This window comes from Jatropha curcas, chromosome 6 (genome assembly GCF_041381405.1).
Source record: "Jatropha curcas cultivar XTBG-Jc1 chromosome 6, XTBG_Jcur_1.0, whole genome shotgun sequence".
Classification (NCBI taxonomy): domain Eukaryota; kingdom Viridiplantae; phylum Streptophyta; class Magnoliopsida; order Malpighiales; family Euphorbiaceae; genus Jatropha; species Jatropha curcas.
In genome coordinates this window covers 7996161-8114981 of record NC_143156.1, presented here as the reverse complement: position 1 = coordinate 8114981, position 118821 = coordinate 7996161, and the positions used below count along the sequence as shown (strand labels likewise).

Here is a 118821-nt window from a genome sequence, read left to right as displayed (position 1 = left end):
CAAGTGGGAGATTGTTGGATTTAATTTTCTATTGTGGGCTTAATATGTAAAATTAAATATGTACAGCAGTCCAATTGTAAAGTCAATTTCAAATGTGGTCTTGATTGTGAATAATTGACTATTGAGGTATCAACTAATTATAGATATTAAGTGTAGAGACCATTATATAATTCCTATTTCGTTAAAGGACCGAAATAGGAATTGTACTAACCCTACAGGTATATAAAGGTCGTGGTCCCCAGAGGAGTTGAATACGATTCAGTTTTACGTTCCTTTCGTATTGCTTCCGCTAAATCGATTCTTCAATTCTCTGGAAGGCTGCAAACCTAATTCTATACATCAAGATCGACGAACAACGATGTCAGGTACGCAACCTTTTCTTATTCAATCTATTTTGTTGAATCTAGTGGTTTGCACGATCTAGGTTATTTGTGGAATTATTTGAGATTAATTCTTAACACAAACTTTTAGGCGAGGATTCAGTAATAGTTTATATTTCTAAACATTTCTCTGCTTGAACAATAATCATGAAGAAAAGCCTTTTTCTGTTTCAAAAACATTGTTTACTTCTGTTTTTGTGGGTTAATTTTATTATTTCTGATGTTCTGTAGTTACTGGTCAATTCTGTACTAAAACCAACGCCTGGGGTCACCATGATCTAATTCCTCTTAGAGATCTCAAGAATGCATCGCAGCGATTCATATATAATGATACCGTGGTTGTTGAAGTCCAAATGCTTTTCATCACAGTGGTCAAGGAGTTTTCTTGAAGATATTGTGGTGCTAGCTACACTTTCTGACTTTTGGAGTATGAAAAATAAAAAAGAAGAAGAAAATACAATTTGCCGAATTAGAAGACACAAATATTAGCTAAACTTGAATGTTTTTGAGTATGTTTTCTCCAGGTTGAATGTTCTTAATTGGCACTTTTATAATTTTTCCCTCCTTTCAAAGATGGAAATGGTTTTAAACTTAGGCAATATTGAATTTTTATTTTTTGTTTTCTTTGTGCCATGGCAGTGATATGAATTTGTTAGTTCAATCTTCTCCTCAAAATATATGACAATCTTAAGGTCCAATTTAGTGGTTTCGTAAGCTCTCTTGTGCTCAAGCATAATGTTTGTTAATTGTTATCCCTGATTGATGATTGCAAATAATTTAAGCAAAAAAAGAAAAATCCATGTTATCAATGGGAAGAGCTATCATCTAATTTGAGCTCTTATATCTCAGAAATTATCATTCAAGCAATAAAATTCCATGCAGTTGATGATAATGTTGAGAATCATTCAAAAGCTGCTTTAGGTTATGGTCTAAATCTTCAAACAAAAATTAAATAATTGGCAGCCTCCCATGGTTGATTTTTTGGAAGTTACTTTTTATTCCATGTAGTTGGTGAAATTAGTTACTCGGGGATTGTTTATTTGGGTTGAATGTTAGAATTTGAATCAACAGCTTATTAAATTGAATGATGAAGCTGTGTTATGAATAATAATTTGAATGAGTTTATTTTTTACATATTTGGCCTTCTATATTTTATATGTAATGTATTTTGTACATAATAACGAAATTGACATTATATTATACTATTAGGTAACGCCAAATATATAAATTTAACTTACAAATGATATATTATACTAAGTAGTAATTTACGCATCAACAAAAAAAAAAAGAAAAAAATAGTCGTCTCTCTCGCTCTCTTTTTTTGTGTTTTTTCAGATTTTGTTTTTTAAACCACCGTCGACTTTCTTCTTTGGTTGGCGGTGGTTTTTTTTTTAATCAATTTCTAATCGCTTGGAACAAAACTTTGATTTAGTTTTTTAAATCTCTAATAATTGGTACCTTTTTAGTGGGAGTTATTAATTTCTCTCCTTTGATGGGATTGTTCCTCATTATTGAGGAGTTTTATTGAAGAGTTTTTATGTAGATATTTTATTACTCTATCAGTTCAAGATATAACATGGATTGTTGGCTACTTGTAGTTGGAAATGTCAGATTTTCAAATTTGGGTAAAGTTCTTTTACCCATGGAGCTAGTAGTTTGGCCTCTCCTGCGAGTGTGAGTTGTAACAAGTTTCTCAAAAAATAAAGTTTGGAATAATATTGTGAAAAGTTTCTTTTGTTGTCCTATTTAAAAACGGAGAAGTTTTTACCTGGAAAATTAACATTTTCTACCAAGATCAACGTTATCTCTACACAATAATTTAATTTTCTATATAATTCCTATAGGAATCTATATATCTATATGAAAGCTGGAACAAAGAAAAAATTTATGCGTTCTCTTTGTTCAGCATTCTATTTTTCTTTTTCTAGAAAATATAATTTTTTTTTGTATTGTGATTGGCCTAACCTAATGTTTCAATTTAATATTCAGTATATGATATTGATAATTGATAATTTTCCAGACCTATAATCTAATCTAATCTAATCATCTCATCTAATCCAACTAGAACTCTAAAATCTAACTAAGTTTATTTGAATTGAATACATTATTGTATATAATCTAATCTCTATCTCCTCTAAAATTAATTTTCTACTACAAACGTGAAGAAGAATGGAAGAAAGATGAGTCATCTCCTTCATATAAACCTTGCAACTTTTCATTTTCCTTATTTTCTAATTTAGTGTTTCTATGCAAAAGTAATTAATTTAGTGTTTATTGATTTTTAGCATTAGAAGTTACATGATTACTCTTTGTTTATGTGTTTCAATATTTTTTATTTTTAGAGGTACTTCATGGATCGAAACCACGTCCTTCAAAGACTCGGAATATTAGAAATGCTCCTAGAGTTTCAATTGGAATTACAAGCAGCAAAAGGCTGTTCCAATGCAGACAGACCCAGCCCTTGTACCACCTCCGTATGTTGCTAATCCAACAGATGAGGTTGCAGAGGAAATTGAATATTCATTCAAGGAGAGAAGAGCTGGATTTGTTCTTCCCAGAAATTACAATTAAGTCAATAAAAGTTTAAGATGAACCAGCCTGTAGATAACTAGAATTGTTGTTATTTATACAATATCCATTCCCTACTTGTCTTGTGTGCTACATTTTGCTTATTAAATTCTGTTTCTTTTCTTTTCTTTTTTAAATTTAATTTTTATAACCTTTTACTTAATTTTATGTTTCTTTAGTATTTCTTTCTTCCACGATTTTTCTAATTAATCTCATTTATTTATTATTTTATTTTTTGATGTATGTATTTTTCTTGATTCATGTTTGTTGATTAAAATTTTGATTTATGCAAATGAACTAATTAACCATTTAGGAGTATATATAAGGATTAATTATTATTACTTCCTGAAACTTTATCTAAAACACTTTTGATGATTTTTATTTTTGGTCTTAACATACTAAATAATTATTAAAATAATATATAAAAATACCCGAACACAAATAACTAGAAATTTTTAAAAATTTCTCTTTATTTTTATTTTTATTGCACTTAATTGGATATAATTTTTTTATATTAATTTATAATTAATAGATATACAGAGAATTATAATTTTGAAATGTTTGGAATTTGAAATTTTTAAATTTTAAACTAATTTATAATTAATAAATATATAGATAATTATAAATTTTAAAAAATTTTATTTTTATTGGCTGTTAAGTCTCTTTAATTAATAGATATAGATATAGATAATTGTGACTTTAAAATTAATTCACTTAAGTGCATATAGATTTACTCAAAATACTTTCAATTGTTTTTATTGTTAGTTTTGATATGGAGATGTAAATAAAAAAGTTTTGACATAAATTCATAAACACCCGCGCTCAAAGCGGTGTATCACGATAATTTTATAATGTACTCAATTTATATTCATTATTAATTGATCATTAAGTTTTTCAAATATATATATATATATATATATATATATATATATATAATTGTATACTTTTCATATACAATACACATTTAATTTAAGGGAAAATAATTATTTAGTATCTTATGTTTGCCATAATTATAAAAATGGTCTCCGATATTTTATATAATATTTAAGTCATCCCTCACATTTGTCTCCGTTTAATTAAATGGTCACTCCATTCAGTCTTGTCACTTTTGCCGTTATAGTGAGGCAAAAAGACAAAAATACCCTTCTTAAAACACTCATTCACTATGATATTAAAGAATTCACACATTGGCTAGTTTTACTTGTTATAAGAGTTAAAGTCAACAATGAATAAACAAATGAGCAAACGGATCATATTAATTCTTCATCATCCGTGCCAAATTTTCATAAAATATAAACAATTTAAATTCCTTTACAATTGCAGATTTAAAATAAAAATAAAAGAAAAGAAAATCTCAGGCAAAACCAAAGGGGTTTCCTACACTTCTCATTTTTTAGCAATAAGTAATCTAGATATTTTCTTGAAAGGGGCTTAAAGGATTTGATCCAACAGAAGTTAATATTCTCAAGAAAATAACAAAAGAAAGAAAAATTAAACCTTTTTCGTTCCTTTTTTCTCTCTTTTGCATATAAGAAGCCAATCCAATAAAAAAATTTTTACCCATTTATGTAATGAACTAATCTTCCTTTCTGGTTTCATTACAAGAGAAAGAGAGAGAATTCATCTGGAAGCTATAGACTTAGTAGCCAATTCATGATAAGAACTCAATACAAGGGAGAATCTATCATACCATATTTGCATAAAAATGCCCAGCCCAGACACAATACGTTACAGCACAATCAATATCCATCCCTTCTACAACATTAACAAATTTCAGCTCTTTGTAGATGAGGAAAATATCAAGCGATTAGGGATTGCACTTGATTCTGGTGTAAATAGCGTTATGAGCGAGAAGAGATGCATTATCGAGATCGAAGGCACAAATTAGGGATTGAACTCGATTGTGGAGGTTGAAGCGTGGATGCATTGAAGCAATTATAGAATTTGGGAGATGATGCGCGTTAGGGTCCCGAGGTAGATGATAAGGATTGCGCTGATGCGTATGGAGCGGAAGTTCATGCGGCGGTGCCGCTTACATCCTCAGCATCCCACTGCTGCTTGCTCAGCTGAAGAGAAGGCAAAGGTGCGAGATGAGGGGAGGAGAGGGGATAAGGACATGGAGTTTGAGGTAGAGGTTTGGGAGGTGGTATTAGCTGGAGAGAGTGAGGCAGTGGAGGGCTCTGTGTTAATAGGTGGTGGTAGACTTGGCCACGGTTCCGGAACCGGCAGTTCCAATTCCAGAAAAACTGGAACCGAAATCGGAACTGAACCGAAAAGGTTCGGTTTCGGTTCTGGTTTGGAACCGTCCGGTTTCAGTTTGGAACCGTTCGGTTTCGGTTTCGATCCGATTACAAAATCGACGGTTCCGATTGGTTTTCCGGCTAATCGCATAATTTTAAATTTTAAATTTTGAATGTTGGTTTAAAAAAAAAATTATTTGAACATAAAAAATTAAAAAATATACCTAAAAAATTTTAAATTTTGAAGACCGGTTTAAAAAAAAATTATTTGAACATAAAAAATTAAAAAATACACCTAAAAAATTAAAGAATACTTCAATTAAATTTATTTTTTTAAAGACTTGAATTGTTGAGTGTTGAACATAATTATTTTTTTTAAAAAAAATTTCAACTGAAATTTTTTTTTTTTTTTAAGTTTGAACATAATTTTTTAAAAAAATGGGCTTGAACTTAATTTTTTTTTTTGTTTTAAAAAAAATTAAGTTGCCTACGTATCCTCTTGGGGTTTAAAGGAATCAAAGCTCACGTAGTTCTTACTTACCTTTTATCAATTTCACACCTTTTACCTTAATCGCTATTTGCACCACCGGTTGATGTTCCCGTTGAGGACCCATCGTATAAATCAAATAAATCTTCATTTTCTTTTGGATTTTCTTGGGCTCTTAATTCGGCGTTGGTCCAATCATCCACGCATGCTTGTGCTTCTAGTGAATCGGGTGTCATACGAGATCGTGTTTCATCAAGTATGTTTCCTCCTTAACTAAAAGCTTGTTCAACCGCAACAGTGGAGATCGAAGCTGCTAAAATTTGTTTTGCAAGTAAAGAAAGAATTGAAAAAGTATTTGCGTGACGACTCCACCAATCTAAAATTGGAAAATCTGTATCTGCATAATTATCACCAAACTCAAAAGAAGTTGTTAAATAATTATCAAATTTAAAAATAGAACTGGATTCCCTTATTATTTTTTGTCTTTGTAATAAAACTTCTTGAGCAACACCAACACCACTTACCCTTTGTGTTGGAAATTGTTGAATATTAGATTGAGAAAAAGTAGAAATAGAAGTAGATGAACTAGAAACTTGAACAAATTCATTATATAATTGCATAATATTTTGTTTAACTTCATGCATTACTACATTTATATTAACATTATCTTCTACATCAAGATTTAATACATCATAATATATAGTCAAATAATCACATAAAACATCCATTCTACATCTAGGATCAAATACAATAGCAACAAGATAAAGAGGTGGTATATTTTTAAAATAAGATAACCATTTTTTTTTCATTGAAAAAATACAATCTTTTAATAAATCATCATTTTGAAATTCTTGGAGTGTAGTAATAATATTAATACACATAGGTAAAAATAAATTAGATGTGGGATAATAAACCCCATTAAATTTATAGGTAGCATCATTAAAAATTTTTAAAATATCTAAAATTTTTGCACAAATCTCCCAATTTTGTGGATATAAATTAATATCCTCAATATTATTAGTAACAAAAAAGCATAATAATTCTTTATAAGAAAAATACTCGTTTAGTAATTCATATGTTGAATTCCAACGAGTTGGGACATCCCTTGGAAAACGTTTTGGTCTTTTATTATTTTCTTTACAAAATTTAGCCCAACTTTTCATCAATTGGGGATGTGTCCATAAATATGAAATAGTTTTTTTAATTGGAGAAATAAAAGAATCAAGAATTTTTAAACCATCTTGTACACATAAATTTAAAACATGGCATGCACATCTTATATGAAAAAATTTACTACCAATATTTGATTCACAAATTTTTTTAAGTTTAATAATTGATCTAGTATTTGCAGAAGCATTATCAAATGAAATTGAAAAAAATTTTTTTGTCAACTTATATTCATCTAAAATTGAAACAATTACTCTATAAATATTATTTGCAGTATATTTATCATCAAAAACATGAAAACCAATAATTCTTTTTTGAATTTTCCAATCATCATCAATCAAATGACATGTAATACCCATATAAGAATGCATTTGCCAATGATCACTCCAAACATCACAACAAATTGAAACATGAATTTTCAATTGAGAAAATAAAAGCTCTAACTCTTTTTTTCCTTTATTATATAAAGAAATAATAGTTCGTTTTACAGTATTTCTTGGTACTCTTTTAGCACAAGGATTTAAAGCTTTTTGACAATAATTATTAAAACCTACTTTTTCACCAAAATTAAAAGATAAATGTTCCATAGAAATCATTTTTGCTAATTCTTCTTTTTGTATTTTTTCAGAATATTTAAATAAAGAAAGGTTAGAAGCGTACCCGGAAATTTGTTGTTGAGACCGATCAACTCCTATTTTTGTTGGATGTTTTGTCTCCAAATGCTTCCAAAATGATCCATAGCCGTCCGCTTGTTTAAATTTATAAGATTTTCCTCAATAATTGCAAATTACATCGTACATTTTCTCACCTTTGAATTTTTTTGTGAAATGAATGGAGAATATGTCGGAACTTTGTCTTGCTCTTGTAACAATTTTTGCTCGTTGCTCGTTGCTCTTGCTCTTCATCTTCTTGAAATTGCTCATTAAATTCAGATTCTTGAGTTGGAATATCCAAATTTTCATTTGGAAAACCCTCAAAATTAAATTGGTCGGGAATCATATCATAGATGTCGTTTGTAGGGATAGATGATTCTCCAATTTTTCCCTTGCCCTTATCCGAATTTGATTTTCCTCCACTTGCCATTATATGATAATAAAATATAATTTGGAAAATTGAATAAAAAAAATTAGAGAGAATAATTACTTAATAAGAGAGATTGTAGAGTAGAGAAGAATAAATGAATAATATAGAGTAGAGTGTAGTATATTGTAGAGAGAGTAAGTAGAGAGTGTAGTATATTGTAGAGAGAGTAAGTAGAGAGAGTTGAGATTTTTTTGTAATGAATTTGTAAATAAAATGAGGTATTTATAATAAATCCAAAAATTCATTTTTCCAAAAATACCCTTGAAACTAGTCATTATGTAGCCGTTTATGGCTGTTGGGAGGGATAATTAAGACATTTCACAACACATTTTAAAAAAAAAACTGCAGTTTATGACAGTTACAACGGCTAGAACCTGCGATTCGAACCGGCGGTTCTAACCGGATGGAGAACAGGCGGTTCCAGCCCAGTTCCGACCGGTTCTCTGGAACCGCCGGTTCTGGTTCCTTATTTGCTGGAACCGGAACCGAATCGAATTTTGCCGGTTCCGATTCTGGTTCGTCCCGATTTCGGTTCTCACCGGTTCCGGTTACGGTTCCAGATCGGTTCGAACCGACGGTTTCGGTTCCCGGAACCGTAATATGGCCAAGTCTAGGTGGTGGTACTGGACTAGCAGAGGAGCGGTGATGATAGGTTTTGTGCAAGGGCATAAATTGCCATTTAAAAAAATTTATGTCACCTCTCTCTTCAATTTTGCAACGACAAAAGTGACCAAAACTCGGCGGAGACACCATTTAATTAGACAGAGATAAATGTGAGGGATAATTTAAATATTATATAAAATGTCATAGACTACTTAGATAATTATGATAAATTTGAGGGACTAAATAATTATTTTTCCTTAATTTAATGATAATGTTATAAAATAATTATTTAAAAGTTAAAAATAATTCATAATAACTTAAAAAATACACTACAAAATATAAAATTAAAGTCCATTATCTATAATTAAATTATATCCGCTTCTTCTTGAAACATATGACCAACACACATTTAATATAAAGTCCCTTTGAATTTACACCCTTGAAAATGTTAAGGTTGAAAATTTATATTATTATTTCTATATATATGATAATAAGAAAATCAAATAAAAGTAATAATATTATTAATTTATTGTTAACCTAAGATTAGCAGTAAGTATCCTTAATTAAATCTAATGATTTATTCGAAAGTTATTGAGTATTTAATGGTAAAATGAGATTTAGGTATAGAAATTTCTTATTATCTGCTGTAATATTATCCTCGCTGTTCAGTGCTCATTTGACGCCTTCCTCACGAACTCGATGAAACACCTCCTTAGCGACGTATTCTTATGTGTATATATATGTTCCATTTGGGTCTCTTTCTATATGTGCAGAGAAAAAAGCCAACTGTAATCGACATAGATTTTCGACTTTCTTGGTAATACAATTATGCTTGTCTATATATTTGAGATTTATCATTTCTGGGTTGTTGAAATCGTGGGATTTCTTTTATTGCTTTTTCTCGTTAAACAAACAGAGACTTAGGCTTGTTGTATTGCACTAGTACCGCCTCAATTGAATATAACCTCTCGGTGTTTTTATTATTCCAGGCCATTTGTTGTATTGATTATTGTGGGTTCTATTTGCTAGCATTTTATGTTTGTCTACCCAGAAATCTAGGGGTAAGTAAAAGAAAATTCAATTTGTTGTGCGGTAACCACTCAAGTGGGACCCACAATAAATTTGAAAGAAAGATAAAGGAGTCGTACACAGCACTCCTATGCGTCATCAAAAATGGAAGGCAATGGAGTTGTACACGGCATTTCTACGCGTTAACCTGCCTATAAATAAAGGCAGAGGCAACACACAAATTTACACACAAACACAGCAAAATGTAGATCAGTAAATGAGAGAGCAATTGTAAGAGAGAAAAACAGAGAGATTATCCAAGAGGAAAAATTAAGCTTAATTTTTCGGGTATTCTTAGACAGAGGGTTGTGAGTGTATGTAAACACTTTATTTATTTTTCTCCTATAAAAGATCTGCAGCAGTCCGGAGACATAGGCAAGATTGGCCGAACTCCGTTATCAAATTGTGTGTGTTATTATTTTCTTTTGCTCCCTCATCTGACTTATCGGGGATTTTGCGTAATTTTTCCCCAATAACTGGTATCAGAGCTGATGCCCAACAATTGGTATCAGAGCCGAAGGTTTCGGCAGGTCCAGCCGGTCAGATAGCGGTACCGTATCCGTGGATATACTTTGAAAATAAATATACCACGACAACGAGAAAATTACGACGAGTCTATTAGTGTTGTCCCCTCGGAAAGTCGTTGCAGAATCGACTTAGTGATGAATAGTAAAATAGCAACTCTTGGTGGTGAACAGTACTATTGGGTTGCTAAACCCGTTACTATTCACGTGTACGGTTACTATTCACGTGTATAGTAACTATCATGTATACTGGTACTATTCACGGAGTCAGACTCGAGTGGGAGCAATGGCCGCAGATGAAGGAAAGTCGAAAGTTGAAAAATTCGACGGTGCAGATAGTGGATTATCTGTATCATAAAGGTCTTTTCAAACCTCTCTCCAGAACGAAGCGAGAGGCTATGAAGGAAGAAGATTGGAATCTTCTAGACAGACAAGCACTCGGGGTTATTCGTTTAAACGCTCTCCCGTAATGCCGCCTTCAACATAGCAAAAGAAAAGACTAGACAATAGACATAACACGGTGGCCAGCGACTCAGAGCAGAGTAGGCTAGTGTTTGTATAGGTGGACAATATCTGAGAAAGTCCAGTCGCCAGCGACTCAGAGCAGAGTGGGCCAGTGTTTGCAGAGGTGGACGATATCTCAGAAAGTCCAGTGGCCAGCGACTCAGAGTAGAGTCGGCCAGTGTTTGCAGAGGTGGATGATATCTCAGAAATTCCAATTACCAACGACTCAGAGCAGAGTGGGCCAGTGTTTGCAGAGGTGGACGATATATCAGAAAGTCCAGTGGCCAGCGACTCAGAGCAAAGTGGGTCAGTGTCTGCAGAGGTGGACAAGAGACCTAACACAATTGCCAGCGACTCAGAGCAGAGTGGGCAAGTGTTTGCAGAGGTGGACGACAGACATAACACGATTGCCAGCAACTCAAAGCAGAGTGGGCCAGTGTTTGAAGAGGTGGACGATATCTCAGAAAGTCCAGTTGCCAGTGACTCAGAGCAGAGTGGGCAAGTGTTTGCAAAGGTGGACGATATCTCAGAGATATACATGGAGCAGTCAGAGGGTTTCGTAGTAAAAGACGATTGTGTTTGCAAACTGAAGAAGAGCTTATACGGCTTGAAGCAGGCACTGAGACAGTGGTACAAGAAGTTTGAGTCTGTTATGGGGGAGCATGGCTACAGAAAGACTACTTCAGATCACTGTGTTTCTATAAAGAAATTCTCTAACGATGACTACATTATTTTGCTCTATGTGGTTGATATGTTGATTGTTGGTCAGAATTACTAGCTTGAAGAAACAGCTAAGTAAGTCTTTTGCTATGAAAGACTTGGGACCAGCAAAGCAGATTCTTAGCATGAAGATTATAAGGAATCGAAGAGCCAAGAAATTATGGTTGTCACAGGAGAAGTACATTGAGAAAGTACTTCAAAGGTTTAGAATGGAGAACGCAAAAGCGGTTAGTTCTCCTCTTACTAATCACTTTAAATTAAGTTCTAAATAGTGTCCTTCTATGGATGGAGAGAAGGAAGAAAAGGAAAAGAATCCATATGCTTCAGCAGTTGGAAGCTTGATGTATGCCATGGTTTGTACACAGCCAGATATTGCTCACTCAGTTGGAGTAGTGAGTCAGTTTCTTTCAAATCTTAGAAAGGAACATTAGACTGCAGTGAAATGGATTTTCAGGATATCCAATCACATTTGCAGGGGAGCCATGTCGTGGCAGTCAAGATTACTGAAGTGTGCAAGGAGTTGCTGTGGATGAAGAAATTCTTGATTGAACTCGAAATTCATCAAGAATGGTATCAGATATTTTGTGACAGTCGCACTATTGGTTAGCTGCAGAGATGATGGAGAGTATGGATAATGTCCCCACTTGAGTGTGCAGGGGGAGATTTGTTGTACGGTGCCCACTCAAGTGGGACCCACAATAAATTTGAAAGAAAGATAAAGGAAGTCAAAAATGGAAGGCAATGGAGTTGTACACGGCATTCCTACGCGTTAACCTGCCTATAAATAGAGGCAAAGGCAGCACACAAATATACACACAAACACAACAAAATGTAGATCAGGAAATGAGAGAGCAATTGTAAGAGAGAAAAATAGAGAGATTATCAAAGAGGAAAAATTAAGCCTAATTTTCGGGTATTCTTGCATATAGGGTTGTGAGTGTATGTAAACACTTTATTTATTTTTCTCCTATAAAAAATCTGCAGTAGTCCGGAGAGGCGGACAAGATTGGCCAAACTCCGTTATCAAATTGTGTGTGTTATTATTTTCTTTTGCTCCCTCATCTGACTTATCGGGGATTTTGCATAATTTTTGCCCAACAACTGGTATCAGAGCTGATGCCCAACACAATTTTGATGTTTATGGTATTTGTTATTTTGGCTTTTCAAATGGAAAGCCAAAACGAGTTTTATTAATACGATCTGTAAATTTTATTGTTGTTATACTATTTGTTTGGACATTATTCTTAATTATAGCAAATGAAAAAGAAACTAACAATTTACAATTGTTCTTTTTTATTCTTTGTTTTAGAAGATTGTGGCTTTACTATAATGAAAAAAATAATGGAAATATACGTCCTTTCAGTCATTTGCTTCTCAACTACGTTTCTACTTCTGTATTTCTGCATATAAGAAAAAGAAAAAGAATAATGAAAATGAACAGGAAGAGTAAAGTGAAAAATGGTCTTACGAGAAGTCATGGAAGAAGAGATAGTTGAACTCAATGCCAAAGAAGAAGTAAAATCTGTTATGGAAGAAGCAATTAGTGAACTCACTATCAAAGATGAAGAAACAGGTATGGATTCTTTCTCGCAAAAAGAGTTGCCTGACATAGATGAGAAAGAAGGGGGAAAATCTTAAAATGATAAAGAAATGAAAGTCTAATTTCATATATAGAAGTTAGTTTGTTTATGATTTTGGACTTTTGATGCTTAATCAACAGAAATAGTAAGAGAATTAAGGGACCTTCCACTAGCTAATTACCTGTTGAAGATCGAAAATTTCTCCCAACTTGCTAATGCAAATGTAGAAAACTATCGACCAAGTGTTTTCAAAGTTGGCGGATACATATGGTGGGTTCTAATTTTAATTCTATTCTTTTCAATTTTTAGTTTTTCAAATTTATTTATTTATGATAGATTGGGACATTCATTTATTTATTTATTGCTTTTGGGCAATTGGGTCTCAAACTGCAGTTCAAACTTCTAATCTCACAATTTTGGAGACAAATTGAGTATTTAATTTCTAATTGTTGTTGTTTTTCACCTACATGTTTTGATGCAGGAGACTTTCTCTTTATCCTAAAGGAAACAAGAAAATATCTGAAGAGAAATACATATCTGTATATTTTGAACTATGGAGTCCAAATGCATAACCTTTACATAAGGAGGTTAATATATGCTTCAACTTGTTTGTTTCTTTATAATCAAATCCAGTATAAGTATTTGGCTGTTCGAGGTACTGGATTACTAGTTCAGTTTTTATATATAGTTTTTTGTGATTCAACTGTTTGTGTGAATCAATTTGCTGAATTTTCTTTATGAATTGATCTTTTGGGTAGACGGTAAGGAGAGGATAAGGCATTTTCGTGGAACAAAAAGAGAATGGGGTTTTGACCAATTGTTTCGCTCAATGCTCTTTATAAGAATAAGAATAAGAAAAAATTTCAAATTTTCTTAGAAAAAAGAAAAATAGAATGCTGAACAAAGAGAAATTCTAGGACAACCAGCGAAAGAAGAAGAGATTAAACTCTAGAATAACCAGCAAATTTTCTCACCAATAAATTTTCTCAAGAAACACCTATTAGATCGAGGAAAGAGAAGAGCAATGAGAGATAAAGTGTTTCTAGAAAGAAAAGAATGAGAAACCCAAAGTCACGCTATGATACCGTGAAAGAGACTGTTTGGGAAAAATGAAAGTCTGATTTCATTAAAAGGACCTGTACAGTAAAGCTATAATACACAAATGATATATTTACAATTATATTTGACAACTAATGTAATAAAGTGTTGGATGAGGTGATAAGTGATTTCAATCCTGTAAGGATGAAAATACAAGTTTCATCTCCGAGAAACACACTTTATTGAAAGGGTAAAAAATTTTTACGCTCTACGGTTCAAGGAGATTACACCTCTATTTATTTAAAAAAAAAAATAATTGCAGGGGAACACAACATTTTAATGTAACACAACAACTAAGTAAAAGACAATAAGGTAACATACAAAAGTTAGGATATTTCGTGGACTTGGACACATGTGGAAAGACCTACATTGTTGACCTCAAACTAAGAACCTTCCTCTCAACTCCGTGTGACTGTTCTAATTATTTTTGTATAAATATTATCCCAACAAGTATTTAAAAGCTCGGATTTATGTCAAGCCCACAAGACAGGCTAACATCAACATCGGCATTGACTTGACCGCTTAACTGGACTCCAATGTGGAACATTTGACTCCATATAAATTATAAATATATAGTAATTTTTTATTTTAAAATATCATATTATAGTTCTCGTAATAACTTATTATATTTATTGTTATACACTCAGTTTATTTAAGTTTTTTTTTTTTTTTTATCTTCACATATTAAAGAGAAGAAAAAACAGGTACCTGTTATCCGCTGACAATAAATAAATATTTTAATCGTCAAAATTGAGTTTATTTTAGGAAACTAAAACCAAACTTCAAATTATTTTTCATGAAATTGCAACGTAACTTTTTTTTTTATTTACGAGTTAAACTAAACTAAATTGTATGATCTAATTTAATTTAGATTAGCTTAATAAAATAAATAATTAACTTTTATACGTAAATTTAATTTCTAATTTTTATTTTTTTACAGTCATTTATTTATTTTATACTTTCAACTAATTTAAATGAATATTTATATGAAAAAAATATTTTCAGATTTTTTTAAAAACATAATATTTCTAGTAATTCAATGTGGTATAATCTAATTTAAAATTTATAAATTAATCCTAAATTATCCTGTGAATCGATAAAATGAATAATCTGAATCTATTCTCAATTTCAAATATCTTAATTCAAATTGATTAAAATAATGACCAAAACCTAAATAATCCAATTGGAGCTATATTCATTCAACAAGTTATTTGTGAAATCTAATAATAATCTTCTTCTTTTCATAATACTCATTAGTAGTGAAAAATTAAGAATTTGATCCTGCTCTTAGAACTAAAAAGCATATTCAATATATATATACACACATGCGTGGTTATATGTCCGTTGAAGAAATCTGTGACTTTGACGGTCAAAATAATAATTCACATCCCATAATATGATTCATAGTCCAGACCCATAATACCAATTCTTCATAATTATCAATTATTTAATTAAGCATAAAACAAGCCAATCCATTAAATGAAGAGCCATCAGTTCTCTTCCACGATTGATACCTAAAGCACTATCATTTCTTTCTCTTTTCTTCTTCTTTTTCTTTTTCTTTTTTTTTTTTTTATTTTTTTTGGTGTAGCACTACCATTTCTTTTTAATAAAACAATGCACTATCATCACGTGACAATTTTCATTTATCACTTTTATTGTTTAAGTTAAAATAAAAATAACCAGAGTAGAAGACTTGGTATAAAAAAAGAAAATATGTCCTATCCTACGTAGTTAGATTTTATATTTATAATATTAATGGTAAAGTAGAAAATAATTTCATTCTTGATTACTTATTTAATATGAGAAATTATTAAATAATATAAGTGGATACTTATCTTCTTCTACACATGTTAAACTGGAAAATTTTCTTCTTTGGATAATTCATTATGGATTTATCACATGAGAGAGTCTTCTCTGAATTGTTAATGGGATATCATAATTTATTATAACTAAGTGCGGTTTGATTTAACCGTTCATATAGAGAATAACTGTTATAAATTGAAAGGTAAAGTTGAACTAAAGTGAGAAGGTGAAATATATGGTATGAGCTTACTTGGAGACTACGCTCTGATACCATATCATAAAGTTACAAATTGAAAGGTGATACCATATTACAAATTGAAAGGTAGAGGTACTGAGTTAACCAATGATATGGGCTTACTCGGGTTTCAACCATCTAATAAAATTAATACTAATTAATTAACTCGCTAGCCTGTCACCTTACATGTCATTTGTAGATTTGGTATTTAGTCAATGTGAGATTCTTAACAATAGCGGTCAGTGACCGGTGGCTGATAGCGGTCAGTCAATGAATTTTGGTGTTTAGTAAAATTATAATAGCGGTTACTATTAAAATGTAAAAACATTAACTATTAAGAATGTACATAATTGTTTTTTTATAGATTATGATGTATAATTTATATATATATATATATTTAATTTTTAAAGTATATATATATATATATATATATATATATATATATATATATATAATGTATTATATAAATTAAATATAAATTAAAATTTTAAATAATATCTAATAAAATTTATTATTTTAAATAATTATAATAAATAATCATAAAAATATTAATTTGAAAATTTTATTAATGGTTATTTTTTTGAGGTTAATGAAATCTAAATAAAATAATATTTAAATCAGCTAGCAGTTGATATGGAAAAATTCTAAATGGTAGTTGATGGAATGAGCAGTTGTTTGAAACTTTTATTAGCTACAGATTAGCCGTTGGCTATCAGTTTCATAAATCAGTTGAACCAAACATTATTTAATTGTATAAAATTTATATGGTCAACAATATAATTCTAATAAAAAACCAATTTAGTTGATAGATTTATCATCTGATAAGATTAATCTATAACTTATGTAAATATAAGTTTTTCTTGTAAAGATACATGCTTATGACCATGGACTAAAAAATAATTCACTTTTACATGTAACCTAACTAGTTCTTGTGTTCATTACTAACAATAAATGACAATTTATTAGCAATTAATAAAAAATAAATACTTCATCCGTCCTATTTTATTTACTTGTTATTTCTTTTTTGGATGTCCTAAAATGTTTATAAAGTTTTTAAATTTATGCATGTAAATAATAACCTTTATAATTTTTTATTAAATGAATGACTTTTATTAATATCTTAAAGGTTTCTAAATTTATGCATGTAAATGATAACATTTATGATTCTTCATTAAGTGGAGGACTTTTATTAATATCTTAATGAGTTAAGGGTAAAAAAGAGAAAAATAACTTTTATAGACTAAATCCTTATAATGCGTATTTTACCAAACCATGCAAGTAAAATGGGACGGAGGAATTACTTTTTCGTTCTGCTCAAACTTGTCGATTTTTAACTTTTTATACAAACCAAAAGAAGATTGATTTATCTTGACTCCGCAAAATTTATATTTGAAATTTCCTCAATATCATTTTTACTAGTTTTCTAACACTGTACTATACAATTACAATGGAATTTAATAAATAAGGGTAAAAAGTTAAAAATATAATAATTATAGTAACTTTTTTAAGAATAGTTGGTTGAATTAATTTATATGATTATAATTTTTTTTCCTATTTTTTCATATATACCTTTAAAGACTCTAAGACTATATTAGTAATAATTTCTCGAAACTTTTAAAATAAGATAAATATTTAGTTTATTAACTTTTAAAATTAATTATCTTAAAAGTTTTTCATTATTTAGTAAATTCAATTAATATTAATTTTTTATACGGATTATTATATAAGGGTATTATGTAAAAGTGAAAAAAATCATTTTTAAATATGCAAATGGGACTATTATTTTAAGACATTCAAAATTAAAGTTATAATTTTGAGACTGAATGAGTATAATAGAAAAAAAAATTAAGGGATAAAAAACTAAAATTGTACTCAATATATTAAAATATAATATGAAATTAAATAGTTAATCACACTTTATTTAGATGTGTGGGTTGGAGCCAACTATATGAGTGGTTTCATGCGATGAGCCACTCATTTTTAAAAAATTTCAAAATCCTTAGTGAAGTTTTATGTATTTAAAATTGTAAACCCACTAAAATCTAAATGTGTGAACCACATAATGTTAATTGTGGAGCCCATGTAATTTAGAGTATTTTTGTATAAATATAGGACTTAAATGAAACAAATAAGGACATTGACTAACAAACAAAAAAAGGGATATTTCCTAGACTTGGACAAATATTTAGATACATTTCATCAAACCAACATGTGTATAGATCATGTTAGAATATTTCTTATTTGACCATAATCGAAGAAATTTCTCCCCCTTTTCATTGTTCTATATATATATAATCTCAACACCATTTCAATACCAACAAAAATTCATGAGTTTGATCATTTTACACATTAGAATTCAGAAACTAGAAATTCATCAACATGGGTAAAGACCATGATCTTGTTCTTGAAGCCATAGATTATGATCAAGAAGAAGAAGAAGGAGATGCTTTCTATAATGAGCTCAGAAGGCAAATTTTAGTCTTGACAGAAGATGATGATGATAATGATGAAGATTTTCTTGAAAACAAACATGGAACCTCAAAGAGTGATTCAAGGCAAATCAGCTTGAAGAGATCAATCAATTTTGAAACACAATTATTAGGAAGCTGCTACTCCAGCTGTTGGGAGAGTGATGGAGGAAGTTCAGTCCCACCTTGGCTTGTAAATTTGTGGAGAAATGGTAATGGAGGAACTGGGGTTTTCATTCCTCATATTGTCAAATCTAGAAGAAGACATAAATCAGGTATAAATAGAATGATTTTGTAGTGATTTATGAGTAAATCTTCATTAATTAATCAATTTTAGCACCGATTAATTTTCTTTTCTTGATTGGTTTATTATTATAGGCAAGAAGAACAATGGGAAGAGAAAAATAAACAAGCAAGTTGATGACAAGTATTCTACTTGAGACATAAGTTTACCCAAGTATTCTACATGTATTTAAATAATTTGGATGTATTGTAGAGTCTTGAGGTTGGATTTCAATTTTGTTACATTAGAAGTTTCCGAATTGTATTTTGATCAAATTTTAAATTATATTGTGCATATTTATGGAATTGTTTTTCTTTGTATATGTGATAGAAGGGAAGGAGAATGACTATACTTCCTTGGTTGTAATATATTATTCGTTATTAAATTTTAGTTTGTCATTTTTTAATTAGTAAATTTTTTTATTTTATTTTAATGAGACATCATTCAGTGGAAGCAATAATCAAGAAAAGCAACTTTGATGCTTAAAATAGTTATTTCATTCTAAAAAATTGTTTTCTTTTGATAAACTTATTTGAAACCTACTTATTGTCTTAATTTAAAAAAAAATATATGACCAAATTAAATCATTTCATATGAAACAGAAATATATGGCACACATTATTGATACAAATTTTGAACTGCAAGAGGGAAATTAGCAATATTAATCAATGTTATTGAAATAATAATAATAATTAAAAAAAAAAAAAAAAGTGACTCAATACATAATTCATGACCTCCAAATTACAAACGAAATGACTTTTACTGTTACACCAAAGCTTTTACTAATTTCATTCCAAATTAATCTTTATGTCGTTTTTATTAAGAGAGAGGGATAAACTCAATGAAATTAACCAATCGAAACATTAATGTGCAAGTAGCACTAGAGATTTCCTTTTATCTTTTTACCCTCTAGGCAGTGCTTAACACACTTAATTCTTTCAAATTTTATCTCTTGCACACCACTCCTTGACCATCAATCCCACTTGCACAACTTAAGCTTGGAAACTCAAAACCCTGCATATCTCCATCGAGGCGATTGCCATTGTTGAACTGAGCTACTGCACAATCTGCAGCAAATATGCTTGACGTTTCAAAATCTTTATCGCCTCCTATCACGGGCATCTTAGCTCCTACATTTATACGACTAACATATCCTGGTCTATACGTTTCACCTAGGACACCATTCACTTGATCACTTAAAGAATAGAATTTGAACCCAAGATCAAGATGAGCAAAGCAATCGTCTTTAGTAATACCATAGTTATGAATTCTTGAATCTTCTTCAGTTATTGGCACAACCTTAGCTGTAATTTTGAATTTTCCTTCAACTTCAACTTCAACATTATTAGTGTCACCAATTCTAGTAATGGATAGGCCATTTGCATTTCCAGATTGCCATGTGCTGCCTTCGTTTTGGGGGAGAGTTAGGGGCTGTCCATTGAAGGAAAGCGCGAGGCGGTCGATAGAGTCTTCCCATGTTGCGGTTTTAAGAGCAGCAAGGAAGATTTGGTGTTTGTCGAAGAGGATAGCAATTGATTGAACCCAAGTGAAGTCTCTTGTCATGTTCTCATTTCTCTTGCCAATGAAATGGGCATTGATATGGAGGTTAGGATCGGAAACCAGGCAAAAATCGCGGTCCTTCTTGCCGTGGAAGTAGAAGGTAATGCCATCTCCGCCAATGAAACGTGGGTCTTGGCAAACTGCTCCTGGTCTATCACACTCTGTAAAAATCATCAAATACTAAGTTTTAATATGTAGCAGATATGAATGATGGCCAACATATAGAAGTTTTGTCTGTGCGCCGGAATAACATTTTAGGTAGCGATTAGCGATTTTGACAACGTTAGCTTTTGAAAATTTTTTTTTTTTAACTTAACTGTTAGAAGTTAAAATAGCGTGTAGCTTTTAGCGTTTTGTAAAAAGTTATTAAAACAGTTAATAGTTAAATATTACTAAAACAACTAATTTTATCGAATAACTCTCTAATATTGATGAGATATAATAATGAGTTTCTTGCTAATACTAGTTGAGTGTTACTATTTTATTATATAAATAAATTAGCAACATTCCCGTGCTATGCGCAAAAAAAAAAGTATAGTAAAAAAAGTTGAAAGAAAAAAAAAAAAAAATATATATATATATATATATATATATATATATATATATATATATATATATATATATATATATATATTCTTTAATGAAATTTCTTTCATTATACTATTAAAAATATTATAAAGTTATATCAATAGTAAAAAAAAAAAAGTAGCTGTGATTTTTAATTATTAGAGTAAAAATTAGTCTATAGACATGTGTTCAGGAATATGAATTAAAAATATTGAAATTTATAGAGATAAATAAAAAAAGAAGTAAAATGAAAAAGGATAAAATTCATTAATTTGATTTGTTTTAGAATTAATGTAAAAAATAATTAACTTGCTATAAAATCCATGAATTATTAATAAATTATTTTAAATAATTAAAATTTGTATAAATCATCAACTTATCATATTATTAATTCTCTAACACTAAAATTAATCAATTATATTTAACATAACTTAATTTAATAAAAAAATATTTTTTAATTTTTTAATATAAAATAATAACTGCTCATATCGTTAAAATTCATAAATTATGTGTCATTAAAATTTATATAAATTGTTACTTAAACTGCTATTAATTCTCTAACATTATATTAATCAATTACATTTAAGACGATTTACTTCGATCAGTAAACAATTATAAATTAATTTATTTTCAAATAAATGTAAAGATAAACGATTAAAGCATTACAAATGTCATCAATTTGGAATCCTACGTGGCAACAATAGGGAAAACTCTATCGATATATATATATATATTTTGATTAGAGGTTCAAACCGTTAACTTCAATTCCTTTTAAATACTTTTTTATATGACTGACATTCAGTTATTTGTAAAATAAAAATTTTTTTTTTTGAAGAAAATCCAAAATTATGGTTAGAGAATTACCTTTATTTTTAATATAACAAAATTAAATTGTATTAGAACTGTGTTAGGTGTTGCAGAGTGTGTGACAACTATAGTTTTCACCTACATAAAATTGTAATTTTTTCCATATTCAAATTCCACAATCATATTTAGGGCCAACTAAACATGTCAAGAGAGACTTACTGCAAACAGGCTTGCAAGTGACACAATCGACTTCACATCCACCAGGGCAAGAACTAGGGCATACATGCTCACTATTGTAACATTGAGGGTAGTACTTGTTTCTGCACTTGGCTGTCTTCCGAGATGGAGGTGGATAAGAGGGTTTAGAATTAGGGGGTGATGGAGAAGAGGGTGTAGTATCAGGAGGGGATGGAGAAGACGGTGTAGGAGTAGGAGGCGATGGAGAAGAGGGCTTAGAAGTAGGAGGAGATGGAGAGGAGGGAGTAGTATCAGGAGGGGAAGGTGAAGAGGGTGTAGAAGTACGAGGTGATGGAGAAGATGGCGTAGAAGTAGGAGGCGATGGAGAAGAGGGCGTAGAAGTAGGAGGTGATGGTGAAGGTGTAGTGTCAGGAGGCGATGGAGAAGAGGGTGTAGTATCAGGAGGGGATGGAGAAGATGGCGTAGGAGTAGGAGGTAATGGAGAAGAGGGCGTAGAAGTAGTAGGTGATGGTGGAGAGGGTGTAGTGTCAGGAGTAGATGGAGAAGATGGCTTAGAAGTAGGAGGCGATGGGGAGGAAGGAGTAGTATTAGGAGGGGATGGTGAAGAGGGTCTAGAAGTAGGAGGTGATGGAGAAGAGGGTGTAGTATAAGGAGGCGATGGAGAAGATGGTGTAACAGTAGGAGGTGATGGTCCTGATGGAGAAGAGGGAGTAGTAGTAGGAGGTGATGGAGAAGAGGGTGTAGTAGTTGGCGATTTGGACTCTGGCGGTGAGTCTGGTGGAGAATCAGAACCATCTTGGGGTGGAGGAGTAGAGCCATTGGTGCAAATAGGTTTGCAAGAAGCACATTCAACGGTGCAGCTATTGGGACAAAATTTAGGGCAAACATGCACAAGATTATAGCAAAGCTTATACTTCTTGATCTTACATGTTGCATGGCTTGGATTATTAGCTATTCCAGGTGGTGTTGCCTCTATAGCAATCACCATTAGGAGAAGAATTATGGATAGAAAGCTGTTTGTGAATTGAGCCATTGAGTAGGTTCTTAATTTGCAAGTTTGAGAGTAATGGATATTGCATGTCATGGCCAATATGTCCTTTTATAGTTGTACAAAGTTCTTGATTAATTGAATGTTTAACTAATAAGTAATCTTTCACATGCATGCTCAAATAATTCAGTCGGCCATAAGGAATTGTTTATTATTTTACTTTTGCTTCTGTTGCTTTTTCAACAGCAAAATGGCGTCACTTAGCCATAAAGAATGAATCGACACTTTCAGAAAATTCTAATATTTTTGGGTCAGCACTTTGCGGTTCAAATCCAAACCGACCAAACTATATATATATTATTATTAAGAAACAAATTAATTCCGGATTTCGGTTTAAGATATTTTGATTTTATTTCTTTATTAAAACTTGAAACTAATTGATTACCACATAAAAAAAAAAAAAAATGCAAATAGCACAAATTGAAAACAAAATAAGAGGACAGCTTATATATCTTTTGAACGGAACCGATCTAAACCAAAGAGAATACTTGCGCACACCCAATGATAAGATAATGCATATACCAAGCCAATTAAAAAGATTTTTTTTAAAAAAATATTCCTATTTTATCATTTTTTTTTTTTAGTGAATTATTAGAAATATATGCGTTTGAACTCAAAAATCATTTTTAATTGGTTTAGTATATGGAGTGAACCTTTATAGGTAAGTCATTCCCCTAAACCAAACCAATAAACACTAAATCAAATGTTGTTTTGCAAACTGTTCATGTTCTTCATTCTTGGCCAAAAAGGAAGGTCCTAGAGAGAAAAGATGCTAAATTACACTTTCAGAAAAGGTCCTAAATTACGTGCCCTAAGAGAAAGATAAGCTATAGCATAATGTCTCCGGTGATGATAAACAAACGTAGCTTGAGGAGAATATTTTAAATCTTCTTCCACTAAACCTCCAGCATGGGGTTTCACGACCAATACAATACAATGCCTTTACACCTATATATGCAATATGGACCAACTCCATAGTGTTTAATTCATAATTCAAACTCTAGTACATACCCAGTCTTTCACATTAATCGAGTTCTAAATAACAAAATATTTCAATAAGAGCAAGCAACCATTGTAATGTTTATAAATTACGGTTAAATACATTTAATTAATTAAATAGAATAGAAATTTATATACTAATAAAATATAAAAATTGAATTATCTCATATCTTTAATTATAAGCATCTCATAATTATTTTAACAAAGAGCATAACCTCTCGAGTTATTCACAAAATACTTAACAAAGACAGATTCAGTCATTGACGTGAAGCCAAGATAATTAGAGAGCTGTAAATATCAATTGATGAGAATACATCTTGCTGGTGATCCTTCAGCACCAACTAACCTAAGAGGCAAACAATGCACATTATACAATCCTGCTTTAACATCGTCAAGTTTTAGGCCCTCCACTAGAATTATTTCCTGATACAATATTTTGACACTGTTAGTTTCTCCTCTAAATCAAAAACCAAAAGGCTGCAAGTCATCATAAGTATTAATGAATGCATGTCTCATGGTAAGATTTTCCTCACCCTGCTTTTAAGGAAAACGAGATGTGTTGGAATTGCCTCAACATATGCAGCAACAGACAAGTAATCCAGTCCTAAATTTAAAAAAAATAAATAAATAAATAATCTGTCAGTTTTAATCTATATATATAAAAAGCACATAGTACTCATAAAGAGCGGCTCAGTTAGCAAGGCACGGTTCTGGAAAGATTAAGAGTTTCATTTGCGAAAAAAGATACTTATAGAAAGAGACAGTCATAAACCCCAAACAAGATTAATTTCATTTCCAAAAAAGGTGTGAGAATATTCACGGAAAATCCAAAAAAAAAAAAAAACAGAAAAGTGAAATTAATTGATTTAGAAATGAATTTAATATCCCATGAGAAATTCTTTGATGCTGCTAAAAAAAATACCAAAAAAAAAAAAAAAGGTTGTAATAGATACAAAAGAGGATATGTGACCATACCAACAAGTTTAATGTCTGTGTTCTCTACAAGCCATTTTGCCCCATCTTCCATGAACCCAACATAGCTTGTGTCGAACTCCTTTTTTAACATAAGATTCCTGAAAACAAGCCATTTGGTAAGCCGTTAGAAATTCACAATTGGAAAGAACTGAGAAATTTGTTGAAGTAGAACTTAAATGAAATGAGTTCATACAAGTTAATGCGACAAATAGAAACAAAAGAATATATGACAGATGTAAAAGAGGCAGCCTGCTACCCGGCCCAAGCAACTAGTTGGGCTTGGGCTACGCATGTCCAATGAAAAAGAAAAAGTAAAAAAAAAAAAGCCAAAACATACATTTAATTATCGCTAGTCTCAAAAAAGACATGATTTGCATGTTTACTGTGCTCGTTATATATTTGTACACTTTTAATTTCTTTCTTAATCTATATAATATTAAAGCATAAGTATGTGTTTAGATTGAAATAAATATAATTGCTTAATTTGTATTAGACTTTATCGTATAAACTGCTTATAATGCTACTTTTTATTTACTTAATTCTATTTTTTTTTATAATGAAGTAGTTTAAAAATAAAATTCAACCCAATCCTTTAATTCTTAATTTATAAATGCAAATTCTTAAAATCTTAATAAGTGCAAAAAAAGAAAAATCAAGCCATTCAATCTCGAACCTCCTATCCTCAACTCAAAATCTATATATATATACATATATATATATATATATATATATATATATGTGAAAAATAATAATAAATTATTTTTTATTGCTAGGTAAAAAAAAGAAATGAAAAGATGATATGAATTGATAATTGTAATTACTTTAGCTACAGTAACATCATTACTTACCCGCTATATTAGATAAAGGAATAAATGCATATACACGAAATTCTAGAAACCCAAAAAATGATCAAAATCGAAAATATATAGTTTTAGTTTTTTTTTTTTTTTTTTGTTTCATAAAAATTATTTTCTTTCAAGTCAAATAGGTTTAAAATATAATAGAAAGAATATCAAGAAAATTAAAAATTTCTAATCATCAAGAGGCCATCTATTCATTGTAAGGGAGATATAAATCTTTTACTAAATTAACATAACAGTAATTACAAATTAATTCAATAACTGAAAAAAAATTTAAAAAAAAAAATTTTATTAAGAATAGAACTATTTTCCGAACTCAATAAATAGTAAAAAAGAAATTATCTTAAAAACTTATCAATTTGAATTTCAAAAATCAACCCCTTCTTTAACTGGAAATGTCATAATTTAATGAAATTTAGTGTTGATAGACAAAAAAAAAAAAAAAAAAAAAAAAAAAAAAAAAAAAACTATAGCCAAGTCAATAAATAAAAATTACAAAGCAAATCATACTCGGATCTAATTTTGTTTTCTCTATATTTCTAAGTTGCAAATTTAAAATAAATTAATTAATTAATAAAAAAAGAATATAAAAGAAACTTTCCATCCTCTATAAATAAGCACTCAGTTTTTCTTGTATCCATACAGAAAAAGAAGAGTATACTTTTTTTCTTTTTTATCTTTCTTAAATAAAATATTATGTATATTCTATTTGAAAATTTATTTTTAAAAAAATATATCCAATAAAATCATACAAACATAAAGAAAAATAATAATATTATTAAAAATAATATTTTTTTTTCTTTTTTTTATCAAAATAGAATCAAATATTTAAAAAATAAAATATAAAAATATTCAAATGTCTCATTATCATATGTATGTATTAAAAATAAATTTAAAAAAGATAAAACTTAAAATTTTGAATCCTTAATGATTTATATGTATTTATTTAAAAAATAATTTATATAAATTAAATCCTATCAAATAATACAGTGTAATTTTCTAATTGACTATGACTAAGGTTATTTTAAAATATTTCAAACTTTATTAAGGCGTTATCAAAAATGCCATTATTTCTCCCTATTTTAATATTTATATAGGGTATAGATAGATATAGATAGATATTTAAACGAAAGAAAGCTCCTCGTCCCACACTACTAAACTAATATTAGGAACAACACTTTGCTGAATTAAGTCCAAACTTGTAAGCTAATCCAGTCCTATCTATCTGCTTTAAACAGCAACGTTGAAAAAGCAGAAAAGGAGGAAAATCGAAAATCTAAAAAGTGGTGATTGCTGAACTGAAATTGCAAAAGTAGAGAGCACCGATAGATTAGCCAAAACATGTGCAACTAATTAAAATCTTGAATCTTTAATTATTTATATATGTATTATATTATATAAATTATATCCAATCAAAGAATAAAATATAATTTTTTAACTGACTATAACTAAGGTTGTTTTACGATATCCTAAATTTCATCAACGGTGTTATCAGAAATCTCATTATTTCTCTATATTTTCACATTTATATATTTGTACTAGTTCTTTTTATGACGTCCGAAACACGTTGACTATACTCGTTTTATGCTCATTTTTTATACTTGTTTAGCTTTTTTTTATTATATAATTAAAGTATAAATTCTTATTTATATTACAATAAATATAGTGGTTTTTATATATGTAGTAAAATATTTTTTTTAGTTATATATCTTGCACTGTAATATCTCATTAGAAAAAATTGATATATTTGTTTTTACTTTTATCAAATATGAAATATGCCATTCATATTCTCTTCAACATACTATTTCATATAGCTTTTATTATACACAAGTTGTTTTTGCTTTTATTACAACCGAGTTGTTTTTATTTTTCGTTTGAGTACCAAATTGATTTATAAAAATCATCATATAGCTTTTATTTTACGTTTTATAATTAATTTAAATATTTTATTAATAACTTTCTTTATAATCTCTTTTAGTAAATAAATATACTTTAACAATATAATAAGAAACTAATCTAATTAAATTAAATTAAATATTTATAAATAATAATTATTTTTATTTTTATTTTTTTAACCAATCAAAATCATAAAATCATTTAAAAATTTTATTAATAAAATTATATTCTTTAATAGAAAGAATAAGAGTTGAAGTAATAATATATCAATATAATTAATCAAATTCGTATTGTTCAAAAATAATAATCAAAATCTAGTTTTCAAAAATAAATAATAATCAAAATCAAAATCATACCCTTAATTTACCATACCCTTTTTAAATCAAAATCTTAATTATCTAGATATATTTATTTAAAATAAATTTGAAAAAAATAAAAAAATTTTAAATGCCTCGTACTTACACATATTTATTTAAAATAGTAATATTGAAGATAAATTACAACAATAGTAAATAATAAATAATAAATTATTTAAATTATTATTATTATTAATTTATATAATAATATATGAAATAAAACACCATTAGACATAATAAAATAATAATAGTAAAATTTAAAATTTTCAAATGCTTCATTATTTATATCTATTTATATATTAAGAAAAAGTTAAAAAAACATACAATCAAATTATAAAGATATTATATATATTTTATGTTAAAATTTTTTAATTGGCTATAATTAAAATTATTTTAAAATATGTTAAATTTTACAGAAATAATATAAAAATTTTCATTATTTCCGTTCATTTTCACTTTTATATACAGTATGTATCGATATAGATAGATAGAAATACAGATAGATAGATAGTTTAACTGTACCGGAACTAAAAAGATGATGACTACACTCAGTTACTACAAACAAATAAGGATTTACCTGTCAGTGTTCAGCGTTCTGAAAAGCACACGACGCACTCCTTTGGGAATTTTCAAAGACTTCATAACTTCAGCTGTCACAAGAATGATTCAAACGACATGCCAAAAAACATGCTTGCAAAATATTATTTGGTAATTTGATGTATTTCTTAATCGCTAATCATTGTAAGAGATGGTATGTATATTTTTTATTTATCATATTGTTAAAAAATCAGATATGATAAGAGATTATATATTTTTAGTTAAAGTAATATGTATATCATCTTCTGTTACCATTAAATATTGAAATTGTAGAACAGTTTTACGGACTCTTCATGCCCAGCATATAACTTGTGTGGCAGAGAGTTTGGTGACTCAACGCTCACAGCTTGCGGCTCTTACGATGTCTTACTGTTTGCACCAAGTTAGTGTTAGGGTGCATAGTTATTAAACCCAGTCTGGCCTTATTGACAAGACAAAAGGCGAATCCGATTTAAAATCAAAATCAAACCAATTTTGATTTTAAACCATTTTTAAAAGAGAATTAAAATCAACTAGTAATAATTAACTCGGAATTGAAATCAAACCAATTGTGGTCGAATCGGTTGACTTGTACAAAATTAACTCTGGAATAGCTCTTTGATAATTATAATTATTTAATTAATATTTATGATCTGTTGATTAAATTATTCATTTCTAAATTAATTAATATCAATCTGATTCTTTAGCCAGCTCAATATTCTAGCCTAAACAGCAAGACTGTTCGAGTGGATATAAAAGCAAGAAAATGGGACCCACGTATATGCCAACCACTTTTAATTGCTCTTATTCTATCTATTATAGATAATATTCTCACTGTTCCGTTTTATTTGTTTATTATTACTTGTTTAAATGTTTTAAAATTTTACAAAGATTTTAAATTTATTTATGTAAATAATTTTTTTTTTATAATATTTATAATTTTTTATTAAATTAATAATTTTTATTAATATTTTAATAAAATACAGATAAAAAAATAAAATAATTTTTATTGATTAAATTCTTAATATTCTCTTTGTATTTTATCAAATCGTCCAAACAAAATAAACAAACAAAATAAAACGAAGAGAGGGCGATCAAGAAGGATTAAAATAAGAGGAAAAAAAAAAAGAATAGAAAACCTACCGGTTATGTTACTGTCCCTTGGCACATCAACTAACAGCGCTGGCCCTGATAAAGGCAAAAACAGATTAATTAGTAACAGTTATTCAAGTTGCAAAAAAATTCAGAAAATTCTGTTATTGTTGTAATAAACACACAAATCCAGACAGAAACAAAGAAATCAATGAAACCGATCCCCCGTTCTGTTACCGTTAAGAACTTCTAAGTCCAGAGTATCAACATCAAATCCAGCATCGTAATAGTGATCGTAAACATGGCCCGGCGCGTCCACATGGGTACCGGAGTGTACAGACAGCTTGAACTTGGAGAAATTCGCGATCGAACCATTCTTCAAACTCTCAAAAAGCCAGATAAACTGTCCGATCCCGTCCTTGGAATCCCAGGACGGCATGTCGTTCACGTACACGTGGCTGATGTCGATGATTTTTCCCTTTCCGTAGACTTCTCTCCGGTTAGGGACGAGAAGGAGGTCATCGTCAGTGGAGATTGGACCACTGCAAGAGCCATCGACGGCGGCGGGATACGCGTCGTTGGGTGAGAAAGAAAAGACTGTGTGTAGGTAGGCGCACGATAGTAGAGTGAAAAGCAAGAGTAAATGTTGTTTAATCATGGTTGTTGACTTCGTTTGGTGTAACTGAAGATTGTTGTCTATGTGCCGGTGTTGATAATTTATAATGGGTCTGAAAGGCATTTTTAGCATTTTATTTTTATAATTTATTGGGAGGTATAATAAGTCTAATAATACTGTAAAATGGTAGTTATCCTTTTACTCGATAAATTAATAAAAATTCTTATTATTGGGGACATAATAAATAATTTTGAATTTACTATATTAAATTAATCAACAGAAATAATTATTGATTCAACTGCTACGTTTGAAAAAAAAAAATCAACATGCAAGTTTGAATTTTGATATTGGATGATCTTATTGTATTTTTTTTTAATGTTGGCATGGAAATCATTTTGGCTTATACTATAACACTAAATCTATGATGTGTCAAAATTACATTCTCATACTTCAAGTGAAAAAGAATTAAAATAAAAAATAAAAATATTGACTTGGGTTAGTTGTCTAGATAAGTTGAGTTTTTATTGGCATATTAATAAAATAAATTGAATTTGCTCATAGAAAAAAAAAATTATCCCTGGTTTTGGGATAATGGGTAATTTGATTAAATTACTTTTGATTTTATTATACTTTAAGAAAATTAATTGATTCCTTAATCCCGCGCAAAAATTTTAAATGAAAGGGAGTATATCAAATCATTTAATATTGTAGAAATGTATTTGGAAAAACTAAAAAAAAAATATTCCCTCTATCCCATTTTGTTTGCTTATTATTCTTTTTTTTTTATATATCCCACAATGTTTGCAAGGTTTCTAAATTTATATATTTAAACAATTACTTTTCCCATAATAACTTTTATGATTGTTCATTAAATAAATGTCTTTTATTAATATCTTAATGAGTTAAGGATGAAAAATAGTAAAATAATTTTTATTGACTAAATTTTTGATATGCATGTTTTGTCAAATCATATAAATAAAATGAGACGGAAAGAGTATATAATTTAATTATATTAACTACTCTCTCTGTCCTAAAATATAAGTCGTTTAAAGTTTTTATATGAGGATTAAGAAAGTAATTAAAATTCCCCTAAATTCTAATAAAATCAATTGATAATTTAACCGAATCACTTGTGATCTCATGTCATTATATTATATCTTAATACAAATAAGGGTAAAATGGAAAAAAAATTATTACTCCTTAAAATATTCAAAGCGATTTATATTTACAAAATTAACATCCTAAAATGACTTATATATTCGGATGGATGTAGTAATTTTTCTTAATTAATGTGAAAGTCAAACTAACCCAACATGTATAGAAACAGAGTACCGTGAATTGATAATAAATGAAATCCATGGAAATTAATAATATGTAAGGTATTTACCATTAAGCACTTGCAAATCAAGAGAATCAACATCGAACCCTTCATCAAAGTAAGAATCATAAACATGGCCCGGTGCATCCACATGCGTACCAGAGTGTACGGACAACTTCATCTCTGATTCATTGCTGAGCGAGCCATTCTTCATGCTTTTCATAAGCCAAACAAACTGCCCAATTCCTTCCTTTGAGCCCCATAACGGCATGTCGTTTACATATCTATGGCTTATATCATAAATTTCTCCATTACCATACACTTCTTCTCGTAGCACCCTTCCGCCGTGTATGGCGGTGGCTAGAGTTACTAAAAGGGTACAAAGTAGCAGAGGATTTTGGTACTTGGTCATGGCCATGGATTGTTCGGCAAATAATTATTTAATTGTGATTTTAGAATACGTTCATTATATCGTAATATATATATATATATATATATATATATATATATATATTGGAGATGCATTTTATTGACCCGCGTTTAGGTTGACTGAAGCCAAAAGTTATTATTATTGACCCGTAAGCATTCATGGATTGACTTGTAGAGCTTCTAGAATAGACTTGATCATGACCTCATGCTTTGAAACAAAATTTTAGACCCGAACCTGGTTAGGTCTCAGCTCGTTAAAATTCCAAATGAAGAAAGTGTGTTAAAAACTCGACTCAAAGTGACAAAATCCAGAATGTTTGGAAACCAAATAGAATTGAACCATGTATAAAACGGTGCCTAATAGGCTTAGTTAGGCTGGTTCGGTCGACTAGATGTAGAATCAAATCATCTGATAGTTTAGTTAGTTTCCTTTAGCTATATAGCTCCATTCTTACAACTTTCTCTATATTTTCATGTCCCACTATGGTTTTTCCCTTGTGCCACACCTGATTTGGTAGCATATGTCTATTGGTGTCACCTCAAATATAATTTTAATTAACAATTTCATTTGGCGTAAGTTTAGTAGTGCCATACGGGAAATATAATTCTATATAATTTTAAAAAAATCATAATTAATTATGGATTTTTGGTTAATTACAAATTAATAATTTTAAATTAATTGAATTAATTAGGAGAGTATTTCGCAAGTTGGTATAGTTGATGGCAGAACTAGACAAGAAAAGAGGAAAAATAAAAAGATGACATTGTAGAGCACATTTGGCTTTTTCATCTAAAATTTAATCGTAAAAGTGTTACTTTTTAGTTCGTCTAATAGGTGAAAACCTCATGAACGTTTTCGGCAAATCTCAGGAACTAAATAGTTCTTTACAAAAAAGTTTGATAATTTTAACTGAATTTAATTTAGATTACCGAGTTAATTGTTATCAAGTTTCTAATAACAGACATCATGAGTTGATTGAACCGTCAGTTCTGATTTAATAAACTGATGGTTCAAAAATTTCAGGGACGACTAAAAAGATTAAATAATATTTGTATATTCACTTTTGAATTTTATTATTTTAACCTTATTACATCCTCAATTTGTACTAAACTTTAACTTATATAATTATTTTATTAAACATTCAGTTTAAATGCATGATAAATCATTTACAAAGTTCACAGTGTTGCAAGACTAAAATTACAAAATTGAAAGGTGAATTTATCTGGCCAAATAATATTCAACCCATAAACTTTTTACCCTCTGATATTAACTTAATGAAAGATCATAACAGTGCAACGACAATATTTCAAGCCAATGCCATTCATCATTTCTCTAAATTTTCAGCAGATAAAACTACCCATTACTGAAACAAACACGTACAAGTTCCTCAAGGCATTGTGATTCTCTAACTACGACAACTGTTCTGTCAAAAAACAGACAACAAACACAATGCTGATACTTAATTTGTTCTAAGAAACAATCTAACTGTAACATCCAAAGATTATTATCAATCAAGTTTACGTGTCATTGATAAGAGAGTGTCATTGATGAGAGAATGCACCGTAGAAATGCATTTGAATTGTACTTCTCTTGCCTTGGGCACACGCAATAATTTATGTTCGTTTGCACCATCTTCTTATTCACAAGTAGGAATATCGCTGTTACTGCTAGAAATCAATCAGTTTGCTTGGACTACCACATAAACTTAATAAAATACAGGTAAACTCTTACACGACCTTTGAAATTTGACTTAATTAATCAGTCAGTGCTTGCTTTTTTGAAAAACAAATTAAATTGTCAGTCACATTTTTTCCGTCATGGGATAATTTCTGCTTGTCAAAACACTTTAAAATAGTTGAAGCAAATATTCAATGGTGAAAATAACAAAATATGCTTTGTAATTGAAAACAAGGGAAAAAAAAAGAATAAACAAATAAATAACAAATAGAAAATATAAAATAAAAGCAAAAAAAAAAATTAATATGGACTATTATTTTGGATAGAGAAAGCAATAATAAAAAAATGATTTAGAAATAGAGGAAAGAAGGTGGGCAATTAGGGTACTACAGATGGCTTCGTAACCACTTAATACTAAGTGTATCTTTTCTTGTCATAATTATTTAACAAAAATTTGATGGGTTTTTAAGAAAGGGCTACTTTTTGAACAGAAAAAAAAATATATATATATGAGAAAAACAATTTGATTGATGTTTCAAAAAACAAGGACTCACTTGTTAATCAAGTCAAATCTTAGAGACTAAATAGTCATTTACCCAAAATACAGAAGCAAGAAGGAAAACAGACAGTAATAAGTCATAATGCATTTTACTTGGAGCATTACATATTGAATATGATGAAAATTAAGAGATTATAACTTTGAGATATCAAAAACTTACAATGAAAAATAATTATTTGATGAGAATGCATCTTATTGGAGATCCTTCAGCACCAAGCAACCTTAGAGGTAAGCAATGGACAGAATATATTCCCGGTTGAATGTTGTCAAGCTTTAAGCCTTCCACGAGAATGATTTCCTGAAGCATATAAGCAGTGTTAGTCTTCAGTGTAGTCAGAAAGTACATATTTTCACTGAATCAAAGTGCCTCTAATGCTGATAAATGGAAATTTCATTTTGGATTTCAGTGAAGTCCAAAAGAAGAAATAACTACACAAAGTAAAGATTAAAAGATTGAAAGTAAAATCATTTGACAATAGAGAGATACATCCAATCTCAAAGTGTCAAAAATCCCACATTAGCTAATTCTTTGCTAGATAAAAGAACTAGCTGGGATACCCATTCTAATTTTAAAGGTGGTCCAGTGGAATCCATATGGTGGCTGGAAAATTAGAACATCTTTTGATGGACATGATTTATTCAACTACGGAATAAGAACACGCAATTAACAAACAACTATAAATTGCTCAAAAGCAGAAACCCTTTAATCACTGGACTGTAAAGTACTACTTACTCTGCCCTCTAAAAAGACAAGATGGGATGGAATCAAATCAGTCCAGGCAGCAACAGATAAGTAATCAATTCCTACAATTGACAACAGATAAATGTGTTAGTGGCCAAAATATTTTTCCAAGAAAATGGCGCATATACTTGAAATTGTGAATACCATAAAAGATTACAAGTAATGCCACACCATACATCCAACACATACAAGCTGAAGAAGGAGAGAACTGGTTCAATGTGGGTTTCTCTGGACATAATGGTTCCAATTCCAAAGGAGACCAAAGCACCTGAGACAACCAGTAAGCCTAGCAGGTATTTATAAAGAAATTCATGCCAGAATATGTCTTGATAATCTGTGTTATTAATATATCTGTTAGGTAAATAACTGAAAAGAGGAAACTGAGCTAGACATTGTATACTAGTAGGAAGAACAGGCCCTTGTTAGTATTTAAATTGTTTGAGATGCAGATTTCGTGTCAAAACGGTATGCATATAAAATCAGTCATGGGCTTAGTTTGAAGGCCTTCACAACATTTTCCAATGGGCATTTTAATAAGAAATTGAGTGTTTTCCCTATGCTTCTTCTGGAAAGCAAATGAAAGCAACATATATTTTATAGAATGCAACTCAAAAGGACAATTGATAATTGAATGCATGCATTAAATTGCCAGAAAAAATTACTGATAATATCATCTTCGGGGGGTTCCAGGCACAGGACACAGTTGAAGGTTATGTTTCTCACTTGCAGAGTAGATAGCTACTCTTCAGTTGGGGTGGAGGTTGGATAATAGAAAAGTATGAACACAAGTCTTTGCTAGAAACGACATGAAACATTCAGATGATGTAGCTTGTTAATGTTTGCATAGCCATAGCCAATGCTTAGGAGCAAATGGTATGTCTTAAAGGTGCCACAAGGGCATGCGCGGTGCCAAAAAAAGATAAGATGAGAAAAAGAAACAATTGGCAGACTTTGTAACTTCTATAAGATTTTCCAAAAAGTACAGAAAGTATGCTAAAAAGGAACTGGCCACAATAGAGAGAATCAGGCAGAATTGGTCATAACTAAAAATAACAAAGATGCTGCTAAAGGTTTATGCGATCACCCCTAACAATACAAGCAAGATATGAGTTTGTGGTCTATAATTTAATTACTATCTAATGTTGATAATTGGAATAAAAAAAAAAAAAAAGTAGTAAACTATATCAGAGGAAACAACCACCATTATTACAAGGTTAAGCCAAGAAAATCATGTCTTATCATGCATAAAAATATTCAGGCAAAGAGCAAATGGCAAAAAAGCATATAACTCTAAATAGTAAATTATAGGTAATCGATACAAGTGTTAGGTACAAAAGGTTAAGCAAAGGGGAAAAAGAAGAACATAAACAAAAACAAGAGAGAGAGAGAGATGGAAGGTGAGCAGATCTTACCAACCATCTTGACGTCTGTATTTTCTACCAACCATTTTGCTCCATCCCTTGTGAATCCCACATAGCTTGTGTCAAACTGAGGTTTGAACATAAGCTGCCTGAGATAAAATTTTGTTCAGATATAAATAGTGCACATTCATAAATTTCTTCTGTGAAGTTTTGAATAAGAGGATCGAGTGACAGATAAATGGCAATTTAAGAGTGGATAACAAGTTCTGATGTCATGATAAAATTTTCCCAAGAGGAAGTTCATTGCAGCAAATGGCACACAAAGATGACAAAATCAGTCCTAGACTCTTGCCACCCGACCATCCAACTTGGCACTTCAGAACTTTATGATAATCCCCAATATTCAGCAGCAAAGGACCAAAAGTAAAAGTACCCATTCAAAAGACCCAGGCAAAACCTTGCAATTTATTTTCCCACAGAAATTTCAATCCATCATCTTTAAATAGTCTGTTCTCCAATTAAGTGCATGGTTACATTTATAAGGAAATCTCCTTTGGTCATTAAATTCTGAAATGTTTGAAGGCCTTAGTTATTTCTACTTAGTACTTTCAGCAGATCTTACCAACCAAGTAAGTGTATATCTATATATATACATGATAAGTTATCATGTCACCCAAAGAAATTAAACTTGGTGTACATGGGACTTCCTTTCTGTTTCTAATGAAAATTGACACTAAATTTCGATTGAGAGGACCGATCTCCAATTCACGATGAGCCAGCATAGGCATTGCCAGAGCTATTGAAATTGAACTGATCACCATGAAGGCATTAACCCCTCCACATATAAAAAGCAAAACTTAATGGGTCAACATGCAACCAAAAACCAGCCACATAAACTACCACAGAACCCAACTATTAAGCACCATAAAGGGATGGAGGATAAACAACAAACACTGATGATTAAGACAAAAGATAACTAAGAGTTCTATCATCTTACAATAGAATATTGCATAATGAGAGTATCTTCGTCCATTTGCTATTAAAGGCTCATGTTAATCATTGCAAATCCAACAAATTCATTTCAAAGCTTGAACAAAATTATTGACAAAGGAAATATGCATTTCATTATCATTTACATATTTGACTGATTTGTTAAACTCTGTCTAGTCCTAAGTGTTGCAATTACAAGCTTCCCAAATTCAATAACCAATTAAACAAGTGGAAGATATTTACCTGTCAGTATTAAGCGTTCTAAAAAGCACACGACGTACTCCCTTGGGAATATGCAAGGACTTCATAGCTTCAGCTGTAAGTCACATATCCTATTACTAAAATTCCAAGAAGGTGAAGTGGAAAAGGATAAAAGAAATAGAAGTGGAGCATTAACCCAACAAGAGAACAAAAGGAGATAACATAAATGCGACTCAAAAAAACTAACAAAATGGTGATTACTAATTTACTGCAAAAAAGAAAAAAAAAAAAAAAAAAAAAAGAGAGAGAGAGAGAACAATTACAATCTTATTCAGCCAGAATAAGTAGCAAGCATAAAAATTAAAGCTATCATCTTAATTTATGGCCTTGATAAGATTCCAAAAATCTTAAAAAGCACCTAACTTTACAAGTTTCAATATATGTACTATCAGTTACAAACATGAGAAACTAGTCTATCTTAGTGCATGAAATAAAAAGATTAACATACCAGTTATATTGGTATCCCTTGGAACATCAACTAACAGAGCTGGCCCTATTGACATAAACAGGAAGAAGTCATAAACAAAATTCAATTAAAGTGGCACAAAGCCAACGATTGATCAAGTTAATGAAAGAACTGTGTCCTTTTATCGAACAAATAGAATTCATAAAGCAGTAAACCCGAAAAAACAAAATTAACAATTGCTATTATTAGTAATACCGTTGAGCACTTCAAGGTCAAGAGTGTCGACATCGAAGCCTGCATCAAAATAATGATCGAAAACGTGTCCCGGAGCATCGACATGTGTGCCGGTGTGAGTGGGGAGCTTCATCTCGGAGTTATTGGCGAGAGAGCCGTTTTTCATGCTGGCGGGAAGCCAGAGGAACTGCCCTAGCCCGTTCTCCGATCCCCATGACGGCATACTGCTTGTGTAACGGTGAGTGATGTCGAAGATCCTCCCGTCGGCATAGACTTCTCGGCGAATCGGAGTCAAGTTGTCGGTGTGAGAAGCGGAGACGGAGATATCGGCGGCACCTGGGATGGTGGGGTATGCTTCGATGGAGGCGGTAGCGCAGAGAGGGGAGAGTAGCAGTAGGAGGAGTAGAGAGGTCATCGTTTTGGTTTTGTGTTCTGCGATGTTGAAGCGAAGAGTGTAAAGCTGAGTGTAGTTGTTTGTATCGTTTACACCAGTTGTTTTGGAACAAAAGAATCGCGATTGTTGATCAACTCTGAGTAGAATTCATGAATTTGACTTGTGTCATAATTTGAAATGAGGAGTTCAATTGATTCTGCAAGATAATGTTTGTAACCATTTTTTAAAATAAAAATTTATTTATTTTTATTTTCTAAAATATCTTTTAACATAATAATTTAGTATTTATTATATGGCGAAAATTATTATTTCGTCCCTGAGGTTTTACATAATTATTTAAGTAGTTCTCAACATTTATATATATATATATATATATATATATAACGTCCCTGAGGTTTGCCACCGTCATATTAATTGGTCCTTCCGTCAAAAAAATACACTTTTTCCGTTAATTTTGAGAAGAAAAGACGAAATTATCCTTTGAAAAAATAATTATTTCGTCATTGAGGTTTGACATAATTATTAAGTAACTCCCTACATTTATATAAATATTTATAACGTCCTTGAGATTTACTTCCGTCATATTAATTGATCCTTCCATAAAAAAAATACACTTTTTCCGTTAATTTTGAGTGAAAAGACGAAATTATCCTTTATAAGTTTTCATTGACATTATTATTAATCTATTTCCTCTAAAATACCTAAAACTCACATTTTCACCATCTTTTTCAATCCAATGCGATCTTCATTGCCACCATCGTGTCAATGAAAATTATTATCTCCATAACCAGATCACCACCAAAACTAAAACCCAACATCCAAACTCAATTAAGCCATCATCATCCTTTATCCATTTATCTCTCTCTCCTTAATTAGATGATTTAGATTAGTTTGGTCATTCTATTAAAAATTAACAGCAAAAAGTGTGTTTTTTGACTGAAGAACCAAATAATATGACGGAAGTAACCTCAGGAACGTTATAAATATTTTCCATTTTAGTTTTGTTGGTGATCTGGTTATGGAGATGATACTTGACAGAGACACGGTTGTGGCAATGAAGACCACGTTGAGTTGATGAAAATGATGAAAATTTGAGTTTCAGGTATTTTAGAGGAAAGGGATTGACAATAATGTCCATGAAAACTTACAAAGGATAATTTTGTCTTTTCCGCTCAAAATTAATGAAAAAAATGTATTTTTTTTTATGGAAGGACCAATTAATACGACGGAAGTAAACCTCAGGGACTTTATAAATATTTGTATAAATGTCGAGAACTACTTAATAATTATGGCAAACCTCAGAGACGAAATAATTATTTTTGCAAAGGATAATTTTGTCTTTTCTTCTCAAAATTAACGAAAAAAGTGTATTTTTTTGACGGAAGGACCAATTAATATGACTGTGGCAAACCTCAGGGACGTTATATATATATATAGAGGACTACTTAAATAATTATGTAAAACTTCAAGGATGAAATAATAATTTTCCCTGTTATATAACTTATTTTTTAATTAAAATGTGAATAGTAAAATTTCTATAAAATAAGGACACTCTCATTTCACCCTTATACATTTTATATAATAATAATAATAATAATAATAATAATAATAATAATAATCACAACTGGCTTAACCTACAAAAAATTATTAACTTGCGACTTATTCTCATTATAGAAACACTCTCAACTGATATTCGTCTTCTTGATATCCCAAATTAAAAATTATATTATTCGCACTCTAAATTCAAATTCAGCTATAGTTATAAATAAAAAATTAATAAAGTGGATTCCACGTAGCCATATTCGCACTCTAAAACCCATCGTTCTTCTCCTTCTTCCTTCTTCCTCCTCTTCCTTCCTTCCATTTCAGGAACAAAATGTTTCTCTACATAGTGAAGGAATTTGATTACAGTAGAAAAGATAGAATTCTAAACTATAAATTATAAAAGCTACAAATGATTTCCCAACTAAACAAAACATCTGCATGCAAAATCAGGAAGCACAACGATCTCGCAGCAAGGAGAAAGAAAATTAAAAAAAATTAAAATTCCTAAAACAAGAAAGCACATGAATTGATGATGAAGAAAGAGAGAAAGAGGTAATTAAGCGTATCTCGAAGAAGTTATATTGGTGGTGGACGAGAAAAAGGAGATAGATGCCCAATCATGCTTGGATCGAATTTGAACTGCTCAGCCAAATTCGATCGCGTTATCATCTTCTAACCAATTTCGATTTCTCTATTTCTTATTGAGCTCAGAAAGGCATTAACCATTGAGATTTTGAAGAGCTACAGATAATTCAAATAGTCAACTAACAAAAGATGAACAAAGGGAAAGGATTAATGTTCAATTTGCAAAAACTGCGGCTCAACATCTCTAATCTCTCGAAGAAGTTAACTTGAAATCATATTAGGTTAGGGATTTAGGCTACTTCAATTCACCATTATCACGAAGGAAGAAGAAGGAGAAGAAAGAAGATGAGCGGTGGAGAGATTAGGGTTAAGGAATAGGGATTTTTGTCAAAAAAAAAAAAAAAAGCCTAGGTGAAATAGTGTGTTTTGATAGGTTGGATTAATTAAGTTAACCCAAATGATTCTACAAGACCCACTTTATTAATTTTTTATTCAAAACCTGAACTGAATTTCAATTTAGGGTGCTAATAATACAAAAATTTTAATTTGAGGTGCTAGAGAATGAACGTCAGTTAGAGTGTTTTTGCAACAAGTTAAATAAATCAGGATTTTTTTTTAGATTAACCCTATAAATGTTGAAATAAAATAGAGAATAATAAGACTACCTATTATAACCTTAATGAAATTTTAAAAACCTTAAAATATATGTAGTCATTCGATAATTGACAGTAATTTCAATTTATTAAATAACTTGAATTTTTAATAAACGATAAATTAGGATATTAGATTATTAATCAATTGAGTTTTTTTAATAATTTTTTATTAATTGATTAAAAAATTTTTATCATTATATTATTTTAACATGTCTATCTATCGATTTATCTATCTTTGACTGAATACATAAATTTACCTCTAAACTTTGCAACTTTAATCTTGTGACACCCTGAACTTTGCAGATGATCTATTATGCAGTGAACATGTAAATTTTGTTACTATTAGACACCTTTCGATATTAATATCAATAATATTTAGGGTTTTTAGCTTTTATCTATAAAATATTAACTTGATAAGTAGTTAGCATGAATTTTTTAAAACAATAATTTTTATAAATTTTAACTTTTTAATGAGTGTTTAAATGATTTAATTTTATGAGTTGAAGTGTTCAATAAAATAATTTTAAAATTAAATATTTAACTGTGTAGTTTTATAAGTTTAAGTGTTTAATAGATTAAAGTAAAAGTTGAGGGTGACACAAGATTAAATTAATAAAGTTTAAAAGTGAATTTATACATTCGGCCATATATATATATATATATATATATATATATATTGATAATATATATATTGATAATACCACTGATAATCAAAATACCACTGATAATATATGTATTAAATTTTTTTGCTTCAAAAGTGAATTTGGGTTCCCGGAACATATTGATAATCAAAATACCACTGATATATCCAAGGGGTGAAGAAAGTCATACAATAATACATCAAGAATTATATATATATATAATCCTGAAGCAAAAAAATCTTAAAAATGCTGACGTAGCGCTCTCCTTATATATAATCCTGAAGTAAAAAAATCTTAAAAATGCTGACGTAGCGCTCTCCTTTCTCAGCATTTACTTTTCTTTTTTAAAAGTTTTTGAGCTTTTTCTTTATTTTTTTTCTGATAAGAACAATATATTTAAGTTATCTGAACTAATCATAATTATTTTTAAAGAGTTGTTGATATTATAACTCTATTAGAAAAATGAATCTAACAAATCTAATCATATCTTTTCAAAAAAATCCAATGCTAGCCACTATATATATCGTTAATCTAGGAATGGACTCTCAACCTTCGGCTTTTAAAATTGAATCTCCTATAGAATTTTTGAGATAAAAGTGAGTCTCTCTTTGATATTTTCAATGAGTAAGTGGCAATTGGTTTTGTTGTTTGCTTTTGGTTTCTTCAATTATTGATTGTTAGTTAATTCTATTTCATATTAGTTTATATTTGTCTATTGTAATTTTTTATCTTTTGTGCATATAAAGAATAATACGATCATCATCATGAGGAACTCTTGATTTACGATTTTTTTATCAAGAGAAAATTTAGAAGAGAATCTTCATGGTGTATCTGAGGCACTTGACTATCTACATAATCTCTGTCTTGTGGTTCATCTTCATGTAGTTGCTGATTCCCAAATTTAAAATTCCTAAACCGGATGCATGGTTTTATATATAAGCTCAAGGAAATTTTCTACTCTTACCAAAGACATATCAAAGGGATTTGCTACTTCTTATATTCATATCATGAAATTTACCTTTAAAGTTTGTTACTTTTAACTTTATTACACTCTCATAGAATACTTTAATCTATAAAATTATACATATTTATTACTTTTTAACTTGAAAAATTAAATCAATTAAACACCTATTAGATAGTCGTATATTGACCATTTACCAAACTAATATTTTGCAAAATTATATCAATTTTATCATGCAAAATTAGATCAATTAAAATCAATTAGATAATTATGTACTAACAATGCACCAAACTAATATTTTGCATTTAAAAGTTAAAAACCTCAAAAACTATTATTGTTAATGTGAAAAGATATGCTAAATAAACAAAATTCATAATTTTAGAACCACAGTAGATCTCCCTTATGTATCCACACATACTCTCTGAAATTTAACATAAAACTATCATAGTATCTATACGTCTTATTCCCAATAAATAATTTAAAAAGATTGTTAGACTACTAAGAATCGTAGTTGCATGGTATGCTTGTAAGCCTGAATGTATTATTAGGTGGTACATGCATTTAGAATTGAAACTTAGAAATATATACATATATATATATATATATATATATATAGTAAGTTCATACAACTTCAAGCACTCAGTATTTAGAAATTAATAACTTCATATAATACAAAGCCTAAGAGCTATCACTTGATAAGAACACATCTTACCGGAGATCCTTCAGCACCAACCAATCTCAAAGGTAAGCAATTGATATAATAAAGTCCAGCTGCTACATCATCAAGTTTTAAACCTTCCACAGGAATAATTTCCTGAAGAATAATACCACAATTTTAGTATTGAAATGACGATTGCTAACTATTCCTTACCTTTGAATCCCAAGCAGTAGCCCATGGATTGAAGTTGGAATTTTTTTTTTTAATTTGTGTTATTAAATAAGTTTTCAATGTTAGTAAATCAGAAAATTCTATAGGAAGAGGCAGAATCAGATTACGAAATTAAAGGGTCAAAAAAAAAAAAATTTTACAAGTTAGAATGTCAAATAAAAAAAAAGATTTATAGTGTTATCTTACCCTGCTTTTGAGAAAGGCAAGATGAGCTGGAATATTGTCACTCCAAGCACCAACAGATAAGTAATCAATGCCTATATTTGAAAGCAGAAAAATTGCATTTATCCAATACTAATCTGTGGGAAAACAACATAATAAATTTGAAATTGCTGTAGGGTTAATAACTTACCAACAAGCTTGATATCAGTGTTCTCCACCAACCACTTTGCCCCATCCTCTGTGAATCCAGTAAAGCTTGTGTCAAACTGAGGTTTGAACATTAGCCGCCTGTAATTGAGAAAAATATAAATTAATCTCTAAATTATAGTTAAATTAATACATAAGGATATTTGTTTTCAAAAACAAATTATGAAGAATTTAAATTACATTCTGTTACTACTTTAGTATTTCCGCACAAAATAATCTCTTTTAATTATCAATTGACTAAAGAAGACGAAATGGACCTTATGCTAAAAAAAGATTTTAAGGTTAAAAAAATAAATTGATCTCTAAAATTTAGAAACTTTATAGTTAGTCTTTGAAAATAAAAGTTTTCATGAATTAATTTGATTATAATTTTAGGGATCAATTTATCTTTTTCTCTTCTCTTGCAATTTAATTGAATTGGCAGTCAATGTTCTATCAACTTTCTACATAGAGGACCTAATTGAACAGATAGTATCAAATTTTACCTGTCAGTATTTGATGTTCTAAAAAGCACACGACTTACTCCCTTTGGAATATTTAGGGATTTCATAACTTCAGCTGTAATAGAAATTAATTATATTAATGAATTTCCACGTGAAAGACTAGGGGATGAGTATTTGATTCAACTAAATTATAACTTTAAAAATAGAAACCGAATCCAACAATTAATTATAAAATCACAGTTTTTACCTTTCTAAATAAACTTATTTAGTTGGAAACCCAATCTAATCAATTCTATTTCATTTTTTCCAGTTTAAACAAAAATTTCGCACTAATTAAACGAATTTCAAAAAAAAAAAAAAAAAAAGAACCGATTTCTCAGATAGTCGAACCAAATTGAATATTTAGTTCTAACCACATTTTACTCTCTCTAAGAAGACGAATGAGAAAAATAATAAAAATAAACTAAAATTACTATTTAGTCCTTTATATATGATTTTTTTTTACATAAAAAATTAATGCAAAAAATAAATAATTTATTTAGAATGATATGAGATTAGCTGAAAAAAATACGTACCAGTTATGTTCGAATCTCTGGGTACATCTATTAACAGGCCCGGACCTGTTAAAATAAATAATTAAAATAATAATTTCAAAATCAAGAAATGATTTCACCTATTAATTGAATCATTAATTACCGTTAAGCACTTCAAGATCTAGGCTATCAACATCAAAGCCGGCATCAAAGTAGTGATCGAAAAAGTGTCCCGGCGCGTCGAGGTGTGTGCCAGTATGGACTGAGAGCTTCATTTCAGAGATGGTGGCGAAGGATCCGTTCTTGATGCTGGTGGATAGGCGGAGGAACTGTCCTAGCCCGTTGTCGGAGCTATACGATGGCATGTCGCTGGTGTATCGATGGCTGATGTCGATGATTCTCCCGTTGGCATAGGTTTCCCGGCGAATTGGAATTAGATTGTCGTTTTGAGAAGCGGAGATGGAAGTATCAGTGGTACCAGGGACAGTGGGGTAGGCTGCAGTGACGGTGCAGAAAGGAAAGAGAATCAATAGGAGGAGGAGAGATGTCATGGCGATGGTTTGCAAATTGCAATGACTATATTATGACTTCTGGAATTGGTAATTTGTTTTATTCACTAAGTTCCCTCTTCAGCTGGAAGATAAGGAGGACATGAGGAACCATATGGAAATTTAGAACTACTATTTATTTTAAATAGTCTTTTAAAATTAATTGAATTGCTAGAAGTAGAACCTTGATGAATTTTACTAGCAAGGTGAGGTCCGTCAAAAGAGATTTATCTGAATACGACCCTTTGCCTATCGAAGCTTTTAAACAATAAAAATAAACTAATTTTAATTAACAGGAGCTTTAGTCACTGAACTAAATTAATTAGACTAAATTTTGATTGAATTAATATAAGAATTTATAGCAATTAAATTACATCTTAGAAATTGACCATCCCTAAAAAAATATACATAATCTCCTTATAAACCAATAATAGTACAATCATGAACTTATCTATGACTAAATTGGATCCCATTGACCAGCTAGGCTGAGTGTGTTCCTTCTATGCTGAAGCTAAAAGTTCTAAGAAATGTAAAAACTGCAATATTTAAAACTAAAAATAATTGAATTCAGTGCATTATCACATAAGAAATTCATAATCAGATATCCATTTGACACTTTGATACCTTTTTTCCTTCAGCTTTGTTCCCTCCATTTATGCTAGCCTTTTGCTTTAGGTTCCCATTGCTTTGGTTAAGAACTGAAGTCCATTGTTTGACTTCCGTTCCTTGAATTAGGTAACTTAACTGAACATTATAAATTGAAGACTTCAGTAAGACTATAAACTGACAATGAAAAAATATAAATTTTCACATAGTCAAAGCATGTTTTTGTATGTTTTGTGAAACTTTTTATTATATATATAAGAGTTGGTCATAAGCCTTCAACTGTCAAAGCTAACGAAAACTTGAAACTGTGACTAAAAAAATGAATATCAAAGTCAAAGCCATATTTAGGTCTTTAGGTCTTTGATTGTGGCAGGAAGATCCTCCTTTGGCAAGGACTTGAGTTTAGAGCAATTAGAAGCGTGCAAAGTTTCAAGAGAAGCAAGTTTTTTGTAAGACCTCTGGATATAAATTTCAATTTCTTGAATCCTTGTATGGTAAAGGCGACAATTGAAAAGGCAAGTAATACACCTTCATTGTCTGGAAAAGTGACTATGTGATCTGTACAAGGGCTTGAACCTTTGATTGTGAAATTTCTAAGAGAGATAAGCTTGTGAAGTCTCCATTCTGAAATTGGCTTTGTCAAGTTGTTGCACTCTTCAATCTCAATACAAATAAGGTTTGGAGGCAAATACCCTTTTGTAATTGGTACAAGACATCCACAATTCTTAATCTTTAATTCCTGAAGAGCTGTGAGCATATGCATTTCGTCGGACAAAGACTTCAAATATGCACACAGCTTTATCGTAAAATATTTAAGAGCAAGAAAGAAAGCGCTCTTCGAGGGAACGACTTTAACCAATTATAGTCGCTTATCTTTAGTTAAGTGAGGCACAAGAGCGGACATGAAGATCTTAATATTTCGTCACAATAATAGATGCTAAGAGTCTAAGCGAGTTAGGAAATTTGGCAATTGGAAAAAACCCCAGAGATGGACATGATTAGATCTCCAACGTCTCAAGATTATTAATTAAGCTTTATTCTCTTTGTCCATAACTTGAGAGAACCACAATTTGTTATCTTAACATGTTGGAGTCCATACGGCAAGCCAGCCTTTTGTCGAAAATGACATAAGCTTCTGGCAATATTGAATCTTCAAATCTTTGAGAGATGTGAGGTCGTGCAACTCACTTACAAGATTCTTCAAGTTCTTACAACATTTTACACTCAAAACTTGAAGAAAAGAGGGCAGAAGCCCTTTCTTTACCTTAACCAATGACTGAAGGTTACAGTAAGAGATCTCCAGATGCTTCAAAGATGTGTGCTTCTGCAACCCAGTTGGCAACTTCTCCAAGTGATTGCAATCTTCTGTAATCAGAACTTCAAGATTGCAAGGCAAAACATCTTTTTCTCCCTTAATAAATGAATAAAGCCTCTTAAACCCTACCCTTTCCTCAACCAATGATAGTAGTTGTTCACACCCTACAATCTGCAAACGCTTTAGACAAGCAAGTTGCTTAATATTCACTTCCCTCTCTCCACAAGTAGCTCAACTCATTACAATTGCTAATTGTCAAATCTTCAAGAGTTATCAAGGCTTGTATAAGCATTTCGTGGATGTATATAAAGCCTAAAATTTTTACAAATTCTTAATGTAGTGAGGTTGCAAAGTGGAGATAGAGTCTTGAGAACCACATCTTGACATTTTTCGATGGTGCAATTTACGAAGAGAGGGCAACATCTAAGGAAAATCTCCCAACTGTTGGCAAATTTGAATATTGAGTTCTTTGAGGGAAGGAAGGCAACTAGGTAATTTGTCATTCAACTTGGGACAGTTTGTTATTGTAATCATAAGCAACATAGGGAAATTTTCTATGGCCTCACTAAAAAGATTGTTGCACCATTGCTTCCATTACAACATATTTTTAATGCGAAAAATCTCTAAACATGAAAAGAATGGCAAGAAAGATAACCATCTCCATAGAATTCACCACCAATCTTTTTCACTTTATTCAGGCCGTCTATGTTCAAATATCTAAGCAAGGGTAATTCCCCAAGTTTTGTTAGAGTTTCGATATTATGACATTTGCAAAGCTCTAATTGCACCATCTTAGCAAACATGGAAACATCCATCCATAACGGGAATCTTGTACCTCCATAGCACTTGATTGAAAATGTTTCTACACTCTGAGGAGGCCTTAGTGAGTGTAAAACCTGCAAGTCAGTTATCTCATTTCATAAATCTGAGAATGTACCATCCCATTCCAAGGTTAGTCCATAAAAATCTTTCTTCTCTTTTAAATTGACAAACTCTGCTTCTCTAATATCAGTCTCATTGTGCAGTCCGCTAATATGAAGCTGCCCTTGTATGTGAGAAAATTTTGTTAACTCTTTTACTCCAAGCCCGTTAACCTTTCCCACAATAAACTCAGGCAAAATGTGGAGATCTATCAAGCTACCGATTTGTAGTGGCATCTCTTGCAAACTACTTGTATTACTGATGTCAATGTATTGGAGATTAACTAGATTCCCAATGCTTGTTGGCAAATTAACAAGTTTATGACACCCACATAATATTAATAGTTGCAAGTTGAAGAGTTCACCTAATGATTCAGGTAACTTTGTATATTTGTGCAAGCCAAATTAAGGTACCTCAAGTGCCTTAAGTCACCAATAGAATTAGGCAACTCGACTAAGTAAGAAGCAGCTAGTGACAATACCCCTAAAACGTTTTAATTTTGGCACCAACTGCTGCAACAACTTGCTAGTTATAAATTGGGTGAATCTGCTAAAATTGGTAATGCTATGCACGTTCGCAAAACTCTTCATCTTATCGAAGACATCAAACCTTTGTAAGACATCACAAATATGACCACTAAGTGATGAATATCGAACATTTGCATATAATTTTACACCCTACAACATATCATCTTGACTTAAACATATCTCCCCACTAACAAATTGAGCTAGATCACTCATGAGATCATGCATCACATATCGCAATATATTGTTCTCAGATCGTCAAAAAAGTGACTTTGATAATTAATCTTCAAAATATGCATGGCCTAAATATTGCATTTCCTTCTTTCCCTTTGGTTGCTGTAGAACGCCCTCTACTATCCACGATAAGACCAATTCATTCTTATCGAATTCATAGTCCTTTGGAAAAATTGCACAGTAAGCCAAACATCGCTTCAAATGACAAGGAAGATTATTACAACTCAACATCAGACTTGACAAATACCTTACACCTATTGCACAGTAAGCAAAACATCGCTTCAAATTGCACAGTAAACGAAATTGCACAGTCTTGCTTGCCACGAAGGAGGCCTCCAAAGGTCTTTGCTGCTAAAGGCAATCCCTTACCTTTTTACAATCCCTTTTCCTATTTCTTTCAGATCTGTGCTTGCATTAAAATCATTTGAATTTAAAGCATGACGGGTAAACAAGGAAAAACGATCACCATATGACAACTCCTTCAATGAATAAACATATACAGCACCCATCAGTTTCGAAACACCTTCATTACGAGTTGTGATGATGATTTTACTTCCTGGAGCTCCAACAACAAAAGGACTACAAAGCTTAGTCCAATCATCATAATTCTCACTCCAAATATCATCTAAAACAATTAAATACTCCTCGTTTGATAGCCTCTCCATGAATTTTGCTTGAAGCAAGCTTAAATCATTTGTTTCACAACTTTCCCAATGCAAAATTGTTTTGGTCACGTAGATATACCCATGCTTTATAGTCAAACTCAGCTCTCACATCATTGTAAACGAGTTGAGCAAGAGTTGTTTTGCCAACTCCTGCAATGCCAGTAATTGATATCACAGAGAACTGAGGGTGATCACTCACTTCATCTCTCATTAAAAGGTTCATTATTGACTCCTTGTCCTTCTCTCTCCCATAAACATGACATTCCTGTTGGTGGTGGTGTGCCCACTCAAGTGGGACCACACAGTTTGAAAAGAAAAAAAATAAAATAAAATAAAGAGAGAAAAACGTGTTATTTGAAAATGTCAAAAAGTTAGCAGAAGGTTGGCAACCAACCATTACCTAAATGGAGAGCCGTGTGTAAATAGGAGAGGAGTTGCCTCGTTTGATACACAGCCACAGATTAATTTTTTTTATCTGTGAAGAAAAGATTTGAGAGTATTTAGTTTTAAGAAGGGATCTTAAAACTAAGGGTTTAGAAAAATAGTGAAGATTATTGGGGTGTTTTTGGGAAACACTTGTGAGTGCCACTATTTTGTATTACTCTCTTGTAAGCCTACTATTTTTAATAGTGGAAGAAATATTCGGAGTTGGTCCCGTGGACGTAGCCCTAAACAGCTGAGGGTGAACCACGTAAATTTCTGTGTGTCCCATTTTAATTTTTCGCTGCTTAATTATTCTCATATTTTTATTGCTCTGATACCACTTGTTAGGGTACCGGCAATAAAAATACGAGAATAATTAAGCAGCGAAAAATTAAAATGGGACACACAGAAATTTACGTGGTTCACCCTCAGCTGTTTAGGGCTACGTCCACGGGACCAACTCCGAATATTTCTTCCACTATTAAAAATAGTAGGCTTACAAGAGAGTAATACAAAATAGTGGCACTCACAAGTGTTTCCCAAAAACACCCCAATAATCTTTACTATTTTTTTAAACCCTTAGTTTTAAGAACCATTCTTAAAACTAAATACTCTCAAATCTTTTCTTCACAGATAAAAAAAATTAATCTGTGGCTATGTATCAAACGAGGCAACTCCTCTCCTATAAATAAGAGAGGTAATGTGAGAGCCGTGTGTGAGTTACACACGGCTCTCTCCATTTAGGTAATGGTTGGTTGCCAACATTCTGCCAACTTTTTGACATTTTCAAATAACACGTTTTTCTCTCTTTATTTTATTTTATTTTTTTTCTTTTCAAACTGTGTGAGTCCCACTTGAGTCGGCACACCACCACCAACAAATCTCCCCCTGCACGCTCAAGTGGGGACGTTAGCCATACTCTCCATCATCCCTGCAGCTAATCGACAATATTCAAACTTGTCTTTTGGAAGAATCTTCGTTAACATATCTGATTCATTTTCATCTGTATGGATCTTCTCAAGCTGCAACTGCTTCATCTCCAGTACATCCCTGATCCAATGATATCTAACATCAATGTGCTTTGATCTTGAATGAAAGGAGTAATTCTTCCCAAGATGAATCGCACTCTGGCTATCGCAGAATATCAAATATCGTTCTTGATGAATTCCGAGTTCATTCAAGAACTTCTTCATCCATAGCAACTCTTTGCATGCTTCTGTTAGTGCTATGAATTCTGCTTCAGTTGTTGATAGAGCAAAGCACTTCTGTAATCTTGACTGCCATGACATGGCTCCCCCTGCAAATGTGATTAGATATCCTGATGTGGACTTTCTCGAGTCAACATCCCCAGGCATATCTGCATCAGTATAACCGACTAATATTGGCTTCTCATCTCCAAAGCATAAACATACTTTTGTTGTACCTTGAAGATATTTGAAAATCCATTTCACTGCAGCCCAATGTTCCTTTCCCAGATTTGAAAGAAATCGACTCACTATTCCGACTGAGTGAGCAATATCTGGCCGTGTACAGACCATGGCATACATTAAGCTTCCAACTGCTGAAGCATATGGGATCTTTTCCATCTCTTCCTTCTCTCCATCGGTAGAAGGGCACTGTTTTGAGCTTATTTGAAGTGATTAGTAAGAGGATAACTAACCGCTTTAGAATTCTCCATTTTGAACCTTTGAAGTACTTTCTCAATGTACTTCTCTTGTGACAACCATAATTTCTTGGATCTTTGATTCCTTGTAATCTTCATGCCAAGAATTTGCTTTGCTGGTCCCAAGTCTTTCATAGCAAAAGACTTACTTAGCTGTTTCTTCAAGGTATTAATTTTGACAGAATTCTGACCAACAATCAACATATCATCTACATAGAGCAAGAGAATAATGTAGTCATCATCAGAGAATTTCTTTACGAAGACACAATGATCTGAAGTAGTCTTTTTGTAACCTTGCTCCCCCATAACAGATTCAAACTTCTTATACCACTGTCTTGGTGCCTGTTTTAAACCATACAAGCTTTTCTTCAACTTACATACATAATTCTCTTTTCCTTTTTCGATGAAACCCTCTGGCTGCTCCATGTATATTTCTTCTTCCAAGTCACCATGTAGAAAGGCAGTCTTCACATCCATTTGCTCAATTTCCAGATTAAAACTGGCTGCCATTCCGAGCACTGTTCGAATGGATGTCATTTTCACAACTGGTGAAAAGATTTCATCAAAATCAATACCCTTTCTTTGATTGAATCCTTTCACAACCAGTCTAGCTTTGAATCGTGGTTGGGAGCTATGTTCTTCTTGCGTGATCCTGAACACCCACTTGTTCTTCAAAGCTTTCTTGCCTTTAGGCAACTTTACCAGCTCAAATGTTTTATTCTCATGCAATGATTTCATTTCATCTTGCATGGCTTCAATCCAGTTCCTTTTGTGTTCACTTTCCATTGCTTCTTCAAAGCATTCAGGTTCTCCCCCGTCAGTCATCAATACATATTCATTTGCTGAATATCTAGTAGATGGTTGTCTGACTCTACTAGACCTTCTTAATGTTTGAGAACCTTCTGGTGCTGGTGGCTGAACATGAACACCATCAAAATCTTCTTCTGGTTCATTTTGATAAGGAACTTCTGGATTTTCTAACTCTTGCTCTTGTTCTTGTGGAACATTTTCTTCATCTGTAACATCCCTTTCCGGTCCACCCATTACTCGAATGAACCGAGCCGAGACGCTACACTCTGGTTGAACCTATGTCCTATCATGCTGATATCATCCTGTATGCTAAATATTATGTCTTTTTTATTTATTTATTTATATATAGATTGGAAAAATCCTACATAAAACTAGAAGAAGTTCCCTTTAAAAAAAATAACTGAGCTCGCCAATCATGTGAATACAAAACACTCCCAATTAAACTCCAAACTTCTAACATCTCCAAATAATCATCATCACACAATACCACTTTTATATTTTCATAACTGTATAAATCTTCAATAGCATTTAATATCCATCAATTAATGGCATTCATTATATATATCAAGTCTTAATGAACTAATCATACCAACTAGTTTACAATATTTCATATTCAACCATTGAATAAGTATTATTCTTATCTCCAATTACTTACGCCAAAATAATTACATGCATCAATTATATTTCAAATCACATAATCTCTAAAAATGTAATAATTATACATGCCATAATTCTTAATTATCTAACTCCAAACTAGTCACTTCTGCTTTGCTATTACTCTTCAAATCTTCAAGTAGTAACCACGATCTTCAATCTACGCGTGATAAAAATCGACGCGCTGAGTATAAAACTCAGTGGTGCTCATAATTCACATACTTATCAAAGTTGCGATGGCAACTTACTTAAAATACAAATTTCATAAAATCATTGATAATCATAGAATCATTAAATTTCAACATAAATTTACATGTATAGCAAAGAAATATCAAATAAACTTATAATTAATAACATAAATAATTTAGTTCTAATTATATCATAACTCCTTTACATAAACATTTAATCACACATATCATGATACTTTCATGATCTTACCTGCTGTTCATTATGCTGTATGAATTAAATAAATAAACATGTAAGCACACATACCATTATATTTTCATTATCTTACTTACTGTTCATTATGCTGTATGACTTATGTACTTTTTAGTCAACATCGTATAAGTGATAAATAATAAAATCTCATAACTGTATGGCTCCATAAGGTTATAGTGAAACCTAAGTGATAAGAAGAACTGTATGAAACTGGATGAATACTGTATGGCTGAGCTGCTATGGCCCATATATAATCATATCCACTCAACGGCCTGTAGCTGGAGTAACAAACTGTATAGGGCGCAGATCTGCTAATCTATGTCGCGACATAGCCTTATCTACATGGTTTCTACTTAACCTCAATGGAGCATATTATATGTATGTCATTAATACAATCAACATATTAACTTATTCATGAAATGCATAAACCATACTTTTTATCTGTATGCTGTCTCATTCTTATGTTGCTAACTTGTTTCATGCTTTCATGCTTTAAAAAGGATGTCCTAGACAATTATTAGTAATATCTAATGAGTAATAATGCAAACAATTAATCACTTGTAAAGGAACTTGCATGGAAATAATTTGACTGTTGCACCCGCGACACAACTCTTACTAATCTTTATGTAACTTAATTTATACCAATCAAATTAAGGAAATTCTTGATTTTAATATAAGTTAACTCAGAAGGTTAAATTCAGTAAATATCTTAGGCTGAATGAATCTACATATGCATCCCAACATCATGTCTAATGTAGCCTTGAAATCTGCCAAGGCTGCCTGTACATGTTTCACAAATACTAGCAGAACTCTATCTTCATAAGTCCAATTTAGGTAATTCAAAATTCTATGGTTAGATAACACATTAGGGTACAAATATGTCTTATAGCATATCTCTTAATTAAGTTGGTAAAGTAGTCAAATATTGAGCTAAAGTAACAACTTCCAGTCCGCCCAGCTTTTGGTTTCCAGCCTGAATAGTTTATACTATTTTGGTCATATCTTTTAATTTATAAGTCCAATTTAGATGATTTCTAAGCTTATAGATAGCTAAAACATAAAGGAACAAATAACTCTTATACCACTTCCTAATTCCATCGTTTTCGTTTCTCAAACCTATGATTCAAGACATAGAAAATATTAAGCATTAAATAAACTTTGACCTTTGCTGAGTGTTTAAGACATAAATTGAGTTATAGGGCTTCAAATTGAATGAAATTAGATTCATTAGAAGGCTAAGACAAACTGATACAAATTTTATGAAGGGATCACAACCCAGATCAATGTGTAAGATGGTGAACAAACACTAGGAGCACAAACCAATAGTCCAGATCTGATTCAGCAGAACCAAGTCCACTGTTTGTTGCATTCTTACTTATCCAAACACTCAAACTAAACCAATCCAAAACCAGAGAATTCTCAAGACACAGGGTAACAACTCTCATGAAGACCTTAGAACATATTCTTGCCGTTATAGTTGTCAAAATGGGCACTCAAGTCAGTGATGCATGTGGCCCGTCATAACAGAGTCAGTTTGGGTGTTTTAGCCATAAGTGGAGCTATATATATTCAAATTGAACACAAGAGGATGGGTTGGAAAGATAAGAAGTAGACCTACAACTTTCATGAAGAACTCAGACACAAATGGAAAATAAAAAGGATTGAAAAATCGTCCTTAATCACACCCAATAACATTTTTTTCCAATTTCAGCTTACTTAAATCATATACAAGGTAGAGATTTCTACCACATACTAACTACTCATCAAATATCATCTTAAGAGCATAAATCAACAAAGAATAACAAGAAAACTTAAGGCCTTTTTCATCAATAGTTTCTACCACTCTTGGAAAATGAAGAAGAAAATGTATTCCTCATCAATTCAACATATAGACATGCTTAGAAATCTCCCAAGAATACATTTATACCACCAAAGTTCAGTAATCAAATCATTTCATATAAAATTTCCAATTTTCACAAAATAGTATCAACTTCACAAAATCAACAATTTAAACAAGGTAAGAGTGTTTATGAACACTTACCTCAAAATCAAGCTTGGAACACCCCAAAAATCACCAAATCAAACTTGAGTCTTGCATTTAGCCACCTTAGATAGCTCACCTTTTAACTAACCCTTAAAAATTCTTCACATCTTTAAGCACCAATTCAATGAATAACCTTGAATCTTCAAGAGGAAGGTCTTGGTTGGAGTTCATATGGTCTAGTTAGAGTGATTTTTTTGTGAGAAATTGAAAACAATAAGGAAGAGAAGGAGAGCATATGGTTCGGCCAAGGAAGAGAAGAAAGAAAGAAATGGTAGCTCAAATCATTCACGTTGAAGATAAAAAGATGAAGAGAAAATGGTTGCTCAAATAATTGAGCAACAAGGGTATTTTAGTCTTTTCTTAACATTGGATGGCTAAGATTAGTCAATGGTAATCTAATCCAATGGCTAAAAATATTCTCCGATTTATTTCCTTCAAAATATTATTTATCTCCACAAAATTCTCAAATTTAATCCTTAAAAATTATTCCTCTAATTTCCTTAATTAATATAACACAATCTCAAATTTACTCCATGAACATATTGCCTCTAATTTCCGTAATTAATATAACACCATAATTAACTATTTACTAAATATCTAAATGCTCCAAAATATTCATTACTTACTTCTACCCATAAAAATAATGTATACATACTCCAAAAATATTAAAGAAAATATTAAACATACATAGTAATTTTTCCGGACCAAAATAATACTAATTTTCGGACCGATGGCACTATTCACAGACCGGTAACTTACTATTTCAGACACAGAAAAATGGGGCGTTACATCATCTCCAACTTGTCTTTGTTCTGTTGTTGGAAGAACTATTTGCACATCCGTTGAATCATCTTCAGATCTATCGGCAACTTGCTTCTAAGTCTTTTCAACATCTTCAATAGTCTGATTTTCAACAAATACAGCATCTCTACTTCTTATCATCTTTTTCTGGATTGGATCAAAAAATCTATAGCCAAATTGATCTTGGCCATAGCTAATGAATACACATTGTCGAGTCTTGACATCAAGCTTAGACCTCTCATCCTTATGAATATGCACAAAGGCTTTGCAGCCAAACACACGCAAATGATCATAGGAAACATCCTTTCCTGACCATACTCTTTCTGGAGTATCATACTGAAGAGGAACACAAGGTGAACGATTTATAAGATGAACTGCTGTAAGAAGAGCTTCACCCCAAAATCTTTTAGACAACTTTGCATGTGAGAGTAAACATCTGACTCTCTCCATCAAAGTTTTGTTCATCCTCTCAGCCAAATCATTCAGTTGTGGCGTCTTGGGAGGTGTTGTTTGATGTCGAATACCATGCTCTTTGTAGAAAGCATCAAATGGTCCAGTGTATTCTCCACCATTATCTGTTCTGATGCACTTCAACTTTTTGCCTATCTGTCGCTCAACCAAGTTTAGAAATTGTTTAAAGACATCTAAAACTTGATCTTTAGACTTCAAAGTGGATACCCAGGTCTTCCTAGAATGGCCATCGATAAATGTTACAAAGTATCGATTTCCACCATATGACATCGTCAATGGTCCACATAGATCTGAATGTACCAGATCTAACACATTCTTCATTCTGTAAGGCTGAGAAATCTTGAAGGCTACTCTATTCTGTTTTCCTGCCATACAATCAGAACATTTCTCTAAATGGACTTTATCTAATCCAGATAGCATGTTGTTTTTGACCAGAGTTGTCATTCCTTTCTCACTCATGTGGCCTAGTCATTTATGTCACAATTCAACTGTACTGTCATCCTCCGCTACATTTAAAGTATCTCGGGAGAGCTTCGCATGCATCACGTACAGCTTTGGATCTTTCCTTCCATTAACTACCACCATGGAACCTTTTGTGAGTTTCCACTGACCATTTCTGAAGGTGCTACAGAAATTTTCAGCATCAAGTCTGCCAACCGAGATTAAATTAGAATGCATGTCTGGTACATGCACGACATCTTTTAGAATTAATCTCTAACCATTTTCTGTCTCCAAGCAAATATCTCCCTTACCGACGACTTTCAACAGTTTGCCGTCTGCTATCTTGACCATACCCAGATTATCTGGTGTGTAAGATGAAAAATTTTCTCTTCAAGATGTTGCATGAAGTGTAGCCCCACTATCAATTACCCAACTTGTCTCCTGGGTTGCAAGATTGATAGTGTCTTCAATGAACAGTTGGAACTCAGCAATAACATTGGCTTCATCATCACTGCTTTCTTCTTTCTTTGCTTTGCCTTTGATCTTCTCCTGATCACTTTTAAACTTTCGGCAATACCTTTTAATGTGCCCCTTCTTCCCACAATGATGGCACACAATATTGGCAAATTTGTTTGATCTACCTCTACTCTTATCTCTTGTATTTGAACTTCTAGATTGGCTTCTCCCTCTGGAATGGTTATTTCTTTTAGCATCCGCTAAAAGAATGTCTGACTGAGATGAAGAAAGATTCTGTGCTTTACGTCTCATTTCTTCATTCAGAACAGCATTTTTAACAAATTCCCAGCTAAGTCCACTATGTAATGTAGAGTTTGTTATTGATATCTTTAAAGTCTCCCATGACTCTGGTAAGGAGGCAAGCACCATAAGGCCGAGGATTTTATCATCAAATTTTATGCCCATATTTGACAGCTGGTGAATAGTCACCTGCATTTCACTTAAGTGATCTGCTACAGAAGTACCTTCTTGGTATTTAAAATTCATCAGCTTCGTCAAATAAAACAATTGGTTGTTGCCGGATTTTGAGGCATATAACTCTTCAAGCTTGTCCCATAATGTTCTAGCATGAGTCTCGTTGCAAATGTGGTTGTATACATTATCATCGACAAATTGTCGAATATAACCGCACACTTGCTCATGCTCGAAAGCCCATTCTTCATCAGTCTTGTCTTCCGGTTTGCTTGAACCAAACACGGGCAGATGCATTTTGGTTACCATAAGGAGATCTCTCATAGTAATTTGCGCCATTTAGACGGATCATTTTGCTCGTTCTAGCTTCCATGACTTTTGAGTGAATAGTACTGATTTATTTTTGGGCACCTCCCAAAAGGCCTCATACTAATGGGTTGGGTTGAACCATTATATTTTGGTTCCTCTTCTCATTTTTGTTCGGTGTGGGACTTGGGAGGTTATCCCAACAATTCCTTCATAAGAGATGTTGTGGGAACCCTTTCATTCATTCTATTAGATCTCCTTCCAATATTTGTTCTTAAATCCAAGTCATTTTTCTCCTTAGCAATTGTCTTCAACCTTGTGGTGATCTCCTTCAACTTGGACCTAGTTTTTAAATTGAGTAAAACAACATTGGGGTTCAAACAAGTACAAGAAGGGGTAGGATTGCATTCTGCACCCATAATATCTTGAGATCTTGCCTTTAACTTGCTTAATGAAACTTCTATTTCAAACTCATCAACGATGTCCTCAACATCATAAGCTAAGTCTTGGAGTTTGCTAAGCCAGATTTTCACTGCAGGATTTGTTGTTTGTTTCTCTTCAGCATGATCAAGCACTGCATAAATTTCCAACAGTGTTAAGTTCACTATCTATTTGCTTTTTGCGAGCAAAATGGAACAATTCTAAAGAGTACAATTTTTCAAACAATGGCTCAAGTAAAGAAGAGAGAATAGCTTGTCCAATAACTTCCATCTTATACAATTTGTTTCTGCATAAAAAAAAAAAAAAAATCAGAGCTTTTATAATAATTATTAATTAAATAAATTATTAATAATTATTTTATAAGATCAATATAGTCTAAATATATATAAATGTAAATTAGCTAAGAACTCATAGAAAAAGCTCAAAATCAGAGCTTTTATAATCAATAATTAATATTTTTTAGAATTTTTATGGATAGTAAGCTTTAATAAGTTATTTTTGTAGTTTTTAAAGTGTGTTTATACTTTTCTACTATTATTTTTTGTTATAATATTATTAATTCTAATATTTTCAAATATTTTAATTTTAATTTTTCGGAGTTTTAATGGATAGTAAGCTCTAACAATAACATAACTCTTTATAAGTGCTCGTTTGCTTTAGCAATTTACACCGGTTGATAGCTTGTATATGGTGGATGATATAGAAACTAAAAAAAAATACCACAAAACACATTAATTTTAAAAGGTAATTTTATTAATAATTATTTTTATGATATTGGTGAGTTTTAAATGTAATATAAATACAAATTACCACAAAATAATTGATTTGGACTTCTATCAGCTATTAATTGTTAAAATAAAAAACTTATCAAACACCTAGGATATGAATAAACCAAACACCCTCTGAGTTAGCTTTATTTGATTATGTTAACTTTCTATCTTCCACTTTCATTTTGTTTCATTTATATACTTTAATTAATAATCAAAGGAGTTAATTTTTGTAATAATAAGTAAATCTAAGTTAGATTTGATAATTAATATTGAAATCCTTTGGTTTTCCTCTCTTCATTTATATGATTTCATAATTGTATCTTTGGTTTAGTGGTACTACATAAGATGCAACATGGTTTGCATTTCTTCCTATGCATTTGTTTTTTTTTTTTTTTTTTTTTTTTTTTTTTTTTTTTTTTTTTTTTTTTTTTTTGTGTTGAATCAGTATGGATTACTCTTTTTTTTTTATGAGCTTAACAATACTAGACATTGATGGTATCCAACATCTTACTTCTTTGAATACTATTCTAGTTGAGGAAAAGATGTTTGTGAATAGGATTGATGAGCATTAAAAATTTGTTACAACTTGATTGGAACAATAAGATAGTTTGCCAATTCTTTATCTTTTCACAGTTGGCATATTTAAGTTTTTTTAAATAAATGTTACTTTTTTATTTGTGCAGGAATACATAGTTGCAGTGAAGGCAAAAATGACAGACACAGAAAACTCATTTGTGTGTTTTATGTATGATGTACCTCATGCAGTAAGAAAGTTCTTGCAGTTGATGATATCTATATATGCAGTATTTGTAATAAAGAAAATAATTTTTTTTATGAAGTAAGGATGTATATATTATTTTTTTTCTTTTAATTACAATTGCATCTTTTACCCCTTTCTTTTTATTATATATATATTTTTTATTTTATTTTGCTAAATTATGTATGCTTTAAATTATATATAAAAAATATATGTCAAAGTTAAGAATAAACTGACAAGAATAAATTACATTTTCGTTTATTTATTTATTTATTTATTTGATATGTTTGTATTACATTTTAATTGTTCATGGCTATTTTAATAGATGAAGGATATCGAATATGGGAAGGTCAGCTAAAAGAAAAAGGTATTGTATGTCGTTATAAAAAGCAATGTATTTAAAACCGAATCAAATATCAAATTGGCTTAATGCGTGGTTGTGATTGGATCGAATCAACTCGATTAAATTGGATTTTTTACTTTTTAATTTTTTTATACTACTTTGTAAAAAATTAAAAATATACTCACAAATAATTTTATAATGAAAACGTAATAATGTAATTATATATGTATAATTATTTTTCAAACCATTCATCATCTAAAATTAATTATGACTACTAATTTGTATGTCATTCATTATCCAAATCAATATTACACATTCAAAATAATAATATACATACCAAAATATAATTTATAATATTTTAAATATTATAATAATGTTTTAAATCACACAAAATGTAAAACATTTTCATGCTAATTAAATTTTATTTTTATTATTTTATTAAATAAATATTTATTATTTATTATTTATAAAATAAGAATTTCTGAACCTTTTATTTATTATGAAATTTTTTAACAAAAAAAAAAAAAGTGAATCACAAAATTTGAACCCGTGACCTTTTAAAATTTTTTTTTCATATTTTAACCATTTGATTCATTTAGATTATATCCTTTTATTATACTTTGATAGTAATAAATGAAAATTTTACCTTATTCTACTTTAAGTGCTCATTTAAAATTTTGCTAATATATTAATGAATTTTTTTCAATATTATCTATATTTATTAGGTGTTTTATAGTAAATTAAATGAAGTGTTTTAATTTGAAAAAGGACAATTTAGACATTCACCATGTTTTTAATTGCAAAATTATGAATACATTTTTTAGTTTTTAATTGAATATGATTTTTTATTATTAATAAGCTAACAGAACTATTTTTTTTTAGAAACAGAAAATTGTTTTGTGTAAGTAAACATATCTCTGACATATTACCGTCTATCTATATACATTATAATTTTAATTTTTTAATATTTAATTTACTTTAACTCTTTACTTTATTATTTGAAAATTACCATGACACGTATTATTATACTATAGAAACACAAGGAAAAAGGAAGTAATACTTATTTTCCTTTTTAAAATTTTCTTTTCAAATTAAAAAAAAATAGAAAAAACATATAAAGATGAATGATAAGAAAAATAATTTTATTTCCTTCTTATAAAAGTTAAGTTTTCTTTTTTTCTGTCTTATTTTCTTCTCCCTTTACTTCAAACAGAGTCTAAATCAGAAATTAAAATAATTTAAGGGTTTCATTTCAAGAACCGAATTGATGAGCTTTTTACCAAGGTTGATAAGATAATTGAATTATAAAAATTTCTCTAATATTAATTGATTTTGTTTGTTTGAAATCTAACCATATTGATAACACGTCATCAAATGTTGAGATAAATATTTTATGTTATTAAATACAGAATTTTGAGGAGATCTGTTTTTCTATCTTTTGACTGGATTATATCAAGTATTTTTTTAAATTTATATAAAAATTTATATTTATTTAATAATTGATATTCAAAAAATAAAACGAGATATAATAAACTATCTAATAAAAATATTTATATTTTCTATTTAATGAAAGCATATATAATTCTATATTTAATTTTAATTTATCAATATAAGTTTATTAATTATTTTTGGAGATTTCACGTAAAATATTTTCAATTATTTTTATTTTTAATTTGTGGGATTAAATTAAAAAATGACAGCTGTTTTCTATTACTATTTGCATTAAAATTAACATTTTTGTTGATTATTTAGTTAAATACTATTAAATTATATTTTATTTTAATGAATAATACAAAAGATGGTGTGCTTTAAATATAAATACTGGTACAACGACAAAATATTCTTTTATCTGTACAAGATTTTCCTTGCTTTCACAGCTGGAGGACTTAAATATTTTAACGACTTGTTTCACAATTTTTTTATTTTACCTTTTGTATTTTGTCGGACCAAAGCTTGGACTTGTCAATTTGTGGATAATTGTAGTATCTTAGGTCTATTTTATAATTATAAATGCCATCTTATTGCACTATAATACTAAAATTATTTTTAATATATAATTAAAAAAAAGTTTTATAAAATTTCTATGATTAAAATGTTTATTGTCACCATCCATGACAAAAATAGAGTCAACTACATTTTCTTTCATAGCAACATCTATAATCCACATATCAATAGAAATGCCTCAATAAATAAATTTACTTTTGTATTTTTTAAAACAAATACATAGTTTAACTTCTGAACTTTAACAAAAAATCTTCTGACAAACTGAACTATAAAATCGACCTTGTAACACCTTCAATTTCACTTTTTGCAACAATTTCATACCTATTTACACTAAAAATAATAAATTTTAAAGTTTTTTGGCTTTATACGCAAAATATTGGTTTGATATATGGTTAATACAAATTTTGGAACATTAATTTTATATTTTTTAATTTTTAATAAGTTTTTGATCGATCTAATTTTATAAGTTAAGGTGCTTAATGGGTCAAATAAAATATTTTAACAAATACAATTTTATAAGTTGAATTATTTAATGGGTCAAAATAAAAGTTGAGGGTGCCACAATATTTTTTGGGAAAAGTACAGGGTTGAATTTATATTTTGCACCATATTTTTTATAAAAAATTTTATGGCACCCCCCAACTTTTATTTTGATCTATTATGTAACGTCCCATTTTTCTATTGAATCGAGTCGTTACTTAGAGTCGAGTCGGGCTGATCCAAAACCCGGTTCGATCCATTAGAGTCTAGAGTGGGCTAGAATGGGATGTAATTGAAATAAGGAAAAGAAGTGGACTTACTTGAAGGAAACAAAAATATCAAAGTATAAGGATTAGGACTTGCTTGCACTAAAGTATAAAGTTGAGGTATTGAGTTGTACCATTTTGACACTTGAGGTACCATTTGGTAATTTTACACACAAAATCATGATATTTTTGGAGATGTACCGAGACTTCCATTCACTTTCCCATTTTTCATCTTTATCTTCTTCATCTCCTTCATCTACTTCCTTTCCCTTAGTTCACCTTCCTTTCTCCATCAATTTTTAAGGGATTCAAGCATTATATTCAACTTCTATTCTATCCAAGTAAGTAAACCTTCTTGAATTTCATACTTGAATCATTTGGTGATATTGTAGAGTATTCATAAGAATTCTCATGTATAGGAGAGGTGAGCTCAAAGGTAGAAGAAAAATGAAGCTAAAAAGAAGAGCTTAAGCTTTTTGGAGTAAAGGTGTGCTATCTCTTTTAGTTTAATTCATTTCCTTGCATGAGAAATTGTGTGGTGTGTTGATAATGAGAAGATATGTTGCTTAATATTAAGTAAGAAGACTGAAAATGGTGAAAAAGCATGAGATGAAATGAATAAATGAAGTAGATATTGAGTTTTTGCTGAAACAAGTTTTGCTGGAAAAGTTACCAGTAACTTCACCTTGCTTTTTACCCCATTTAACGATGGAATTAGGAAGTGTCATAGAAGAGTTATTTGTTCCTCTATGTGTTAGCTTTACATGGGTTTTTGAATCACCCAAATCGGAGTTGTAAATTGAGAGATATGACCAAAATAGTACAGACTGCGCAGGCTGGAAAAAACGACGCGCGCTCGCGAATTTCATTTGCGCGCTCGCGAATTGTGTCTGGAACTCTCTGACTCTCATTTTGCACTTCTCGCGCTCGCGACTTTCATTTGCGCGCTCGCGAATTGTGTTCTGATGCTCTTTTGGACTTCATTTTCAATGCAATTGTATTCCTTTGCTCAACTTGTATGCCTCTAATCATTTTAAAACAAAAAGACAACATTAGAACATGCATCAAAACAACATGCAAGCATGCAAATGATGTGAAATGAGGTAAACACAACTTGTAATTGTATTCTATGCAATTGTGAAATGATGTGAAATGGTGTATGAAGTTAGGAATTCTATGCAATTGTATTCCTTTTCTCAACTTGTATGTCTTCAACCATTTTAAAGCAAAAAGACAACATGAACACATTTATAAACACGAAATGCAAGCATGCAAATGATGTGAAACTAACATGACACAAGTTGCCCGCTTGGCGAGGCTATCAGCATACAGGTAAGCAGTATGGTTATGAAATGATGAAGCAGTTAATTTTATGACACAAGCATGTGAAAATAACATGACACAAGCATGCAAATTATGATACAGTTACTATGCTTTTGTTTTATCTATTGTCATTTCATTAATATGCTCCATTGAGGTTAGGTAGAAACCATGTAGATAAGGCTATGTCGCGACATAGAATAGCAGATCTGCGCCCCATACAGTTTGGTACTCCGGCTACAGGCCGTTGAGTGGATATGATTATATAGGCCATAGCAGCCAAGCATACAGTTTCATCCAGTTTCATACAGTTTTTTGTATCACTTCGGTTTCACTATAACCTTATGGAGCCATACAGATATCTTGACATAACATTGCATGAATCATACAGTAAACTAAACAGCAAGAAAGATCATCAAGGTAAACTGAAAGTATCATGATATGTGTGCTTACATTCCATCTGTGAGTACATGTTTATTTCTACATATGTATGTGCTTATATGTTTCTTTATTCATTATGATATTCACTGAGTTTTAATCAAAGTTGCAGAATTCATACAGCATAAAGAACATCAGGTAAGATCATGAAAGTATAATGCGATATATGCTTACAAGTTTATTTATTGAATCTTTAAGGAGCCATACAGTCATGAGATGTTATTAATCATAACTTATATGATGTAACTAAAAGTGCATAAGTCATACAGCATAATGAATAGCAAGTAAGACAATGAACATATACTGTTATGTATTCTTACATGTTTATTGATTTCATTCATACAACACAATGAACAGCAGGTAAGATCATGATAGTATCATAATGTGTGATTAAAGGTTCATGTAAAGGAGTTATGAGATAATTAGAACTAAATTATTTATGTTTATGAATTAGAAGTTTATTCGTTACTATAAAGAGACATTTATGTTGAAATTACTGAATCTATGATTTTCAATGCTTTTATGCAATTTGTATTTTAAGTTAGTTGCCATCGCACTTTGTTTAGTATGTGAATTATGAGCACCACTGAGTTTTATACTCAGCGCGTCGATTTTTATCACGCGTAGGTTGAAGATCGTGGTTGCTACTTGAAGACTTGAAGAGTACTATCAAAGCATAAGTGACTAATTTGGGAGTAGTAGATTGAGAGTTGTATAATTAAGAATTATGGCATGTATTAAGATTTATGGCATGTATAATTATTACATTTGTTAGAGCTTATATGATTGGAAATATAATTGAAGCATGTAATTATTTTGGTGTAAGTATTTGGAGGAAATGATTGAATATGAAATATTTTACTATAGTTGGTATGATTAGGTCATGAAGACTTGATATAGATCATGAATGCAATTAAGTGCTGGATATTAACTGCTATTGAGGATTTATACAGTTATCACTATATATATAAAGTGTTGTTGTGTTATGATGATTAGTTGGAGATATTGAAAGTTTGAAGTTTTATTGGGAGTGCTTTATATTCATATTTAGCATACAGGATGATATCAGCATGACAAGACATAAGTTCAACCAGATTGTAGCGTTTCGGCTCGGTTCATTCGGGTTAACGGGTGGACCGGGAAGGGATGTTACAATTTTTGGTATCAGAGCCTAGGTTTAGGCGGTTCTCGGACTATATGTGTATCTATGTAGGAAGTTATCTGTTTTGCAGTGAGAGTATGAGTAATTTAAGTTAAAGACATGCCATATTGGTTTGATTGGAAACAACCAGCCATTGGAGAATGATGTTGTGGTAAGCGGAGTATATATTGAGGTTCCTATTGATGATTACTGGTTATATCCTTCTGGACCATTATGCATGGCGGATATTCTTAGAGAATAATGAATAGGGAATTCGATGCAGTGGTTATTGGAGATGAAATATTATTGAGGTGTTAAGGATTTGTGTGCTTTCATGAGTTGATATGAGTTCTCAATGTTATAAGTATTATGAGATGTATTTTGAAACTGATTTTTATCCATGATTGTGATAGCATGAATGACTTGTAAAAATGTTTGTTCATGAGCTATGAAGTATATTGGTTTATGACTTAAACATGAAAATAACATATATGTATATACAGATGTAAGATGTAGTGTAACCTTGTATGGTTGTGTATGCACAAAGCTATGTTAAGTCATGCATGATTAAGATTATAAAGGTTAAGTTGGAGTTAAATGATGTGAATGTGAAATGCATGCATAAAATGCATGAATGCATGTACATGTGCCTATGGAAGAAAGGAGTATGTTGAGGATGAGTTGATAGTATTATCTAATAAGAAAATGAACTGATTCGAATATAAGGACATTAGAATCTATTTAAGAAGAGTGTTGATGTTTACATGGTTGTGGTTAATGGAATCTATTATGACTATTGAGATAAGCAATGTGCTGGATAGCACACATATATACATATATTCATTGGTGTAGTTACATAAATGATCTTAATGATGAATGATTTGATGTGATTTGCTCTAAGAATGGGTGATGAGTATTTTTCATAAGAACTACTGTCATTATTTCAAGTCATTTATGAGAAGTGATTTATATTTATGAGAACTACTTACTATTTGGTGGAGTCAAGTATATTGTGGTGTTCATCAGCTATTTTTCAAATGTATGACTATCAGGAATAATATAAAGTACTACGGTTATAAGAAAAGTATGGTGATTCTTAGGATGAAGTCAATTATTTAACTCTTGATGAGCCTAGTAGTGAAGCTGAATGAATTGTGGCACCCTGTGGGTTAATATGGTATAAGTATGAATTATATTCAACAAGATTTATTTTTTGAGGTTTAAAATATTTGTTAAATGCTAGATGTTATGTAAGTTATACATAAGGATTTGTGTTTATTGAGAGAGTCTATGATCCGAGGAAAAAGTAAACGGTTCCTAAACACCAAACGAAGATAATGATGTTATATAAATATTGGACCATGATGACTAAGTGAAATGATGAATGACATTGGACATGGAGAGATAGTTGTCCAACTATTGAATTGATGTTATACCAAGAAATCAGGTAAGTAAGAATGGATCTAGTCATGTGAGTGAATTAAGATTAAGAAAAGCATCAATAAAAGAGGTGAAGGAATATGAATTAGGATGATTTAAATGAGATGATAATCATTCAGAGTTTTTGTGACAAATTAGGAATCATGGTTATTAAGATTCGATGGACATAAAGTAATGATGCATCAGAGTATATACAAGATCAGACTTACTATACTTTGAGAGTTCATGAATATGTACAAATTGTGGTTCGTGTTGATCTCACTATGTTTATATGAGAATAAATTCTAAGCCAAAATGATCAAGATTTTATAAGTGATCATTCTTCAGACAGAAAAGATTGGTTAAACGCTAATAGAAGTATTTATAAGTCATGGATGATTTATGGATTTATGTGAGCTATCTATGATTCAAAAAAAAAAAAAAAAAAAAGGTGGAATTGCTATCACTTAGTGAATTCTATTTGGATGGAACTACCAAAGCATTATGGATAAATGGTCGAGTTGAGATAATCTATATGGCACATTGCATGATTTGCATAACTTTGTGAGTGTGTATAATTACTTTCATGTATTGACATTTGGAACTTTGGTTTCATCTTGTTTTGTTCTTGAGTGGAACTTGCAAGGATGCATGTATGACTATATGTATATATGCATGACAGTGGATGAGAAGAAGTACCATGATGAAATTAAGTACCATGACGACATAAAGTTATTCATACAGTTATGAACATAAATTATATGATCTCAGGATATGTTTCTATAATCTCATCATGCTTTATGAGAATTTACTTTATGCAAATCTTTGAATAGGCTATTGCAATGAAATGCCTTGATATGTATATGAGATGATGATATGATATGATGATATGATATGTCTATGATATGCTGATATGTTTGGTATGGGCGGTATATAGGTCTTTGGATTGAGTGCTGATATGGATTGGATATATTAGCTAGTATGGATGTTCATTTAGGAGAATCACGTGGAGGACATAAAGCTAGTAAGTGCTAGCCGATTAACGAAGAATCAAATTGAGTTGGAAACTATTATGAGAGTTGTGAGTGTTTAATGTAAGTGAATTTCGAGGACGAAATTCTTTAAGGGGGGTAGAACTGTAACGTCCCATTTTTCTATTGAATCGAGTCGTTGCTTAGAGTCGAGTCGGGCTGATCCAAAACCCGGTTCGATCCATTAGAGTCTAGAGTGGGCTAGAATGGGATGTAATTGAAATAAGGAAAAGAAGTGGACTTACTTGAAGGAAACAAAAAGATCAAAGTATAAGGATTAGGACTTGCTTGCACTAAAGTATAAAGTTGAGGTATTGAGTTGTACCATTTTGACACTTGAGGTACCATTTGGTAATTTTACACACAAAATCATGATATTTTTGGAGATGTACCGAGACTTCCATTCACTTTCCCATTTTTCATCTTTATCTTCTTCATCTCCTTCATCTACTTCCTTTCCCTTAGTTCACCTTCCTTTCTCCATCAATTTTTAAGGGATTCAAGCATTATATTCAACTTCTATTCTATCCAAGTAAGTAAACCTTCTTGAATTTCATACTTGAATCATTTGGTGATATTGTAGAGTATTCATAAGAATTCTCATGTATAGGAGAGGTGAGCTCAAAGGTAGAAGAAAAAGGAAGCTAAAAAGAAGAGTTTAACCTTTTTGGAGTAAAGGTGTAATGTCTCTTTTAGTTTAATTCATTTCCTTGCATGAGAAATTGTGTGGTGTGTTGATAATGAGAAGATATGTTGCTTAATATTGAGTAAGAAGACTGAAAATGGTGAAAAAGCATGAGATGAAATGAATAAATGAAGTAGATATTGAGTTTTTGCTGAAACAAGTTTTGCTGGAAAAGTTACCAGTAACTTCACCTTGATTTTTATCCCATTTAACGATGGAATTAGGAAGTGTCATAGAAGAGTTATTTGTTCCTCTATGTGTTAGCTTTACATGGGTTTTTTAATCACCCAAATCGGAGTTGTAAATTGAGAGATATGACCAAAATAGTACAGACTGCGCAGGCTGGAAAACACGACGCGCGCTCGCGAATTTCATTTGCGCGCTCGCGAATTGTGTCTGGAACTCTCTGACTCTCATTTTGCACTTCTCGCGCTAGCGACTTTCATTTGTGCGCTTGCGAATTATGTTCTGATGCTCTTTTGGACTTCATTTTCAATGCAATTGTATTCATTTGCTCAACTTGTATGCCTCCAATCATTTTAAAACAAAAAGACAACATTAGAACATGCATCAAAACAACATGCAAGCATGCAAATGATGTGAAATGAGGTAAACACAACTTGTAATTGTATTCTATGCAATTGTGAAATGATGTGAAATGGTGTATGAAGTTAGGAATTCTATGCAATTGTATTCCTTTTCTCAACTTGTATGTCTTCAACCATTTTAAAGCAAAAAGACAACATGAACACATTTATAAACACGAAATGCAAGCATGCAAATGATGTGAAACTAACATGACACAAGTTGCCCGCTTGGCGAGGCTATCAGCATACAGGTAAGCATTATGGTTATGAAATGATGAAGCAGTTAATTTTATGACACAAGCATGTGAAAATAACATGACACAAGCATGCAAATTATGACACAGTTATTATGCTTTTGTTTTATCTATTGTCATTTCATTAATATGCTCCATTGAGGTTAGGTAGAAACCATGTAGATAAGGCTATGTCGCGACATAGAATAGCAGATCTGCGCCCCATACAGTTTGGTACTCCGACTACAGGCCGTTGAGTGGATATGATTATATAGGCCATAGCAGCCAAGCATACAGTTTCATCCAGTTTCATACAGTTTTTCTTATCACTTCGGTTTCACTATAACCTTATGGAGCCATACAGATATTGTAACGCCCCATTTTTCTGTGTCTGAAAGAGTAAGTTTACCAGTGTGTAAATAGTACCACCAGTCCGGAAGTCGATATTATTTTGGTTCGGAAAAATTACTACGTATGTTTAATATTTTCTTTAATATTCCTGGAGTGTGTATACATTATTTTTATGGGTAGAAAGTAAGTAATGAATATTTTTGGAGAATTTAGATAATTAATGAATAGTTAATTATGGTGTTATATTAATTTAGGAAATTAGAGGCAATATTTTTAAGGATTAAATTTGAAATGGTGTTATATTAATTAAGGCAATTAGAAGAAGTATTTTTTAGGATTAAATTTGAGACTTTTTATGGAGATATCTTGACATAACATTGCATGAATCATACAGTATACTAAACAGCAAAAAAGATCATCAAGGTAAACTGAAAGTATCATGATATGTGTGCTTACATTCCATCTGTGAGTACATGTTTATTTCTACATATGTATGTGCTTATATGTTTCTTTATTCATTATGATATTCACTAAGTTTTAATCAAAGTTGCAGAATTCATACAGCATAAAGAACATCAGGTAAGATCATGAAAGTATAATGCGATATATGCTTACAAGTTTATTTATTGAATCTTTAAGGAGCCATACAGTTATGAGATGTTATTAATCATAACTTATATGATGTAACTAAAAGTGCATAAGTCATACAGCATAATGAATAGCAAGTAAGACAATGAACATATACTGTTATGTATTCTTACATGTTTGTTAATTTCATTCATACAACACAATGAACAGCAGGTAAGATCATGATAGTATCATAATGTGTGATTAAAGGTTCATGTAAAGGAGTTATGAGATAATTAGAACTAAATTATTTATGTTTATGAATTAGAAGTTTATTCGTTACTATAAAGAGACATTTATGTTGAAATTACTGAATCTATGATTTTCAATGCTTTTATGCAATTTGTATTTTAAGTTAGTTGCCATCGCACTTTGTTTAGTATGTGAATTATGAGCACCACTGAGTTTTATACTCAGCGCGTTGATTTTTATCACGCGTAGGTTGAAGATCGTGGTTGCTACTTGAAGACTTGAAAAGTACTATCAAAGCAGAAGTGACTAATTTGGGAGTAGTAGATTGAGAGTTGTATAATTAAGAATTATGGCATGTATTAAGATTTATGGCATTTATAATTATTACATTTGTTAGAGCTTATATGACTGGAAATATAATTGAAGCATATAATTATTTTGGTGTAAGTATTTGGAGGAAATGATTGAATATGAAATATTTTACTATAGTTGGTATGATTAGGTCATGAAGACTTGATATAGATCATGAATGCAATTAAGTGCTGGATATTAACTGCTATTGAGGATTTATACAGTTATCACTATATATATAAAGTGTTGTTGTGTTATGATGATTAGTTGGAGATATTGAAAGTTTGAAGTTTTATTGGGAGTGCTTTATATTCATATTTAGCATACAGGATGATATCAGCATGACAAGACATAAGTTCAACCAGATTGTAGCGTTTCGGCTCGGTTCATTCGGGTTAACGGGTGGACCGGGAAGGAATGTTACATATTAAACACTTCAATTTATAAAATCATGTCTGTTAAATTCTTTATTTGACTTATTGAATATCTAAACTTATAAAATTAGATCGATTAAATATTTATTGGAAAATTAAAAAATGTAAAATTATTGTTCCAATAATGGTGTTAACCACATATCGAATTAATATTCTGCATATAAACCAAAAAAAACCTTAAAATTTACTGTGTTTAGTGTAAAGAGACGTGAAATCATTATAAAAAATGAAGTTCCAGTGTGCCAGAAAGTTGATGTTATAGTTCAAAATTTCATAAGGTTATTTTGTCAAAATTTATGGGTTAAATGATACATTCCGCCAAGTAGAAATCCACAATTGACAAGAAGTCATAGTGACAGTTCTTAGAAAATTATCCTAAAATCATACATTGATCAAGAATTTTTTTCAATCTTTGTATAAGGACCTCAACGTCCTGCATCCTATTATGCATATAATCAATCCTTGATTATTTTGATTTAAGCATCACAGTGCCTGCTAGTATCCCTCCTTATATGATCCAACATAAAAATTCATCCGTGAATTTTATTATTTTAATCATGTAGCACCTTCAACTTTTATTTTAACTCATTAAACACTTTAATTTTTAAAATTGCACTTATGAAATATTTTAATTTTTAAAATTATTTTATTGAACACTTCAACTTGCAAAATTAAATTAATTACACATTCATTAAAAAGTTGAATTTATGAAAATTATAGTTCCCAAATTCATGTAAACTACATTCTAAAAATTATTGATATTGGTGTCGAAAGGCGTGTAATATTACCAAAATTTTAAATTCAAGTGCAAGGTAAATTATCCGTAAAATTTAAAGTGTCACAAAGTTAAAGTTATAAAGTTATTGAATTTATGTATTTAGCTTCCCTTACACCCAGTGATATCCGCGAGTCAGCACTATTTTCAGTCGTTACCCCTCCATACTTCCATCTTGCTTCGATATTGTACCTCACTTGGTACATTTAATAACACAATTACAAATATTCAGCAGTACTGTTACAATGTCATTAATTGTTTTAAGATTTTGATTATTTTAATAGGCTCAATATATGAACCGGCACTTTAAAAGAAAGGAAAAATTACATTTCGATTCATATAATCTACAAAATACGATTAGTCTATCATTGTTTTTTCTAAAATATATTAATTTGTCTCTATATTTTACTTTTGTTACAGTATTAAGTCATTTTATCAAATAGTTGCATATTTTCTGTTAAGCCAACAAAAAAATATAGAAGTCGAAAGAGAGATACGAAAATATTATATCAAAAAAATACAATATAGTCCTATAATTTGAAAAATACAATTAAACTATCCCTTTGTTTTTTAAAATTCAAGGTGTATTTTTGTTATTTTATAAGATACTTAATAAAAAATGTGCAAAAATTAAACGGAATGACCTCATAGTGTGACGAAAGTAAATTATAAAAAAATTTTATTCCATTTTTTAAAAGACAAAGGCGAAATAGTTGTATTTTACAAATCACATGGTTCATACTGTAATTTTCCTTAAAAGAAATATTGAAAGTGCCCACAAATTTTAAATTGGTTCATTAAATGCTTTTATTGTTAAATTACGCTCGTTAGACACTTTAAGACACTGATTGTACATAAAGTAGTAAACATTAATTTTCTACTTTTCTTTTTAAATGGTTTAGTATTCAATAAATGTTGAAATGTTCAATAGTTACAAGTTTATAAATTAAATGATTCAATATAGTCTCTCTATTCCCTTTTAATAGTAACATTTGATCTTTTCATAAGAATTAAGAAAATAATTGGATTACATTGATTTTCTACAAATATATGGTAGAATGTCTAAATTGTCTTTCTTAAAATTAAAAATTTCCTATTAATTTAGTACAAAACACATAATAAATATGGATAAAATTGAAAAAAAAATAATTAATACACACTCAAAATCCTAATGAATATTAAAAATGGAACAATATAAAATGTCCATTTATTGTTATTAAAGTGGAACAGAGGAAGTAAAAGATTGATTGGCTCAACTAAAAATCAAGACTACCACTAAAATTTTTCTACAATTTAAGTATGAACTTATGTATTTGGCCTTTTTTAGATGATCAAATGATTATAAAAATTATCAACTCTCATATCTATATAAATATGTAATTTCTAAAGTCTAAATGTTTATGTGGCTACGTCTTAGAGTATGAAAGTAATGACATGACATTTTATTTGTCATTATAATTAATATTTTTTATATTTAAATAAAAATTAAATTTTCTTTATTAAATAATGGAGTTACAATTAAACTAATAAAATTTTATTACAATTAATATATAATAAATATAAAATTTTTATTAAATAGTTTTTATTCTATAAAAAAAAAACTATTGGAGTTATAATAGAGTCATAGCTAATAATAATTTATTAAATAATATAATTTGATTAACAAATAGAATTAAAATATTAATTTTGATAACTAAAATTTATTTCATTAGAATTAAATATTCTTATGCTTCACTTAATTTGAATATATGAGAATTTCAAAGAAAAAAAAATAATTAACTGACTATATCAATTGAATAACAATAATTTACTTACAATAATTAATTGTGCTAATTAATATTTCAGATCAATATTTGAGAATTTAAAAAAGAATATATGATTTTACCTTCCATCATTTTATGAAAAGTACATAAGCAAATTATTTAAATTAAAACAACGTAAATATAAATTAAAATAATTTTCTTGAAATTACATTCAATTTAATAAAAAAAAACAGAAAATTATAAAATTTGTGCATCGTGCGGGTTCAGGACTAATTTATCTAATTTTAGTCAATTTTTCTAATTTTATCAATTAATACCTTATATTTTATTTTGCATAAAAATTGCGACTTTCATAGCGGCAGTTAAAATTAATAATGTGGGTTATTTTTTCTGAATTATCAATGGATTTTCATGTTAGCGTTAACGTGTCATTTTTAAGGCTATATTATTACTCAAAATCATAGTTATTTTATGAAAATTTTATTACTCAAAATCATAGTTATTTTATGAAAATTAAAATACAATGTATCAATTTATCAAATTAGAAGCAAAATTATAAAAAAAGGAAAAAGTCTGAGAAAGGGAAAACCTGTGATTGTCGTATTGTTATATACGACCTATTGTTTTTTATTATATGTTTTTTGGATTAATTATACGTTTTAGCCAGAAAGTTGTTGTGCTTAATTTTCTTCTTAATTGCAATTTGATTAAAAAAAAAAAAGCGCCGCCGACTTGTTCATTTAACAAACGACATATGTTTCAACTTTTAAATGGCAAATACGACTGACAGAAAGATCATATTAATTAATTCACAATTGAAGTTTCTGTCCAAACCCAAAAATAAATAAAATAAAATAAAATAAAATAATATTGTTAACTAACTAATTGTGTACAAACTGCAAAGGAATCTATGGCTCCGTTTGTTTTCATAAAATAATTTACAAGAAAATAATTTATTGAAAAATATTTTCATGACTTATTTTTTATTGTTTGGTTGTAAAATTGAAAATTGATTAAAATATTAAAGTGTTTATCTCATAATACCATAAAAAATATTAATAATAATAAAAATTTCACAATTTTAAAATTTTTATTGTTAAATACGAAAAGAATGCAAAAAAAATATAAATTATGAAAGTCGCCGGTGGCCGGTGGTGGTGGTTGGTGGTAAATGGTGACCGGTGGTAGCGACTATGATGATTAATAAATTAAAATATATATATTTATAAGGTTTGCCAATGTCCGGAGAATGTTTTATTGAAAAATATTTTCATGACTTATTTTCTGTTGTTTGGTTGTAAAATTGAAAATTGATTAAAAATATTAAAGTGTTTGTCTCATAAGACCATAAAAAATATTAATAATAATAAAAATTTCATAATTTTAAAAATTTTATTGTTAAATACAAAAAGAATGCAAAAAAATATAAATAATGAAAGTCGTCGGTGGCCGGTGGTAGTGGTTGGTGGTAAATGGTGACCAGTGGTAGTGACTCTGATGATTAATAAATTAAAAAATATAGATTTATAAGGTTTACCAATGTCCGGAGAATGTTTTAGTCTCTCCAAAATGGGAAGTTGTTTTCTTTAAAAAATGACATAATTTTTCTTTAACCGGAAAAATATTTTCGTTGATTTATTTTTTTGAATGCCCCAACAATGGAAAATTGTGAAAAATATTTTTCTGCAAATTATTTTACGGAAACAAACGGAGGCTATGTTACTTCTGCTAAGCATGGGTAACTAACTAATTATTGTTGTCATTTTATTTATTTATTTATAAACTGTTGAGCTACTATATAATTTTTTTATAGTATTTTTCTAACTTCTTTTTTAATTTTATTTTAATCAATTTATAGATATATCAATTTTTTTAAAAAAAGTTTATGGAGATATTAAATTAATTTCTTCTATTATCTAATTGAAAGCAAAGTATTTGTATATGTGGTTTAGTTAACAAGTCCAGCTAAGAAGAGCGTTGTCTTGGTTCTCTGAATCATAAGAATTATGACATGGCAAAGAAGATTTGTACATTTTTCAAGGTCTAAATATTGTTCTTGAAGTGCCAGCAGAAAATATTTCGTTGTCTTGTTTGAAAGTCGTAATGCCAATTTTTTCCTTAGTGATAATTACTTAAAAATTCGAAAGCAAATTTTTTATTTGGTTATGCCAATCAAATGGTGATCTGGTTGAACTTTTCACTTATATGAGAAGTGGAAGGTCTCGAGTTCGAGTCCTCTTGACCACAGTTATTTTCACTAATTTGATGAACCAAGAGAAGGACTGCTCCTGTTGTGTTGCAGTAGTGTAATTCGCTATATAAAGGCATTCAATGAATTAAAAATTTTAGTTAGTGATAATTATATTATGAGTGAAATACTACACATTATAACAAATCCAATCGATTATCAAATTGAATAGAATAAGAAAAAAAATCGAAAATTCAAATCAAGATAAATCTTATCGTTTCAAGTTATATATATATATATATATATATATATATATATATATATATATATTTTTTTTTTTTTTTTTTTTTTTTTTACTTTACAATTTTTTTTATTACTACAAGAAATAATAAATCTCAATTTCAAGAAAACAGAAAAAGAACTTTTACTTTAAAAACTAATCGAATCAGCGGTGATAGAAGTGAAATTTCAGGAAGCTTAGGAAATACTAAAATTGCTGTTAAGTCCCTTAATAAGATATGATACGGTTATTTATACTGATTTCTTAAGCGTAACAAAAGGACTTTTAATGCCTAAGTAAAGATTCTGGTCATAAATAATAAATGAGAATTTTACACATTAATTTTCTAGTTTAAAGGGCTTTTTGATCAAGACGTTACGAATTCCAAAATGATGCTTGAGCCATTTATATGTCCAGCTGTTTTGCATGTTCGGGCCATTTTGAATGTTTGGCTATTTTGAATGTTCAGCATATTTATTAGTTCCTATCAAAATTTTTTTTATTTATCGAGAGGTGCAATGGACTAAAATAATAGTGCAGCCTACATAATAAGGGTAACTCTTCCCTTGACTCACCAAATTAGTGAAATCATTTGTGATCAACACGACTCGAGTTTAAAACCTCTCACTAGGAATGACTACGGTTCAATTTCAAACTTGAATCGAAGTGAAATCGAATCAGTAAAAATTGGCATTAAACCGTGGTTAACGGTCCTAATTTCAACCACCCATAACTGAAACTGTGTACTTAATATTTGGTTTAAGTTCTTCACTTTTTGAAATTAAAACCGGCAATTTTGGTCTAAAACCGGATATTCTTGTTTAAAACCGTGAAAAACATGTTCTTAAAAAAACTCTCAACTTATTTTTTTTGTTTTGTTATAATTTTTTAAAATAACTTTTAAGAATTTTTATTAAATTGGTTTAGTTTTTTTTAATAACATTATTTATTATTATTATTATTATTTATTCAAGCTACAAATCCAAAAAAATATTTTAAAAAGTTTGAAATATATTATCTATTCGATTTAAAACTGAAACAAAACTTAATCGACAGTTCCAAAATCTTCTTAGAAGCCGCCTCAAAGTGATTCGATTTGGTTCCGATTTTATCTTTTTTATAACTAAAACTGGCGGTTTTGAAGCCAAAATTGGTAGTTCTATAACCGTGGTCATGTCTACTTCCCACAAGTGAAGACCAGCCGAAATCATTAGTTACTCTGTATTGATATAATTTTATTTTTTTAATATTAGTACAAATATGTATTATCTATAGACTATAAAATATAAATAGATATTGTTCTATTTAAATGAGATTCTCTTCTTATCTTTTTTTAAGGATAATAGTAGAAATTTTATAAAGATGAAACGACTAAATCAGCCTAAACAAGATAGACAATGGAGGTATAAATTCCTTTATCCAAGTGAGCTCCTCATTGCTAGAAAAGTGAGCTTCCTTGGCTAACAAATTATCATTCAGCCTCATTGCTATATCAATATTATATTTGCCTATCAATAGCTAGAAGAGTCAATAGCTAGTTAGAGGAGTATTCGCTTTATGAGCAACTTTGTAGTCAACTCGACAAACATATTAGAGCAAGATTTAATGTATTCTCTAATTATTAATAACCTATTTCCTAACTTAGGTAGATAGACCTCAGAATTTTGTAGCAAACTAATCAATGATAAGCAATCAGATTCAAGAACATCATTGTGAAAGCCTAGCTCTATTGATGCCTTCATTGCAAAAATTGTTGCTTGTAACACCCGCTTTCCAGTCGAGGAGGACTGAATGGTAAGTGTCACATCATGTGCCGGAGGCATGTATTTCATTATTCTAATAGTGCATAATTAAGAAAGTTATTTGGTTAAAAAGAAGATGCAATTAATTAATTTATATTAGAAACATCAGCAGAAGACTTGTTAATTAGGAAAACTCTTAGAAAAATCTTATTTGTTTTAAATCCAATGGATCTTTGAAAATAATTATTAACTCAATGAAAAACTTTATCTCAATGAACATTGATAATAGTATAAGCGTCAACACATAATTCTCAAAATTTCCAATGAATTATATTACAGGTTTTTTTTTTTTTTTGTCACGCCCGACTTCAACCATTAGAAGAATTGTCCGTTTTGGATCAATCCAATTTCATCCCATACTGAATTGGCAAAATCTGCACGGTTTTGACTCGCAGTGAAATTGAGAACTTTTCAGGTGGTCACCCATCCTAGAATTTCCATTTAGCGAGCACGCGTTGCTCTAGAGTTCTTCCAACTATCCAAACCTATTCCACTAAAAAGCGTTTCTGATGATTAATTTTCCCCTTTTGGATATATGATCCGATTCATTTCTATGTCTTGCATTCCACTACCTATAGTTAGTCTGTCATCTTAGAAGCTAGCCAAGAGCTTTACTTTACTCGCCCTCTTAGAATCGTTTTGCCGGGTCGGGATGTCACAGGGCCACCAGCTTCTGCGTGGTTCATCCTCGAACCATACATCTACTAGAGGAGGGTCCGGCTTTGATACCAATCGTCACGCCTGACTCCAACAATCCAAGAAATTGTCCGCTATGGATCAAGCCAATCCTATCCCATACTGGATTGGCAAGATCCGCACGGTTTTACCCTACAGGTGAAATGAGAAACTTTCTAGGTGGTCACTATCCTAGGATTTCCATTAAGCAAGCATGCTTAACTTTGGAGTTCTTCCAACTCTCCAAGCATATTCCACTAAAAGTCATTTCTAATGATTAGTTTCCCCATTTTCGATATATGATCCAATTTATTCCTGTATCCCACATTCTATTACTCATAGTTAGTCTATCATCCTAGAAACTAGCTAGAAACTTCGCTTTATCCGCCTTCTTAAGATTGTTTTACCGGATCGGGATGTCACATTGCTTCAACCTCCACTTTCTCCAAGGATAAATTGCAAACAATCCTCTTGCAACCCAAAATATGTTATGAATCAGACCTATTACCATAAGTTTTAAATGCTTAAAGAGTATATAATGCTATTTGTATAGCCTATATATCTCATTCAACAACTGTTTTAGATTTTCTTACTATATATATATATATTTTTTTTTTTTCTTTTCTTTTTTTTTTTTTTTTTTTTTTTTTTGCGGAAATGAGAAAAGAATAATGTGATTGCCAGATTTATCTTTAATGATATTAATTAGAGATATTTAAAATATCTTTAGTAATAGCCAAATAAAATATTTTAATCAATGTTGATTCAAATGGCCACAGTAAGAGAGTCGCTCCTTATATGGACCTTTCAATATTCAAGCTGGACATAGTTAGAATCCGGTGAACTTTAGGATATGAATAGTTATATATCAGAAAAAATAATTGAAAATCCTGATATATCATTGCCATGGCCAACAAAATATTTTGATTATATATATATAATTTTAATTGAAAACAAATAAGTCATAGCCAAGTAAAAGATTTTAATTAAAAAATATAGAGAATAAAAAATAATGATCATAATAAAAATAGGAGGAGGAGTAATAATAATAATCTATAACACATATAAAAGAAAAAATAGGGGAATAATAGAATTGATAAAAAATTTTGATAAATTTAGTATGGGCAAATAGATCTTCAAGAGTTTTCGAATTTTTTTAAAAAAATAAAGAAATTATTCCTTAATTTAATAGACTATTAATTGAATAGAAATTTTAATTTTAACAAATTTATTTTTATTCGATTAATGAATTTGGATTAAATTTAAATATAAAATATTTAAAAAAATGTAAAACTTATATGGTACTAAAATAACACAAATAAGAAAGAAATCTTGGTTTTTTTTTTTTTTTTTTTTTTGAAAGAAGAAGAAAAAAAAAAAAAGAAATCTTGTTTTAAACTCGACCACCAAAATTGGGAAGCATGCACAGGGACAACTAAACATCCTATGGCCAACAAATTCGGCCACCATCTTTAAATATCTTAAAACCTACATATGCAAACGTGTCTGATTATGAGTTTTGACCAGCACCCACTCTCCTTTCTTTTCAGTGCTCTCCAACCATTACTATTCTAACTCCAAATTCTCAACTTCCAATCTCTACTTCCCTTTATAAACCATTTTTTCTCCATACCAATATACCATAACATACCAAAACCTCAAATTTCAAACCCACTCAAAATGTACAAAGCTCTTTTCTTTCTCCTTCTTCGCTTGTTTATTCTCTTCAACTCTCAACCTTTTCTTGTTTCATCTCTCACTTCACCACAAGACATTTCAGCTCTTAAAGCCTTTAAAGCTTCAATCAAGCCGAATTCAATCCCACCATGGTCATGTCTTGCTTCTTGGGACTTCACCACTGACCCATGTGCCTTTCCTCGCCGGACCCACTTCACCTGCGGTGTAACTTGCTCATCTGATTCAACCCGAGTCACCCAACTCACTCTTGACCCGGTTGGTTACTCTGGCCAACTCACTCCACTCATTTCCCAACTTACTAACCTTGTTATTCTTGATCTTTCTGATAATAACTTCTTTGGCCCTATTCCTTCTTCCATTTCCTCTCTTTCTAATCTCCAGACATTAACCCTACGTTCAAACTTGTTCTCTGGCTCAGTTCCTGATTCTGTCACCAAACTTAAATCGCTCCAATCTTTAGACCTTTCCCATAACTCTTTATCTGGGTATCTTCCAAATGGCATGAATTTAATGTCTAGTTTAACAAGACTTGATCTTAGTTATAATAAATTAACTGCGTCTTTACCAAAATTACCTCCAAATTTACTAGAATTAGCTATTAAGGGCAATTCTTTATCTGGGTCTTTATCAAAATCGTCCTTTGACGGGTTAACTCAGTTGGCAGTGGTCGAACTCAGTGAAAACTCGTTTAGTGGAACACTAGAATCGTGGTTTCTGCAATTGCCTGCACTTCAACAGGTTGATTTAGCGAATAATAGTCTGACACGTGTTGAGATCTCAAAGGCTCTAAATGGTTACAGTAACCTCGTGGCTGTTGATCTCGGGTTCAACAAAATCGAGGGAAACCCGCCCGTCAATTTCGTTAGTTTTCCACACCTGTCGTCTTTGTCACTCAGATACAACCGGCTACGTGGCGCGATCCCATTGGAGTATAGTCGAATGAAGAGTTTGAGAAGGCTGTTTTTGGACGGTAATTTTTTGATCGGTAAGCCTCCATCAGGGCTTTTCGGCGGTGAAGGTCCGGTCGCGGGTAGCTTGGGAGATAATTGTCTACAAGGGTGTCCAGGGTCGTCTCAGCTGTGTACGCCTTCGCAAAAGCCTAATTCTATTTGCAAGCAAGCTTATGGTGGAAGAGGAAAACCAATGTTTTAGTGTGTAAGGTTTTTGTTGGTAAATATTATTATTTTTTTTTTTTAGAACTAGAATAATAAATAGATAATGTGTATGTGAAATATTATGATAATAATATACAGGAGATGTAATTTTTTATAATATTTTTAAAATGAATGTTTATAAAAATTAATACCAATTGTTAAACTATTTCAGTCCAATCAAAAAAAATTCTATTAACTCCAAGTAAAATGCTTGAAACTGGTAGCAAAATTGAATTTGGATAGATTTTTTTTTTTTTGAGTATCGAGAGATTTATTATTATGTCGTACATACACTTATCATCAAACTAGCTTTGTATATAAATTTCGAGCAATTCTAATTCTTAACATAAGAGGGTGGAAATTGAAATTGGTATAATTGCTTCGATTTCAATCCAATTTGAAGAAGAAATCTTCAAATCATTTCCATTCCAACCTCCGATCGGACCCACTTCCAACTTGAACCAGCAGGATAATCCGGCTTATAATTTTACTAGTGTGAAAGTTTGAATGGAGCTGATAATGATATGCGTCTTGGATCCACCACAAATTAAAGTTGAAACTTAGAAGTGAGGAAATGTCAGGGACGGTTGGGTACAGTGTTCCCTAATTTTATGATGCGATAATGGCGTCAAAGCAGAAAAAGAATCTAATGGTGGTTTTGCTTTTGCCATAGGAATTTGAGTTCATGGAAAAGGAAATCAAATACACTTTGGAAAAGTCGTTAAATACAGTTGTTTCTTTTTTTTTGGTACGGTGTAGCTTTAGATGGGCGCTGCTGTCGGTGGCTTCTAATTTTTTGCTTTCGACTATTGACCTTTTTGTAAAATTTTTATTTTTACCAACATAGTTAGGCTAAACAAAAATTCTTCTCTGTATAGCCTTTTGTTTTTAATTATTAAATTATTTTAATATTTAATGGATTTCCTATCACCAAAGAGAAGGCATGAACATAATTTAGTTTCGAATTGAATTGAAACTTAAATTGAACTGTGTTCAGGAATTCAAGACTTTAAACGGTAATTGAAAACGAGAATTTATGGTTTAGCTGTAATTTTTTATATTTTAAAATCAAAATCGGCATTCTGATTTAAAAATATTAAAAAAAAATCATGTTTGACTTCTAACTTTCAAATTTAATTTTAATTCTTACTGTTGAATGCAACAAATAATTATTCTAATTTTTCTCAAATACTCATCCCGTTTTTAAATACTTGTCACATTTTAAAAAGTACTATGTTTTCAAATATTTATCACATTTATTAATTTAACAAATAATAAATTATTTTTTCATTTTCACCCTTTGTAAATAACCATCAATAATTAATGAAAAATTAAATTTATTGTTTGGATATTGTAAATTAAGGGTAGTAAAATCAATTTACCCAATAATTTGCTTAATAACGAAATGTGACAATTAATACAAATTGAATGATTTTTCTTAAGAGATGTGAAATATCCAAATATGATAAGTATTTAGGAACGGAAAGAGTAACACCCTGTTTAGATTGATGTATGTTTTTGAAGGAATCAAAATAGCTGAGGAAAATAATTGTGGAAAGCAATTTTACCTTATTTGGAAAAGAAGAAAAAATTAATTTATTTTTCTCCCTATTTCACATAAATAGAATCTCTCCATTTGAGATAGAAAATAATGGTAGAATATTGAAATTTCTCTAATTTTATGCAATTAGCAAATGTCCAAACTACTTTTAACTAAATATTGAAGTTATATGATCATCATAGTCCTCTAAAATGATTAGTGAGGTTAAAATGGTAATATATCAATATTAACAATTTTTTTTCTCTAAAATTTTACATTTTCCAAACAAAGGAAAATAAATTTATTTTCTTTCCCACATTATTTTCCTTCATTATCCAAACACAAATGTGGAAATAACAATGGAAAGAAAATTAACAATTCATCGTTATTTTCCTTTATTATTTTCCAAACACAGTGTAAAGGTAAATGAACTACATACACCTTTGATTCCTTTATACTCTAACTAAAAGGATACGTACAGTCGATTAGGTGTAGTCTGATTGGTTTTTCTATTTACATAGGGAATAAAAGGTCTGAAGTTTAACAATTCTCGATCGTATGAATTTTTATTAATTTGGTAAGTAAAAAAATGACTACTCCTGACTTACAACCAAAGGGTTGATTTTGATTCACACTTTTTAATAGAAACAACCAATAAATCTTCAGTTCGGTTTTCATTTTATATATTGTTTAATTGAATTTATTTTACATCTTAAATAATTAAATGAAGTTGAAATAGCTGAATCAAAATCAAGTGAATTTGATTTAGTTTTATATGTTATTGGATTGAATTTCGATTACTTTATTACCTTTAATTTAATTTTTAGTTAGTTCAATTGATTCCAAAAGATAAACCAGACTGAACATATTTGGTTGAATCGGTTTAATTCAAGTTTAAATACTCTACAACAAATTTATTTTGCATTTTAAATAATTAAATAAATTCGACATAATTAAATCAAATGGAATTGAACTCATTTGTTTCTGTTTTATATGTTATTAAAACATATTTACTGGTTAAATGAATCGATTAATGCTTTGTAACTATGGATTCTCTGGTAGCCGTGAGTGGTTTATCACTGGGCCCAGTGGGCCACGTTGTTTAATTGGTAATTGTGACATTCCAGAATATGATACGAATATGATAGGTCATTGGGTTGAGGAAGTTTCAACCGGAAGTTGAACCTAACAGCCAGCTGTGTGTGTCCCAACAAAATAACACAATGCTGGGTGGGACCCTTTTCGCACATATTCTCCATGTCAAAGTGACTTGATATATTGCTTAGGTTTGGTTGCTTACGTGGTTTGGTAAATATAAATAATGGTATAAGCCGTAAGGTTGAAAAAAAAAGAAGAAATCATATTTATGTTTATTGCCTTAATAAAATTATTTATTTCAAAATTTATATATTTTTGTATTGTAAATTATTTTAAAATTTTAAGCAGTTATACTTCAATAAAATTTATGTGTAACTGTAACATTTTTTTAAAAATAAATAAAAATATTTTTACTCTTTTTTAAGGAAATAATATTTTCTTCCTAATAAAAATAAAAAATTACTTTTATATTTTTATTTAAATTTCTCTGGCATTTTTTCTTTTCCACCTATAAACCTACATCCTCGTCATTTCATTCTAAATCCAAATTCAAAGCTCTGCTCAATCAATAAATTACTTGAAAAGTAGCTACAATTATTCCACTTGAATTGGGTAAGAGGACAGTTTTTGGTTAGGATTTGTAAGGATGGGCCGAGGTGTTTGTGTATGTATGGAGAGTGTAAAATTTTTGTTTGTTGGTTTTTGAAGGGTATATTAGGAAATTAGAAGTTTATTAAAAATATTACGAAATTAGACCTAATATTTATTTTGTAGAAATTTAAAATTAAATAATTTTTAAAACTTATTATATGTATCATAAAACATGGAATCTTAAAGTCTATATGGGCCTAGAGCTCAACAAATGAAAAATCATCCTAGAAGATAATTCAATCAGTATAGTTCTCTTAACAATTCAACAGGGTGGATACAACAATCCCGGATTCCCATCAAATGTTTACTGAACTTAAACGAAAGGACTACAGCTACCAGGGGCCAAAGCACGTCTTGCAAATTCCATGATCATTATGGGCACAGGACTGAGAAATGTAGACACCTCAAGAATGAAATTGGAAATCTTATCAAATATAAGAGTTTGAAGCAGTTCACTAGAAAATTTAACCGTAGGAGCAACTAAAGATAAGTTAGGTCTAAATACTATCAATAGCTCGTAAGTATTTTACTTTTTAGCATTTCTGCTATTTTAGACATTTAATTATGTGCAGCCCGGCTAGCCAGCCATGCTTCATAATAAATAAGTAAATAAGTAATACATTTAGCATATTCATATATTTAGAACACATTAATTATACTAAATAAGTAATACATTAATATTTCAAATAAATTAATAATCATTTATTTAACAGTAAAAAAGTAATTTTAGCATTAGATATAAAGACTCCAACTAAAACCTATTTAAATTTTATTGTTGTATTATTTTTTATTTTAATTATGAATCTATAAGAATTTATGCATTTTACATGTGAAATTTTATTTTTAAATATGATTGGAGTTAAATAGGTTAAAAGTTAAAAATACTATAAGCAGGTTAAGTGGGTCGTATATAGGTCAACACATCCAATTAACTTATTTATAATATTAAGCGGGTTAAACGAGTTATATATGGGTCAACTCGATCTACTTAACATGTTTATGATATTAAGCGGGTTAAACGTGTCGTGTTCATATTAATCGTCTAATTTTTATGTCGTGTTTATGTCGAAATTATAAAAAATTATTTCATCTTTTAATATTGTTCTGCATACCGCACGGTTTCTAACCCTAGTAAATATTTATATACCGTAATTATAGATGGCCTAATTCATTTTAGATCGTAACAAATTAAATGTAGACTTTAAGTTGCTTTTACAACTCTAGTTCTTTCTCCCACCGCCCGACTTTTCACCTTCTACAATCAGTAACTCTCAAACCTAATTACTTTCTCAAACGTGCTCCATATTATCTTGCACTTAGACATGGAAATTGGCAAATGTGTTATTCTTTTAATTTTATGTCAGGAATGATTTATAATCTGCAAAATGCTTATCTACTTATTAAATTTTGATAGCAAGTATTTATTAATTTTAAAAATTATGAAAAATTTCATGGATTATTTATATTAAGTACAAGATTATTGTACATAACAGTTATTTTTTTTACTTCAAAAATATAATAAGTTTGCTACTATATATAAAATCAAATATTACTGATGAAATATAATTTATACTATAATTGTTTAAATTAGTTTAGTATTTAGGTAAGACCGACTAGGCGAACATAAATTAGATTATCAAACAAATATGATTATGAGTAAAATCAAAGTTTACAATTTTAGTACTTTTTAGAATTATAAATAAATGTTTATACAAGTCAAACACCTTAAATACAAATTTATATTAAATTAAATTATTAAAATTTATTTATATTAAATAAAATTTTTAAATTTCATGCTAAATAACACAATACGAAAGACACACAAAATCACATTATGCAATAAAATCATATAATATATAATTTTCTCATAGGTTGTGCAGTAAAGAAACAAGAAAAATAAAATATCATATTCGCAAAGTGCCATATGTAATTGGAAGAGGGGATGGGATGGGAGCCACGTTTGAGAAATTGCAGGTGAGAGTTTTCTTTTCGGAAAATAATTATTTACTCTTTAATAAAATTAAAATAAATTATTTTTTTACTATTTTTACGTAGAAAGATTAAAATACCCATGTCTTGGGCCCAACCATATTAACTTTTGAAAAGAAATTATTTTTTTTTTCATTTTGTTTCTATTTTGTCGCCACGGTGTTGTATACTTCAACCCTAAAAGCGGTTCTCTTCCGCCACATACGCCCCTCCATCATCTTGGTCGCTCGCTATCGAGAATTTATGCCGGCTCCAACTAATCCAGGAGCAGAGCAAGGCAAACAGCAGAACGGAGACAAGATAAAGAAACGATACAATTGACATTCAAAATCATTAGGCATGGGCAAGTCAAGGTACTATAGTGATTTCTGTTTTTTCATAATTTCTCATAAATTCTTCTGTGTTAAATTGATCATTTATTTATTTATTTATTTTTAAGTATAGACGAGAATCTGAGACTAAAGCAGACCGTAAATTCGAGAAGAAGCTCCAGTTTTATACCAGTTAGTTTCCTTCTTCTTAATTTCGTTCTCTTATTTGTTTATTTAATTATCTTCTTATGATTAAATTAGTAAACCTGCGCATATTTGGTCTAATTTTGGATAAGATTAATTTGTTGTGAGTAAATAGTAGCCAAAAGGGTAACAAATAAAAAGACTTTCACTTCAGTTCTGATGATTCTGGCTGTATCTTAGATAATTGTGTTTTATAACAATGTATTTACCCTTAAGTGATTCATTTGGTGGTTGTAGGCTCTTAGCAGCTACGATCAGTTGAGGTGGCAGTGGTAGTCTTGCCTTTAGGTCTATCAATTGTAAATTATATTACCCTCAAGGACACGGGTTCGTAAGGGGGGTTATGTAGAAAGTAATAGGGGAACTAGTTGCGTTATTATTTGTTACTTGAGCCATAAAGAAGGAGCTATTCATGTAGTCTCATGCAATGTGAATAATAAATAACTTGTTTCTCTCTTTATGTTTGGTCTGCTATATCCTCTATGTGTTTTTACCTTTTCTTGTTTCTCGCATCTTTGTTCAATTTTCCTTTGCTCTCTTGGCTGTCAAACTAGTTGCAGGAATTTCCCCTGCAACATGTTGTTTTTACCTTAAAAGGGTTTCTTAATAAATTTTTTTTTTTTTTTTTTGGTGTCAAATCTTATGCAGAGGTCAGAGACACAGTTGCCAGTTTGAATGCACAAAAGTCCATTAATAAGGTAAGAATTATATTTGTAACCTCTTTCACTTTATTTTTGTATGAGAATAGTTTCAGTTTGAATTGGATATGAATCTTGAACCTTGATAATCATGTGGGACTCGGAGTTGTCTGGATTGCGCCTTTGAAAAAAATGTTAATGGCACATTGATATTAGATGATGTGAAAACTTGTAGATGAAAAACAATGTAGTTAATTTCCTTGTCCTTAAAGTGTGTTTGTGTGTTGAATTCAAAAGAGGCAATCTTGGTAGTTGCAAGTATGTTACCTTTGAGGGTTTTTGTTGCTATCCTGGAATTTATATTGTTGCTTTCTGTGTCTGTCCCTTATTTTTTATTCTTTTGCTTGGATGAACATGGTTTGTTACCTCACTCTTTTTCTTTCAAAAGTGATGGAACAAGCTTATCTTCAATAACATTTTTCCTTTTTTCATTTTTCCTAATTGATATAATGCAGCATCCAAAGTATAATTTATTTTATACATAAAAATCCTTTAGTGGTTATGTTTTTTTCATTCATTTAGGCTTTTTCTCCACCTTTTCAGTTTGTAGTCTGACCTCAACTAAGTAAAAGCACATGAGAAAGTTTCTGTCTCTCTCACTCGTTCTTTCAAGTATGCTTGTGCATGAAACATACTTGAATATCGGGTGTGTATAGACATAAAAAGTGTAAAGAAGGGGGGGAAAAAAGGAAAAGGCTGAAATTATTTTTCTCATGTTAATCATTTTGACAGTGTTACTTTAAATGCATTATTTTTAGTTTGACAGTTAGTTTGCATATTACTACTATAGTCAGTTTTACAGTTAGTTTTGCATATTGCTGTTATGTCGAACATGGAATTACTCAATGTCCCTTAGTTTTGTTTTTTATACACAAATTTGAGTTCAAATATTTATGTATTTTGTTGGAATTGTTATTCATAAGACCGTCCGGGTAACCCAGCATGTGTTTCTGAATAATAAAATCTTTCATAATGAATGTTACATATATCCATAATTTGATGTATTAGTAAAGTCGATATTTTGTTTATTTCACCTGATTTGCATTTGCACCTTGATGTGGAATGCTAAGTCCTTTTCCCCTTTGTTGTGATTCAATCTTTATAACATAAATATTGTGCAATGGACAAGCTAAGTAAAATTTTCATACTCATGCAGAAAAAGAAACTTAGAAGCCGACAGAAGAAATTGAAAGCTTATGATCTGTCTACGCTCACAGAGTTCCTTCCTGAGCTGAATGCTCCTAAACAACCAACTCCAACTTCTGAGTTTAAATTGAATTGTAAATCTAGACAGAAACTAATGTGAGTGCTTCCAGTCTGTGATTCTTCAATCGTTCCAATTTTTTTATCAATAACTGTATTTGCGTTGTGACTAAATGTTCATCCTTATCAGATTGAAGGAAGCAAAACAATTGAGCACTGTTCTTAACCATCCTGCTTTCCAGTCAGATCCATTGGAAGCCATCCATCAACACTTACTAAGCACACAACCTGTTGTGGATGAGAAACCAAAGAAAAAGTTGAACAAAAATGGAGGGAAGAAAATGAAGGGTAAAAAATCTAAATTGTCAAAAGAATCTCAATCTATGGATTTCTAATGTGGGAAGACTCATGTTTACTAAAAAGTTACTTCCGTTGCTTGTTTTTGCCACATTGAAAATTGCAAGTATATTTACTACGTGAAAATGTTGCAGCATTTTCATGTACCTGTATTTTTTTCATCGTGGTCTTATCAATTCCTAGCTGAAAACAACAGGCATCAGGACTCAAATATATCAACAACTGAATTTTCACATGTTGAAATCTTTACATGCTATTGGTATTTAGTTTTTCATTTTTTTTGTTTATTTATATTAAGTTAAAAAACAATTAAAAGCCAAATAATTGAATGAGATATGTTTTTGTAGATCTGAAAGAGAAGATGGAGGTGTCAATATTGGATAATTATTCTTTAAAAAAAAAAAAAAAAAAAAAAAAGGAAAACGAAGTGAAAGATGAAGATGGGTGAATAATCATTGTATGAGCAACTAATGCAGATAAAAGATAAGGTGGATGTGAGAAACTATAACCACTTGATTGGATAAGTAAAAATAAGAAGGGAAGGAAAACAAGTAAGAGAAAATAAGGGGAAAAGCGGTAGTTGTAGATATTTGCTTCGAAAAAGAGGGGAAAATAGAAAATAAAAAAAAAAGAGGAACTTCTTCTACTTTAAACTTGAAATAAGAAACATGTAATTCAGAAAGGTGTACAAATGCAGAAATAAATAAACTGAAAAACATTATCATTATTATTATTATTGTTACCAGGAGTGCTAAATTGCACAAGTTGTGCTAGACACGTCTTTAAATTAACTATAATACTCTTGATATAATCATCCATGACAACAATAACACCATGTATCGTTATAAAATTAACGGTAAACTAGAAACCCAAATTATTTAAATTTCTTTAAGGTTATTTCTATCCTTTCACCACATTATACTGTGGTTGTGCCTGACATATATTGTGCAAAAAGTATTTATCGTATTGTTTTTATTATTATAATTCTAAAGTTGATCATGTATGAAAATAAATATCAATGTTCTTTGTCAACTTGTACCAACTCTTCACACTTGCTCTTATCAAACCATATCTTTTTCATTTTACCAATCAATCTCTGCATGACTTCCTTATTATGCACAAAAATTGTGAAAGATTAATTATGAATGATCAAAATCATTAAAATTTGCATTATAGTTATCAATATCATAGTCAATTGTATATTAGGAATGATTTACCCATAAAATATTTTTACATCTCGTTGTTATTATTTATTAAAGAAAACATATTAATATGATTTAGTAATTAATCTTATTTGAAAATTTTTGAGACATTGGAGGATAATTAAATCATTTGAACAACCATAGCTAGACATTATTACATATAAAATCCACCCCATAAACTTTAATGAATGGATTTTCTATGGATATTATCAAATGAATTAAATATAGCTTTCAAAAGATTGATTTTGTGGGTATTTAGCTGGTCATATTCGTGGCTGTATGGAATGAATCATAGCTATTAATGGGTGAAGTGCAAAGAATTAACCTCCTTGGAGCATAGGCAACAATTACATGGTATGTAAAAATTTGATTATTGTTTGTTTGGGAGGAAGAGGTAACAAATACAAGATTCAATCCATAGAATATAAATTTTAAAAATTTAACCTCATAAATTTAAAATAGCATAAAATAACGGACAAATCCATCCAAATTCAACTTGAATAAATATATTTATTAAATATATTTTCATTTAAAATACTCGATGTATTGATATATCACATGAAAATAGTATAAATATATATTTATAAAATAAATAATAGAAAAATAGTAAGTGAATAAAATCATGTCAAATTCAACCCAATTTGAGGTAGGTTAGATAGGGATCATATATGAAAATTTTTATTTGAATTAAGTATGAATTTACAAAAAGCAAGGACTACACGCTTAAAATATTATATGATGCAGCTTTGATATGAGACACAATTAACATTTATTTTCGAGTAAAATTAAATAGCAAATTTTTAATTTTAAAAAGGACAATTTAAATATTTTAGTATATATATTTGGGATAATTTATTTTTAGTACTTTAACATTTAATTTTTTTTTCTATTTTGGCATCTGAATGGAAAATGTTATCAATTGAGTGTTTAAACTTTTTAAAATTTACAATTTAGCTATCTCTTGCTGAAAAATTGGAAAAAACAGTAGCATTATGTGGGCCGCACAATTGCCTCATTGAAGGCTTACTTGGCATGGTGTTTAATCCACATCATCATCATATGTGGCACCACTATGGCTTTACCTTAGAATTTCCTTCTCATCCTCATTTATTGCAGATGAATCCTTTGATGTCATCATTGAAGAAGATACCCTGATGAGCAAGACAGAGAGGTATTTGAAGGGAAGGTAATTCCAAAGGTAGATTAATCATATCACAAATATCTAAATTCAAAGTCCAATCATGCCTTTCAAGATTTTTTGTTGTAACTTCATCAATCACGTTATCAGCTTAGTTTGGATCAGAAACAACTACTCCATCTCGAGGCTCATTGAGCTCATACCTGCAGTCATCTTTCGATGTACCTCAGCACCTCCAATTTTGATTTGTCCATTAAATTGTTGCTCATCTTTCCAAAATCTACTAATTATTGACATGAAAATGTAGCAATAAAAAAGAAACAAATGAAACCAACAGCCACAGGGTAAAAAGTTGAAAATTTTGATTTGAATTCTTCAAAACAGTAAAATATATTATTCCAGAAATAATTAACAGTCTCTTCAATAAGTGATACTCAACTATGTCCTGATCCTTCTTAGTCTTCCTATCGTCGTTATTATTATTGTGATTATTATAATTCTAAACTTGATCATACATGAAAATAAATATCACTGTTTTTTGTCAACTTGTGCCCGCTCTTCACTCTTACTCTTATCATATCTTTTTCATTTACCAATCAATATCTGCATGACTTTCTTACTATGCACACAAAATTGTGAAAGATTTATTATGAATGATCAAAATCATTAAAATTTGCACATTCATATTCACGTTATGGTTATCAATATCATAGTCAATTGTATATTAGGAATGATTTACTCATAAAATATTTTTACACAACTCTGTTATTATTATTTACTAAAGAAAACATATTAATATGATTTATTAATTAGTCTTATTTGAAAATTTTTGAGATATTGGAGGATAATTAAATCATTTCTATAACAATAGCTACAAATTATTAAATACAATATCCACCCAAAAGCTTCAATGGATTTTCGATGGGTATTGTAAAATGAAGGAAATAAAGCTATCAAAAAGATTGATTTTGTGGGTATCTAGTTAGTTATAATTGTGCCTATATGGAATGAAACAGAGCTGTTGGGTGAAGTACAAAGAAGACAATTATTTGTTATGTAAAAATTTGATTATTATTGTTTGGGAGGAAGAGATAACAAATACAAGATTTAATCCCTAGTATACGAAGGAAATCTTATTAGAATACTCCAACTTTGTGAATTTTTGCAATTTTACCATATTTTGATTTTTTTTTTCAATTTTATCCTAGTTTCTACCTTTTCTTTTGCAGTAATAGTACTCCCAATTGCCATTAAGGATGAAATTACGAATAAAAAATTATTTCTATTCATTTTTAAAAAATAATAATAAAAATAAATTTTCAAATGTCTTTTAAATATCAAATTATATTCTCATATAGTGGGTGACATATTTATAGATTCGGAAGTATAATATTTGACGTACAAATAAAAATAATTAAGAAGTTATTTTTTATTAGATGAATAATTATTTGACTATATTATTAATCCAAAAATTATAACTTTTACACATTTTTCATCCTTAAGATATAGATAATATATGAAACAAAAAAATTATATTTCATAAGATTAATTTTTAGCAATGTTTTTTTTTTTGTTAAGTTAAGCAAATTTATATTTATTAAATTATTAGTTCGCTCATTTATCTCAAAAATTAAAATTTAATCTATGCAACTTTAATTGGATAAACTAATGTAACTTTTTTAAAATTTTTATTTTTAAAATTTTTACAAGTGTCACAATGATTTAGAAACATTAGAAATACTTTTTTTTTTTAATTTATAATTTCATATTTAATGGCAGTTGAAGGTGTTATTATTACAAAAGATCAAAATTGAAGTGAAGTTTGCGAAAAGGTCAAACATAGTGGAATTGCAAAAAATTAGCAAAATTCAGAATATTTTTATATATTAAGCCAATAAAGAAATAAATAAAATTTATATAGCATGCAAGATAATAAACAAAATTAAAATAAAAATCATTCAATTTTTTATAACAACTCAAGTCAGCTCCCGTACATTTTCCACCACCAAACAGAGATAATCAAAACCTCCAATTGCCGGCCAACAACCTAATAACTGGTAGTTAGTTCCAAAGCTTAATTACTTTATTACAAATAATAATTGTAATAAAAATTAAACTTAAATAGTTAAGTTGTAATAAATTATTAAGTTAACTAAAATGTAATAAACAACTCCTTTTTTGACTAGTATAAAATTTAGCTCTAAGTCAAATGATTAATGGTATAACTTTTTATTTTACAAAATCCTTTAGGTGGTTTGGTACAAATGAATGAAGAAATTCAATTAAAGTTAAATATGTTTTCATGTTTGATATGTAAAAAAATATCAATTTAAGTCCTCCAAATTCAATTTTGTGGGACTGAACATAATTAAATCAATTCCATTAAAATTAAAAATATTTCAAATGAATTTAAAGAGTTTAAACAATTAACATTTAAGACTAAAATGTCTATAATTTGTGGTTTGGTTGGAAAATTTTTTCAAATCGCACCAAACCAAACCGTGCTCACCCCTACTTGTACCCACTCTTCCCTTTGTTCTTATTAAACTATGGATTTGTTCGGAAAATTAGCTGTTTTGATAGTTGTTAGCTGTTTTAGCAGTGTTTAAATATTAGCTATTTTAGTGGTTTTTCATAAAACTTAAAAGCTAAACGATGCGTGGGTTAACTTTTCACAAAACGCTACTTTTAACCTTTAAAAACTAGTTCAAACACTATATTACCGAATACTGTAAAAAGTGACGTTTAGCGTTTTGACTGGAGCTACTTGAAAGGCTATTGTTATATCCTTATTTATTAAGGATTTTCATTTACCAACTAATATCTGCATGACTTTGTTATGCAAAAAACAAATTGTGAAAGATTAATTATGAATGACGAAAATCATTAAAATTTGCACATCATTTGTATTATTATATATTCACGTTATAGTTATCGTAGTCAATTAGATATTAGGAATGATTTACTCACATAATTTTTTTATAAATTAATCTTATTTGAAAATTTTTTGAGATATTGGAGGATAATTAAATCATTTACATAAAAAATGCTACAAACTATTGAATACAACATCCACCTAAAAACTTCAACAAATATTCAATGGGTATTATCATATCAATGAAACAAAGCGGTCAAAATATGGAGTTTGTGGATATCTAGATGGTAATATTTATATTTATTCGAAATGAACAAAAGATATTTACAAGCGAATTATGAAGATCTAATCTATGTGGAATACAGAAAAGAACAGATAAAAATTATAAGATTCAATCGGATTGAATATAAATTTTAAAAATTTAATCATATACAAATTTGGATTAGATATCAGGTGATGAAAAAATCTAACTCAGACCTAATTTAATTATATATATTAAATATATTTTTATTTAAAATACTCCACTTCATATGTTAACTTTAACTTTAACAAAAGCTCTAGATTTGTGCTTTTGTACAAAAGCTCTAGATTTTCCAATATTCGAAAAAATTATTTCTTACCCAGCGAAAAGATCAGAACCTCTAATTGCCACTGCTATCAGCTGTAGATTCCCAGTTCAATTAGGTTTTTACAAATAATAATTGTAACTAAATTTATCTATAAGTGATTAAGTGTATAACTTCATTTTACAAAATCTTTTAAATTGATTTAGTATAAATGAACTAAGAAATTTAATTAAAATTACATAGTTTTAATGTTTAATACGTAAAAATATCTATTTAAATCCCCTAAATTCAATTTTGCTTAAGGAAAGATAACTAAACCAATTCCATCAAAATGAATTTAAAGAGTTTAAACAATTAAAATTTAAGACTAAAATGTCTACCCTCTATCAGCATGACTTCATCGATTAGCATTTAGAATGCATTGATTAATTTGCAAATTCTATCGACTTTGATAGAATTTTAGTTTAACTATAGAATTAAAATTATACGATTCTAAATATATTTGCATTTACATCCAATTTGAAAATATACAAACACTCAAACAAACAAGCACCTGCTAGTATTTTGCTTAAAATACAACTCACTTGTGACAGTTTGTCGGTTTTGTTAACGAATTGACACATTTCTTCCTTTGTAAATTGCATGTGGATCAAGAAGTCCTTCGTATATCAATTTTGTCAACTAAATAGAAAGAATAGAAGAATCCCTTATCATGCTGGCCTGTTAGATATTGTTGTACAGCCAATCTAGACCCTCATATAGTCCATGTCCAAGCTTCGCATAGGAACCCTGGATATACCTGCAGAAGAAGGACAGAGTCTTTTAATATATGATCATGCAAGAAGAATTAAATGAAAGGAAGTACACAAATTGTTGGGATTTTTGTTGTTTAAAATATTTGTTTTCCAAATTACAGGTTAGAGTCCTAATCTTCAGTCAGATAGTGGATTCTTTGAAATATTTCATTGAACTTAACTCACAGACATATGGGAAATACTTGAAATTAAGGATGATGCGATCCACATAAATGCAGTGAAATGCATTGTACTGGGTTAATTGAATGATTAGTCGAAAAGGATCATCAGAAGATTTTCATTTTCGAGTTGTCAGAACTTGGTTGCACCAGAGTCAAAACTCTGCAACCAAATTTATTTTACAAAATTTTCAAGTCATCTTTCACTCCAAACTCCAAATTTAGTTTTGGCTTTGTGGAATATACATAAACTTAGAGAAGGTATGATGTTTACCAGCGGCGTTGGCGAAGAGCATGTAGCCCAAGTTTATCAGCAACCTCATCAACATGCATAGCATCTGGTAAGTCTTGCTTGTTGGCAAAGACAAGTAGTGCTGCATCCCCTAATTCATTCTGCACAAATATTTTTTAAGACGTTAGAACTTGAATGAAACCAAAATAACTTTAGCCATGTTTGGTTCACTATAGACTTTGAAATAAGGTGCAATTTTTAGAGTAAAATTCATTTCTTTTCATTTAGTCGGAAAGGACTCAAAAGATCTGTTTTTTAATATTTAAATTGAAAAGCTTTTGTTTATCTTGAAATGATATCTACACTTAAGCATAATTCTTATCAACAAATTTTATTTAGTTATTTAAAATTATATTTGGGACACAATTATTTGGATTTAGACACTCATTTCTATTCTCATTCCATAAATAAGGCAAACCAAACTCACTCTTCAAATATACTTTTCCAAGAAAAATGGGTTACTTTACTATCAAAACAAGAACATGTGATCAATTACTAACATCGCCTAAAATCCGATGCAGCTCATTTCGTGCTTCTGCAATTCTTTCTCTGTCATCGCTGTCCACAACAAAGACCAGTCCCTCAACATTCTGAAAGTAATGTCTCCATAAAGGCCTAATCTGCTTTACATCAAATTGGAAAAGAATCATTTAGTTGCATAAAACAACAAAGGCTTACAATTTTAACAGATTCCCTTTAAAAAATCAGTTCAATTTTCCAGGCAAACATAAAATAAAAATGCAGGAAGCAAAAGTTACCTTCTGTTGTCCTCCTACGTCCCATACACTAAAGCTGATGTTTTTGTATTCAACCGTCTCCACATTGAAACCTGTTCCATATATAATTAAACGCACTAATACATATCAAGAATTGAGAGATATTAATTGTTGTGCCAAACAAAGAATCTGATGTCAATAGAAGATCCTCAAACTAAATCGAGCTATGAACCGGTGACACTTTAGTTTCGGTTATGTCAGATGCTTCAATGAAAGAAACCTGACTATTCTTTTCTTTCAAGAATAGCCATGTTGCTATGTATGTATGTCATATCAGTGTTGTGTTACATGTGGCCCTGTCCATCCATGCCTCAGAAATAGAGCAAACAAACAAAATGGAACTAGGCAAGATTTAATCAGACCTCTTCACATTTTTATAGAACTGAAAAAAAAAAAAAAAAGAAAGAAAGAATTGGTGCAATGATTATTACGGGAATGAACAAAAAAGCAAATAAAGTACATGCATCTAGATACCAATTGTGGGAATGGTTGTAACAATTTCACCCAGCTTCAGCTTGTATAAAATGGTTGTCTTCCCAGATGAATCAAGCCCCAGCATCAAAATCCTAACCTTACTCTTTGAAAGAAACCTCTTCACAAGCCGCGATATGATCTTGCCCATACCACAATTAGTTAAATTCCAAGAAACAAATCACTAATCAGGAAAGAAAAGGCAAAGAGGGAAAGAAAAAGGTCTCTATATAGAAGAAAAACACTAAATTGATACAAACTGCATCATTAAAACAGAGAAGAGTATGGCAAAGGGCACCTCTTATGCTTTAAGTAAATAACAGGTATGCACTTTCACTGGAAAAGTCTAGGAGAATAAGTTCTGGAGAAGGAAGGAATTTTCTCTTATTCGTTACCTTCCTGTTGTTTCTATTAGTGGTTACTGTCATTTCAAAAGAAACATCAATCACACGAGAGCGGAAATATTCCAAGTTCTATATACTTGTTGCCTGAAAGCTGAACAAATCTAATTCAGCTTTACAAAGATATATTTTTACCTCGCAATTACTCGAACACAAAATAAGTAACTAAATCACTATGAATATTTCTTTTCACATTAAAGTTGTTCATTATAAGATTATTGTCTTCATTGTAGGCTGTCGGATATATGTTTGTCCAGAATTTTCAACGACACGATTCTCAGAGCTAATCAAATGTCATTTTCAAAAAGTAACTTCAACATGTCAATAAGGAAATGCAGTATAAAAAATATGAAAGTATCTATTAAACCAAATACATTACGTTAAGAATATAGTGGAAACAGCACCATAGAGCAAAAGGGTTCGTAAGAATTATGTTTTTCCATCACTTATACATTCTCAAATATCGCTCTGTTCTTGGCTGGCACAAATTACAATTAGAAATGAACAAAAATGTAAACTTAAATGATCCTTTTGAATATCAAACTTTACAAACATTGAACCGCGAGGTTTGATCAATCTTTGGAGGCTGATTGGAAGATGAAAATAGCTGTCAAAACACCAACCAATCCTGTTACTGCCAAGGCCACTGAAGGCAAAGGAGCTGTAAGCCCAAAATTCTGCAAGGCAAATGAAGATATACTTTGTAAGATAAATACTCATAGCTGAGTCAAGATTTTTTCGTACAAATGTATAATGTATGTCTTTTGAATGTGTATGGAAAGCAAGAAACAGACTGAGAGCATCTTAAGAACAGGATTATCCATCTATTTTACATTTTTCAAGGTGAGACTGTAAGGAAGAGCGAATAAGTTGACTTTTTTCTTGGACAAAAAGAATAAATTAAAGAAAGGAGCAATGGGATGATGAATTACACTCTCCATAAACCCAAACTCAGTGGGGCTAGTTGAATTATTCCTTTGCTCCATCATTGAACAATTTTTCATATACTGTTGAGGCTAGTCGGATTTTAGTTGTAGAAGTTATACTCGGTTATCGTGTCAAAAGTCTTGATGAAATTCCATCAAAATGTGGCAATAATAGTCTTATTCAAATATAACCAAATTACAGTGTTTTTGGTTCATATAAAATCAAAGTTAAATTACCATATTGACAAGTTCAATAACCATGAGAGAATTAACCCCTTTGAGGGGAAAAGAAGAGGTTTGGCAAAAGGGGAAACTCTAAAAATAAAAACTGCTTTCTATTATGATGTTAGAAGGGCGACCCAGTGCATGAAGCCTCCACATGTATGGGCTTTTTGGAGAGAGTTGATGTACACAGTCTTTCCTTACTTTTTTTAGATAGGTTGTTTTAGTGGCTTGAATCCATGACTTTTAGAACACAAGTGAGTAAATTTACCGTTTCCCTGCAGCTTATGATGTTATATCTAGCCAAAACAAACTGCAGTGAAAAATAAAGCTTCACAGCACAACAAGGAAAAAGAAAAGTCTTAATCTACAAACAAGAACAGTAAATATTCCTAGCTCCGTCCTGAAACTCCAAAGATTGACACACTTCAAAATAGGGGATTAAATATGAAGAACAATTATATATTCTAATTAACTGCAGCATCAAGCACAATTCATATTGATGAATAGTTAACCAGAGCCTCAACCTTTTCATGAAAAAGAATTGGAATTGTTTTACATGCTAGATTTAAGTTACATTAGCATTTGATGCTAGGAGAGGAAACTCAGAATAGTTAGTTTCAAAATTCAATACAGTAACCAAGAGGTAGCATACCAATCTCACCATCAGGTAAAACATCAGAAATTAGTATAGTAGTACATAATGTGCTAAAAGCTTTATATTCTTTTTCTACTTACTACTTGGCATATCTAAGTAATAAAATAAATTTACTTACACAGTAAACCGGATTGATTCTTCAAAACAAATTCATAGATCGAATCACAGTTGTTTATTATTTCAGACATTGAAACTCATAGCTAAAACAAGACAGTTCTCGAACATACCTCCAGAAGGCCCTTGCCTGTGGATATTTCAACAGTGATAGCCACTGCAAAGCCAATCATTGCGAGCCGACCTAGCCACACATCCAAACTGCTGCCTTTCTGAGTACTTTGCCCACATCTTATAGAAACTAATGATGTTCTACCCACATGCTTTTTCTGAAGAGCAGTTCTTGATATCACTAGAAATGAAAGCTGGTGTTAGCTCTTCTTGTATATACATACTCCCTCCATCCCAAAATAATAGTCCACAATAATTTGAAATGTCCTAAATTAATTGTCCACTTAACTATTTTAGTAAAACATCAACAAGTCAAAAGGTTATTTTGTCAACCATACGCTTCAGATAACTTACATTTATTTCTATTCCACTATAAAAGATGTAATTGGTCTAACAAAACCTACTTAATTTAACAGACTTTTCTCAATCTCTATGCCAAAGTCAACCTGGACTAGATGGAAGGAGTAATTATTAAATCAGGAAAGAACAATTTTGCCAATATAGAAGAATATATATGAAACTCACTATTGTAGTTCAAAAGTACAACAAAAAAATAGTTCATAAATATCTTCTTTTTGGCCATTAAATACAGGAAACTGGGATGAAAATCAACTTAAACTCAGACCTCTTCCTGCTGAGATCTATATTCAAATGATATTACATTTCGTACTGATCCTTGATTATCTAATGGACCATATTGCACCTAATAGCTCTGTCAAAGCAAGTGTTTGAAGATCAAAGCTCAAATAACAAAGATACAAGGATAAAAAGTAAATTTTCTGCTCCACGCTTTCTTACTTGGATTGGCATGTACAATACAAGGAAGTGAAGAAATTGACCAAACAATTATCATAATTGGATTAACTTATAACATGTATACTAATTAAAGCATTGTTTTGGAGAATGGAAAGTTGGAGAAAAGAAAATGGAGGAAAATGTATTTTAACTATAAGGGAACTAAATGTGTCTTGACCAGACATGGATATAAAATCACCTTATCGAGGGAGACAAACATTTTTTCTATAAGATGCATTAATTTTTTTAAAAAAAAATAATTATATGTTAATTCCGATTAAAACTCAAATAATCTTTCTCACTTATAAACTGCTGTGTATGGCCCATGGGCCCATGGACTTTAACAGACCAGAACACCTGAACTTGTTTGGTCTCGAGAAATGTCATTGGCCCAAAATCCAACAAGAAACTATGTATATACATTACCTTACACAGTAAACAGATAAATCTGAAAGCAATGATTTGAAATTTTTCATACATATGAAATGTATTTGATTTTGTAGATTAATGATACTCTTGTATGCAATGATTTGAAATATAAAATTCGTATTTGATTTTAGCTTAGATTGTTCAAATGAACTTCATTTCAAATGACACCATTCCATAGGATGTTTGAAATCTACACTCAAATAAGTACGTTTTCACATTCACAAAACTAATCAGCTAATACAAAATCATGATTCTAATCAATCAAAGGAAATCTAAACATCACCAAATTCAAATCTCACACTTCAAATTCCTCAATTCAAACGCAATATTAATGAAGAGTAACTGGAAAAAAAATGCAAATTAAACTAAAAATATTAAGCATAACAAATATTTTGTTCTTGAAGATGATTGTATTTGATTTTGACCGAGTTATTAATATGTTATTCATATAAAAATTTATACAAAATAAAGTCAGGTAGATAAAAATCATTCTTTATTAAACTCACCCGATCAAAAATCCCACAATAAGTAATTATAGGAGATGCGAAGAACAGATGATTGTGAAGTATCTTACAGAGAGGAGAGCCAGTGGCAAAGGGTGTTCCACTTTTGGTAAAACTCGAAATGGGTAATTGAGAAATTGCATGAATTCTTCTTGCTGAGCTAAAAGCACAAACATCTGCAACATAATTTTGACTAAAAAGCTTAAAATCAACTCCATAGTATCATAAAACCAACAAAAAAAAAAAAGGGAGAGAAAGAGCACCGTGGACGGAGGAGAAGGAGAGCGAAGCAGACACTTGAGCCAGTGCCATGTTTTTTGTTAGAACAAATTTCAATAGCAGAGAAAGTTGTGTGGCACCACTCAGATTTATTTTATTTCGATTATCTCTTTTCCAGTAACGGATCAAGATGACCAGACACTTCTGGTTTTGTTTTGGTACAGATAAATTGACACGTGTACCGCATCCGTATTATATCGATGGAGGGATTTTTCGTTTTTGCCTTATGTTTGGATTGAAGAGGAAAGAAATAAGTGAGAGAAGAAATTTTGAAAAAAAAAAAGCTAGTATATTTTTTTTATTTTGATATACAAAAAGAAAATAAATTATTTTATCGTTATTAATATATTATTTTTCCCTTAATTTTGAGAGAAATTTTTTTTTAAAAAAAGATTTCTTTTTATTTTTTCTTTATTTAAATAGAGAAAAACATTTTATTTTTATTTAAATATAAAAAAATAATATTTTCCTATAAAATTTCCCTGGATCGTATTCACAGTCAGTTATATCTATTTATATCTATATAATCTATCTATATAGTTATATAATATTTAAAGCATGAATATTTATGTGATAATATATAAAAGGATCGAAGTGATGAAGTGATGAGCGGCGCTTTATTCTTTTTTCATTCTAATTAATATTTTTCATTTAATATACATTAAGTTTTTTTATTAAATAATAGAATTATTAATAAATATTATTTTTTTTATTAGACGATGAAGTACCTAATGAAATTATAATTGAGTTATAATTAATAAACATTAATTAAATAATAGAGTGACAATAATGTGGTTAATTAATGGTATTAAAATATAATTTTAGTTCATTAAAATTTATTATATTACAATTAAATCTTATTATATTCCATTTAATTATAAAAATTAATAAGCATTTCAATTTAATATATGAAAATTTCAAATAAAAAAATTATTATTAAAAATGATTATTTCGTCTTTTGAGGTATGATCAGATTATTATAATTATGATTAAATATAATATTATAAATTGAAGTTTACAACACCAAATAGATGTAATTTTATAAGGTAAACTTTATTTATAAAGCACAGGCTTAGAGTTACCACTACTGTTAAAAAAAGTTTATAAATACTATTTCTACTCGTTTGAGTAATACTAAAGTAGAAATTAAAAAGATGTTTAAAATAACACCTCTCGAAAATGCAAAAGAGTAAAACAATTAACTTTTCTCTATGGATCTTTAATTAGTTAAAGGGTTTGTTCGGCAAAATTAGCTGTTTTGGTAGCTATTAATTGTTTTAATAGTATTTAATTATTAACTATTTGAGTAGTTTTTTATAAATTGCTAAAATTTAAACATTACATAAGTTAACTTTTTTATAAAACATTACATTGACATCTAAAAGGTAATTTAAGCTTTTATGTTATTGAAAATTATAAAAATAACATTTATTGTTTTAACTGGTTAAAATGTTAAAAGTTACTTAAAAAATCATCTGAATACAAAAATCATTGAATCGGTTAGTTTCTTCGTGGGACTGCTTTTCCTTTTATTTAAAGAGCGCCACTAATCAATGACAACTTTTCTATTTAATGAAACTCACTTTGGTTATTGTTTAGTCCCGAGTACCTATGTGGCTAAAGCTATAAATGAGACGAACCATTTGAGGCTTAATTTAATAAAAGTTCGCTTAAACTCATTTGATAAACTTATTAAGCTGAGTTCGAGCTGAGATGTTGAACTCATTTAATAATAATCAAGCAAGGCTCGAGCTAAACTCATTATCTCGTGAGCAAATTTATCTTGCCAAGCTCATGAGCTAGATTTATCGAATTGCCCAAAGCTTACAAGTTAACTCAATCTTGGTTTGTTTATGATTATCGAGCCGAATTCAAGCTTAAGCCCATTCAAGTTTAATTTTACCGACTCATTTATAACTAACTTGTAAGTTGTAACTGTTAATTTTAATTATTATATTTCACCCATTGGCTCTGATTTTAACTATTATATTATCCTATTTTTTTATATTTGAATATGTTTTTATCTCGATAATATCATTATTATGTAATACTTTATTTTGATAATATCATTGTTATGTAATACTTTTTTTTGTTTCGTTAAAATTTGACCGTTTTGAATTTTTTATTTTATTTAGATGGCATTTTAAAAAAAATGAAAGTAACTATTTCAACTTTTATCTTTCTGTTGCATGTGTACTAATTAGACATGGTCACGGTTACGGAACCGCCGGTTCCAGTTTTAAAAAATTTGGACCCAAAATAGAATCGAAATTGACGGTTCCGATTTCAGTTTGAAATTGAACGGTTTCGATTCTTTAACGGTTCTAAAATCGACGATTCTGACTGGTTCTCGATTAATTTTCCAGCGAATCGCATAATTATAAAACAAAAAAGTAGAGAACATTTTGAAACCGGCCGGTTTTTCAACCAATTTTCCTGTCGATTTTTGGAACCGCCGGTTCATGGTTTCAAAAATAGTAGAATTGGAACCGAACCGTAGGCCATGGTTCCGATTCAGACCGATTCCGATTCCAATTCCCACTGGTTCGGAACCGACGGTTCCGGCTCCAGGAACCGTAATTTGGCCACCTCTAGTACTAACTTTATCTTAATCAAATAAACATTAATTAAAAAATAAATTTAACTAATTGCTCTTTTTTCTTAATTGATGTGATTCAATTATTTTGATTAATTTTTATGAAAATTCAAACATTTGTCAAGGGAGGGAAAGAGTACAAAATTTTTTTCCCCGAAGCGTGGAGACGCGTGAAAAAGAAAAAAAAAAAAGAAAAAAAATGAAGTGATAATGACATCATCTTCCGGATTGAGTCGGAATCAAATTGGAAAAAAAAAAAAAAAAAAAGTGTTTATTACGGACCTGCATCCCTGGCAATAGCCATTTATACTTTATCTACCAAAAAACTGCTCAATCTCCTCCATGCAAGTCGCAACCCAACAAAGCCATTCATTACCTCTACGCTGACCAAAACAACCGTCTTCGCAATCTCCAATTTTCTTCTTTAAAACCCCAGGTGCAATGGCATCCCTTTCCATTGGAACACACCACGTGTACCAATTCAAGAAACACGCTGTCCACTTTCCAACTCCCGTTTATCCATCCTCACTTCCTTCTCCCTCTTCTTTAGGCTCATCTCTACATAGATTCAGAGTTTCAAGATTGCTTGGCAATAATCTGCTTGCTAGAGCTGAAGATAAAGCAAGAGATTCTACTTCTTCTAATTCACTTAAAGGACAAGCTCAACAGCCGAATAGTGAAAAACAGCTTCAGGTTCCTGTTTATCGTCTGTTGTCACTAAAGATTCAAATTTTAAGAATACCCATTTGCTTGTTTGCTAGTTATGCGAATTGATTTTGCATAAATGAAAATTTTTTAAATTAAACATTTGGCTAGAGGTATTGTTATTGAAAATTGGGCTTTTGGAGTACATATCTGAATTGATTAAATGGATATGGGACTTATTTCTCTTATATATTTATAGAGTGGATGTCTCCCTTTTGCAAAAATGCCTGTTCATTGTTAGAATTAAAGTGAGAAGTTGTTTCCAAATTGTTTAGGGGGTTTCATATTGTGAAATATGTCATATGTTGAAGTTTTAGCCTGCTGTACAGGATTAATTTAATGATATATGAGACTCACACCCTTGTTATTACTATGGATACAGCTAGTATCCATTGTGTATCTTTCTTAGCCTTCGCTGTTGATTTCAATTCATATTAACTCTTAGCATATTATCAGGAGCTGTCACCTGAAGCTGGGTCATGCGATCCTCTATGCTCACTCGATGAAACAAGTTCACTAGATTTGGAAGCCACATACCAGCCAAAAACAGATTTGCTGAAAGCTCTTGCAGTTTTTGCGGCTGCTGCAACAGGGGCTGTAGCAATTAACCACTCATGGGTTGCAGCCAATCAGGTGTATATTTCTTTCGTGGAGAACAATTATGCAATTTGATAGTTTATCAAATGCTTAAGTTCCCAGCTATTATGAAAAGACAATTGGTGGTTGATTCAATAAAATTTCTGGGACAGGATCTTGCTATGGCAATACTTTTTGTAATAGGATATGCAGGCATAATCTTTGAAGAGTCTCTAGCTTTCAATAAAAGTGGAGTAGGATTATTGATGGCTGTGAGCTTATGGGTAGTACGAAGCATTGGGGTAAGATTCATATTCAGTCCTTATTGATTAACAATGATATCTAATTTGGCTTCAAAAAATAGTTCAATTTTAACTATTGGTCACTTGCATATGTGACATATATTGCACATTCACACGGACATATTATGTGGTTTGAATTGAAATATCACTTTTCTATTTTCCTTAAATTTCCTTGCTTGGCTGACTGATATAACACATATTCATAAAGGCCATATTGCTCTGTTTCTTTTATTAGCACTTTGTAGATGTGCTATAGTATCATGTAATCCTGATCCTTTCTTCAAGAATCCAACATAATCTTCACTATAATTATTGTGATTAAGGTGTCCTTTATATTTCATAAAAGAACTATAAGTCTCGGCCCGTATCCTGAAAATCATATAACATTTAACACAATGCAGTTTGGCTTGCTCCTTTTCTACGTGTACCATATTTGCAACTGACTGATTTTTGTCTGAATAATCTGTTGGGAAGAATAGTTATTATGATATTGACTTTTATTGGTTCTTGCATGATTGAGTATAGTAGCAGGCACCAATTCTTCATTTTTTTTGTTAAAGCTTTGATGGTGTCAATGACCAACTGTACTAATGGGAATTTTGTTTTTTCACTTTCCTGAGCAGGCACCTTCAACTGATATAGCTGTTTCGGAGTTGACACATGCTTCTGCAGAAGTTAGTGAAATTGTATTCTTCTTGCTTGGTGCAATGACCATTGTTGAGATTGTTGATGCTCATCAAGGATTTAAACTGGTCACTGACAATATAACCACTCGAAAGCCACGGGTTCTGCTTTGGGTGGTTAGTGCTCTTTTCTGCTGTCATGGCTATATTAAGTCCTTTCTTTTAGATGTTTGATGTATTAAACTTATAATAGATGATTAAGTCAGTCTGGTGCCTCGTATTGTTGCTCGTGATCTGATGTTTTGACCATTAATGCTGATTATGGAAAATTCCGAGAAAGAATAGAGACTGAATTACTGTATATGAATACCAAAAGATTCAGTTGACTGTAACATGAGATCCTGATTCCTGATTAAAATGAACCTTTATCTAACGGCTGACAATGTTTCTTTTAAGAGATGACTTTTAATTCGGTTATTCATATTCTTTTAGAAGATTTCATGAAAGAATTTATATGCTAGATCCAATTCTATCTTGTTTGGTCCATTTAATATGCCAAGTGCAGTGTTGCTATCTCCTTGATAATTAAAATGTTAAATATCATGGCGGCACCATAGCCTCTCCTATATATAATACTCCCTCCGTCCCAAAAAATAGTCCTACTTCTTTTTCACATAGATTAAGAATGGATAGTTAAATTAGTTCAACCATAACATTTATCATTCTTTTTCCATATGAATCTCTATTAATAATTTTTTGATTAATGTTTAGAGTTTTTCAATAAAAAATTAATATCTCAGCACATGTTTCAATTACTTTATATTTATATTTGACTAAATATTTAGTAATTCTATGTATATTAATTATTGGCACAAATTATATTATAAGGGTATTATTGGAAAGTTAACAAAAGACCATTTCCAAAAATGGAATTGGGACTATTATTTTGGGACAACCGTTATGCAAAGTGAGACTATTTTTTTGGTACGGGGAGAGTAGTAATTTGTCCATCTGTTCACAAAACTGTACAGATAGTTGCTTCACAATTCTTTCTCAATCAAAATGTGTCTTTGTGTCATTCAGGTTTCTGTTTTTGATTATGCTTTCTTCAGCAGAAAGTTTGGCATTCTATCTGATTCTAAATCTTTTTGCTGTTTAAGATCAGTGTATCTTAGTTTTAGTTCTTGCGTTATTTTTCTTGCCAATAAATGGTGTTTGACCAGTAGTTGTGGGATAATGCAGGTTGGCTTTGTGACATTTTTCCTTAGTTCAATCCTTGACAACTTGACGTCTACCATTGTCATGGTTTCTTTATTGAGGAAACTAGTACCTCCATCAGAATACCGCAAGTATGCACTACAAAATTGCATAAATTTATTTCGTGAGACTTTCTTGAACATTAAATGATATTTGCATCTCATATTTCCATGAAATCATTTTGTAGGTTGTTTGCTTTAGATAAACACTAGCTGTAAAATATCATGCCTCTTGTGGAGCAGTTAACCTGTAAAATTTCTTTGAATAGTTTGGGTTCTTTAATCTTTCCTCCACCAATTTTATCATCTTTAACCTACCTCTTCTCTTAGGTTTCTTCTTTACCTGAATGACTTGAATTAAAATATATATTGTAAATTTGGTTTGTATTAGGCTACTATAAAAGGAAAATGTAGCCAATATATTGTTAAAATATATTTTTCTCATGGATTTCATAACTCCATATTATATTTCCATAGCAATTAATAGTCTACCTAGAAAATTATATAATTGGTGAACCCTTAGATAATGGGTTTTAAAGGTGAAATGAACTTTTTTTTATGGTCTGCAAAGTTAGTTGAGACAAGTAAATATAGCATATAATATTTATCCATTGATGTGTCTGTTTTTATAAGTTAGTCTTGATCTTGTCCGTTGCAATTGTGACTGTGAAAAGAATTCTCTCTACTATGATCATGAAGCATCATTCATGTAATCATATGGTAGAAATGAAAATAAAGGAGGAGGCATTGAAAACTTGAACACAGCCTTGTTTATCAAATTCATAAAATTAGAGTTTTGGCACCTCATAAGAAGAGACTCCTTGAGTGCTCCTAGCTAAGGGCATTGCAAATTCTTTGTTCATAAACTCTTGAAAGTATAAGATTCTAGTGAAATTCTGTTATTTCAGTCATTTTCAAATTAAAAGGAAAAGCAAGCCCCTTCTTCCTTTAAGAAAAAGAATTAATTACTTCAAATAAATTCATTTAAATCAATGGATTTCTTTTCACAGGCTTTTAGGAGCTGTTGTGGTGATTGCAGCAAATGCAGGTGGTGCATGGACTCCTATAGGTGATGTAACGACTACTATGCTATGGATACATGGTCAAATATCCACACTGCCAACAATGAAGGTCCATTCATTATTCTAAGGAAGACATCTATTTTTGCATTTTATTCATTAACATCAAGTTTATCTGTGCATAAACTACATTTCTGGTTGCTTTGGCACCATTTGATTGAACATTTTATTTCTTGCTTTGTGCTCTTCATCAAGCACATTCTAACATACTTCATTTTCTGTAACAAAAATGCAATACTAAGAAGCATACGTTCTATATTTTAGTTCTTTTTAGAAAAGCAAAAGGCAATCTAAAACGAAAAATTATTTTTTAGCTTGATAAAAAATAATATATATTTTTTCAATTGCTTTTTGTTGTCAGCCAAACTTTGCCTTTCAATTTTAAAATAGCAATAGGAAGAAGAAGAAGAAGAAGGAGAAACCTTATTAAGCTACCGAAATGGTGTCGTCTTTCTAATGTGGAGTTAGAATGAATAAAAATAAGATTTAAATGTATCACTCCACAAATATTAAGTTTACACAAAAAATAGACTTCAATTTTCAATGAAAATAACTGGTTAAGGATTGCTACTTTTTATTGCCTACTCATTTCAAGACAGCTTGCATTAAAATATATTGCGGTTTTTGGTATAGATTATTATTATTATAGGTGTTTAGTCCATTGAATTGCATAACATATAAACATACACTAAAAATACATTATATTATATTTCGTTTCTAAAAATGCATTTGATTACATTATATTACATTTCATTTCATTATGGCTTACTAAACATAGCCTTATTGTTTGATTCCCTCTAGGTCTGATGAATTCATCCATAACTCTGCACTTGTCATGTACATTTGTGTCCTTGCACATGTGTGTGTGTGCATGAGAGAGAGAGAGAGAGAGACAGACAGAGAGAGAGATTGGTCTGATGAATAGGATATAGCACTCAGATTTAGTTCTGCCTCCAGTGGCATTGTTAATTCCTCAAGAAATACAAGACCACGCTCTTAAGTAGTGAGAACAGTTTATAGTTAATATGTTTCAAGGGTGGAGAAGTAACTGGCTAATGGAGTTGGTATATGCTTTATTTTTTTAAAACTTGAAAAGTTGAAAATCAGATTCTTTGGTTGTAAAATTTTAGTCTCTAAAGAAATTAAACGCCTCATTTTTACCAGATGAGAAAGTTCCCAATTCTTGTTCTTTTTTGCTTGCAGAGTTTGCTATTACCTTCAGCTGTTTCTTTAGCCATTCCACTGGCTCTCATGTCTCTCACTAGGTACTCATCTTGCATTTCCAAACTGAAATAAGGGATTAAGTCCTGAAAGTTTTAGTTTAATTTTCAGATGAAGTGATATGTGCCCCTCTTCTCCTATGCAGTGAAGTTAATGGAAAGGAACAGGAATCCCGTAATGTTTTGGCAACTGAACGAATGGCTCCTCGAGGACAACTTGTTTTCTCTGTGGGTATTGGAGCTTTAATTTTTGTTCCAGTGTTCAAGGCCTTAACTGGGTTGCCTCCATTTATGGGCATGCTGCTTGGTCTTGGAGTTCTTTGGATTCTTACAGATGCAATTCATTATGGTGAATCAGAAAGGCAAAAGTTGAAAGTACCCCAGGCTTTATCACGAATAGACACTCAAGGAGCCCTTTTTTTCCTTGGAATCCTTTTGTCTGTCAGCAGGTATTGGACATAAATAGTTAAAAAAATTTTATTTGGAATTTTGTGTTGGGAAGTCTGTTTGGGTTTTCATAAAAAAAAAAGTTTTTTAAGTTTAACCAATGAAAAGAATTTTTCTGTTCCCTTCATTCAAGTCCCTAGATTATCAATCTACAAGGCATTGATCCTCTGCCTCTCATGGTTAACTCTGTCTGCACGTTTGTACATGAAGTGATTTTTTAAATTGAATTGCATTGTGTATGATAAACACCAGCATGCCAAACCTGTTTTGTTGAGCTAGTCAGTTGTGAGCCTCATAGATAGATCATGTATCCCAGTTGTCAGCAATTTTGAGGATCAGGGCCCTGTTAATGATCACCATCAATTTATCAGGCCCAGTTTGATTATTGAAACGACAATCTCTGCCGAAGACAGGTGGACAACCTGTGATTGGTACATTTTGTGTATGTGAGAGATTGGTCTTATTCTATTGAAATCTAATGTTCCAGCCTTCTCCTAGTTTCATCTCTTCCCTCCCTCCCCCCCCCCCCCCCCCCAAAAAAAAAAAAAGAAGAAAAATTTAAAATACTCTCGGGAATTAAAGTTGAAATCTTAATTATATTTTTCTCTCGAGTTCATATTTTTCTCTTTCCCAGCCTGGAGGCAGCGGGGCTTCTTCGTGAATTGGCAAATTACCTTGATGCTCATATTCCAAATATTGAACTTGTTGCAAGCTCAATAGGGGTTGTGTCAGCAATAATAGACAATGTACCACTGGTTGCAGCAACAATGGGGATGTATGATCTCTCCTCCTTTCCACAGGATTCCGAATTCTGGCAGTTAGTTGCATATTGTGCTGGTACTGGTGGTTCTATGCTAGTCATTGGCTCTGCTGCTGGAGTTGCATTTATGGGGATGGAGAAGGTGGACTTCTTCTGGTACTTGCGGAAGGTACATTCTGTTACAGATGATATTTTTTTTCATGAAAATGTTCTTTCTCAACTTTGTTCCTTTTTCAGGTGAGTGGTTTTGCTTTTGCTGGTTATGCTGCTGGTATTGCTGCATACTTGGCTGTTCATAACCTTAACATCTCCCTACCTAAAACACTAGCAGAGGTTCCATTCCTCTCAGGTTCATAAATTATGGTGCCAAGTATTGCATGTCTTTTGGAAACCGAGCGAGGATGCAGCCATACACAGAATGACCGGTCTAATGAGGGATGCGAGTGGCATAGATGCTGCATGATGTAGACATTGTTCTTTTGGGAAGTATAGAAAAAATCGAATATTTATTAAATGTTGATGCACTCTGATAAGACTACAAGTACGGAAACATTCGCTCTCTCGAATAATTTAAGCTGAGGTGTCAACATGTCCCTTGTCTAATAAAAAGGGGAGTAGTGATACATACATTTTGCTTAGGACACAGTATTTAGGGCATGTAGTAGTGTAGCATGGTATACTTTTGTTCTTTTATAAGATACTTATGAAGGAAAAAAAGAAATCAGAGTTAGCTATTTGATAAGAAAACATCGTAAATTGCTCATTTTACTTCCATGTCCCATGCAAAGATCAAAATTTGATTTTTTGTAAATTTCTCACACAGATGAGCTATACAAACGGTCCCTGGTTGGGATGGATCCCCAGTAGCTGACCAATTATGATTACTAAATACTGTCTTTCTTTGCTTGTGTTTTAAATTACCAGCCAAATGAAAAGTGTTTTTTTTTTTTTTTTTTTTTGAAGAAAAAAAAATGGTGGCAATTTCTTTGCTAGTGTTCTAATACCCAATCAAAAGCTAGAAAAAGCTGCTTCTTTGAAGTATCTCTTGCTCGCAGTTTATAAAGTCAGCTGTCTAACGGCTTTCCTTGGTACTGATAATAGTCATAAGGGGCACATACACATGATAGCCAATTGAACATTCAAGAACAAGCTTCAATAAAAATATGAATTAGAGACAAACGGTACCTTATTCAAGTATACACATTTGTCTCAAAGCTAAATTATTCTTTCCCTTCCCAAATACTACCACAAAACACTCGAATCAAAATCGGGCACTACAGTGAAGAAATTATACCCCCATCCCGAAAAGAAGGCGAAAACTAAAATAAAATTAAAGAAAAAAAAAAAAAAAAAAAGAAAGCGAAAATGAAGAATACTAAATGATCATACCACACTACAACTTAAGGAAAACAAACTCCTCAATTGCTGGGATATCTCCAATCTTTTTCAAAGTTTCTTTCTTGGGTTGGTCATCAACTCCAATTGCCATAACAGCTTGCTTTCGAGGAGCAATCCTTCCAACACTCATGAAGCTGACATTCACATTCTCTTCACCTAATATGCTTCCCACTCTACCGATCATTCCAGGTTGATCAACCTGTCGGCAGAGTATAATGCTACCTTCCAAGCTCACATCCACCTCGAATGATCCAACCTTGGTCAGATGAGGAATTCCATCCTTCACCCGACCCTCAACTGTAATATCCCCAGTATCTGATATGGCACTGGCAAATCTTGACTCAACATTGGCAATTTGAACTTGGATAAAGTTTAGTGGACTCTCGGGGGACCCATCTAGAGTAACACGTTCTTCAGCTATCTTCAAGCCTCTCTGTTTAGCACTGAAATCAGCATTAACCAGGTTGACAAAAACACTGGATATTGGCTCGATCAAACCCTTTGTAATCATAGCACGTAGCAGCCTAGTGTCAAGGTCATCAGGAGCTCTAGCAGACCCATAAGTTACTTTCACGGTTTTCACCCCACTTCCACCTGTTACTAGCTGGACAGCCAACCTTCCAAGTTTCTCAGCAAGCACAACAAATGGTTTCAGCTCTGATAGAACCTGCAACTCAAGAATCACAAGTCAAGAACAAGATAAATGGGACGCTCCTAACAATTGTTTTCAAAATTTCAACTTGACGTCAAAACAAATAAAAGATGAGAAAGAGGTCAGCAATGATACCTCAGCAGGAACCATGGGTGCATTGACTGCAGTAGCAGCAAGTTCACCTTTCAACGCTCCAACAACAGCTTCAGCTATTTCAATAGCCACCCCTTCCTGCACAAAACCCATTTTTTTTTAATATCATAGTAAAGGAAATAACTGACCAATAGAAGTTGAATTATTTTTGGTCAGTATTACCTGAGCTTCCACAGTACTAGCACCAAGATGTGGAGTTACAGTCACCCTCTCATGTTGCACCAACTTACTGTCTTGTGATGGAGGCTCCTCAGTGAAAACATCAAGTGCAGCCTGAGCAACAATTCCAGCATCCAGTGCCCTCACCAAAGCTTCTTCATCAATAACTCCTCCACGAGCAACATTGACAATTCTAACACCTTTCTTCATCTTTGCAAAAGTTTCATCATTGAGAATCTTTGATGTAGCAGGAGTAAGAGGCATGTGCAAGGAGATAAAATCTGCAGTTGCTATAGCTTCATCAAAGCTCACAAGATCAACACCAATGGCACGGGCTCGGTCTGCTGGAGCATATGGATCATGTGCAATCACATGCATGCCAAGCCCCTTGGCACGCCGGGCCACTTCTGATCCAACCTTTCCAAATCCCATCACAGCAAGTGTTTTCCCAACAAGTGAGACACCCACATATTTGTTTCTTTGCCACTTACCTGAATTACTCAAAATACGTATAAAGTAAGCGCTTTTTGACAACACCTACGGCCTATTACTTATAAAACACTATTCATATAAAATGGTTTATACCATAGCACAACCATATTTCATAGCAGAGCTCAATACTTGAGAATTGAGACAATCTCGCGATAAAGAAAATTGCAACGTTTTCTATTGCAGTATCATTAAACCCTTCTAAAACCCAAAACAATATCATTTTATAACTACCAGATCTCAACATTTTGAACTATATAATCTCGCTAATGCTAGGAAAAAATCTTTGTTAAACAAAAAGATCAATATAAACCACACAAGAACTTCCAAAAGAAACTAAAAGACCATCACTAACCAGCCTTAACAGATGCATCAGCTTGAGCAACATTCCTAGCCATAGCCGCCAAGAGTGCGATCCCATGCTCCGCAGCCGCAACAGTATTAGCAGTAGGTGCATTAACAACCAAACAGCCATGCTCTGTAGCTGCAGCCAGATCCACATTATCAATTCCCACACCAGCTCTTCCAACAACTTTCAATCTTCCACCAGAAGATTCAAACACATCTCGGTTCACTTTAGTTCCACTCCTTACAATAAGAGCATCACAAAGTGAGATCTTGGTGCAGAGCTCCTCCGGCGAGAGGTTATAAGAACAATCCACGTTAGCAAATTCTTTTAAGAGACTGAGCCCCGCTTCTCCTAGCTTCTCGGCGACAAGTACAGTTGGCTTGCCGCCGAGAGACGCGGAGAGGACTATGAAGCGAGGTTTGCGGCGGGGTTGACGGAGTGTGAGGGAAAACGCTGAATGTTTGTTGGTTGAAGAGAGAGAAGAGAGATTATGTTTGAGAGATGCAGTGCGAAGGTTGGTGGCAGAGGTGGCCATTTCGGTGGCGGTGGCGGTGGCTTGGTGGCGCAAATGGAAGTTGGTGCGGATCGCGGGAGAGAATCGAGATCTGAGTTGATTTATAATAGGGAGGGGTTTGGTGAGGGTTTTGGCAAGAGAGAAGCGTGCGATCACGCGCGGTTGAAATGTATGATTGGCGCGGGAAAGTGGTGAGAGAGGGGAAACGCGGGTGAAGCTACGTCGAGGGATGAGAGTGGGATTTAGGAGTTGGATGTAATCTTGGTAAAGTTAAAAATCTGGAAGGCTGGATTGGTTGGGTTGGGTTGGTTGGGTGGCAATTAATTATTAACTTTGTTTTGTGTTTGTCAATTAATGTTTTTTAATGTCAAGTGTTATAATAATTTATATTTATATTTAAAGATAAATTTTTAGTGTTGGTCAAAAACCATAGAATCCATTGATTGTCTAATTGATCTTTTTACTTACACAAAAAGTAAGAAATTTTGAATTTAAATTATTTTAACTATTATTATTTTTATCAATTTAGTAAATTAAACAGTGAACTACTTAACCTACAGTATTATTTTAGACCATTAAATCTCAAATGAATTTAAAAAACAGCCATTATGTTATTTTCTCTTGTTTACATTCCAATGTTTTTTAGAACAAGAACCAATATATATGAGAAAAATAGCACTTTTAATAATTATTCACCAAGAAAATTGTATAGTTTAACCTTATTTTTACCATAGAAAAGTATTGATATTATATATAGAAAGAAATATATTTAAAATTTTATACATGGCAACTTTGGAAGTAACAGTAACACCGTAGAATTTCCTCATATTCACTACTTGCTTCCTAATATAAATATAATGTAATAATGTATAATATCAGCCCTATAAAAATTATATTCCTTTCATTCCATTTTGTTTGCTTGTTATTTTTTTTAATGTCCCAAAATGTTCAAACTTTCTAAATTTAAATATATAAATAATTATTTTTTTATAATAATCTTTATGATTATTCATTAAATGAAGAACTTTTATTAATATCTTAATGAGTTAATGTAAAAAAAATAAAATAACTTTTGTTAACTAAATTCTTAATATACGTGTTTTGTCAAACTATGAAAAAAAAAAAAAAGGAACGGAGGGAGTATATGTATGCATACATCCTTGCAAGAGCTTCCATTCATCAGTTGAAAATGGATCAGTTTTTACCTGGAAGATTAACTTCTTCTGTCAAGATCAAGAACATCTCCAAATATAAGATTTCAATTTTCTATATTTGTATTTCTTATTTCTATCGAAATATAATGATGTACTCAACTTATATTCATTATTAATGAATTATTAAGTTTAAAAAAAAATGAGAAAAAAAAGATTTAGTATTTTTTTTTTCTTTCTAGTATTCTCATATCTTTTT

The 118821-nt window shown here is 30.7% G+C and overlaps 12 protein-coding genes and 1 pseudogene across 15 annotated transcripts; 5 read left to right on the top strand and 8 right to left on the bottom strand.

The window, feature by feature from the left end:
• Positions 1-12711: 12711 nt before the first annotated feature.
• Positions 12712-13627, top strand: LOC110008846 (uncharacterized). Its single transcript, XM_020676966.3, has 3 exons — positions 12712-12917; positions 13065-13194; positions 13406-13627. Exons 1-3 carry the CDS (start codon positions 12803-12805, stop codon positions 13494-13496), a joined length of 336 nt encoding a protein of 111 aa, XP_020532625.1. The 5' UTR covers positions 12712-12802; the 3' UTR covers positions 13497-13627.
• A 4652-nt stretch (positions 13628-18279) lies between these two features.
• Positions 18280-19220, top strand: LOC105629321 (uncharacterized). The gene is made up of 2 exons (XM_012210928.4): positions 18280-18806; positions 18910-19220. The coding sequence occupies exons 1-2, from the start codon at positions 18443-18445 to the stop codon at positions 18969-18971; spliced, it is 426 nt and encodes a 141-aa protein (XP_012066318.1). The 5' UTR covers positions 18280-18442; the 3' UTR covers positions 18972-19220.
• Positions 19221-19591: 371 nt separating this feature from the next.
• LOC105629406 (late embryogenesis abundant protein-related / LEA protein-like protein) lies at positions 19592-22982 on the bottom strand. Its single transcript, XM_012211027.4, has 2 exons — positions 21968-22982; positions 19592-20535 (listed from the first exon to the last, which is right to left on the bottom strand). The coding sequence occupies exons 1-2, from the start codon at positions 22977-22979 to the stop codon at positions 19760-19762; spliced, it is 1788 nt and encodes a 595-aa protein (XP_012066417.3). The 5' UTR covers positions 22980-22982; the 3' UTR covers positions 19592-19759.
• Positions 22983-24139: 1157 nt separating this feature from the next.
• LOC105629487 (cyclase-like protein 2) lies at positions 24140-32129 on the bottom strand. Of its 2 annotated transcripts, none has more exons than XM_037636343.2 (6): positions 31752-32129; positions 29800-29844; positions 28658-28730; positions 24969-25066; positions 24527-24597; positions 24140-24416 (listed from the first exon to the last, which is right to left on the bottom strand). In XM_037636343.2, exons 1-6 carry the CDS (start codon positions 32098-32100, stop codon positions 24291-24293), a joined length of 762 nt encoding a protein of 253 aa, XP_037492271.1. In that variant the 5' UTR covers positions 32101-32129; the 3' UTR covers positions 24140-24290. The 2 variants fall into 2 exon arrangements, with proteins under 2 accessions (XP_037492271.1, XP_037492270.2); XM_037636342.2 differs by lacking the exon at positions 31752-32129 and adding an exon at positions 29986-30454.
• A 1287-nt stretch (positions 32130-33416) lies between these two features.
• Positions 33417-38931, bottom strand: LOC105629651 (cyclase-like protein 2). 3 transcript variants are annotated; one of them, XM_012211435.4, is made up of 7 exons: positions 38364-38931; positions 38151-38195; positions 37685-37757; positions 36503-36600; positions 35082-35152; positions 34509-34646; positions 33417-33779 (listed from the first exon to the last, which is right to left on the bottom strand). In XM_012211435.4, exons 1-6 carry the CDS (start codon positions 38755-38757, stop codon positions 34521-34523), a joined length of 807 nt encoding a protein of 268 aa, XP_012066825.1. In that variant the 5' UTR covers positions 38758-38931; the 3' UTR covers positions 33417-33779; positions 34509-34520. The 3 variants fall into 3 exon arrangements, with proteins under 3 accessions (XP_012066825.1, XP_012066768.1, XP_012066693.1); XM_012211378.4 differs by having other exon boundaries at positions 33417-33770; XM_012211303.4 differs by having other exon boundaries at positions 33417-33776; positions 38364-38930.
• Positions 38932-43695: 4764 nt separating this feature from the next.
• Positions 43696-46106, bottom strand: LOC105629846 (cyclase-like protein 2). The gene is made up of 6 exons (XM_089722274.1): positions 45519-46106; positions 45398-45442; positions 44865-44937; positions 44363-44460; positions 44197-44267; positions 43696-43935 (listed from the first exon to the last, which is right to left on the bottom strand). Exons 1-6 carry the CDS (start codon positions 45904-45906, stop codon positions 43810-43812), a joined length of 801 nt encoding a protein of 266 aa, XP_089578400.1. The 5' UTR covers positions 45907-46106; the 3' UTR covers positions 43696-43809.
• A 2993-nt stretch (positions 46107-49099) lies between these two features.
• On the bottom strand, positions 49100-59857 carry LOC119369466 (putative disease resistance RPP13-like protein 1; annotated as a pseudogene).
• Positions 59858-82012: 22155 nt separating this feature from the next.
• On the top strand, positions 82013-83469 carry LOC149495484 (Leucine-rich repeat (LRR) family protein). Its single transcript, XM_089723563.1, has one exon. It carries the CDS (start codon positions 82180-82182, stop codon positions 83347-83349), a length of 1170 nt encoding a protein of 389 aa, XP_089579689.1. The 5' UTR covers positions 82013-82179; the 3' UTR covers positions 83350-83469.
• Positions 83470-88773: 5304 nt separating this feature from the next.
• Positions 88774-91637, top strand: LOC149495483 (ribosome biogenesis protein). The gene is made up of 5 exons (XM_089722197.1): positions 88774-88982; positions 89074-89132; positions 89793-89842; positions 90999-91144; positions 91236-91637. The coding sequence occupies exons 1-5, from the start codon at positions 88969-88971 to the stop codon at positions 91438-91440; spliced, it is 474 nt and encodes a 157-aa protein (XP_089578323.1). The 5' UTR covers positions 88774-88968; the 3' UTR covers positions 91441-91637.
• Positions 91638-97515: 5878 nt separating this feature from the next.
• Positions 97516-100011, bottom strand: LOC149495482 (ADP-ribosylation factor 1-like). Its single transcript, XM_089722835.1, has 5 exons — positions 99699-100011; positions 99207-99277; positions 98949-99068; positions 98431-98549; positions 97516-97982 (listed from the first exon to the last, which is right to left on the bottom strand). The coding sequence occupies exons 1-5, from the start codon at positions 99844-99846 to the stop codon at positions 97907-97909; spliced, it is 534 nt and encodes a 177-aa protein (XP_089578961.1). The 5' UTR covers positions 99847-100011; the 3' UTR covers positions 97516-97906.
• Positions 100012-100436: 425 nt separating this feature from the next.
• Positions 100437-104301, bottom strand: SEP1 (stress enhanced protein 1). The gene is made up of 4 exons (XM_089722836.1): positions 104118-104301; positions 103926-104030; positions 102130-102308; positions 100437-100773 (listed from the first exon to the last, which is right to left on the bottom strand). The coding sequence occupies exons 1-4, from the start codon at positions 104164-104166 to the stop codon at positions 100669-100671; spliced, it is 438 nt and encodes a 145-aa protein (XP_089578962.1). The 5' UTR covers positions 104167-104301; the 3' UTR covers positions 100437-100668.
• Positions 104302-107031: 2730 nt separating this feature from the next.
• Positions 107032-115056, top strand: NHD1 (sodium:hydrogen antiporter 1). The gene is made up of 10 exons (XM_012212011.4): positions 107032-107422; positions 107891-108067; positions 108184-108312; positions 108936-109112; positions 110178-110284; positions 111202-111322; positions 112474-112535; positions 112637-112939; positions 113572-113866; positions 113935-115056. The coding sequence occupies exons 1-10, from the start codon at positions 107171-107173 to the stop codon at positions 114052-114054; spliced, it is 1743 nt and encodes a 580-aa protein (XP_012067401.1). The 5' UTR covers positions 107032-107170; the 3' UTR covers positions 114055-115056.
• Positions 114829-117510, bottom strand: EDA9 (D-3-phosphoglycerate dehydrogenase). Its single transcript, XM_012212131.4, has 4 exons — positions 116904-117510; positions 116063-116550; positions 115883-115978; positions 114829-115762 (listed from the first exon to the last, which is right to left on the bottom strand). The coding sequence occupies exons 1-4, from the start codon at positions 117430-117432 to the stop codon at positions 115091-115093; spliced, it is 1785 nt and encodes a 594-aa protein (XP_012067521.1). The 5' UTR covers positions 117433-117510; the 3' UTR covers positions 114829-115090.
• Positions 117511-118821: the final 1311 nt, after the last annotated feature.

Bases quoted from the DNA above. Each gene is read 5' to 3' on its own strand.
- NHD1 (XM_012212011.4), top strand. From the start codon at position 107,171: ATGGCATCCCTTTCCATTGGAACACACCACGTGTACCAATTCAAGAAA. The intron at 111,323-112,473 runs GTCCATTCATTA...TTTTGCTTGCAG, and splicing joins CCACACTGCCAACAATGAAG to AGTTTGCTATTACCTTCAGC. The intron at 113,867-113,934 runs GTACATTCTGTT...TTCCTTTTTCAG, and splicing joins TCTTCTGGTACTTGCGGAAG to GTGAGTGGTTTTGCTTTTGC.
- LOC149495482 (XM_089722835.1), bottom strand. From the start codon at position 99,846: ATGGGCAAGATCATATCGCGGCTTGTGAAGAGGTTTCTTTCAAAGAGT. The intron at 99,069-99,206 runs GTAACTTTTGCT...GATGTAAAGCAG, and splicing joins ACGTAGGAGGACAACAGAAG to ATTAGGCCTTTATGGAGACA. The intron at 98,550-98,948 runs GTTAGTAATTGA...ATATTTGTGCAG, and splicing joins TGCATCGGATTTTAGGCGAT to AATGAATTAGGGGATGCAGC.
- LOC149495483 (XM_089722197.1), top strand. The intron at 89,133-89,792 runs GTTAGTTTCCTT...AATCTTATGCAG, and splicing joins GAAGCTCCAGTTTTATACCA to AGGTCAGAGACACAGTTGCC. The intron at 91,145-91,235 runs GTGAGTGCTTCC...CATCCTTATCAG, and splicing joins AAATCTAGACAGAAACTAAT to ATTGAAGGAAGCAAAACAAT.
- LOC149495484 (XM_089723563.1), top strand. From the start codon at position 82,180: ATGTACAAAGCTCTTTTCTTTCTCCTTCTTCGCTTGTTTATTCTCTTC.
- LOC105629846 (XM_089722274.1), bottom strand. From the start codon at position 45,906: ATGACATCTCTCCTCCTCCTATTGATTCTCTTTCCTTTCTGCACCGTC. The intron at 44,938-45,397 runs GTACGTATTTTT...TTTCTATTACAG, and splicing joins CAGAGATTCGAACATAACTG to CTGAAGTTATGAAATCCCTA. The intron at 44,268-44,362 runs GTAAGTTATTAA...TTTCAAATATAG, and splicing joins CACTGATATCAAGCTTGTTG to GCATTGATTACTTATCTGTT.
- LOC105629487 (XM_037636342.2), bottom strand. From the start codon at position 30,406: ATGATTAAACAACATTTACTCTTGCTTTTCACTCTACTATCGTGCGCC. The intron at 25,067-28,657 runs GTAAATCCTTAT...GCTTGTTTTCAG, and splicing joins AGAACGCTGAACACTGACAG to GAATCTTATGTTAAAAAAGG. The intron at 24,417-24,526 runs GTGAGGAAAATC...ATATTGTATCAG, and splicing joins TCGTTTTCCTTAAAAGCAGG to GAAATAATTCTAGTGGAGGG.
- LOC105629406 (XM_012211027.4), bottom strand. From the start codon at position 22,979: ATGGCTCAATTCACAAACAGCTTTCTATCCATAATTCTTCTCCTAATG. The intron at 20,536-21,967 runs GTAAGTCTCTCT...TGATTTTTACAG, and splicing joins CACTTGCAAGCCTGTTTGCA to AGTGTGATAGACCAGGAGCA.
- LOC105629651 (XM_012211435.4), bottom strand. From the start codon at position 38,757: ATGACCTCTCTACTCCTCCTACTGCTACTCTCCCCTCTCTGCGCTACC. The intron at 37,758-38,150 runs GTATGTTAATCT...TGTGACTTACAG, and splicing joins AAGGGATACCAATATAACTG to CTGAAGCTATGAAGTCCTTG. The intron at 35,153-36,502 runs GTAAGATCTGCT...TGTCAATTGTAG, and splicing joins TACAGACGTCAAGATGGTTG to GAATTGATTACTTATCTGTT.
- EDA9 (XM_012212131.4), bottom strand. From the start codon at position 117,432: ATGGCCACCTCTGCCACCAACCTTCGCACTGCATCTCTCAAACATAAT. The intron at 115,979-116,062 runs GTAATACTGACC...GGTTTTGTGCAG, and splicing joins CTAGTACTGTGGAAGCTCAG to GAAGGGGTGGCTATTGAAAT. The intron at 115,763-115,882 runs GTATCATTGCTG...CTTGAGTTGCAG, and splicing joins CACCCATGGTTCCTGCTGAG to GTTCTATCAGAGCTGAAACC.
- LOC105629321 (XM_012210928.4), top strand. From the start codon at position 18,443: ATGGGTAAAGACCATGATCTTGTTCTTGAAGCCATAGATTATGATCAA. The intron at 18,807-18,909 runs GTATAAATAGAA...TTATTATTATAG, and splicing joins TAGAAGAAGACATAAATCAG to GCAAGAAGAACAATGGGAAG.
- SEP1 (XM_089722836.1), bottom strand. From the start codon at position 104,166: ATGGCACTGGCTCAAGTGTCTGCTTCGCTCTCCTTCTCCTCCGTCCAC. The intron at 104,031-104,117 runs GTGCTCTTTCTC...ATTATGTTGCAG, and splicing joins CTCCTTCTCCTCCGTCCACG to ATGTTTGTGCTTTTAGCTCA. The intron at 102,309-103,925 runs GTAAGATACTTC...TTTCATTTCTAG, and splicing joins TGCCACTGGCTCTCCTCTCT to TGATATCAAGAACTGCTCTT.
- LOC110008846 (XM_020676966.3), top strand. From the start codon at position 12,803: ATGGTCTTACGAGAAGTCATGGAAGAAGAGATAGTTGAACTCAATGCC. The intron at 12,918-13,064 runs GTATGGATTCTT...CTTAATCAACAG, and splicing joins TATCAAAGATGAAGAAACAG to AAATAGTAAGAGAATTAAGG. The intron at 13,195-13,405 runs GTGGGTTCTAAT...GTTTTGATGCAG, and splicing joins AAAGTTGGCGGATACATATG to GAGACTTTCTCTTTATCCTA.